Genomic DNA, 144179 nt, shown 5'->3' on the forward strand with positions numbered 1-144179 from the left:
ATGTTTTATTAGAGAGGCATGAGAAGAGTCAGGAAAGTGTGGCATCTAGTAAACCAAGGAAGGAGAGCAAGCAGAGGTGCAGAAAATGATCCCCATTATCAAAAGCTATAGAGATCTCAGAAGTCACTTGGTCCAGCCCACTCATTTTGTTGTTCTTTAGTTGTTTTCAGTAGTGTCCAACTCTTCATGACCTGATTTAGGATTTTCTTGGCAAAGATAGTGGGAGTGGTTTGCCACTGCCTTCTCCAGCTCATTTGACAGATATGGAAACTGTGGTCCAAAAAGATTAGGTGACTTGCCCTAGTTCATAGAAGTAGTAACAGAGTCTGGATTTAAACTCAGATCTTCTGACTCCAAATTCTGCACTTTCCATTAGAAATTTATTTTATCTTATCTCAATCAAGTAGGGTCTCATTGCACCAACTGGCCATCACATTCTCCTCAGAAACTGTTCTGAACCTCATCTCTTCTCAAGTCAACCACAGCTCTTCCTTCTCCCAGCCTCTCAGCTGAGGAGAGGGATATGGGGGACAGCCAGGGCAAAAATTAAGAGGCAGGAATGGAGAGTCCCATTCAAGTAACAGTAAGTAGGCTACTTTTGCTGGATTTGTGAACTTGAATGGACTAAAGAAGAAGCCAGGAAAGGGAGGAATGGACCAGTTTATGAAGAGCTCTAGTTTCTATTTTAGCCTAGAAGTAACAGGGAGTTCCTGTAGCTTACTGGTCAGAAGGATGCTTTAGCAATTTTGCAATGGCATCTCAGTGGATTGGAGTACGTAGCAAATTGATGCAAAGAAGACCAATTAGAAGGTTTTCATGCTTCACTGGAAAAAATGGAGGTTGTTCTCACATCTTTCAGACATCTTCCTCCACCATTTTCCCCTTTACTCAGGTCTCAGAGGAAGAGGTAGCCTTCCTTTTGACCAAGATCAGCCATTCTACACGTAGTCTTGATCCCATCCTATCTCATTTACTTTAGCAGATTTCTTTTACCATCAACCCCACTGATTATCTTATCTTCCTGTCTATTGGCTCATGCTGTGCTGTCAACATTCTCATATCTCTACTATTCTTTAAAAATGTCTTTACTTAATCTTATGACCCCAGCTAAGTCATTAGTTTGCATCTCACCTCCTCTTTATGGATAAGCTAACTCTTTTTGAAAGCAATGCTCACTGTATTCTAAAAATTCTGCAGTCTGGCTTCCAACCTCATCATTTAACTGAAACTGCTCTTTTCAAAGATGCCAATGAGCTATTTATTGCCATATCTAATGGCCTTTGCTCAGGCCTCATCTTTCTTGACTTCTGTGTAGACTTTGATACTATCAACAGCCTTCTCGCCTTGGATACTTGGTGTTCTCTGGATCTTTGTGACACCGCTGTTTGTCTGAGTGATCTTTCTCAGTCTGTTTTGTTGATTCTTCATCCATGCCACACCCATTAAATATAGTTGTCTCCTCAAAATGTCTGGGCCTTCTCATTTACTCTGTACTATCTCCCTTGGAGAGCTCATCACTTTCCATGAGTTCAATATCTCTATGCAGATGATTCTTAGATCTTAGATTCAGCCCTAGCATTTCTCCTGAGCTATAGTCATGCATCACCAACTGCCTCTGGAGTATCTTAAAATGGATATCCTGTAAGTCTCTTAAAAAAGCTTCATTTGAAACAGAACTCATTGCTTTCCCTACCCCCTCCATCTATCTCCTTTCTTATTACTGTCAATGGCACCATCATTTTCCTGGTCACCTAGGGCTACAACCTCAGAATCATCTACTTCTCATTCTCAATTACTCCCCATATCCCATCTGATGCAAAATCTTGTTATTTCTACCATTACATTATCTTATCATCACCTTCCCTGCACTCACCACCCTACTTCAGGACCTGATTACTTCTTTCCTGGACTTTTGCAAAAGCCTTCTACCTGGTTTCCTTGTCACAAGTTGCTCCCTACTCCAATCCACTAAGCTGCCAACACGATTTTTCTAAAGCATCCAGCTGATCTTGTCATACTGTTGCTCAAGAAGCTACAGTGGAGGGGTGGAGCCAAGCTGGCAGAGTGAAAGCAGCAACTTGCTTGATCTCTCCCCCAAACCCCTCCAAATACCTATAAAAATGTCTCTAAACAAATTCTAAAGCAGCAGAACCCACAAAAAGACAGAGTGAAACAAATTTCCAACCCAAGATAACCTCGATGATTGATCAGAAAGGTCTATCATGCCAGGCTGAGAGCGAAGGGCAGCACAGTGTGGGTGCGCAGGCTGCAGCGAACCTGGAGCAGGCCTCAGAGGACTGAATAGTGGGCAGCTGTGGAGGTTTCCAGACTCCTTAAACCACGAATGCCAAAGACAACTTAGAAGGTCAGTGGGAAAAGTCTGTTTCCACGGTGCTGAGACAGGAAGGTAGGGTCTCAGCTCCATTCCCCAAGAGCATGGCCCTGGAGGAGGCATCTGCTTCCCGAGCTTCCAGTCCATAGGCTGAGGGGCAATCCAGTGGCTGATCAGAGGGGGATTGCAGGGATCTCTCTGCTGGTGCTGAGGCAGCAATCTCTTGCTTTGCCCATGCTTGGATCTGAATCACAGTTCTGGATGGAGGTCCTGGGGTGAGGAGGAGTGCTGGCATGGTGGAGCTTGTAGTGGCTGTGGATAGGAAACCTTCCTCACAGTTCCAGGACAGAAAGGAGTGCTTGTGGTCACTAATAGATCACAGAACAGGCCAGGAAAGGAGTAAACACCTCTCCCCTTATCATACCACCTTGGAAGAACTGAACATTTACAGGGCCCTACAAGTATCTCTGAAAACAGCTATACAAACCCCCAAAGCTTGGGACAGTACATTCTCCATGTTGGAAGGAGACTCTTACCTTAACAAAGAGTTTAAAACTCAAGTCACTGGCCAGGATCATGAGCAAGCAGCACAAAAAGAGTCACACAATATTATCTTACTTTGGTGACAAAGAAGATCAAAATATACAACCAGAAGAAGACAACAAAGTCAGAACTCCTAAATCCAAAGCCTCCAAGAAAAATATGAATCAGGCCCAGGCCTTGGAAGAGCTCAAAAGAGATTTTGAGAAGCAAGTAAGAGAAGTAGAGAAAAACTGGCAAGAGAAATGAGAATGATGCAAGAAAATCATGAAAAACAAGTCAACAGCTTGCTAAAGGAGACCCCAAAAAATACTGAAGAAAATAACACCTTAAAAAATAGCCTAACCCAAATGGCAAAGAGTCCAAAAAGCCAATGAGGAGAACAACGCCCTAAAAAGAAAAATTGGCCAAATGGAAAAGGAAGTCCAAAAGATTACTGAAGAAAATACTTCCTTAAAAATTAGAATAGAGCAATTGGAGGCTAACGACTTTATGAGAAATCAAGACACCGTAAAAAATCCAAAAGAATGAAAAATAGAAGAGAATGTGAAATATTCATTGGAAAAACAAGTGACCTGGAAAATAGATCCAGGAGAGAGAATTTAAAAATTATTGGACTATCTGAATGCCATGATCAAAAAAAGAGCCTAGACATCATCTTTCAAGAAATTATCAAGGAAAACTGTCCTGATATACTAGAACCAGAGGGCAAAATAGGAATTGAAAGAATCCACAGTTCTCCTCCTGAAAAAGATCCCCAAAGGAAAACTCCTAGGAATACTTTAGCCAAATTCCAGAGTTCCCAGGTCAAGGAGAAAATATTACAAGCTGCCAGAAAGAAACAATTCAAGTATTGTGGAAACACAATCAGGATAACACAAGATTTAGCAGCTTCTACATTAAAGGACCACAGGGCATGGAATATAATATTCTGGAGGGCAAAGGAGATAGGATTACAACCAAGAATCACCTACCCAGCAAAACTGAGTATAATCCTTCAGGGGAAAAAATGGTCATTCAGTGAAATAGAGGACTTTCAAGCATTCTTGATGAAAAGACCAGAGCTGAATAGAAAATTTGACTTTCAAATATAAGACTCAAGTGGAACATGAAGAAGTAAACAGGAAAGATAAATCATAAGAGATTTATTAAGATGAACTGTTTACATTCCTGCATGGAAAGATGATATTTATAACTCATGAGACCTTTGTCAGTATTAGGGTAGTTGGAGGAAAAAAATTATATGTATATATAGGTAGATAGATAGATAGATAGATAGATAGATAGATAGATAGATAGGGGCACAGGGTGAGTTGAAGATTAAGGGATCGTATCTGGAGAATAAAATTAAGGGATGAGAGAGGATTATATTTGGAGAAGAAGAAAGGGAGAGGTAGAATGGGGTAAATTATCTCACAAAAAAAAACAGAAAAGAAAATGCTCTTACAGTGGAGGGGAAATGGGGGAAGGTGAGAGGGAATGAGTGAATCTTATTCTCATAGGATTTGGCTTAAGGAGGGAATAACATACACATTCAATTGGGTAAGGAAATCTGTCTTACCCTATGGGAAAATAGGGGGAGAAGGGGAAAAGAGCAGGGGGATGATAGAGAGGAGGGCAGATTGGGAAAGGGGGTAACCAGAAGCAAATGCTTCTGAGGAGGGACAGGGTCAAAAGAAAGAATAGAATAAATGGGAGAGAAAGATAGGATTAAAGGAAATAGAGTTAGTTTTTCACGTCTGCTATGGAAGTGTTTTACATAACTGCGCATGTATAACCTACATTGAATTGTTTGCCTTTTCAATGAGGGTGGGTGGGGAGGGAGGAAGGGAGAAGATTTGAAACCTAAAGTTTTAAAAACATATGTTTAAAAAACATGTTTTCACGTGCTACTTGGAAATAAGAAATGAGGAAGTGGGGTACAGAAGTCTGTCCTGCCCTACAGGAAAATAGAAAGGAAAGGGGATAAGAGAAGGGGGGGAGAGGACAGACTAGGGGAAGATATATGCAGAATGCATGCCATCTTGGGGTGGGGGGAGGGGTGAGATGGGGTGAAAATTTGGAGCTCAAAATCTTGTGGAAGTAAACATTGAAAACTGAAAATAAATAAATTTATATTAAAAAAAGCTATATTATCACTGAAAAAAAAAGAAGCTACAGTGGCTCCCTATTATCTCTAAATTAAAATGTAGAGGGGGGAGGAACTGAGATGGTAGAGTAAAAGTGAGGCTTTACTTGATTCTCCCCCAAACCCTCAAAATGCTTGTAAAAATGACTCTAAACAAGTTCTAGAGCAGCAGAACCCCAAAAAAGACAGAGTGAAACAAATTTCCAGCTCAAGACAACCTGGATGGTCAATAGGAAGGGTCTGTTGAGCTGGGCTAGGAGAGAATCGCAGTTCAGTGTAAGTCATGCCACTAGCAAAGACCAGACCTCAGCCAATCTGGAACAAGCCTCAGGGGACTAAATCAAGAAGAGTTGTGGTAGTTTCTAGACTTCTCAACCCACAAACACCAAAGACAACTTAGAAGGCCAGTGGGAAAGGTCTGTCAGACCTGGTTGAGAGAGGAGCATGGTCCAGCCCTGGCCCTAGCATAGCCCTGGGGCAGAGGCCACAGCAGCAGCAGATGCTTCCAGAGCTCTTGGCCCATAGTCAGTGGGGGAATTGAGTGGCTGACCAGAGTGGCATTGCAGGGATCTCTTTGCTGGAGCTGAGGCAGGATTCTCTTGCTTTGCCTGTGCTTTGATCTGGGTCTAGTACTTGGTATCAGTCCTGGGGCAAGGAGGAGCACTGGCATAGCAAAGTGTGTGGCAGCAGGGGAGAGGAAACCTTCCTCTCATTTCCAGGGCAGAAAAGAGTACTAAAGCACAGGCCAGGAGAGGAGAAAACACATCTCTTTAGATAATACAACCTTGGAAGAACTGAAAACTTACAGGTCCCTAGAATTATCTCTGGAAACAGCTGCACAAAACCCCTGTAGCTTGGGACAGTACACCCTCCCCACTGGAAGCAGACCCCTACCTTAACAAAGACTTTAAAAGTCAAATAATTGACTGGGATCATGAACAAATAGCATAAAAAAATCTCAGACTATAGAATCTAACTGTGGTGACAAGGAAGATCAAAAATACAACCAGAAAAAGACAACAAAGTCAAAGCTCCTCCATCCAGAGCCCCCAAGAAAAATATGAATCGATATCAGGCCATAGAAGAGCTCAAAAAAGGATTTTGAAAAGAAAGTGAGAGAAGAAAAACTGAAAAGAGAAATGAGACTGATGCAAGAAAGTCATGAAAAACAAATCAACAGCTTGCTAAAGGGAACCCCTCAAAAAATGCTGAAGAAAATAATACCTTATATTTGAATGTAATGGAATACTATTGTGCTATAAGAAATGATGAACAGGCTGACTTCTGAAAAACCTGGAAAGACTTGTATGAGCAGAACCAAGAGAATGTTGTACACAATAACAGTGGCATTTTGTGATGACTGATATTGATAAACTTAACCATTCCTAGCAATACAAGGATCTAAGACATCTCCAGAGGTCTCGTGGTGGAAAATGCTATCCACATCCAAAGAAAGAACTGTGAAAGTTGAATTGCTATTTTTTTGCTCTTCTGTTGAGTTGTTTCCTTTTTCTGATGGTTCCTCATATTGGTTTTAATTTTTACTTACGACACCACTAATGTGAAAATATGTTTAATAACAATGTAAATGTATAGCCTATATCAGATTGTGCACCATCTTAGGGAGGGTGATGGGGAGGAAGGGGGAGAAAAAATTTAAACTCAAAAACATATGGAAGTGATTATTGATAAATCAAAATAAATTAATAAAATTTAAAAAAAGAAAATAATACTTTAAAAAATGGACTAGACCAGCTGACAAAAGAGGTCCAAAAATCCAATGAGGAGAAGAATGCCTTCAAAAGCAGAATTTGGCAAATGGAAAAGGAGGTCCAAAAGGCTCACTGAAGAAAATAATTCATTAAAAATCAGAATGGAGAACAAAACCAAAATAATGAAAAAATAGAAGACAATGTGAAATATCTCATTGGAAAAACAACTGACCTGGGAAGTAGATCCGGGAGAAATAATTTTAAAATTATTGAACTATCTGAAAGCCATGAACAAAACAAAAGCTTAGACATAATCTTTCAAGAAATTATCAAGGAAAACTGCCCTGACATTCTCTAACCAGAGTGTACAATAGAAATAGAAAAAAATCCCCTAATTACCTCCTGAAAGAGATCTCAAAAGGAAAACTCCCAGGAGTATTATAGCCAAATTCCAGAGTTCCCAGGTCAAGGAGAAAATATTGCAAGCAGCCAGAAAGAAACATTTAAAGTATTGTGGAAACACAACCAGGATAACACTCAAGATCTAGCAGCTTCTACATTAAGGGACCAGAGGGCTTGGAATATGTATTCTGGAGGTCAAAGGAGATAGGGTTACAGCCAAGAATCACCTACCCAGCAAAACTGAGTGTAATCAATGAGGGGGAAAAATTGATATTCAATGATGTAGAGGAATTTAATGCATTCTTGGGAAGCCAGAGCTAAATAGAAAAATTGGCTTTCAAATACAAGACTCAAGAGAAGCATGAAAAGGCTGGAAGAACAATGACCATTCTGTCCCAGTGCCAATCTGTAAAGAAGCCTGGACCTGCACTGTTTCTGACCTGAGGCAGTTTACTCTTCCTTAAGCATCCTGATAGTCCCTTGGTCCCTGGGTGGGGGCAATTGGGAGAAAGAGACTTGTTATATTGATGTAGGACTTAGAAGGACACCCTACTACAGCTGAGAACTCCTGAAGTCAAGCAATCCACCAGCCTAGGTTTTTCTAGCAGGGACTACTATAATCACCATACTCGGTGACTTTAAACAAAATAATGACAGTTTTTTCTATATGGCTCAAAGTAAAATATGACATCTTACTAAGGAAAGCTTTAAAAATATTAATTTACCATGTGCCTGATATTACATTTTAAAAACTAGTCAAATTTCTTCTTGTGCAACTATGGAAATTTGTGAAAATCATCAAATAAATGCAGAATGATTTGCAAAAAAATACTTAATTAATTAAAATGTAGACCTTGTTTGACATGTAGGACTCTTTGTAACCTGGCCCCTTCCTCCTTTTCCAGCCTTCTTCTTCTTTAGAATAACTGTAATCCAGCAAAATTGAACAACTTGTTAGTTCTTGAATGGGATATTCCATTTCTATCTCTGTATCCTTGTCCTGGCTATCCCCCATGCACATAATTCTCCATCTTAATTTCCAACTCCTGACTTTCCTGGTTTCCTTTAAGACTCAGCTCAAAGGCCACCTTTTTGGAAAAAAAATATCGTTCGTTCCTTTAAGTTACTAGTGCATTCTACTCTGAGATTACCTTGCATTGACTCTCTCTTTCATACATACATACATACATACATACATACATACATACACACACATACATATATGTATCATGTATGTACAAGTTATTTGTACACAAAATAATATTTATATGCTATAGTAATTTATATGTTTTATCCCTCAGAATGTAAATTCCCTAAGGTAAGGGACTGTTTTTCTCTTGATTTTCATCCTTAGTACTTGAGCACAGTACTTAGAATACAGTGGGCACTTTAAAAGATATTTATTGATTGATTGGGGCAGGTATGTGGCACAGTGGATAGAGTGCCTGGCTTAGAGTCAGGAAGGCTCCCCTTTCTAAGCTCAAATCTGGCCTCAGATGCTTACTAGCTATATGGCCCTGGGCAAGTCACTTAACTCTGTTTGCCTCAGTTTTCTCATCTGTAAAATGGGCTTGAGAAGGAAATAGCAAACCACTCCAGTATCTTTGTCAATAAAACCCCAAATGAGGTCATGAAGTGTTGGACATGACTGAAAAAACAACTGCATATTGATTGCATTTTGAAGGATGAGGACTACAAAAAGATATGAAGTTATTCAATTTTAGGAATAATATTTATATAACATTACAAATGTACTAATGAAAAAATACTAAATAGAGTGAATTGATATGTGAAAAACACTAAAAAAAATAGAAATATTGAATATATTCAAATCCCTCCCCCACTTTGTATATCATTTATTTTTTAAAGACGTTTTAAACCCATGCCTTAAATATTTTTGAATAGTCTTCCTGGGATAGAAAAAAAAAACAGTTCGTGCCCTTAAGGAGCTGACATTCTACCTGGGAACACAATATATTAATGTATACAACGTAATTTGAGAAAGCACTAGCCAGTGGGGTTAGAAGGGATTGGTAGTATCAGGAAAAGGAAAAACCTGAGCTGAGCTTTGATGAAAAGCAAGGATTCTGAAAGACAAATATGGTTGACAGTGTCAAAAGTTAAAGTCAAAAGCTGAAAATAGGTCAACCACTTAGTAGTTGAGATCTTGAATAATCTTGGAGAGAGCACTTTCACTCTTAGTGATGGGAGAAGTCAGATTACAGTGAGACAGGAAGGGAGGAAATAGTGAGGAACTGGAGGCAATGAAGTAGAGAAAATGTTTCCTAGGTATTGATTAATGAAAAAATAAAGGGAAAAGAAAAAGGACAGTACAAAGTGGTTAGAGATGATGATTATTTTTGTTTCTTTTTAAAGAATGGGTGAGACCCAGCTAGGGTTGTAAGCAGCAGAGAATTAGCCACTAAATAAGGAGAGACTGAAGGTGAGAGATGAGATGATCTGAGAAGTAAACTCCTGTTGGTAAGATCAGATCATCACCACCACCTAATTTGTTTTTCTCTAATTTTTGAAAATATACAATCTGGATGAGACTATCTGTGATGGTACATCCATCAATTAATTATTAAGATCTATAATATTTCAGACATACTATAGGTCCTGGGATATAAAGACAAAAATGAAACAACCCCTGCTCTCAAGGAATTTATTTTCTATGTGAGACAAGTTGGTTTTATACATTTTTGCATCCTACCACAAAATTGAATGAATTAATTTTTAAAAATTATTAAAAGCAGGGGCAGCTAGGTGGCACAGTGGATACAGCACAGGCCTGAAGTCAGGAGTACCTGAGTTCAAATCCGGCCTCAGATCAAACACTTGACACTTACTAGCTGTGTGACCCTGGGCAAGTCACTTAACCCCAATTGCCTAAAAAAAAATATTAAAAGCACTTACTAAATGCCAAGCACTTTGTTAAAACCTGGGGATACAAGTAGAAAAATTTAGACAGTCTCAGCTTTCAAGGAGTTCACGCTCTAAGTAGGTCTTTTCCGATGTGTTAAATTACAATTAGCTTATGCGTATATACGCAACACTCATATACTTGGAAGTAATTTATTCTTTAATTAAAAAAAACTATGTAAATGTTCTGCATATTTAATTCATTTGTGATAAATTATAATTTTCTGAATCTATCTGCACATGTTTACATATGTTTTCCCTGTCAATATTATTAGCTATCTTATATTGCAACCTCCTGGAGGGAGGCAGATCAGAATTATTATTGCCACAGGAAAAAATCAGAACACTATTCTACCATGTGCTTTAAATGGAATGGCCAAGGGCTTAATGACTGATCCTAAGTTGATATTGATACACAAATAATTGGGGGGGGTGTATACACACACACACACACACACACACACACACACACACACATATATATATATATATATATATATTCATATATTCCTCATCCAATAATGGAAAACATTTTCAGCTGTCTAGCTTTTATGTGATTGCAGCTCCTGTTTCTGTCTGGGTAAGGTGTTAGGCATCTCAGGAAAAGAACTCAACTTTCACATGGTGAGACTATCATCATCTGTCTCTCTGTCAATTTGAAAAAAAAGGTTCCTTCTCTCTATTCCTCCTCCTTTCAAAGATTGAATTGCCTCCTGAAAGAGTGGGGAAATAAGAAAAGAAAGAAATGACTGTCACTGTAGCACATTTCCAAATGGCCAGCCCAGCAGCAACTGCGACAGGCAGTGGGCAGCTCTTATGTCAACCACAAAAAGAAGAGGCTTCCATTGGTGCTAAATGAAACAGTCCCCAAAGTACAAATATCAAGTAAACTAGAATGAAAAGGTACAACTTCCCAGAGCTAACCTGTGATGAGAATTCTTCTCCCAAGTTTTTAAAAGGTCAGTGTGGTCTTTATAAAGAACATGCATTGGCTACATAAATTTAGAGCAGTCTGATGAGGCTCTCCATGACATTTCAAAGGAAACTAGAGGAACATGGTTTGTTATTGGATGTGAAGGCATATGGGCTACAGAACGAACAGTAGGTAATTTTTCTGGTACAATGTCAACTTGGAGTCAAGTGAGGGGTCCTATAATTGGGTCCTTACTGAGTTATTTTGGGTGTTTTAATGATTGTTCTGGAAGATAAAGGAAGGAGTAAGCTAATTAGATTCTGAGATCACAAAGAGCTATGATTGATCACAGATCTTTGGGAATGGGGTTAGAGACAGAGAGAGTAAGAGTGAGAGAGAGAGACAGAGAGAGACACAGAGAGAGAGAGAGAGACAGACAGACAGACAGAGAAAGACAGAGAGACAGAGAGATTTAAGCTAACATTCAAAGAAATAGATGACTGAGGTTCCCTAGGCCACTGGAGGCTGTGGCTAGAACCCCCTAGTTAAATGTCAGGGAGAAAGACTAGACTCTTACATTGCTGGGCTATTGACATCTATCTTTCTGTTCATTTGAAAAGGCTCTCTCAATTTCTCCTTTCAAGATTGAATTGCCTTCTGAAAAAGAGGTAAAATTCTTGGTGCCAGGAGGGATATAAACTGGTGGACCATATAAAAATAGTCATTGCTCTTCTGTAAGTGACTGAAAAGAAAATGAAAAGACTGAGAAATAGGTAAAACTGAGGTCACTGAGGGATGAAGTAAAACACTTTGGGCTCTTTAGGTTATTCATCTGTGGGGGCTTCTTTCAGTTTCTCCCAGTCACTTTCACTCCTTGTCTTGCCTTTTTTGCCCTTCTCTTTTCTCTCTTTTGCACTCTATCCTTCTATCTCTTTCAATAATTTACAGTACTTGGAGATCTCTGTATAGCACTGTGACATCTCTGGAGGAAGGATAAGTACAGAAATTCAATATAAGTAATCCAATAACAAATAAATATTTGAGACAGATTGTCCTAGTGTGTAAGATAGAGCTCGAAGAAACATTATGCCTTGGGAAGGTAAACTTTAAAAATTTCACTTCACTAGAGAACTACAAATTTAGTGCATGGAATAAAACTTTATTAATGGTATCCTAGAAGCCTGAGGAGTTAATGCAGATCTCAGAATTACTTGCCTCACTACTCTGGAGTAACTTATGCACCAGGAGAGTCTGACTCATCCAGCACCCACTGTTTGAATAGTTTCTATCAGCTCTTTGAAGGTACAACAAGAAATTTCTCTGCATAGGCCAGTGAGTGGAATTTTCAGCAGCAATAATTACTTCTCCCCTCTTGCTCTGATGGGAAAAAGGTGAAGGAGCAGAACTGCAGATGCCCCCTGGCTTAGGACTGATTATATTGCTGTCTTGTTCAATGGCACACTTCTTCCCTTTTTGAAAGGCATAAGTAAGGGCTTGCAAAGCATGGAGAAGAACATAGTGTCATAGATCTAAACTGGAAGAGACCTGAGGTACTTCCTAGTCCCCCCCCCCCATTTTACGATGAGGAAACTGAAGCTCACAGAGGTGGAAAACTTGCCCAAAGTAACCTAGGTAATAAGTGGTACATCGGAGTTTCAAACTCAGGATTTCATGGCTCCCCATTCATTGCTCTTTCCACTGGACCATACTGCCTCTCTGCTTTCAAGCTTATTCACAAAGCCACTGGGAAAATAATTCTGACTTTTGATTAAGTTCTTTTCTGGAAAAGACTTGCCCTGAAACTCTGGCATTCCTAAGAAGGTCTCTAATTATTCAGCTTCTATTTACCAAGTACCGTCTTGCATTTGCAATAGTGTGGTGGGGAGGGGCAGAACAGAATGTAGAGTGTACTTTCAAAGGGCAATTTTTTTCCAATGGCAATAAAAGAGAACTGTCTTAAACATAGACTACAAGAACCCTCTCATTTATTTTTTATTGAGAAGATACAACCAGTGATTATATATCATCACTGAATAATATGTAGAATTTATTGTGTTCTGTTATCTATCCCTGGGATGTCAAATGATACCTGAAGCATCTGCACATACACTAAGTTAATAAGCCACAAACTCAGAGACAAGCACAAAAGACTCAATATTTATTTGCATCTCTCTAAGCACTCATCACTAGAAAATAGGATTGTAAAAAGCATTTCTGTCTTGAACCCCAACCAGAGAGGTTATTATGGAAGTAACAAAAAACTTCATTGTATGATGATTGCAAACATAAAATATCTACAGGGCAGGGACGCAGAGGACACCTTGATTTTAAATCTGCAGTGTATTCAGTTCCAGTGACCAATGCTTAATAAGCAAGTATAGCTCAGCTACTAAAGAAGAAAAGAAAGCTTAGATAAGAAAATACTCCTACCTTCAAGAAGCTTATGGCCATGTTTTTCCAATGTCAAATATAGTTTTCCAAAAAGACTGTTTTATGGAGAACTCACACAGGGCAAGCGTTCATGTGGTGGACATAAAAAGCGATATAAAGACACTCTCAAGGTCTCTCTGAAGAACTTTGGAATTGATTGTGTGACACTAGCACAGGACTGTTCAGCACAGCATGCCCTCATCAGAGAAAGTGTGTGCTCTATGAGCAAAGCAGAATTGAAATAGCTCAAAAGAAACATAAGATACACAGATTTAGAGAACCCACCCCAAATGTTCACATGGCCTATTTGTGCCTGACCTGTGGTAGTGCATTTCAAGCTCGTATTGGTCTGATCAGCCTCAGTTGGACACACCACAATTTGACTCTAACATAGTGATGTCATTTTGGTTCTTTTTGAGGAGGACAACAACCAGTCTATAATGAGATATGACAAATATACAGGTAACTAGAACTATACTTAGTACTTTGGACATCAGGGACAAGGTTCACAAAATACCTAGGAACAAGAAGCATAAAAAATAAGTCTCAAATATATATATTTTAAAGACAAATTCAGTTGAAAGTGGAAAGAGGCTCTGGGCAGAATGTCTTATGAGGGGAGAGACACAAAGACTGTGGCAGGTACTCCAGGAAGGCCATTGGAGAAAGGATGAGGGTAGTGTAGGGCAGAGCTAGGGAAGAACTCACCTACAATAAAGGAAGCCCATTATCTGATAGCTTTTAATTTTTTTTATTTTTTAAAATTTTTTCCCCAAAGTTAACTCATTTTTAGTTTTCAACACCCACTGCCACCAGATTTTGAGTTCCAAATTTTCTCCCCATCTCATCCCTCCCCCAACCCCAAGATGGCGTGCATTCTGAATATCCCTTCCTCTAATCTGCCCTCCCTTCTATCATGCCCCCCTCTTCTCTTATTTTCTTCCCCTTCTATTTTCCTGTAGGACAGGATAGATTTCTATGCCCCATTGCCTGTATGTCTTGTTTCCCAGTCCATGTAAAAATAATTTTTAACACTTTAAAAAAACTTTGGGCTCCAAATCTTCTCCCTTCCTCCCTCCCTACTCACCCTCATTGAGAAGGCAAGCAACTCAATACAGTTTATACATGTGTAGTCATGCAAAACACTTCCATAGTAGTCATGTTGTGAAAAACTATGTATATTTACCTTAATCCCATCCTGCCCACTATTTATTCTGTTCTCTCTTTTGACCTTGTCCCTCCTTAGAAGTGTTTGCTTCTGATTACCCCTCCCCCAATCTGCCCTCCCCTCTATCATCTCCCTACTCTCTTGTCCCCTTCTCCCCATATTTTCCTATAGGGTAAGATAGATTTCCATACCCAATAGAGTATATATGTTGTTCCCTCCTTAACCAAATCCAATGAGAATAAGATTCACTCATTCCCTCTCACCTTCCCTCACTTCCCCTCCACTAAAGAGATCCCTGCAATCCCCATCTGTGGGCTGAGAGCTCTGAAGCAGCCGCTGCCCTAGGGCTGCATCAGGACTGAGGCTGGACAGGGCTCTTCTCTCACCACAGTCTGATAGATCTTTCCTACTGGCCTTCTTAGCTGCCTTTGGTGTTTGTGGATTGAGAAATCTGGAAACCACCACAACTCCCCTTGATTCAGTTCCTTAAGGCCTGCTCCACATTTACTGAGGCCCTGTCTCTGCTCTCATGGCCCATGCTGAACTATGCTTCTCTCCCAGCCTGGCATAATAGACCTTTCCAATCAACCGTCCAGGTTGTCTTCGGCTGGAAATTTGTTTCTGTATTTTTGTGGGTTCTGCTGCTCTAGAATTTGTTTAGAGCCATTTTTTACAGGTATTTGGAAGAGTCTGGGGGAGAGCTCAAGCAAGTTACTTCTTTCACTCTGCCATCTTGGCTCCACCCCTGGTAACTTTCAATTTTTAATTAATTAATCATGTTAACTTGACAAAATGTTTTTATTTTCCTTTATTTTATTTTTTACTGAGACAGTATAAAATTCACAGTTTTGTGCTCTGGGCCAAAGCCCCCTTTGTCATACCCTAGTTACAGCTCCTCAGAACTATAATATAGGATGAAAAATAAGAATGCTAGCAAGTGTAGTGATGTGCTATAGGGGAAAGAGAACCAGAACTGTAATTAAGAGAGCTGGGTTTGAATGCTAAATCTGATGCTATTGTGCCTTAATATAATCTTCTTCCTGGTATACTCTTCAAATCAGAAAGAGTAAGTAAGTTAAACTTAGGGCATGAGGCAAAGGGAAGATGATCAGAAAATAATGAATTGACATGGAGGCTATTGTAGATTATGAAGGTTAGAATGCAGCTTAGCTTAGTAACAGCAAGGGACATCTTTATATGGGAGATGGAATAAATAGGGTAGATTCGGAATTGCACAGAGTGCTCTCAAGTTCTAACATGTTTGAGAGGGAGACTTTCCATGTCATGGGTTATAAAGATGACAAAAAGAAAATGTACTATCCTTGGATGACAATGCCAAATCAAAATTGGACTTTGGAGTTGCTTGTCCAGTACCAGTGATTGATATTGTGGCCAATCCATCCCATTCTTTCATTCTAGCCTGACACATTATTATGGCATGATGGAGAAAGAGGTCATGGTCAGGAAGACTGTGGCTCATATCTTGCTTCTGTCACAATCTCTGTGATCCTGGACAAGTTCCTTATCCTCCCTGTGCCTCAGTTTCCTCATCTTTAAAATAAGTAGGTTGTATTTGATGATCTGTGAGGTCCCTCATAGTTCTAGATCTTAATTTTTAAGCCATTAACCTTTCTTAACCTCAGGTTCTTCATCTGGATAGTATCTGTGGCACCTATGAGATAATGAACCCAAGGTGATTTGTTAACATTACAATGCTTATACATTACAGTGCTTATGTAGTATTTAATTATTATCATTATAAATAGTATTACTCTATATTATCTAATTATTATCTGTTATCTAATATCATCATTACTCTATAGGATACTTTTAAAGTTTACAAAGTTCCTGACATAATATTTACTTCACTGGCAGCTCACAACAGTCCCTTGTAAAAGGGGATGCTTTAGGTATTGTTTGTCCAGATGAGGAAACTAAGATTCAGGGAAGTTATGTGATTTGCCTGGAATCAGATAGCTATTCAGCGCTTAAAGCAGGGTCCACAGCCAGGTCCACTTGAATCCAATTCATCTCTGTCAGGTCTTGCCACTTCTCCTGAAATCAATGGTGCATTACTTGACAGTATAGTTAATTACCTGGGATCAAGAAAACCTAGCTGGTGAACATGAGCAAAATGATTGCCTCATAGCCTTGGTGTCATCCTTGAAACAACTAAGATAACCTATAGCCTGAAACATTTGCCAAATTACATTTCTTTTGGTTTTTCAAAATTCAAAATCAATAAAAGAGCAAAGGGCTTTTTTTGGTTGAACTTCTAAAAATCAAGCAAATCTTATTCAAATAATGATTTGTGAGACACACTTTATCCAAATTCTAATTTGGTTATTTAACCTATTTAATCTTCTGCTCACTTCTGTTCTAGCTGTGAAGAGTACAACAACTTGCCCTGTGGTTAAGGTGGGTCAGAAGTCAGGCTCATTGCTTCTTTAAATAAGATAATCTTAGAGCTAATGAATCTTTTGTCACAAACGATATGCAGTCAAAAAAAGATCACCCACCATCCAGATGACAATATCAGTATTCATAATAATATGTTTAATGCATCTGAATAACAGTTTCAAAGTATAAGCCAGTCCCTGCTCTAAGAGCATTTTGTATAAATTCAGTACCACAATTACAAAATGGAAAATTAAATGGAAATTTTTTTTGCAGTTTTCATTTACCTCTTCAATCAGACTAATTGATCATTTTGTACATGGATTCCTGTCTGTTACAAGGCATTCATTGTCCTCCTTTGACTCCTGAATGTTTTCAAAAAGTCACTCAAAAAGCATTTCTAACACCCAAGGGAAAGTAAGAAACAGTAGATCAGAGCTTTCCAGAGACATTTAGCCATCTGGCTAGGGAAGAGAAACTGTATTTTAATGTAGGTAACTGCTTTGAAAACCTGAGTTCTGACTTACTGTTTTTGCTTGTCTAAAAGAGAAAAAAAAATGTTAAATCCCTCTTTACCAAAAGTTCAGTGAAGGCAATATTGTGTGATGGGAAGACACTTCAATCTGGCATCAGGGGACCAGATCCCTGTCTCAACTTGGACACTTTCTTATCTGTATAGCCTTAAGTAAGTCACCTAGCTTCTCTTAGCTTTAGTTTCCTTTTCTGTAGAACGGAGGCATTATCAGGGACACTACCTCCTTCATAGAACTACCTCATAATAAAATATTCCATAGACTATCATGCCGTATAAATGTGACATGTTATGATTTTAAAGGATATTGGGTATACCAATGACAGCATTCATTTGGGGGCGAGTATAGCCCATGATAATGCACTTCACTAACCAGAGAATGGAAATGAGGGTCTCTTGAAGGACCACTCATACTGTCCCAGCATCTTGGTGGTCACTGGAGGGCGAGCTTTGTGTGGAAAGCAAAAGGACATTGGCATTCAAATCATTTTCCCTTTGTGGTCATTCTTAACTGGGAAGTTGCCTTGTTTCTTTAATTTCTGGTGGTATGGACATCCTGAACTCCTGTCCTTTTCTAAGGTTTTTTTTCCCCCCCCTCAGAATAAGGCTTTTAGGTTCTGCCATGAGAAATAACATTATAATGGTAACTTTTAGCTTTCAATATGTATGTTAATGACTAAAAGCTGGACTCAGGCTTATGTTCTCAACAGGAAACAACAATTACAAGCCAAATCTCATTAAAAATACCATTAGGATGAAAATTTTTGTATTTAAAAACAAAACAAAACAAACAAACAAAAAGGATTTTCAAGCAGCAAGCTGTGGCACAATTATTTCAGGCAATTTTAATGTCCCCTCCTCCAAAAAAGAAAATACCTCATGGCAAAGAAATTCAAAGAATCCCCAACGGCAATAATTATCATGAGATTTGATGTATTGTAAATTTGTACATTTTCTTTTTGTCGAAGGAATCATTCTCAACAGTAATTATTAGTTTAATTAAGTAAAGTGTTTCGCCCTTAGAATGTATGTTTCCACTTCACATATGTTTGAATTGCCTAGGTCTTAGATTTCACAGGAGGGATTGGATTCATAAAACACTGGTCATAATCAAAGCAAAAGGTGTTACTTAAACAATTAGCACTGGGAAGAAAAGAAGCACAGTTTAACAATTTGCTAATTATTATTCTCTGCAGCAGACTGGAGTTAGCATTTAGTCTTTATAAATGACTCAGTGTGCTAATGTATATCTTGAGAAGCAGAACTGGTATATAGAAAACTGGACTGGGAGTTAGAAGGCCTGGTTTGAAAACCTGCCTCAAGTTTTCCAGCTGTGTGATCATGGGTAAATTGATTAAGTTTCAAAACTTTTATTCCCTCCATTCTAGTGTGTCCTCACTCTAGTAAGGTAATTCATTTAGTCTTCTCTAAAGGATTCTTTTGAGCTAGCTTAGGTGGAGAGAGTGCCAGGTTGTGTGATCCTGGACAAGTCACTTAATCCTGTTTGCCTCAGTTTCCTCATTGGTAAAATTAGCTGGCGAAGAAATGGCAAACCACTCCAGCACCTTTGCAAAGAAAACCCCGAATGGGGTCACAAAGAATTGGGCACAGTTGAAATGACTGAACAACAGCAATGAATTCTTTGTCCCACTCCCTAAAGTGGTTGTTTTAAATCTTCTCTTCTTTCCTCAAGTCTCCCAAACCACTCTCTCAGCAAAGGACTACCTCTCACAAAGAAAATAGAAGCTTTTTATTCTGAGAGCTCCTTCTCCCCTATTCTCCATCTTACAAACCCATTGACATCCTTGTCTCCTGTTTTCTCCTCCTTTATGATAGTCTCTGAAATAGAGGTTTCCTTTCTCCTTGCCCAGACCACCTGTCCCATATTTATCTTTGATTTCATCCTCTCTAGTCTCAGAAGGTTATTTCCTCATTCATTCCCTCTCTTTCATATTTATCTGCTTTTTCATTCATTGTTGCCTAAAATACACCTATATCTCCCTCATCCTTAAAACATTCTCAATTGACCTTACTATCATTTCAAGCTGTCTTTCTTTATCTATTCTCTTTTTTTTTCATCCAAATTCCTAGAGAAATCTTTCTATATCCATGGTCTCCACTTTCTTTCCTCTCGTTACTTCTCAGCTCTTTGAATTCTGGCTTCTGACTTAACCATTCTAATGAAGTGGCTTTCTTCAAAGTTACCAATAATCTCTCATCCTTCTTGACTCCTTTGAAAGGTTTTATTCTGTTAGACATGCAATCCTCCTGAGTGTTCTTTCTTCTCTGGGATTTGTTGATGATTTCTTGAAAGATGATATCTAAGCTCTTTTTGACCTCATGGCTTTCAAGTAGTCCAATAATTTTAAAATTATCTCTCCTAGATCTATTTTCCAGGTCAGTTGTTTTTCCAGTGATATATTTCACATTGTCATCTATTTTTTCATTCTTTTGGTTTTATTTTATTGTTTCTTGATTTCTCATAAAGTCATTACTTTCCATTTGCTCCATTCTAATTTTTAAGGAATTATGTTCTTCAGTGAGCCTTTTGACCTCATTTTCCATTTGGCCAATTCTGCTTTTAAGGTATTCTTCTCCTCCTTGGCTTTTTGGACCTCTTTTACCATTTGTCCTAGTCTGTTTATAAGGTGTTATTTTCTTCAGTATTTTTTTTTGTGTCTCCTTTATCAAGTTATTGACTCTTTTCTCATGATTTGTTTGCATCATTCTCATTTCTCTTCCCAATTTTTCCTCGACCTCTCTCATTTTTAAAATCCTTTTTGAGCTCTTACATGGCCTGAGACCAATTCATATTTTTCTTGGAGGATTTGGATATAGGAGCTTTGACTTTGTTATCTTCTTCTGAGTGTATATTTTTGTCTTCCTTGCCACCATAGTAACTTTCTATGGTCAGAGTTTTTTTTTTCTGTTGTTTGTTCATTTTCCTAGCCTATTATTTGACTTTTAACTCTTTGTTAAAGTAGGGCTCTGCTTCAATGGTGGAGGGCGTACTGTCCCAGACTTCAAGGGTTTTGTGCAGCTGTTTTCAGAGATATTTCTAGAGACTTGTAAGTTTTTAGTTCTTCCAAGGTGGTATGATCTAAGGAAAGGTGTTTACTACTCTCCTGACCTGTGCTGTGATCTGTGGGAGACTACAGGGACACTTTTCTTCTCTAGAACTGTGAGGAGGGTCTGCCCTCCACTGCTGCTGCAAGCTCTGCTATGCTAGTGTTTCTCCTCACACTACGTCTTGGTTCTGAGTATGGATAAAGCAACAGAATCCTGCCTCAGAGCTAGCAAAAAGATATCTATAATCTCCTTCTGACCAGTTGTTTGACCCCTTTACTATCTGTCAGCACCTACTGTTGCTTCCCACTGCCACTGCTGATTCAGTCACTTGCAAGGCCTGCTCCTGGTTTCCTGGGGCAGAGGCTGTGCTGGAACAGCCTGCATTGGACTGTGCTCCACTCTTACCCAGGTGTGATAGACCTTTCCTGCTGACCTTCTAAGTTATCTTTGGCATCTATGGGCTGAGAGGTCTGGAAAACACCACTGCTGCCAGTGATTCAGTAGCTGTGAGGACTGATCCAGGTTTGCTTGGACCCAGTCTACAGACTGCACTCCTCTCTCACCTTGGTGCAACAGACTTTTTCTGACAACCTTCCAAGTTGTCTTGGCCTGGAAATTTGTTTCACTCTTTTTGTGGGTTCTTTGCTCAATTTGTTTAAAGTCATTTTGAAGGTATTTGGAGGGGTTTGGGGGAGACCTCAGGTGAATCTCTGTCTTTTCTCTGCCACCTTGGCTCCACTTCTTTTTTCTGGGATTTGTGATGTGGGTTCCTCTTGCTTTTCCTCCCACCTCTCCCAGCATTCCTCAGTCTCCTTTGCAACATTATTATCCATAACCTGCCATCCCTGTGAGTCTACACAAAGGCCTTTTTGTAGAGCCTTTTCTCTTATCTCTCTACATATTCTTTCTGGGTGCCCTCACCTGATCTCATGGGCATAGTTACGATCTTTATGCAAATGACTTGAAAGGTCTATATATCTAACCTAAGTTTCTCTTGAGCTCCAGTTTTGTATCACCAGCTACTTATTGGATATTTTAAACTGGTTGTCCTGTAGACATCTTAAATTCAACATTTCCAATCTCATTATCTTTCTATAAAAATTCATTACTCATTCAATTTTCCTTATTTCTATTTCCTTCTACTCACCCAAGTTCACAATATTGGAACTATCCTCAACCTCTCACTCTCTCTTATCCTACACATCCAAACAATCTTATCCATTCTTATACCATATCACTTGAATTTGATCACTTTTCCCGACTTAAATATACCACTAACCTCATTCAGACCCTCATCACATCTTTCCTTGACTCTTATAATAGCCTCCTAGTTGGTCTCCATTACTCAAGTCTCTCTCTCTCTCTCTCTCTCTCTCTCTCTCTCTCTCTCTCTCTCTCTCTCTCTCTCTCTCTCTCTCTCTCTCCCCTCTTTCACAAAACTGCCAAAGTGATTTTCTTAAAGAATTCCTGAAGTTTAATCTTATCAAGGCCTTGTTTCATAAACTCCAGTGGCTTCCAATTTTAATTTCTGAGATTAAATACAACTTTTCTTTTTTGGCATTCAAAATTCTTCACCCAGTGGCACCAGTTTACCTTTCTAGCCCTATTATATATTCCTTCCTTTTGTACACTTTATGATCAAGTCAACTTGGCTTTTTTGTACTTTCTAAACAGATGCCATTCCATCTTCTGCTTCCATGAATTTGTATCAACTGTCCTCTATAGTTGGAATTCACCACCTTGTCACCTCCACCTTTTAGGAATCCTAGTTTCCTTCAAAGTTTAGTTGAAATGCTGTCTTCTACAAAAAAGCTTTTCTGTTCCCTCCAGGTATTAGTGTTTCCATCTCAAAATAACCTTGTATCTATATTGCCTCTCTCTCTCTCTCTCTCTCTCTCTCTCTCTCTCTCTCTGTCTCTCTCTCTCTCTCTCTCTCTCTCTCTCTCTCTCTCTCTCTCTCTCTCTCTGTCTCTCTCTCTCTCTTTCTCTCTCTCATACATGCCTGCATATTTCTTTTATTTACATTTATGGAGGATTTCCCTACAGCTTTGTGAGTTTAAAAACTACATGAAGACTTGGGGGACCTACAGAATGTCTACATGTTGCCTTCCTTGATTCCTGCTCTTGGAGAGCAGGGAATATTTTATTTTGTTTTAGTATCCCCAGCACCTAACACAGTATGTTGGCACATAGTAGGTATTTAATAAATGCTTAATATCTGAACAATTGAGTTCTAAAATCATTTAAAGAGTCACATAATCCTTGCAATACTTACTTCAGAGGGGGCATTCTGAAGAAAACATTACATAAAGCTTAATGTGCTAGACGAATGTTGGTTATTATTAAATGGATGAACTAATGCTTATAGATAATAAAAAGAATGGAGTGAACATATTCATAGACAGGGCTCTGCTTTAACTTGTGTCACTGTATCTTGATCTATTTCTTTTTTTTTTTCTTTCTCAGAGGAAAATGAATCCCTTCTTTTTTCCAATGCTAACTACCCATACAACCCAAGGCCCAGGTTTTATGCCCTATCTATCCCTTCCCATCTCTAAGTTTTTACTTCTTGATGGATCACTTCTCTCTTTCCTATCCTCAATCTCTTCTCCAAATAGGCAGATTCTTTTCATACTGACACACATGCTTAAAACTTTTATCCTAAAAATGTCTTCCCTCACCTGCTATAATCTTAAACTATGACTCTATTTCTGGCCTTACTTTCATTGATAAACTTGCCCAAAAGAGTAATCTAAACTCACTGCCTTCTCATACTTACTACCCACTAACTTTTTGGGTACTTATAATCCGGTTTCTATTTCCTCTGTTTCATTTACACTGATCACTGAAAAGTTACTCATCACTTTCTCATTACCAAATTCGATGGCCTTTTCTTGAACTTTCTATTCACTCCTGAAACATTTCATGAATGCTTATCTCTCTTGGCTTCTACAGCATAGCACTTAAGTAGGTTTTCTTCTCTATTCTCTGAGCACTCTTCTTTGATCTTTCTGTTTTGTTAGCTACTCATCCTTTTTCTGCCCCCTAAGTGTAGGTGTCTTCCAAGACTTTGTCCTTGGTCTTCTTTAAGCCCTCTACACCCTCTACCATGTAGATACCATCCACTCCTGTGTTTTCAACCATACTTGTTTTTAATTGGTGCTAAATATTGGTGCTTCAGATCTGGCCCTTCTTCTAGAATGCCTACTCGTCTTCCAAACTACCTGCTACTTGGCTGTATTTGGCTATCTCTCCAACACCTCAAATTCAACTTGTCCTCAACTGAAAATATCATTGTGCTGTATGTGGAGTCAAAGAACCCAGAGGATAAAAAATTATATATTCTATTTATATAGGATGAAGGAACTAGAAATGTATAGCCTAGAGAAATAGAGACTTAGAGAGAACATGATATTGGCTTTCAAATACATGAAGAGATACCATGTAGAAGAGGGTAAGGCCAACAGATGGAAGCTAGAGGGAGGCAGAATTTGGGAAACAGAATTGGAATTAATAATTAAAGCTGTTCAAAAGTGAAATGGTCTGCCTTAGGAGATAATAAGTTCTTTGACACTGGAGGTTTCTTAAGCAGAAGCCTATTGACCACTTAGAAGGGATATTATAGAAAGAATTCATGCCTTCAGACCAAGTAGGAATCTATGACCTCTGAGATCCCTTCCAACTCTGAAATTTTCTGATCTGGTGTCATGAGGCAATTATTGGTGTTAACCACTTGTGGCAGGGTTAGTTATTACTGAGAGTCCTAATGCTTTGCCTCCAAGGCTACTTGATGCCTTTGCTTAAAACAAGTGACCTAACTCTTCATCACCACATACCAAGTTTCTTTGCTTATTGCTTCCCAGCACAAAAGGAATATGCTAAGGCTTGAAGTTGGTCTGTGAGATTTTTCAAAACATCTCTTTTGTCTCCCTTGCCTGCAGTTATCCCATTTAACACAGCAAACTTTCTAGCCTACTGAAGTCAATCAAAAGATTGACAACAATAATCAACAGAATTTTACAGGAGGAAGGGCTGCCTGAGGAACCAGGAGAACTCCTGAACCCAGAAATAACATTTTAGCAACTCCTTTCTCTTAGAAGCCACAGCTTTGCACATTTCCTTTTGTCATTTCCCTGCCAACATAAAAATCCCTCTCTGTTACTGTGATATTTTGATTAATGAATCCTCTATATTTGCTATTAATGAAGCTCCTTTATAAGAAAGTCAGCTCTGTTAAAAAACAAAAACAAACACAAAACTTCATAAAGCATGCAAAGCAACTTGGGTTTGCATCAAATGTAGATACAGTGAATAATAGTGACTCAGCTTGAAAAGACCTCAGCTCAAATTTTACCTGAATAGGAAAATGGTATTATCCTTGACAAGTGAGCATTTAGCCTCTGTTTGAAGACCTTTCATGATGGGGAACTCACTAATTTCAGAGCAGACTATCTCACTTTCAGATAGTTTTCAGTTAGTAATGGCTTTTGGCTCAAATTAAATTTTTGATATTTTTGTGTCACTTATATCATACCTTATGTATTATGTTCTATTTCACATTATGTCGCTATGTACTTGTGTAATTCCTTATTTGATTGGAAGTCTTTTGAAGGCAGAAGTGGTGTCTTTTTTAAAAAAATCACTGCATTCAATGAAACATATTGTAGTGTAGAATACAGATTATCAACATATATTGGTTCAGTTGAAATGAAGTTAGATCTTCTAATACCTTTCCTTTGTTTCTTCCTATTTCATAAATAACTAGGCTCTTTCTTTGGCCAGAGAATATCCAAGGTTAATTAGAGAAGAGATAATAAATTGATAGGAAAGACTGAGTAGAGAAGAGGTGTTAAGAGGGTATAGAAGGTGACAGAAAAATATAAGAAAGTGACAAGTGATGTGATTGAAGTCTTTAAATTTCTGGTATAGCATGTTAATGAAGACAAAGTCTGGAAGTTGTAGTAATGAGTAAGGAGTACACCTAGAGTTATAACTAGAGTGGAATAACTAGGGATTTCCCTAGGCTCCAAATCTAGTAGGTTGTGTTTTCTCCTCAGATCTTCTGCCTAGGAGAGTGAAGGAAAGAGAAAATCTAAGTGCCTGGCAGATTGGTCCCATGATAAGAAGGGGAAGAGGCAGGTTCCACTGGAGGTAAGGTGTACTTTAGAGCAAGTGTAGCCCTAGCCAGTTCTCAGAATCCTTGTCTTCTTTGGAGACTCAGTTTAAGAGCCAACTCCTTTGTAAATTCTCCTTTCTTCCCCATCCCAATTACCGAATCCCTCTTGCTCCTCAATTTCCTTACACTGCATTTATTTGTGTACAAGTTGTACTCTGCCCCCCCAAAAAAAAATGTCAGTCTTTGAAAGCAAGGACTCTCACTTTTTGGTATGGTATTCCAAGCGCATAGAAGGTAGTAATAAATATTTCTTGGACTGAATTGAGTACAATGATGGCTAATATGCCAAAAGAATGTAGAGGCTGAAAATCTAAATAGACTTTTAAAGAGTTTAAGAGTAAATTAATTAATTGATCCACAAGATATTATTAAGAAATGGGGGCTATTTAAAGTACATTTCTGATCCTATGTAAACAACATAGAGCTAACCCACAAAAAAATCTCTTTTTTTATTTTCTTATTTAAATAGATAGGAGACCAGGAAGAGAAAAGAGTTGTGTTGTAGATTTTGAAATCATTATAGAAAGAACATTCTCCACAATGACCAGAGGGTAATTCCTATCTCTGTGACCCTTTTGACATTCCCTGTAAACTCCTTAGGGTACTGATGACCAATGGAGATAAGAGAATAGGAGTATCAACTTTTAGCATTTACTCTCAGAGTATTCCCTAAGACTAAACTTTCCATGAAAATCAAAAGAAAAACACAATATAAATGCAGAGACCTAGAAGAGAAAAAACTATGACATATTTTGGGGAGAAAAGGAGACAAAAGTCATTAGAATTTTCAGCAACTTGTTTGAGGGTAAGTGAAAATAAGGTTAAAAAGTTTCCTTACCACGATATCAATTCGTTAATTTTTTGCTTGGGGAAATAGAGTTGGAGTCATATTGTCCAGCTGTGAGAGTATATCCAATTTGTTGCCAATGCTTGTAAATTATACCTTCAAAATAGCTCTTGTTTATGTCTGCTTTTCCCTTCTAACACTGCCAGCACTCTGGTGGAGGCCCTCATCACTTCACATCTGGACTACTACAAGTTTTGTGATTTCCTCCCTCTTATTCCTCTCTTACTTTTATACATCTTTATTATATGAGCTGCCTCTATGTGAGATTGTAGAAATATAATGTGGGAAATTTAAGTAATAAAAGAAAAAAAGATATCAATAAAATTTTATTTTTAAAATATGGAGAAGCTCATCATCATTAGGCTAGCCATTTGGTGAAGAATTCTTAGGTCATGACATCCCATGAAATAAAGAAAAGGACTCACTAGACTGCATTCCTCTGTGGTACCCTTTTATTTCTACATAAATGCTAGCTAGTTATTATCCTTTTACTTCTGCATGATGACAATGAAGCAGTGGAAATGGGGGCAGGAAGGTGCTAAGAATGATTTGGTTTTAGTCCATATGTAAACACTAATTGAGCCTTTGGTATTTTAATTGGGAGATGCTTATTCACTGATCAATGAGAGGACAAACTACTGGATGAACTGAATCATATCGATCTTGACATTCTCACAATAAATTAATATAGAAAAAAGGAGTTTTTTAATTGAAAGAATGGCTTATAGATTTTCCTTGCATTAGAAAGTAAGGTATTTGGCTGAATATATTTAACTGTTTATACAAAGGCAATATAAGATAGAATTTCATGAGACACTTGTACATCTTGTACAATAGCACACATAATAGGTATTTTTAAAAAGACTACAAAGAATATAACTGAAGCACCAATGCAATTTGAAAAGGATGAATAGGTAGATGAATTCTATAAAGAACTAAGAAAGATAACCCAAAATATATCAGATACAATTTAATACTTGGTGGCCTCAATGCAAAGCAGGCATAGGAAAAGGTGGGAAAAAATACTAAAAATACAATTCAGGAGAATTAGAGAGACCAAAGATTCATAGATTATACTGAAGCCTCTCACCTATTTATCATCATCATCACCAAAGGACATCACTTAAGTGAATTCAATTCCATTTTGACAGGCAGAAAATAACTAGTTACTGATAGAGAAATCTTATCGACATCAGCCATTTTTGTTTAGTAAAATTACCTGCTTTTAAAAACAATGATCAAAATCAAGACCAAATTAGAAATAAGAATAAAAGCAAAAAGATAGATTATGAAATTAAGGAAACTACAAACTGACTGATTTAAACAAGCTATTTGTACTAAAAAACATGAAATACAGAAAGGGACTGATCCTGAGACAAACTATCACAATTATCTGAGTTTAACCCACATAAAAGAAATGACAAATGAGAACAAAAGAGCCTAGAAACCAAATACACCAGTAAACATTCAATATGCTCATGAAGCAGAGAGATATGACAACCAAGGGCAATGAAGACTTAGAATTTTAACCAGTTTAAAAATCTGACAGAGGAGAATGGTGAGAGATTATGGACACTGTGTCCCATAAAATAGTAAGAAATATTGGTGAGTAAATAAATTTAGAGAAAGCTTGGCAAGAGGCCCAACTAAGCAGAGGTTTCCCAGGGGTATTAAAGGATGAAACTGGATAGACAATGAATGCAAAATGGTCAAGATTTGTAAGGATTTTCATACTAAATGCCTTTTTCTATCAATGTCATAGAGCCACCACATTTGGACTCTAACATCCCAGTCTCATATGTGCTACATGAGGAAGTGAAAATGTCATTAAATAAAACAAACATGCAAAGAGCAGCTAGAATGGACCAAGTATACACAGGAAGTCTGTACTGCCCATGACAAAATTGTTTGGGCTTTGAGGAAATTATTTTTAAGGTATCTGAATGAGAAAGACACAGAAAAGTCTTGGGGAAAACTTTTTTTTTTGTACCTTGTTATTGGCAAACTGGTGACAGAATATACACTATCAACCAATACACTCACCTTCCTATCTCAACAACATCTTTAAGAAGATAAGCATTGAGAAAATCCTTGACCACTGAGAAATGAATAATCAGGCTTCTGCAAATTGTATTCAAAAGCAGAATACATATTTAAAGTACATAATTGGTTGAAAGATATAAAAACTATGAGATTTTGCTGTGCTTATTGTTTGTTAACCATGCTGTGTGTATCTGTATATCTTTATATCCATCTATCTATATTCACTATAGTGAAATGCCATCTTAAAGACTTGCCAACAAGCTGGTCCTATGAGCATGTCAAAATCATATAAGTTTCCTTGAAAAATGTAGAGTACAGATAAGCACCCTTCCATTCTTGTTTTACCTGTTACCCCTTGTGCCTTAAGCCATCCCAGAGCTCATTATCTTCAGCTGCCTGGAGGATTTCCCTTTTAATTCCTCCTTCTTACTCCCTGGTCAAGTTTAGGCTTTCCTAGAACTCATTATGGATGGGCTAATGTGAACACCCACTACCATTGGGATAACTACCCCATGTTGGCTCCCCCTTTTACCTTTTTACTCAGGGTTTACCTTCCAGAACCCATTAAGTCTGTTTCTCGGGTTTAAAATATCAGTATTATTCTCAGCTCATCAAATGTCCCTCACTCTGTACATTCAATTAATTGCTAAATCTTACATTTTACCTACATAACATTTCTTTCATCCTACTCCTTCTCTTGACTCACACAGCTACCACCTTAGTTCAGGGCCTTGTTATTTTTCAAGAACCTCCTAACTGGTCTCCCTGCCTCAAGTTACTCACTACTCTAGTACATCATGTTTGCTGCCCAAGTAATTATTCGTAACTGCAGATCTGATTATGTGATTCCTTTCCTCAACTTATTCCAATGTTTTCTTATTGCCTTTTAGGATAAAATTTAAACTTCTCTGTTGAACTTCTAAACCTGACCCCATCCAAAATTCCCCTCTTGTACATTACTTTCTCTCCTATATAATGTAATATCCCGATTGGCCTTTACTCTGTTCCTGTCATAGGATACTGCATCATTTGCTTCAGTTTCTTTCCAATGAACATTCCCTCATAACTGGATTATATTCTCTCCTTCTATCTTGGAGTCCTTGTCTTCTTTGTGATGCAGCTCAAGAACAATATTTCATATGAAACATTTCCTGATATCTCCCACTGTTCATATCCTCATAAGTTACCTTTTATTTAAGTATTTTGTACATTGGAAGGGTATCCCAAAAGACTTAGTGCAGTTTTAAGCTTTAATAACTTCAGAAATGTAAATTCTATAAACCCCAAAACATCCTTTGAAAGTTTAATTATATAATTTTTGTATACTTTTTTAGTTTTATGAATTTTGAATTAAAATTAATTTTAATTTTTCCCATACTTCTGATTCAAGATGGGAAACATTTAGAGTGAACTGCATTCTTTGGTTAGCTAACCTGAAGTCCACAACAGCAGGAAGAAGAAACTCCCCCCTTATAAGAAAGAGGATTCTCATAGAAACATATCATAAATTTTAAAAAATTAAGTAACTGAATTTCAAATTTTGGGTTTTTTTGGAAGTTTATAACATACTTCTGGAGTTATTAATGCTTAAAATTGCACTAAGACTTTTGGGACACATTATATTTGTATTTATCCAGTTTATATTTATGCTGTATATATTTTATATGTACTTGAATTCTTCCTCTATTTGAATGTAATCTTGTAATTAGAGATTATTTAATTTTTGTGTCTGTATCCTTGTACCTAGTGAATGCCTGGAACATAAAAAGCAATAAATAAATATTTGTTGACTAATTTGTTAATGCCCAATTTGTTAATTGGGAGTTTTCTCATAGGAGGTTTCATATACCAAAGAAATCCTTGAAAAAAATATCTAGAAAGAAGGAGGTGGTAGCCCTACAGTGCTGCTATATTTCGTTCAAGGAAGCACAGTTTAGGAATGAAATTGGTAAAATGAAGAGAAATTTTTCGAAGACAACCAGTATACTGAAGTGCTCCTATATCAATGCAATGTTAGTTGAAAGCACTGGAAATGCTTAAAACTGAGAAGACTTCAGAGGGACAGTGCAGCTGTATACACAGTATCTGAGGGGCTATCACATGGAAGAAGGATTATCTTTGTGTTGCTTGATTCCAGACAACCTATACAACCAAGAATAATGGTTCTAATACAGAACCAGATTTAAGTCAGATTTTAAGCTAGATATGTGAAAAAGTTACCCATATTAGAGTTACAAAACAAAAAAATGAAATGGCCTGCCTCTACTGATAGTAAATTTTTCCTTCCTAGAGGTCTTCACACCAAGGGTGAATGACTGTTTGTTTGGTATGGTATGGATAGGATACTAGGAACTCTGAAAGAGCCTGTAAATCATTTTATTTTCTCTTAGGGTTAGAATTATTTGTGCATGACTCTACATTGTAATATGTTTTAGGGAAATGATCATTGTTTCAGAATCAGAAGCCCTGAGTTTGAATTCTACTTCTGGAAATTATGAACTGAATATCCATAAACAAATCCCTCAAACTCCTTGAGCCATTGTTTCAAAGATTTATGATTTTCTTCATGTGGGAGCTCCTTTCCAGCACTGCGCTTTACAAGACAGTCTAAGAGAGTTGCTTAGGCTCAGAAAAATAGAAATGACTTAAACGTGGTCAGTGGGGCAGGATTAGAACTCAATTCTTCCTGAATGTAACTCCAACACTCTATTAAGTGATGGTATCTCTTTTCCTTAGCTGTAAAATGGGGGTAATAATATATCTATTGCCCACTCAGAGAGTTTACATAGTGCTTTGTAGTTCTTAAAGTGCCATATAAATGACAATTCTTATTGAGGTCATTCATCCTTGTATCTTCAGTTGATACAAAAATGTGTTGTTCTTTAAAGAATGAACAAATGAATACATACCTAAAAGGTTATCCCAGACTATTCCACTATCCCTAATGATCTTTTTGCTCCCATTCCCTAACTCCTACTTCTGCTTACCCCAAGCTATGTCCTTCCCCTTCCAGTGGCAGAAAACTGTACGCAAAACCATCAATACCAGATACGTTCTCAAGGGCATAATTCTCAATGATGGAATGATGGGGTACATATGTTCTGGTAATCAGGATAGGCATCAATGATAAATTACAATAGCTGATAATTTGAAAGTTTGAAAATTGGCAAAATACTTGAAAGACTCCGAAATGCTTTATCTATATTACCTGTTTTGATCCTTATTAAAACTCTGAGGAATAAGTACCCTTTAGATATTACTAACCTTATTTGAATGATGGGGAAGTTTGGTGTCATGGATGGAATGTTGAATTTGGAGTCAGGAAAATTTGTATTTAAAACCTGTCTTTGACACTTAACTAGCTTTGAGATTGTGGGCAACTCATCCAACTTCTATAATCTGTACTGATTCTACTAAGTCGTGGCCTAGTAATCAGTAAGTTTTTTATTATTTATTCTTAAATGTTTAGCCAGGATCTATGTTAGACCTGAGGATATAATAACAACAATGACAAAAAAGGAATGTCCCTCTATCCTCAAGTGGCTTACCTTCTTCGGGAGAGATGGCATGTATACATATAGGTATAAATATAAGCTAGCCATAATAAAGACATCAAAACAAAATAGCTTTTTGGAGGGAACACATTAGTATTTGGAAGCAGGTGCTAATTAAGAAAGGTGACTATTAATCTAAATTTTGAAAGAAACCAGGGATTTAGAGAGGTGTAGGTGAGAAGGGAGTGAATTTTACACATGAAGAAGAGGCTAAGCAAAGGCATGGAGAAGGGAACTGGAGTGATGAGATTTTTGCTGGTAGGGAGAGTTTCCACACTTGAAAATCGCAGAACTCAGAGATCTTTCTCCTAGTCAACTATTTAAAAAAAAGAAAAATGAGGTTCAAATAGTTTAAGTGATTTGCCTATGGCCTCAAAACTAAAAAAAAATATATCAAAGGCATAATTTCAATCTGGTTCTTTTTTACCTGAAGATCCACACACTTTCCATTCTTATCATACTGCTTCACAAAAAGGAGAAAAGAAGAAAAGCATTTTTGTCCTACTTCTATCCAACTCCCCAATTCACTTTTATTAAAATGGGATTTCTTAACTACTTTGCAAGGAACAGTGATTTCTTAGGTAGAGTATTGCAAACAATTATGAATCCCTACGGGGAATGATTCGGAGATTCAAAGAAGCTTTCTGTTCCGAACTGTGTCTTACCCTTACCTATCAAAGTAAACATCACCTTAATATTTCTGACATCAGATTGCTGGCAAAGACACCACAGGTTTCAGGCAATCTGCCACTTGCCACTGCACACACTACTTTTTAGAAGCTATTATTAGGATTTCAGCTGAGCAACATTTTAGCTTCCCCACTGAGATCCAGAACCAATAAGAAACTGTGAGAATGGTCGGCGACATTGTTTTTTCAATCCTGAGGGGTGGGGGGCAGAGACAGGGAGGGAGATGCATAAGGGATGAACATTGCCTTATCTTTTATCAATACCTTGTATATATAAATAAACAAGTTTCTCAATGCCTCTGGACAAAATGAGATATTTTTTTTTCTGAAGTCTGGGCTATGTTTTGGTTACTCTTCATCCCTTCCTCCTCCCCAAAGTAAAGATTAACATTGTTACTAACAAGAATACTCTTTCTGTAGAGTGAAAGTGTTACATAGCTGTCATTTTCCCATTGCACCTGAGCTGAGGTGATATACTGGCTATCTCACAAGTTGAAATATCTTTTCCCCAGAGGCAGCCAAGTTCATATCCCTGTGCTTTCAGCTTTGCATGGGTGTTATCAGCTGCTTGATGAAAACCTGCTTATCGATGCTAGTCCCACATCTTCAAAATAAGATAATACAGTGCAAGAAGAGCACAGTTCAGACTGACATTTAACCTTTTAAAAATGAACTTGATTAAATCAGGAGGTATATTGTTTTTCTAAGTCAACAAACTCTGCAAGAAAGTCTTACTATATTACTTCAAGAAAAATACCTCCAAATCACATAACACATTTTCCTGAGAGGAATCAGATAGCTTTATGTCAGTCCCAGAAAATGATATATTTCAAAGGCACATTTAGTCTGAAGAAAATACATAGGCAGAAAAGAGGCAAAAAAGATTGCCAGAGCAGTTGCTGTGCTAAATTACTTAGGACACTAAATGATAATAAAAAGTAGTCTTTTATACAACACTTTAGATATGTCATCTTACACAAAGCTCACAGTAACCATTTCAGATGGATACTATAATTATATTGTTCCCATTTTGTAGATGAAGAACTAAGACTCAGAGAAGTGAAGTGATTTTCCCACCATGATCCAACATCTATTAAATGTCAGATTCAGGAACTGAACTCAGATAACCTTGATTCCAAATCCAGAGTTCTATCCAATGACTACACTATCTTATACTAAAATATAACATGTCATACAATATAATGTGCTGAGGATGAAGTCCTAACAAACAATAAGATGAAGGTTTTTCTCCACTTGGAACTATTTTAGAAAGACTAAATTCCAATGATCACCAACCTTGGCCAAGAGACAAAAGAAAGCACTCCCTTCTCTCCTTTGAAAGGGTGAGTTACTATGGTTTAGAACACTGTGTATATTGTCAGACATGGTTGATGTGTAGGTTAGCTTTGCTGAATTGCTTCCCCCCCCTCCCCTTTCTTTTCATTTTCTATTACAAGAAATGGCTCAGTGGACAAGGATAGAAAGGGGAAAGATTTGGAAACAAAAAGACATAAAAACAAAAGACCTCCATAATTTAAAAAAAGGCAGGATTTCAAGACATTGAGACATCTCAGAAAATTATTGGTAGATTGAAAACCTGGTGGATAGCCAAATTAACTAAACAGAAATTAATTTTACAAATATGCAATGATTTTTTTTGTTCTTACTGGCGAGAATAGTTTTATAGATCTAGGTAGATGCTATTGACATAGAAGAGACATAACTCAGCAAAGATTTTGACAATTTTTCTCATGCCATTTGAATAAGATAGAGAGATAAGTGCTAGAAGAGCATTTTGTTAAATGGATTTGTAACTATTAGTATAATAGGACCCAAAGTGTAGTCACTAATGAGTTGATGTCTATTTGGATTGAGGTCTCAAGTAGAGTATCCTAGGGATCTATGCTTCACCTAGTGTTGTTCAAAATTTCTGTGAGTGACTTGGATGAAGGGGTAAATTGGATGCTTCTCAAAATTGCAAATGACATGAAACTAAGTGATAGGAACATCTGTAGGATCACACAATCAGAGACGAAAATTATCTTGACTGGAGGGCTTCTATGAGATGATATGTAATGTGGATAAATGTTACATTCTACACTTGAGTTCAAGGAATCAACCACCATGGTAGAGGATGAGAAGTGATGGATAAATGAGTACATGTGAAATAGACTTGTAAGTTTTAGAGTATTCAAGTTCTTTTCAGTCAACAGTGCAACCAAAGAAGTTAACTTGATTATAAGCTGTGTTTAGGCACAGTGCAGAGTCCACAATGAGGTTATCGTGCTCTTCCCTGCTAACAACCTACTTTGAGTTCAGTTCTGGATGTCATATTTTAGGAATAGACTGAAAATTTGGAGTGTATCCTTAGGAAGATGACAAGGATTGGTAAGGTACTCATGGTCAATCTAAAAAGGATTAGTTGAAGGTACTAAGTATGTAATACTTGGAGAAGAGAACATTTGGTGGGGATAAGATAGCTATCTTCAAGTATTTGAAGGGTGGTCAGATAAAGGAGAGACCAGACTTCTCTTTTAGTTTCCAGAGGGAGACCCAGAATACTGTGTGGAAGTTGCAGAATGACATAAGGAAAAACTTCCTAACAATTAGAGCTATGCAAAGTGGAATTGACTGTGACTGGAGGTACTGGAATCTCACACACTGGAGGTTTTCAGAAAGAGTCTGGATGGTCATTCGTTAAGGAGGTTCTAGAGGGAATTTATATTCAGATGCAAGGTGGAATAGTTGATCTTGAGGTCTCTTCTAGCTCTGTGATTCTGTGCTTCTCTGTTGAAAACTCCAAGAAACTCCATGTTATGATCATCTATGGCCAGTATTCTCTTCATGTTGCCTATCGAAGATGTAGAAGCAATGGGCTAATGTAGCAATTTTCTTTCCATTAACCTTTGGTGCAAAGAAAGCCTCACTGCAACCTTCTCCCTGTTAAGAGATGTAAGTTAAGGAACTTTATACAGCTTATAGAAAGTCAGAGAGACTTTCAAGTAGCAGTCTTGATTACTACTTTGCTTTTGATCATGTGGAAAAGTCAGAGATAATATTTGTGAAGCATATCGCACATTGTCTGGCAGATAGTAGGAAGTATAAAATATTTATTCCATTCCCTTTCCTTCCCCTTCATGAAACTACATTCAATGGGCCTTGGGTCATAGTAAAGTGCTTCTAAACTACCTTCACTCTACATGGTTCGGCAGGTAAGGTGTTGGGCTAGGAATCAGGATGCTACAAATTCATATCTTGCCTAGGACACTTAATAGTTTTAAGAAGGTGGATAACACTTGTTCTCTCTGAGCCTCAGTTTCCTCACCTGTAAAGTGGGTATAATAATGGCATCTACCTAAGGTTGTTGTGAAAATTAAGTGAAATATTGTATATAAAGTGCTTTGAAAGCCTTAACGGGATATATAAATGTACATATACAAAAATATATATTTATATGCACACATATATATGTATGTGTATATGAATGTATATATATATATATAATCACTAGTTAAGGGGAAGCAGCTTCATGTTGTAAAAAGCTCACTAGATAAAGATTCCAAAGATGTGGGTTCTTGTCCAAATTCTACCACTTTTAGATTATGCTGCCTTGGACAAATTATTTCTCTTCTCAGTGCTTTAATCTCTCCATTTGTAAAATGAAATGAATAAGTTCTATAATTTTTAAGGTCTTTTCCAAATCTATAGCCCTTGCGAAGTCCCAAGGTATTATAGTCACCCCTCATTTATCCAACATTATTAAGTATCCAGTTATCTATATTCTAGATAAATGGATTTTCCAGACAACTGAAATGTAATACTTTGTTTTTGCTTTAACCATTTTTAAAATGAAATCTTCATAACTGCATTACATAATTTCCAACCTAGTACCTACTGAACATTGTTTAAGGTTTTCTTGATAACTCAGCATCATTATTATAAACATCAGTTATTGTACTTTGTTCTCATCCCTCAAGAGACTGCATAGAGTTGTAGTAAATTTGTAGGACTTAGTTTCCCATTTCGCTGAATTCCCTTGGACTGTTTTATTGTTAAATTGCCTTCTTGGCTGCCTTTCTGAACACTGGTGACCTACGGGCCTGTTGAATTGTACAGGGCTGTTTGCCCAGAGATGCAAAGTCTGATAGGCCATGATATTCCAGTTGATGGTTCAGCTGTGTCCTCCACTGTGGCTGCTGCCTAACTTCTCAGCCATCAGTTTTCACAGCTGTGAGTCTATATGTTGCTACTGCCCTCCCAGACCTCTCTTGTAATCTCTTCTCAGCAGCTTCTCCTCCTCAATTGATCTTTGATTGTAACCTGGAGTAAAACTGAAGATTGTCCAGGGAAAGTGGATACTTTATTGCATATGAAATGAAGCAAAATGCATGGGCTTTGTGAAAGCTATTTTTGTTGGGTTCAGAAAAATTTTAAAGTGCTTTTCTGTTTCTGGTTATTCTAGGAGGTTGGGTACACAGATATCTGACATATTTGATTTTGGCAGTGGGGGGGTTGTGATATTCCTATATATTAAGCATTAGGAGAGGTGATTTAAAATACAGTTTTTTGGCATTCTTGAATAGATAAATATCAAAATGTTCCTAACCTAGATATATTACTAGTAGCTAGATACTTTCCTCAGAGGCAAGAATAAATTATTCTGCCTTGAATTTATATTGATCTTCATAAATGTAGCCATTGTCAAGCAACTTATCACATTTTAGAAAGCACAAGGATATAACCACCACACACAGTAAGCTAGCTACTGTTTTTGCAGATATCACCTTATTTTGTTTTTTTTAAGCATTTTACCCCCAAAATAAAATTTTCAAGTTTGTGATACATTCATAAAATACATTTACTGCTGCTATAACCCAATGGTAAAAATCAAATTCTCAAAAGCTAGTTGAGACCTTGATAATTTTATAACTTTGAAAATGCAAGAAGAAATGGTCCCAAGTTGGTTTGAGTTTTGTGACTGTTATAAAACATCAGACAATAAGAATCATAGAATCATAGAATTTTAGAGCTGGAAGAGACCTCAGAGATTATCTAGTTCAACAACCTCATTTTAGAAACAAGGACACTGAGTTTCAGAGATGGTAAGTGACCCACTCACATTAGCATAGTTTCAGAGATATTTGTTTCCCAAAGTGAATAGTGGTTTTTTTTCTTCAATGCTAGAAATTTACGACATATGGAGCCCATGTGGAACAGTGAAAAAATCCAGGACTGTGAATCAGAAGACATGGCTTGTAGTTTTAGCTTATCACACCAATAATAGGTTCTGTGAATAAGGATGCACAGGGAGGCAGATGTGAACTGGAAAGTACTCTAGACTTAGAATTAGAAGACCTTGTTTCAGTTCTCATTGCTGATGATTACTAGTTTTATGAAGCTGAAAAATTCTCTGAACTTGGTCCCTCATATCTCAAATGGTGATAACAAATCCTACCCTGCTTCTTTCACAGTATTGTTGTGAAGACTGAATAAGATTATATGTGAAAGTCTTTTGTCAACTATGAAGAATAACTATTCAACTGTAAACATGTAAAGGTAAGGCAAGAGTATTATTGTGCCTGGCATCGTAACTTGCACATAATAGACACTCAATTACAGAAGGGCACTTGATGGGGAAAAGGCATCTAGACTTGATGTAAAGAAAACTTCCTTAACAATTTAAGCTACCCCAAGTGGAATGCATTGCAGAAAACAGTGGGTTCCTTTTCATTTGAGGTCTGAAAGCAAAGGCTGGAGGATTACTTGTTAGATGTATTAGAGAGGGAATTCTTTTTCAGGTATAGGTTGAGCTAGATGGGTACTGAAGTCCCTTCCAATTCTTTGATTCTGTAATTATTGAATGAATGACTACTTATGGTCATGAAATAGAAAATCACCAGGGAGAATATACATTGAACTTCAAAGATACACAGATTATTAAATCAACAAAATTCTTCATTAGCTTAATACACACTGTCTCACACATAGTAAGTGCTCAGTGTTAGGTAGCATGGTATAGTGGAAAGGGTGGTGGGTTTGGAGTCAGAAAACTTGCATTTCAATTCTGGCTCTTGCACTTATTAGCCTTAGTGGAGCCTTGGGCAATACACTTAACCTCAAAGTGCTTCAGGTTTCTCTTCCGTGCTATGAGGGGGTTGGACAAGATGGACTTTCTCTTCCAGCTTTATCTCTACAATCCTCTGAGCCTGAGTTCTTTTCTCTGTAACCCAATGCTTCATGAAGCTGTATTTCCCAAAGAAATTCCTTCTCTAGTTATTCTTCAAGAAACCCAACACCAATTGCTCAGGTTGCCAAGATTTTAGCTTCTTTCAGCCAATACTTTGGGCATTGCTAAATCCCCAGTAGAATCCTTTCCTACTTTTTTCTTTATCTTCTTACTTTCTTATTTATCTTCCTGCTTTATGTGAAGCCCTTGCTGTCTGTGCATAGGAAGAATAATTCTAACTCCCTTAAAACATCACATAGGGACCCAGAGGCATACTTACTTGTCCTTATGACAGCCTCCCCATCTCCCCACACCAAGGAGAGACAAGAGAATTGAACTCATTAGAACTACTTCATCCTGGCAAACAAAGGAATTATATGGTGGTCATGACCTTGGATAAATAATGGAACTAAATCTTGAGTTTTTATATAGATAACTGAAGCCAAGCAAGAAGCTCCGGAAATAACTAATTAAAATGGCCCACTCAGTGGACAATATACCAATATGTGAATTAAAACCTTAGCAACAGGAAGAATCAGAAAGTTGTGACCTACTTTAAACATAATTTTTTTTAAGCTGGTTAGCTGGCCTTAGCTACATAATGGAAAATATAGCCAAAGGGAATGTAGAATAAGGCATCGTTCAAACTCTCTAGATAGAGATTTAAATGAGATTTAAAATGTTCTTGAACTACAAAGTTGACAAGGAGATATTGAAACAATTATAACAAAATTCATTGATATATAAGCAAGGGTGTGGGACTTTGGTAATTGAAAGCATTGGCATTGAAAACATTTTTATTTTAATTGGGTTCCATGATGCTTTGAATGCCAGAGAAATGATTGCACATATATTTCTGGCTAACACACCCACTCATATTGTGTGAAAATAACTGCTGGCAATTTGCACAGCATCAGCCCTTTTTGAACCTGAGTGACACGTAGGTTTCGATTATAACTAATTACGATAGGGGTGGCATGGAGGACTTAAACACTAGAGTCCCTCCTCAATTTCTACCATGTCACAGAAGCTGGGGACTCTGGATAGCAAAAATAATAGTAATAATAATGATGATGATGATGATGATAATACCATCCATGCAATTCAGAGTTAATATTGACTCTCCAGAGCTGAAACCTAATTTATTTTAAAACAAGAAAATCACCTACTTTGATAAAATGAGCCTTTAGAAACAATGCAAAATAGGTCTTATTCTCTTTTCCATGAAATTTTCAATGACTTTAATGGGAGTTACATGCATAGGACAAGAGGATATTGAGGTAGAAGGTGCTTTTTTCTTCCAAGTTAAATAAATGGTTGAAGGGCTTGCAAATGATTATGCATGTGTCATAATCACAGCCAATGTTTATGGCGATTATACAGACAAAGTTCTTAGTCCAAATGTCCCCTTCAAAAGGAAGCTATAAATGAATCATTCTCAGCCAAAGGGGATTTTTTTTTCTGGGCTATTAAATAGCCCAATAGGTTGGGTTGAGTTGGGGGTGGGGGAGTCATTTCTGTTTGACAAAACAGCCACAAAAAGTTGGGAAACAACAGTAGTCATGAGACCCACTAACAGATGGCTTTGAGGGTCACCAACAGATGACATATAATGGTAAGGAGGAGGATTGGCCCATTCTCTTTGTCTCTACTTAATTCAGTTCAATGTAACATTCACTTCTTATCAACGTCTTTGAAAGATACGCGGTAGGGGGCTGGAAAAATCAGTCATTTGTCACAGTTTGAATAGTTTGGAGGAAAGGCAAAATAATATCAGGTTCACTAACAGGTTCACCATCCAGGTTTTATAGACTAGGAGAGCTGGAAAGGGTCTTATAGGATTCCCCTCCCTTCGTTTTTACAGATGATAAAACTGCAATCCAGAGATAGAAAGTAACTTACTTGAGGTCATACAGTTAGTAGCAAAATGAAGTCTAGAAACCAGGTCTCCTGACTTCCAGGCCAATGTTTTTTCCACCACATGGGGCTGGCTTCTCAGACTAGGAACTGAGCATATTTTAAAGTGGGTAAAACCATTCTTACAAGTCTGCCACCTTGAATGGAATTTCATTTGTGCTTTTTCATTTTACAAATTTCCTGTGCTTTTAATTATTTTTTCCCACAACTACACTTTTGCTGGTGTTGTTAGTTCTATTAGGATTCCATTATGTTTAATGGGCTCTATTCTAGGAAGGACTTCTGTAATAAATTAGCTGCTTAGGGAGGGACCGGAACTTTTGCAAGCCAGGAAGAAATCATTTAGAGCAATGTAGAAAAATATCATGCAAAAAACTCTCCTGATTCTTAGGTTTTTTATTTATGGTTTTAAATATTCTCAGAATAGATCACCTATCCAGGGTGATACTGCCTTAATTTGCTGAGTCCCATGGGGTTATTTGTTAAATTTGAAGGGGGGAGGCAGAAAGAAGGGAACAGAAAGTGTCTTAGGTGTTATTCTTTTCTTCCTAGTGGAATAACTAAGTAGGTCACTTATTCCAAATTATTTACAGAGAAGGAAATTGAGGCTCAGTGAGGTGTAGTGACTTGCCTGAGGGTGTCAGAGAGTAAGCATCAGAGCTGGGATTTGAAGCCAAGCTCCCTAAATTTAAATCCAGTGCTTCTCCCCCTACCACCTAACTACAGTACACAGACTAATTTAGAAGACAGCAAACTGGTATCTTCCAAGTCAGCACTATCATCAGTCCTGTCCCACCTTTTTATTTCATATCAGTGTCTTCCTATCTGATTTCCATTTCTTCCGCTGTAAGAAAAAGAAGAGAGCAGTCAAGCATATTCACCCCTTGTCAATCTTTTAAACTCGGAGGGGATGAGGGTAAAATAAATAAGAGTTGATGGAGGAAAGAGTGTGAAAAAGATATGGTCTTCTACCTGTCCTTCCAACCTCATCCTTTCTATCCTTGGTCCTGAAATGCTTTCAAGTAGGTGAAGTTAGTTAAGGAAGCAAGTATTATAAAGAGTCTGTATTCACTGGGCTAAAAGACTTGAAATATACAGTGAGAATGAATCATGGGACTATAAAATTAAGGACTTAGGGCTAGAAGGGAGCTTAGAGATCAACATACACAACTCCTTTTTACTAATATAAGGAACTGAGACCTAGAGAGGTTAAGTGACTTGCCCAATATCACAAAGGAAAGGAGTGGCAGAGCCATTGAAAAACAGGTCTTCAGATTAAAAATCTATACCCTTTCTAATATACCAGGTCTCTACTACAAAATTAACAAGTAAAAACCTCAAGAACAAGAACAAAAACCAAGAACAACAACAACAACATTGGTAAGTGATCAGAAAAGGGAAACCAGGATGGTGAAAATTCATGCTATTTGAAGATTCATACAGTTCATGCTATTTGAAGATCAGTTGAAAGAATGAAATCTCTTTAGGCTAAACTAAGGAGACTTAGAAGGAATAAGACCATTTTAAAGAATTTAAAGTGTTGGTATATAGAATAGAGAATTAGGCTTGTTTTGCTTAGTGACAGAGGACAGAACCAGAAGCGATGGAGGAAAGTTGCAGTAAAACATATTTATATACGAGTTAAGGAAAACCTTCCTAAAATTTAGAACCATCCAAAAATGCAATGGGATACCATAGGAAGTAGTGGTCTCCCATTCATTAGAGATTTCTAAGTAAAGACTGAATAAATACTCATCGAGCATTTTATAATGTAGAGGAAATTCTTATTTAAGTATATGTTGGACAGAATGGTAGTCCCTTCCATCTCCCAACTTCTGTGCAAGAATCTCCAAATGAGTCTATAATTTGCTCTACGGGAAAATGTATGCATTTTAATTTATTTTTCATATGTGGTATAATGGTATCTTTTTATCTTGTTTCCCCCACAACACACACCTCAATATTTCCAGTAGGATATTCACTACCTGAAGTCACGGACTTTTACATTTTTGTCTTTGTATTCCCAAAGTCAAGTAAAGTTTTTGACAACTAATAATGGCTTAACAAATGTATAATAAAATGAATTAGTGTCCTTAAAGAATAAATCCGCCTTTCCGACGGAATGACATACATGGGTCAATTACAGGAAATAGAGAGAATTTGACTCATTGAGTAAACATAATTCAGTAAATACAATTTGAAATGTAGCATACCTGACATGCTCTCTTCTCAGAGAATTCTAGTCTGTCTGGCTAGCATGAACAGAAAAAATATAGGAATAGAGGGGGCAATGAATCAACACTATCAGGAACTTCAACAGTGGACTTTGAAAAGCCTTCAGGAACAATCATATTTTGAGGAAGCTGTGTAGTTCAGTTGATTTGACCACAGGGCTTAAGAGCCTGAGGACATAAAGTCAGTTTGCTATGTATTGCTTTGAAATCACAAACTGCGCCTCCCAACCAATTAACCACGACTACCACAAATTCAGTTGTTTTGTGAATGCATCCTATTATCACATGGGGTACTGAGACTGGTGGCACCAGGAAACAAATAAATAAATAAATAAAAGTGAAAGAAATCAAACAAACACTCAATGCTGTGATAATGAGTCTTGTATAGTGAGATTCACTCTGTTTCTAAAAAAGAATAAGAAAAACAGCTATAGTTTAGTGAGAGCACAAGTGAGTAGATAGAGGATGTGCTTGCCTAGAGTATAACGGAGTAGAGTAGGAGAGGACAGAAGAAATAACAAAGGAAAATGGTACACTAGATGTTGATGATAGCAGTCTTCAGGGCAGAATGTGCCTATTTATTCATTATATGGGCACAGCATCTTTTTCCTTACCTCCCTTACCTTCCAATGATAATAAGATCTGGCTTTGGGGGACCAAAAAAAAAAAAAGGGAAAAAACACTCTGAATATGTAATCTGAGTCTTCTCTATTGAAGCCACTAGCAGTCATAGAGGAAGAATACAGACCCTGCTCAGACTTGTTATTAACAAATGATACAATTGAGAGGGAAGTGTCATGCTTATCGAACATACTGCCACTAACATTGCTGTGAAGGACATTTGGTTCTTCTAGAAGATGAGATGAAGGATTAGCATAAAGTTGCTTGCATGAGAAGGGTAGTCTCTGGATAGTGGGATATTATAACACAATCAATAACAGTCAAGGAAATTGCAATAATGACCTTCACGTAGGTTGTGTTAGCAAAGACAGAGCTTCAGACCCCAAATATGGTGGGTATTCAGAACTGAGAGGTAAGGTCACAAAATGTCAATTTCTATGAGTGACAGTGATGAGAACAAACATGAAATGGATGAAGTTTATTCTGTCAGACATCATCTACCTTAAGAAATGGATTACACATGCATTCCTAGTGGCACTAGGGATCCTCCCAGAGTTAAAGAATCTCAAAGTAGGAATGGACCTCAGAGATCAAATACATCTAGTACCTGCACATGATTTCCCCAACTGTATCCCTGACTCACCCTCTGCTTGAAGACCTCTAGAGAAGAAGGTCTACTACTGCTTGAGACAATTCATTCCACTTTCGAGCAGCTCTAATACTTATGTAGTTTTTCCTTACTTAAAATTTAAATCTGCCTCTTTGTAACTTGTGTAAATTCTACCCATTGCTTCTAGATCTGCCATCTGGGGTCAAACTAAACAATCTTTCTTCCATATGACAACCTACCAAATACACAAAGACAACTGTAATGCCCTTCCTAAAGCTTTTCTTTAGACAAAACTTTCACCTTTACTTCAAGCAATAATAACTGAATATATATATGTAATATACACATACACATATATGTATAACATGCCCATTATATGTGTGTGTGTGTGTGTATAAAACCTCATTTGAACCTGAAAAGTATCTCTATTAGTATCTCTATTTTCTTGAAGAAACTGAGGCTAATAGAAGTAATTTGTCCTGACTATATATAATATATACACATACAAATACATGTATACATGTATATATACATATATACATACGTACCTGTATATATAGTGGTTCATACATGTATATATGCATACCTATACACATACGCAAGTGTGTATGTATATGTATACACATGTACACACATATACATATATGTGTGTGTATGATTTATTCATGTAGGAAGTGGGATTTGAGCCTAAGATCTTCCTGATTCCAGGAACTAGCACTTTATGAAGAGTAAGAGAGCAAGGAGTTGAGGGTGGGTCATTTGGAGGAAATTTGGATGACTGGAAGGATGTTTTTGCTCTCTATGGAAACAGAGAAGTTTGGAATAGAGGTGGGATTGGAGGCAAAATGATTTTTTGTTTTTTTCATGATAGGTTGGAGATATTTTGTTGCTCTACAGTCATCCAGATGTGTTCAACTATTCGTGACCCTATGGACCACAGCACACCAGGCCCTTCTATCCCCACTCTCTCTCAAAGGCTGTCCAGGTTCATGGTCAGTGTTTACATGACACTGTCCATCTCATCCTCTGCCTTCCCCTCTTCCTTTTGCCTTCAATCTTTCCCAACATCAGGGTCTTTTCCAATGAGTCCCCTTTTCTCATTATGTGCCCAAAGTATTTAAGCTTCAGCTTCAGGATGTGACTTGCCAGTGAATAGCCTGAATTAATTTATTTAAGTAGAGATTGATTTGATCTCCTTGCTGTTTTAGGGACTCTCAAAAATCTTCATCAGCACCAAGATGACTCAATCCTACCAATAAAATCCTCCTCTTTAGCAAAGAATTATAACTAATAAAAAAAATCAACACATTGGGCTATATCTGATAATGTATTTTCCAGTCATATTCTGTTACCTCACTCATGAAAAATGGGAAACATGCTTCATTATTAATATTATTGTTACAGTTGGTCACCTCATTGGACTATAAGCTCTTAGTTAACTGGGACTGTCTTTTGTCTTTCTTTGCATCCCCAACACTTAGCACGGTACCTGGCACATAGTAGGCTCTTAATAAATACTTTTTGATTGAGTGCATTACCTCAGAATTCTGAAGTTTTTCAATGTCATTTTCTTTATTATTTCTTTCTTTATTTCTTTATTATGGCTGTGGTATAAATTTTTCTTGTTTATTTTGTGGCAGTTCACACAAGTTTTTCCAACTTTCTCCAGATTCTTCATATTCACTCTCTAGTGGAACAAGAACACTCATTACACCTATGAACTGCAATTTATCCTGTAATTATTTAATTGATGGACACCAGATTTCCTTCTAATTCTTTGCTACTATAGAATGTGTTGCTGTACATACATACATATATAGGTATTTATAAAACTTTTCCTTTCAACTTTGACATCCTCACAGTAATAACAACAGCTGGTATTTATAAAGCATATACTATGTTTCAGGCACTATGCTAAGCACTTTGCAAATATTTTCTCATTTCATGCTTAGAACAAGATGAGGTAGGTGCTATTAGGATCCCCGTTTTATAGTTGAGGGAACTGAAGCATACAGGCAAAGGTTAAGTGACTTATGTGACCAAGATCACATAGCTAGTAAGTTTCTGAGGCTGGATTTGAACTCAGCTTAACATTCTAGCTACTTTGCCGCTTAAGTCCTTTCTCAAGGGTGTTAGTATCTGACTGGCAGTCAAACTCTCCTCCACAACTACTGTTCTCATAATAGAGCATTTTAGCATAGATGTGCATGGTCCCTCAAATATCTTAAATCTCAGTTTCCTCAATGTACTTAACTCTCATGACCTTCTACTTTCCATCTCAACTATGGACAGGGATCACAAATCTTGATCTTGCCATTGCCTAAAACTGTTCTGTTTCCATGATCAAGAACTCTGAAATTACTTTATTTTGCTCATAACCTCTTATAATTCCCTCTCTATTCCACATTCTAACGAAATCTTTACCCTCATGGTGATGTAAAATCCTTCTATCCCCTAGTATTCTCCCAGGTCATCACACTTGCTCTGGCTTCACCTTCCTTCCTTCTCATTCCCAATCCTTTATTTAGGCAGTTCAACTTGACACTGTGTTGTATCCTCATATCCTTTTCTCTTTTATCATATCACCACTTAATGCCAACCCCAATCCGAGATTACTCCTATGTCATTCATCTCCTCTGCTATTATTCACTATCTGCAAAAAAGATCTGGGAGAAGTTCTTAAATTGTGCTGAATGGGTCTACTACACATTTGTGTTATTTAATCTCAGCTGGGCCCTTATTATTTAAGCAAGGCAATCCTTTTACTCCTCTGATTTTTATTTTTTAATAAATTTTTATTGATGTCTTTTTTTATATCACCACAATTTCCCCCAGTATTTCTTTCCCTTCTCCTCCCAGAGGAGAAAAAGGAAAAAGAAAGAACTGATTCCAACTATTCTGGAGAACAATTTTTATAGCCCAAAGGGCTATAAAATTTTGCATACTCTTTGACCAAGCAATACCTCTTCTAGGGCTGTATCCTAAAGAGATCATAAAAAAAAAGAAAAAAAGGAAGCAGAAAAAATCAGCAAAACTGATTTTTAATAAACATTTAAAAGTATGTGCAATGTATACTTATGGGCCTCCAATCTCTGCAAAGGGATCTGCTGGAAATGTCTTTACATATGCCTCATTTGGTTTCCGTGTTTTTCATGAAATTAAAACTTCTAAGGTACATATTTTGGCTTCCCTCTTCTAAATAGTTTCTATTGTCATTGCGTTGTAGATTTTGAACCCATCCCCAGCCTCCAGTTTCTGTTGTGCCTCACTCTTAGAAATATCAGTTCCTGCAGATGAAAGAAAGGATATTGCCCCATGGTAGGAATATTCCTATATCTTTGATTATCCTGTTCATTATTAACCTTTGTTTTCCTCATAATAATTTCCCCTTATTTATCATGCAATATCTTCCCTCAGTCCATGCCCTCCCATTCTCCTGGCTATCATTTGCCCCCAGGAACTCTGATCCCCCCTCTCCTAAAGCAGAATAAATGACCTCTCTAAATGCAAAATCCTTGAAGATTATACTTATTATAAGGTCCTATTTTCCTTTAACAGACTGTTTCTCTTTCCCTGTGGGAGTATTCATCAGTGGTATCCTCTCCTACCACTGAAACAAGATTTTCCCCTTTCTTCTTGTTTCAGTCCTTCATTTTGTTGCCTCACCCATTCTTCTCTAGGATCTTTTCCTCCTGAGGGACTATAGGAATTATTTCACTTCAATTGTTACCTTTTGATTTGATTAAGATATATCATATATTCCCCTCTATCTTCTTCTCCTCTCCCCTTTTATTCACTGTCCAATTCTATAATTTAGCCCCACAAAAACAAACAAACAAACAAACATTAATTCACTTGTAGGTTGGGTGCTGTAGTGTTTAGTCCATGATGTTTCTGGCTCATTTCTTCACAGTTTTACTATTGTTATTTTGTTTATGATGTCCTTTGTTGCTGGATTTATTATAGCTTTCTTATAGTTCTGTTATCCTGGGTATTTGAAAAGAAATAATTTCTTTATGTCTGGTTTTCTTTCTGGGAAAGCTTTAAGTGCCTCTTTTTATGGAACATCCATTTTTTTTTTCAATTAACAGTTAGGCTCAGGTGTGCAGGGCAGCTCTAGCTCTTTTGCTCATTGGAACACATTATTTCAGTTCCTCCTGTGGTTTCTGGTGGATGCAGATTAGTCTTATGTTATTAAAATTCCCATTCCTTTATATTTAAAGATCTTGGTCACTTGAATGACTTGTTTATCACTAGGATTGTTAGGTATAACCATTATCTGCTTTAAAGTTTGCAGCTCAAGTTTTTGTTTTGTTTTGTTTTTCTGGAGGCTATCTGTGGATTCTTTCAATTAATACTGTTCTCTATGTTCAGAAGTTCAGAAAGAATTTTTTGTATGATTTATTCATTATGTTGTTTAGGTTTTTTGACCTGGGAAACCTATAATCCTAAATTTCACTCTATGAATTCTATTTTTGAGATCAATATGTTCTGCTTACATAGGGATCATGCTTTCTTTTAATGTTACTGCTCTTGGTTCCTCTTTTTCCAGATTATCCTTCATTTTTTATTTGCATTTTATCTTCAGTGAGACTTGCCACCTTGGTCTCATGTTTTTCTATTCTTCCAATTATTTCTATGGTGTATGCCATTAATTCTACTGTTGTAATTCCTCTGTTTCTTTTAAACCATTCAGAAACATCTTGTTGCAGTTTCATACTATCTAGGGAAACTATAGGTCCTCTCTCTGATCAAGTATTCATTTATTTTCTTTGTTTTGCAATATTTATTCATAGATCTCTGGACTCATTTAGTTGATCTGGAGTCCATATTCCCTTCTTCTGATAGCTTCCTTGTCGGTTTACCTTCTTAAGATCAAGGGGGTTTTTTCGAAATAAATTATTTATTTATTGTTTCCAACATGTACTTTCATAAGAATTTGAGTTTTAAATTTTCTCCCCCTCCTTCTCCTTCTCCCTCCCCAAGATGGCATGCAATCTGATATAAGATCTACTTATACATTCATACTAAACATATTTTCACATTAATCATGATGTAAGGAAGAATTAGAACTAATAGGAAGAACCATGAGAATGAAGAAACATAACAAAATAACAAAAGAAAAGGAGAGCAAATAGTATGCTTCCATCTGTATTCAAACTCCATAGTTCCTCCTTTGGTGTGTAGAGCATTTTCCATCGTAAGTCTCTTGGAGTTGTCTTAGATCCTTGCATTGCTGAGAAGAGCTAAGTCCATCACGGTTACTCATTGCACAATATGGCTATTACTGTGTACAATGTTCTCCTGGTTCTGCTCACTTCACTCAGCATCAATTGATGTAAATCTTTCTAAGTTTTTCTGAAATCAGCCTGATTATCATTTCTTATAGCACAATAGTATTCTGTTACATTCATATACCACAATTTGTTCAGCCATTCCCCAATTGATGGTCATGCCCTCAATTTCCAATTCTTGGCCACCACAAAAAAAAATGGCTATAGATATTTTTGTACATGTGGGTCCTTTTCTCATTTTTATGATCTCTTTAGGATACAGCCCTAGAAGAGGTATTGCTTGGTCAAAGAGTATGCAAAATTTTATAGCCCTTTGGGCTATAAAAATTGTTCTCCAGAATAGTTGGAATCAGTTCACAACTCCATCAACAATGCATTAGTGTTCTAATTTTCCCACATCTTCTCCAACATTTATCATTTTCCTGTGTTAGCCAATCTGATAGGTGTGATGTGATACCTCAGAGTCGTTTTGATTTGCATTTCTCTAATCAATAGTGATTTAGAGCATTTTTTTTTCACATGACTATAGACACCTTTAATTTCTTCCTCTAAAAACTGCCTATTTGTATCCTTTGACCATTTATCAATTGGGGAATGACTTGTATTCTTATTAATCTAACTCAGTTCTCTACATATTTTAGAAATGAGGCCTTTATCAGAGACACTGGCTGTAAAAACTTGTTCCCCAGTTTTCTGCTTTCCTTCTAAACTTGGTTGTGTTGGTTTTGTTTGTGCAAAACCTTTCGATTCAATGTAATGAAAGTCATCCATTTTGCATTTCATAATGTTCTCTATCTCTTGTTTGGTCATAAATTCTTCCCTTCTACACAGATCTGATAGGTAAACTATTCCTTGCTCTCTCAGTTTGTTTATGGTATCAGTCTTTTTATCTAAATCATGTACCCATTTTGACTTTATCTTGGTATAGGGTGTAAAATGTTGATCTATACCTAGTTTCTGCCATACCATTTTCCAGTTTTCCCAGAAGTTTTTGTTAAATAGTGAGTTCTTATCCCAGAAGCAGGGATCTTTAGATTTATCAAATAGTAGATTAGTATAGTCATTGACTGCTGTGTCTTGTGTACCTAACCTACTCCACTGATCCACCACTCTGTTTCTCAGCCAATACCAAGCAGTTTTGATGATTGCTGCTTTATAATACAATTTAAGATCTGGTCTGGCTAGGCCACCTTCCCTTACATTTCTTTTCATTCATTCCTTTGATAGTCTGGATCTTTTCCTCTTTGTTCTAGCTCTATAAAATAATTTTTGGTAGTTTGATTGGTACAGCACTGAGTGAGTAAATTAATTTAGGTAGAGTTGTCATTTTTATTATATTAGCTCAGCCTATAATACGAGCAACTGATATTTTCCTATTGTTTAGATATGACTTTATTTGTGTGAAAAGTGTTTTGTAATTGTGTTCATATAGTTCCTGGGATTGTTTCAGTAGGTAGACCCCCAAATATTTTATAATGTCTAGTAACTTTAAATGAAATTTCTTTCTGTCTTTTGCTATTGGGCTTTGTTGTTAATACAAATGCCAATGATTTATGTGGCTTTATTTTATGTCCTGAAACTTTGCTGAATTTGTTTATTATTCCAAGTACATTTTTACTTGATTCTCTAGGATTGTCTAAGTATATCATCTTCAAAGACTGATAGCTTTGTTTCTTCTTTGACTATTCTAATTCCTTCAATTTCTTTTTCTTCTCTAATTGCTAAAGCTAACATTTCTAGTACAATATTGAACAACGGTGGTAATAATGGACATCCTTGTTTCACTTGTGATCTTATTGGAAATGGTTCTAGTTTACCCCTATTACATTTAATGCTTGCTAATGATTTTAGATAGGTGCCACCTATCATTTTAAGGAATATTCTATTTATGCTTATGCTCTGTAGTGTTTTTAATAGGAATGGGTGTTACATTTTGTGAAATGGTTTTTCTGCATCTATTGAGATAATCATATGATTTCTGTTAGGTTTTTTTTGTTGTTGATATGATCAATTATGCTGATAGTTTTCCTATAGGCCATTCACCTACAGTTGGTAGTAAACAGTGGGTACCAGCCAATATCTCCTCATCATTCCCTGGATGCAGCCTGTGCTTGGTTTCAGTCAGCTCCTCTTTGGGACCCCTTTGAGGCAGGGACAGCTCTATGTCCCTTGTCAGCAGGAAGCTGTTTCAGAAGCCAAGACCTTGGCCCCTTACCCCAAAAGAATTTGGGTCCCATTTGTTTGAGGGGGGAATGATAAGGATGGAATCTGGACCCCAAAAAGGAAAAACCCTGGAACTTCCCACCTGGCCAGATCTCTGGCATTAGCCTGAGGCTATAATCCTATCAACTGGCCTTTCATTATCACCTATGCCCAATCTCTCAATTCTGTTTCCTAGCTCTCCATTGTCTACTACATCCAGATGGCCCCTGGCCACTTCCCATTCTTAATCTTATCTAGAGTCTATAGTGGTCAAGGTCCCAGGTGTTCTGTTCACCCCAGCTTACTGGCCACTCCCCTCCAGATCTTCCTGAGATCCCTCCTCCAGTCCCCAAACTACTTGGCCACTCCTAGATCCCTCTCACAGTCTTTCTGTATATTAGGTTCATCTTGTCTCCATTAAAATACTCATATTCTTAAAATCTAGTCACTGCTCAGATTCTTATGATCTAGCCAATAGCTTAGCAATGTTCAGATTCTTTTAGAGTCTGGCAAATATGGTGGATGTTCTAATAAACCTTGTCTTTGGCTGAAAGAAGAAAAAAAAAACTTTCCCTAAAAACTGCTTTCCCTGCATCCCATAAGTTTTGGTATGTTGTCACATTATTGTCATTCTCTTGGATGAAGTTATTGATTGTTTCTATGATTTTTTGTTTGACCCATTCATTTTTTAGGATTAGATTATTTGGTTTCCAAATAATTTTAGTCTATCTTTCCATGGCCCTTTATTACATGTAATTTTTAAGATCAAGGTTTTTGACAGAATTTTCTTACTTCTGAGATCTTTGGCAAATTTCAGCCTAATTTTCTTGCATTTGCCTGTTGTTTACTTTCTGGATATTTTCCCACTGACTGCAATTTCTCTGGGAGCTGGTCTTCAAAGTTATCTCAGCTTACTTTCACACTGGCCTCGGTTTCTGCCACAAGTGTCTTGGGGGTAGGGTAAGGGTGTTAGGAGAGGCAAAAATGGCCCCACCTGCACATTGTATTCTTTCCTTTAGGCTTACTGAAGTGTAACACAGCCACATATCCCATTTCTTTCTGTTCCTCAGCTCTTTGGCTAAGCTCTGTTGCAGCAAGAGTGCTGTCATGCATTTTGTCCCAGCCAGAATAAACTTCTGCCTTTAAGTTTTCTATAGCACTGGGAAGAAGAATGTGGGTAAAGGTCAGACCTTTTGTGAGCCTATCAATTTGCTTGTATACCCTGGTGATATTGTGGGATATGGGGTGAGCATATTAGGAACTAGGTATTAGCCTTCTGTGTTGTTAATTCAATGTTTTTTACAACCACATTCAGTTTCTTGATATCTTAGACAATGAAGATAGCTGAAATTATTTCATCTCTTGTGCATAATTTCTACTCCAGGGAAGTTTTAGAGACGAGGACTGAAGAAAGTGTTTAGTCCACTGTCTTGTTGGTCATATACTCTATATACCAGCGACATCTTAATTTCCAAATCTAATGGACCTTTCTCAATATTATTCCTTTATAACCTTGTATTTGCCCCTGTATTTGCCACTGTGGACCATGCTTTGTTCCTGGATATTCTTTTCCCTCTGGATTTTTGTTCCATTGCTCTTTATTGCTTCTCTTATCTGTCTAATTATGCTTGTCTGCTTTGCTGTAAAGCATACCACCAGAATTAGAATGTACCCCAAGCCTCTGCCCTGGATCCTTTTCTCTTACTTCTCATCAACTCCCATGGCTTAAATTACCATCTTTATAATGAGCATTCCCAGTGCTATACATTCTGTCCAAATCTCTCTTGCAAGTTCTAACCTTACATCAACTACCTATTAGAAATTTCCAACTGGATGTCTCATACTTATTTTAAATTTAATATGTCCAAAAGGGAATATATATTTTCCACACACATTCCCAAATTGCCCCTCTTTTAAGCTTCTCTATTATTACTGAGAGAATCTCCATGCTTTCCAACATCCAGGTGAGCAGCCTTTGTATCAGTTTAACTCTTCATCCTCACTCACCTCACATAAGCAATAACCATAACCAGTTACCAAATACTGTCCTCTCTACTTCAACAACATCTTTTGCAATTAACCCTTTCATTCTACTTAAGCAGCCACTACCCTACTTTTGAAGCCCTTTTGAGCCTCTTGCTTGAACTATGAAGAGTCTTCAGATTGTTTTCCCTCTCTCAAGTTTCTCCCATCTCCAATCCATTCTTAACAGAGCTGCCAAAGTGATTTTTATAAAGCAGAGGTCTATAGAAGGGATTTGTTTGCTGTTTAAGGAGGTAGGAAGGATTATTTTTGAATGTGCAGATACAATAAATCTAAAAGAGGCAGCAATATGAAAAAGCAATAGAAATAAGATTCAAAACTATTTTTATGACTGAAAAAGTAGGAAGAGATGGTCATGTTGACAGACATGAGTATTACGTTGGAACCTACAAGACATTAAAATATTTAGAAGAAATTATCAAGGGTAGAATTCATGAAAAGACATAAAGAAAAATCTAAAAAAAAAAATGAAAGAATATGGTGCCCATTCAGCACAAGGTAGTACCTAAGACCTACAAAATTAGGTTAATTAGATAAAACTTTGCTTGGATTCTTGTTTGTGGCCTTCCCACAAACTTCTTTTTTTTTTTTGCATCAGATTTTTTTCAAGGAATCTGTTAATTTCTAACCAGTTGAACAATTAGTATATTCTTGTCAAGAAAGTCAGAAAGCCTATGGTAGAGTAGAGCTTTTCTTGAGAGACCCTATTGACCTAGCTCCTAATGTAATAAACGTATGGCAGTTTGCCATAGTAGTTTCTAGGAGAGTTAATCAGGAAAGCAATAAACAAGAATGGTAAAGGGCCAAAGATTTCACTTCCAGTAAGTTCAGAAAACAAGGGGAATGTTGCAGTGGGCTTCAGAGTGTTGCTATTTTGTGTTGTTGCCAGCACCAAATAACAGTTATGAATACACAAAGTACTTGTTGGTCTTTCTCCCAGAGGAAAAGGAGAAATGGCTTGTGGAATTCTTTTCTATTTGGCAGGTTACCAGGGGAAATGAAATGTCCCTTTGAAGTACGGAATAATTGCTTTGAGAAAAAAAAAAGAAGAAAAAGAGTCAGAAAAGGGAAAAAAAAGAGAATAAGGATTCTGAGAGACAGAGGTGAGGATGGAGTACATTCAAGGCATGGTTGGATGGTTTATGCGACGGCTTGGAGGTAGGAGATAGAATTCCATCAAGCAATCCAGTCTGTCTGGAACATATGAAATAAAGCCAGAAAGGTTGGTTGGGTCAAGATTACGGAAAGCCTTAAATGACAGCCTAGAAGCAACAGCAAACCATTAACAGTTTTTGAGCAAGATAGTGATGCGGTCAGATCTGACTTTGGCTGTTTTGTGGCAGATGGACTGGAGAAGGGAGAAAATAGAAGCAGGGAGACACACTAAAAAGATATTAAAACAGAAAATGTGAGAGGGGATGAGGGTCTCAATTATGATGCTAGCAATTAAGGTGATAAGTATCTGAGCAGTGCTAAGGAATCAGAATCAGTAAGTCCACTACTAAATGGCTATTTCAGGTTAAAGGGAAGGAAGAGGCAAGAATGACTCCAATATCATAACCTTGGGTGATAGATAAGAGAAAGAGAGAATTTTGGAGGAGGGTCAGGTGTAGGGAGAAAGTTAATCAATTTTGTTTAGGATACTGTGTATTGAGTTTGAATTACTAATGGAATATCTAAATAAAAATGGAAAACAGGCAGTTGGTGATTCAGGAGCAGAGTTGAGGAGAAAGATTGAAGTCTGAATTGTAGATTTAGAAGCTACTAATATAAAGATAATAGTTAAATATCTTCCCCAAGAAAACCCCAAAGGGAGTCACAAAGAATTAGGCACAACTGAAAAATGACTGAACAACAACAATAATCACATCCATCAAAGGAAATGAGATCACTGAGAGAAAGAATTGTAGGAAAAGGGAAAGGGATTCAGGACTGAGGCTCATGGGACACTCACACTTAGGATATTTTTTCTGAGGAGAGAACAGCTTATTGGAGTGATAAGAATGAAGATATGGATCCGTAGTTGTTATTATGAAGGAGGCTACATAGTAATGGTCGGAGGATGAAAAGATGATATGTAGAGGTTGGCCACCTCAGCTTTGTGTTGACATGACATAGAAATAAGATGATTTCTCAGAGAAGTAGTTTGGAAAAAAAAAAAGAAAAGTAGTTTGTAACTATCACTTAGAAGAATGACGTGTTCTTAGGGACAAAGTAAAGCTAATGAGGACTGATATATGTCTCTCTCTCACACACACACACACATATGCATGATTTTGTACAGTTATATGCATATATATATATATATATATATATATTTCAGTCAGATCTTTTTTAAATGAAATACTGTTTAACTATACCTCTCTCACATTATATTTGTGAAGATATATTCTAAGCCCAGGTCTAGCTCTCTGCCGTCTACAAATATGATCTATCTATTCATTCTTTCTCTCTCTGTCTCTGCCTGTCTTTCTCTCTCTATGTATTTACCTACCTATGTGCCTATCTTCCTGAAAATCTGATCATGAGGTCCTTAAAGTTTAGAATGATGTAGAGAGAGCAAAATGTGTATATGTATATGTCAAGACATATGCCATAAAAAGTAATGGGTACAAGACAGGAAGAATAGCAAGAGGAAGAAACATTAATATACAGGAAACATGCAAGGAAAAAATATAGCAATAAAATTTATGTCCTTGGCATACCATACAAAAAAGAACAGAGTATACACAATAAATAAACTGAACTGGCATAGATGGTATGTTTATCAGACTTGCCGATGACACAGGGATAGGATGGATAATTAACACACCAGACGACAGTCAGGATTCAAAAAAGATCTTGACAAACTAGAATGTTGAGCTCAATTGAATAAAAACGAATTTAATAGGGATAAATATAAAGTCTTAGTTTGGGGTTCAAAAAATCAACTTCACAAATCCAAGGCAAGGGTGTACAGCTAGATAGCATTTTATCTGAAAACAGATCTGCATTAAGCGAGTTGTAGAGTCCAAGAGATATGACAGTGACAACGGACTCTGCCCTGGTCAGAGTATATTGGCAGTTTTATGCTCATTTTGGGGCACTATATTTTAGGAAAGTGATTGATCAAAAGAGGGTGAAAGACTCCAGATCCTTGCCATATTAGGATCTGCTGAAAGATTTGAAGATGATTAGCCTAGAGAAAAGAAAAGTGGGGATGTATGTAGAGAGGGTGATTATTGTCTTCAAGTACAAAGCTAGCAACCTCAAAAACAAACTGTTCCCTTTTTATCTTTTATTGCCAGCACCTCACAAATTGCCACATACATGTTAGAAACTTAAAGCTTTGCATCACTGAGTTGAATTGAATTGACCTGAACTGACTCACCTGGACTCATTGGAACATCATGACCACAATAAAGCCATAGACAAGTGAGCCTTTGTTTTTCAGCATAGCTTTCATTGGTGTAGGAACTAGTGGTACCATCTACCAATACGGATCAGCAACTGTGCTACCACTTATCTTAGAGAGTTTGCTGCGGGTACTGAAGCAGTGGAAAGAAAGATGGTATTGGCTAATGAGTGCTTATGTAACCTTGGATAAGTCAATTAACTTTTCAGTGCCCCAGGCATGAATGAATTAATAATGATAATAATAATGATAATGATAATAGCTATTATGTGACACAATGGACAGAGTGCTGGGCCTGGAGTCAGGAAGACTTGAGTTCATCTGCATGAGTTTAAATCTAGCCTCAGACACCTACTAGCTACGTGACCCTGGGCAAGTCACTTAACATTGTTTGCCTCAGTTTCCTCACCTGTAAAATGAAGTAGATAAGGATATTGCAAACCACTCCAATATCTTTGCCAAGAAAACCCTAAATGGGGCCAAGAAGAGTTAGACATGACTGAAAGTGACTGAATAACAAAGAAAAATTATATTGCACTTTAAGGTTTGCAATGCCCTTAATATATGATAACTCATTTGAGACCCACAACGGCCCTGTGAGGTAGGTGCTAATATTATCCTAATTTTACAGATGGGGAAATTGAGGCATGGTGAGGTTAAATGACTTGCCCAGGGTCATATAACTGGTTAAGTGTCTGAGGCAGGATTTGAACTCAGGTCTTGCTAACTTCAAGTCCTGTAATCTTACTCAAAAGTAGGAAAAAATGTAAAAGATGTGGAGGAGTGGTATTATATGTTAAGAAGATAAAATCTGGTGAAAAATTCAAGAATCATAATGAAGAACATTTGGGTAAGGATCAATGGAAGAAGAAACAAATATTATCCTGTTGCTATGATACTATGACCCAATATCACAAACCATCTGGGCATGAGAAAAAAATAGATGAAAAGTTCATGAAGCATTATAAGCTTGACACAGAAAGCATGATGATACAATAGTGCTGACCTTTGGTGTTCTATATTCTAGCTTTTGCCTTGCACCATCTTTTTCTCCCCCTCCTTTTTCCTTCTCCCCCTGTTTTTGGCTGTCTTCAGCTTCTTTTCTCTTTCCAGATCTAGGAGTCTGGGTACCAGATTCCACTTTCTCTGAGGGATCTTTTGTATACAAAGACACAATAGTCCCTAGCCTTAAGGAACTTGTATTGTCCTCAACTGGGAGGAGGATGTGATATGTATACAAGTGAGGACATGAAAGGTATATACCAAAAATTCCAAGAGGTAGAGAGTGCTAAGAACCAAGGGGAACAAGAAAGTGCTGGTGGATAAAGTAGCACCTGAGCCATTCTTTAAAAGACAGCTCAGTGATAGAGTGCTGGACCTCAAGTCAGGAAGACTTATCTTCCTGATTTCAAATCCAGCCTCAGTTACTTATCAGCTATGTGACCTTGGGCAAGTCATTTAATGCTGTTTGCCTCAGTTTCTTCATCTGCAAAATAGGTTGGAGAAGGAGATGACAAGCCATTCTAGTATCTTTTCCAGGAAAACCCCAATGGATTCATGAAGAGTCAGACATTACTCAAGAGACTGAACAACAACAATGTATTTCATGAAGTATGGGTGAGGAGAAAAAGTATCCCAGGCATAGGAGATTCTGGGCAAAGGAACAAGGATGAGAGATGCACTTACGCAGAAGAAACAGCAAATTGGTCAGTTTGAACAGAGTGGAGAGTCACAAAGAGTAGTAATAGAATAGATTTGACATTCAGGGTGCAAAACAGAGAGTAAAACCAACTCAGAAATCATGTAGGGGTAGGAATTATTTAATGTTTGGTAATACTCTATAAAAATTTTTCCTTCTATTATTTTTCAGTTGTCTGTTCTTTGCCTACATTTATCCCTCAGAGAGCTCATCCCTTTCATTCATTCATTCATCATTTCATTCATGATGCTGAGGACTCCCAAATTTTCATCTGCAGTCTTGACCTTCCAGGTGAGCACCAGTTTCCAACCACCTTATGGGTTTTTTTCACTTGAATATCTTGCAATCATTTTGCTCAGAATGTCCAAAACATGTCATGAACCTAAATAAATGCTGTTTGAATTAAACTAAACACTGAATTCATCATATTTTCAGACAAACCAGCCTTCCTTCCCCTTATGACATCTCAGATTCTGCCAAAGGTACCATCATCCTCCCAGGCCCTTAGTCTCAAATCCTTTGGGTCATTTCTGGCTCATCTCTCTTGCTAATGTCTTATATCTAATGGTTACTAAATCCTATGGGTTCCTCATTTGAAATGTCTATCATATCTATCCTTTCCTCTTCAGTACCACTAGTCTAAACCCTCATTACCTTTGACTGAATTACTAAAACAGACTTTTATTTGCTTTCACTGATGGTAGTCTCTCTTCCATCAATTTACTCACATGCTATTGCTTGATTGATATTCCTGAATATCCCTTTGATGTCACTATCCTCTCTAAGATATTTTAAGAGCTTCCTAGGTCCTCCAAAATAAAATCTAAAACCTACTTAGCTTTTAAGCTCCCCCATAATCTAATCACACCCTACCCTTGCAACCTTTCTATAATCCAATCCATTTTAGGTATCTAAACCTAGTGTCCAATGGTCACACAATCACAGAGACATTGAATTTTAGAGTTGGAAAGGGTTTTCACAAGCCATCTAGTCTAACTCACAACTGACTAGAAATGTCTTTTGATAATCATGATGAAGAGATTGACAAACATTTATTCAGTCCTTTAAAATATAAAAATTGTACTTTACACATATCCTTTTGTTTAATCTATTTTGCAACATCCCCCAAAGATCTCCCAGCCTTTTCCTTAAGTCTACTTAGAGAAGCAGCATGTAAAGGATAAAGTACTGAAGTGGGAGTCAGGGAGACCTAGATTCAGATTTTACTTTTGACATTTATGAATTATGTGACCATGAACTAGTTATTTAATGTGTCTGAATTACAGTTTCCTCATCAGTAAAATGAAGGACTTGAATAAGATGGCCTCTAGATTTCTTCTAGCACTATATCTATGATTATATGACCCCAGTGAGTTGAAAGCCAGAATGTCTCAAGGAAGCCCAATTTCCTGACAGACATCATCTTCTCCATTCAAGCTAAATTTTTCTCATTGTCCTTACAACATATGATCTTTATTTCTTCCTCTATACCTTCACTGATGCTGTTTCTCCTGGCCTGAAATAGTTTTTGCCTTCCTTGCAATCTATCTAAACTTACCACTTTTTCCAAGGCCCACCATAAGTCTCAAATTCTCAATAAAGTTTTCTCTAACTATATCAATCAACATGAATCCTTTTTTTTTCTTTGAACTCCTATAGAGATAGAATGAGGTTAAGGTCTTTCTTCTGATATTTACTAGCTTTAGGACTATGGAAAAATCACCTAATCCCTCTGAACCTCTGTTTTTCTCCCTATAAAATATAGATGACAATAATTGGACTACCTACCTGACAGGATTATTATGAGCAAAGTATCTTGAAAGGTTCTTTACCATTTTGAGCTGCTATTATGCCACTTACAGATCATAATACTTCACAACTACACACTTAGTCCTGTATACCAGTGGTATACAACTCAAATAGGAAGGGGGGCCATACATGAAGATCCCTAGGGGCTGCATATTGATTAAAAAAAAACCACACACATTAACATTATCTACATTCTATTGTATTTTTATTCATCTTGTTACATAGTCCCCAATTACAGTTTAATTTGGTTCAGGCAGCTGGAGAGTATTTGAGTGGGAGGTGTGTTTGACATCTCTGCTATAGAAAGCAGCAAATATCTTCTTAATGTTAGTCTTGTCTTCTCAATAAAAGTAACCATATGATGGCCGGGACTACATCCCATACAACTTTTGATTTTTCTATCCCCATGGAATCACAGGGCAAAGTAGGAGGGATTTAATGTCAGAACAGGGTGGGAAAATGCCTTTCTATAAAAATGAGCTTTGAGGAAAAATATTATGGTAGACAAACAATACTTTTGCTGTCACCTTTGGTAGTATTAGCACCCTAATTCCCTACTGAGTCTCTCAGCTTAAAGCTTCCACATCACTTTCAACTTTTCTATCAAAGCTCTTGGACTTTGATGTCCCTGAGAAACTGTGTTTCTTTTTTCTACTTTGCCTCTAGTTCCCACTATTTTTTGGTTCCTACTTTGGACTTCACCTTCTTCCACAGGAGGAAATTTTCTCTTAGGTTTGGTGATTGCTCCAAACACTAAGAGGAAGTCGCTGATATAAGCAGGATCCAACCTAGGTCTTAGCACACAATCCAATCCCATGTAATCTGAAAAGCATATATTAAGTATCTCTAGTCCATAATATACTGATCTAACTTCTTGTAATAGAAAAACAAAAAAAAAATTCCCTGGTGTACAGAAGTTTATATTCTACCACAGGAGATGGTCAATCATTTTCAGTCATATCTCACTCTTTGTGTTCCCATTTAGGGTCTTCTTGGCAAAGATACTGAAGTGGTTTGCCATTTACTTCTCCAACTGGAAGACATACAGATTACCACAGAAAAGTATATAATTTTTTTAAGAAGAGAAAAAGAACCAATAACTAGGCAGAGCAGGAAAGATTTCTTGGGGAAATAGCCCATGAACTGAGTTTTCAAGGACACCAATAATTTCAAGAGATGCCTTTGCCTGGCATAGGGGACTATCCAAAAGCGTGTAGCAACTAGGCCATTTCGACTCAAACACAGACTGTGTGGAAGGGAATAAAATAAACTAGAAAAGATAAGCTAATGCCTAACTGTGAGGGCAACAATAAAGGAGTCTATATTTTGTCCCAGAAGCAATAGGAAACCATCCAGGATTATGGAAGTTACATAGTAAGACTTGTGATTTAGGGAGATGATTTTAGGAGTTGTGGTAGAGAAGGAGAGTGCTTTTACAGAGGATAATGAAATGAACAGTTTAAGGGACAAGGTCTCAGAAGAGATTGGAGGGAATAGCACATAAGTAGAAGGGTTGACTTTAGCAAGAAGGGTCACCTGTTTGTCAGAGACTAAAGCTATGAAAGAGAGAATGAGTAATATTGTCAGAGAGTTCTTAGGTATAGAATAAAGAAGAAGGAGTTTATGATTAATGGTCTCTATTTTCTTCATGAAGCACTCACACCTCATTAGTACCCTTAGTAGCCTCAGCCCTTCTGACTGGAAAACTGGAGAGCAGAACAAAAAAAAATAAAATTAAATAAAAACAAAAAAAAATCCTAAAACCTCCATTTAAAGAGGGTTTGTCTTAGCTGGCCCCTCCCAGTGTTCACTCTCAGTTTTTCAGCTTCCTTTTGTGTGTTGTCTCTCCTTCCCTCCCCCATTAGATTCTTTGAGGATAGAGACTCTTTCTTTTTTATGTGTATCAAAACTTAGCACAGTGTCTGGTATATTACTATATTGGAACTTTAAAATGTTTATTCAATTGAATTGAACTAAAATACAAAGTAATGCCCTTGGCTAAGAGGGAGGTGCAAGGATGCCACTTGAAGAGACAGAAGATTTAGTATAGCTGCTATACAATACAAGGTAAATTTCTAAGTAATTAAAAGATAAGAAAAATGGTTAAACATCAGTGAGGGACTAAGTGAAATTTGTAATGGACCCTTTATATGGTTGTCTGAGTTCTCTGGTGCTTTTCAGTAAGAGGAGAGTGGGGACAAAGAAGGGAGATGGTAGGGGTAACCTGTAGTTGTTATTTTTCAAGGCAGGATAGGTGTTAGGACAAAGACCCAAAGACTTACAGAGTAAACAGTATGTAGTTGAGCTGGTTTAACATAAGATTGAGATGGCAAAGGGAGAAAAGTCAGGGCAGCTACTGAAAGAGAAATAAAGCCTTGAGTGACAAGATGTCTAGTCACAGTTCTCATCCTACCAATTCTCTGCTATACACATAAAGCCTCTACTTTAGCATATCTTCTTCACTTTTCTTGTTACTGATGATTTCTTCATTTGTATATAGACATCCAAGGCTTTAGGTTTTATGTTTCCCTCCCTTCTTAGATTTTGTCTCCTAGGAATTTCTGGGCAACTCTATTTCTGTTCTTACTATTCCTTACAAATTCACGATATCTGGTTTTGTGGAAATACACACACACACACACACACACACACACACACACACGCACACAAAGTCTCTCCCCTCCATCTTTTCAGTTTAAAGCTCTTTGCATAAGCTTTGTAAAACATTAGACATCTATGTACAAATAGATATGTGAATCTTCATCCATTATATAATAAGTTGTAATAGTTCTATTTGCTTCTCTGGAGTAAATTGTATTTAATGCATGGCGACTCTCTTATCCTGCTGTGTCACTTATTGCAAGATTTACTGTTTCCACCAATATTTAACTTTGTTGGTAGGAAAGATGCCTTCAGGGTAGTAATGTGCTTATAGTTAAACTTAATCAACTGGACCAATCACTTTATCAATACATATATGCATGAATATGACATACATATTATGTATGTTAACATAGATTTATAAAACAATAAAGGTATAAAACAGTGTTTATGATACATACATATGTACTTACATACACATACATACATTTTACCAAAGTCTAGAGTATATCTTATTTTGCTTCCCTATTGGAAACTCTCAGTCGGGTAGATACTTGCATCGATATTCCCCTTAATTTCTATGTCAGCAACAAGATCAGTTACTCTAATTACCAGCCTTCATTAGGGATGTTCCATCCCTTATCCAGGGCTTGGGCCTGATGATATTTCGGAGTACTAAGCTGTTGTTTAAAAATTCAAGAGTGTATTTTCAAATACTATTCTCAAACATGTTCACTTCCCAAATCTACCGTTCTTTTCTGAAGCACTTGTTTCAGTGGGCCAAAGTTTTGAGAACATCACCTGAGTTCTCAGGGTCTTCAGTTTCTCTCCCAGGACTTTGCCATCTCCAGCAGTTTCTGAGATTTCTTCTGGCTGTATCATTTTGCCTTTATGAATCAGTGGAAGTGTACAAAAGTCATTTGGCTTGACAAATCATGGGAATCCTCCATCACCTCTTAAACATATGCTCTTGGAAAACAGTAGATTGCTCATTGTTATCAATTCATCAAATAGCTGCCTCAATGCACTTCAGTAGGGGGCCTTATTCCCCATTTTTCTTACCTTTACTGGCAGATATTTCACTTGACCATACCTATGAGTCTACATCATTATTCCTTTAAGGACAAGAATTTTCTTCTCCTGCCTTGTTAAAAAGAACTTTTTATCTTAGCTCTAAGTTTATACTGATTCTCTTTTGCAAAAACAAAACAAAGCAAAACAAACAAACAACAACAAAAAAAATTGCAACTTTCTAGCACAAATGATTTTCTTCTCTACTTCCACAGAAGTTTTTCTTCTTTTTTTTCTTAACCAATCCTTATATGGAATGGTGTCTTGTCATTTATTGACTTTCATCATTTAACATCAAACTAGGAAAGAATACTATCTCTTCCCTAATTTTCTGCTTACTGTAACTGCTGTCCTCAGTATTCTATGCCATCATCTAGTTTTGGTACTCACGGCATTATTTTTATAGAACTAAGATCTTCTTGAAATCATTTTTTTTGGGGGTAAATGGCCGGGCTTACATCTTAAACATGCAACTTATATTAAAACACAGTTCATTTATAAATTTCCCTGTCTATACTTATTGGTCTTTTTATATATCTCCTCCTTTTTTCTCAAAAATGAGTTATTTTTGCATATTCAGTTTCATTCTTTTGAGAACTTCCTAATTTTGCCCATAAAATTTTAGATCATGGTAATTCTATCTATCTTTTTCTCCATACCCCTTGGAATCCACTCTACCAAACTTTAGCCTGTGCTTTATTTCCTTCTTTATCACAAACTCTAAGAGAATGTAGCTATTTGCAATCAAAGTTCCCATCATTTCTACTTCAGTAACCAGCACTTCCTTTAGTTAGAATCAAGTCCAGAATAGTGGCTTCCCTTGTTGCTTCCCTTACATTTTAAAGAATGAAATTATATCACTGAGACAAGTCAAGAACATACCAGCTGCTCTACTTTTGGCAGAGAAAGAACCCTACCAGATGTCCAGGTAATTGAGGTCCCGCATCAGTATTATATCATGTCTTCATGCCAGATTTTTTGTTTACCAAGCTCTTTTACTATTCCTTACACTGTCCAGGTTATCTTTAGTACACACCCATGATTATACTACTTTTCTTTCTCCTCTCTTCATCCCAACCCCAACCCCAACCCCCTCCACCAAGATTAACATCTCTGGCTCCTGCATCTTGTGCACGTTTATCTTAATAAACAAGGCTTAAATCTTTAAAAAACATAAGGTATGCTCTTTCATAGCCATACTCCAGTTATAACCTCCATCCTACCAAGTGTTAATGATAATTATGTAGCCAAGTTTGCTTTCTTGTATTAGTATCTCTATTTTCACTTGTTTATTAACCATACTTGTGAATTTGAGTTTTAAACAAGTGAGGTCATATTTCTATTTCTACATATTGTTTTCTTTGAATTACTAGTCCCGTTTACTATTATTCTTCCTCTTGTTTTGTATCTGGCTTCTCTCTGTGGTATGTAACTTGGTACATATATGTTTGTACACACACACACACATACACACCCACACACATATTTATATTAAGTTTATTTCCCTTCCCTCCACCTTCAGTTTGAAGTCATCTTGATCAGATTCACAAGACTCAAGGCAAATACATTTTTATAAATCCTTGATAGGTGTACACTATCTCTGGAGAAGAAGAGATTGTATTTCAAGCTTGGTCTAGAAAATATAAATCTCTATACTCAGATATCATTTTCTTAACTCACTTTTATTTCCCAAACCCAACTTTCTCTTTTGAAGTTCTGATTTTGTTCCCTTGACCCTAAAGATATTAAGTTTGGGTCCAGAGCTTGCTTAATACCCAGGTTCCCTCTATTTATTTGACCACAAATAACACAAATTGGGCATTTTTTGACAAAATGCGATGTCCTGGTGTTGTCTGCAATGTCCTGGATACACACCCTGAGAATGCAGTTGACTCCTTTATTATTTTGTGGGATGAGGAGATTGCCCCATCCAGATCTCTCAGCAAGGGAATCACCAACTATTATTATTCATTTCTTCTTTCTCTGAACATTACTAGCTAACGTCTGATATTGGCTGTGGATCTGTATTGGGGCAGTTATATGGTGCAGTGGATAGAGTGCTGGGCCTGGAGTGAGGAAGATCCTAGTTCAAATCTGACCTGAGACACTTATTAGCAGTGTGACCCTGGGCAAATCACTTAACCCTATTTGCCTCAGTTTCCTCATCCATAAAATGAGCTGGAGAAGGAAATGGCAAATCACTTTAATGTCTTTGCCAAGAAAACCCGAAAGAGTTGGCCATGATTCAAAATGACTAAACAACAGAGCAAAAGAATCTACCTCCTTCCTGAAGAAAAGATTCAGTTGCTCCCTCAGCAAAAAAAAAAAAAAAAAAAAAGATAGCACAGCTATCATTTAGCTGTGACATTATCTTCATAGTCCTTTCATTTTTTCTCTGTGCAATATCCTCCTTCCATGCAACTTCTTTGTTTATATTTTTCTTTTTTGTTTTTTGGTGGTACTTATGACTCTTTATTTGTACAAATATTTCTTTATTTGTGAATAAAATAATTATACCCTGACTGGGAAAAGACAGTAGTTTAGGGTTTAAACAAGTCCTTCTGTCCTGAAGCATCTATTTGGAAGGCTTGGGACTAGCAGCTTTAGCCCCAGCATCTTGAGGTTGGACTCAGCAAGCTTGGGGTTAGCAGGCTTAGCAGCCTTGGAATCACTGGACTTTGTGGCCTTGTAAGGCCACAATCAGACTTGGATGGCTTGGGATCAGACTTGATAGCCTTGGAATCATACTTGGTGATGTTGGTGTCAGATTTGCTGAATTTGGGGCCAGATATGGTAGCCTTGGGATCAAACTTACTGACCTTGGGGGCAGACGTGGCAGCCTTGGGTTCATGGGCTTGGTAGCCTTGGGATCCCTGGACTTGGTAGCTTTGGGGTCAATGGACTTGGCAGCCTTGGGGTCAGTGGTTCTGGCAACCTTAGAGTCAGACTTCGTGATCCTGGGGCCTGGACATTTGGTGCCAACTCTAGGGCCTAGATGCTTGGTGGCCATCTTGCGGCCTTGGCGATCTTAGGCCTGAGGAGCTTGGCCTTGGAGGCCTTGATGGCCTCTGCTTGGGCCTTGATGGCTTTGGTGTTGTTGGCTTGCATTTCTTCAGCCCCTTCTTGTTGTGTTTCTTGGCAAAGAGCATGTTTCTCAGAAACTTGGGGTCAATCCCTTTCAGAGACTCATATCTCTGTAACCTAGGTTTCTTGATGCTATTTCCATGCCATTTGCATGATTGGTTATGGGTGGTGTGGTTCTTAGACTTAGCCATCTTTATGCTGCAGCCTGTGCTAACAGGCATTCCACTGACTGGAAGAGGCCAAAGCAAGAGAGAGAAAAAAGCCCATGCAACTTTTTGGCACTGTGTAGGATTTTTCTCATTTTCTTTGGATCAGTTTTCTAGTTTTCCCCCAAAATTAATTCTTTTCCTTCCAGGAACATTGTTACACTCTCAGATAACCTGAAGAGGAGAAGAGTATTTGTCTATTCCTTTTTTACTTTTGCTTCTAGAAGGAAGACAAAGTTTCCTATCCTGCCTATGTAACAGTTATTCAGTACCAACATAAGCACAAACAGTGCAAAATCACTATACTTCATTGCAAAATTCCCCTGGCCCTTTGTATTTGTTGGAAGTAAGCTTTCAGTCCTCTATTGCTTCAGGTGGTGGCTCCTGTGACCAATTCTCATGACATATTATTGTGGTAAACTTTGCCATGTTTGCCATGCTTCTTCACTGCGACTGTAGCCCCTGATCAAGGCTTAATTTATTTGTCACTTTTTCAAGATATGATGTGAGCTTATGCTTTTGATTGGCAATTAACAGATTTTTGCTAAGCCCTAATTCTGTCTGTTGTGCAAGGGTTCAAGCAAGAATCCAATTACCAGTAAGGCTTTACCTAATTAAATTTAATTACCTAATGCTTCTGTCTTCTTCCCTCAGATAAATTTTAAGTATCCCTTTATATTTTTCTGGCTATAGTATTCTCTTGTAGCTCAATAAATAGCAAACATAGCATATCAACAAAAGTAGTTACCCAGGAAATTAGACCTAGAACAGACCTTCAAACCATTCAACAATGTTTTTATTCAATTCAATTCAATTCAATTCAAAATAATTCAACAAACATTTACAAAGCCCAGAGTATGTACAAAGCACTGTGCTAAGGGATTGGAAAAATATAAAGGTTGGACATCACATGAGTCTGTCTCCACCAAGAGCTTACTTACTGTCTACTCATGAACTATAACACAAACAAAAGAAACAATAACACAACAATAGCTAAGAAATACATAAGAGATATATAAAAAAGTGGTAGGTGAAGCTCAAGAGGGAGGTAAAAGTATTCACCAAGTAGGGGATCAGGGAAAGCTTCATGGAAGAGAACATTTGTGTTGGGATATAAAAGACAGAATTTAAAGGATAGCTATTCAACAGTGGGAAGCATAAGGGAAAGCATGAGAAAGTCATAGAAGTAGCAAAGAACAATGTCTGTATGGGATTCACATGTGACAATGCAGGAAAGGTTGAGTTGAACTAAATGGCTGAGGACCCTGAATGCCAGGCTAAGAATTTGCAATTATATTCTATGGACAAGAAGGAGAGACTAAAAAATATTGAGGAGAGGACCAACATGACCAAGTCACTGTATAAAGGAAGTCTTATAGTGATGTAAAACACGGACTGGAAAGGAAAGAGTATGGAAGGAGGAAAGTCTTTTAGATGCCTAGTATAGAACTTCTGGGTAAAGATGAGGACCTGACCTAGTTTGGTAGCCGTGGGAATAGAGAGGAGAATGATATTCAAGTGCCTGCTCTGAGTAAGTCTCTGTGCTAGATGCTTCATTTTTAGATAGGAGGGCATTCTCAGCATATTATTAAAATGATTAAATTATATTTAAATCAGCTATGATAGCAACAGTGTGAGTTTACTAAGGTACACATTTTAGATAATAAGCTATTATTTTCATCAGCATTTAATTAAGTGAACAAGAGGTACATAAAGTGTATCATAAATTCCAAGTAATTTTGGATAATGTTTTCATTATATTCTAACTGTAGCATTAAAGACTTTAAAAAGTAATAAGCTTGGCATGCACTCAGGATTCTTCAATTAATGTACAAAAACTAAATGAAAAGAACAACTTTGTCCATCAAGCTCATTTGAGTGATGCAGAAATAAAGTCCTTGGCTATAATAGTAGGGCAAAAAAGCCTCTTTTAGGAAAGTTATTTCTAAAAGACAATTTCAAATGTGATTTGGCCCAACATAACGATGCTACCAAAAGTATCCTATTGAAAATATCTCATTCATCTTTTTTTTAAACTTCACTCCAGGAAGAAATTGAAAACAATTTTTAGGGAAAATACAAGTGAAAGCTTGAATATTTATTAACAACCAGGAATGCATTCTAAATAACAAATCTGCTATGGCTGGGAAATCAGGAAGCCCAAGGAACAGGAACTATAGGTGATTCTGACTTCTGACCACCTACCTTCTAAACAAAGTGCATTTCTCTAAAAGAAGTGTCAAAGAAGAGCAAAGAAGGGAGAAAGAAGAAAAAAAGGAGAAAGAGGGAGGGAGAGAATGCAATCTCAAGGAATTCTAGATCTAGAATTGAAAGCAATCTCAGCCATCTACTTTAACTCTTTCATTCCACAGGTTAGAAAAATGAGGCTCAAAAAGCTTGCGATTTGTCCAAGGTTACACAAGCAGTGACTGGTAGAGGGGAAGAGAGGAAAGGTGAGAGAGAGAGAGAGAGAGAGAGAGAGAGAGAGAGAGAGAGAGAGCAGTATGATGCTTTTGCAGTGGAATTGAAGCCTGGAAGACCTAAGTTCAAATCCTACTCCTGACATGAATTATTTTATTCTGGACCAGTCATTTAACCATTTTTAGACTCAGTTTCCTCAGCTACAAAATGATGGGGTTAAACTCTATGGCCTCTGAGGTCCTGTTCAGCTCTAAGTCTGATCTATGAAAACATAATCCTATGAAAACAGCTGGAATGTAAATTTTTATTTGTAAAATTTCCTTTGACTTCAGTTTTCTTTTATTCCAATGTAAAATGTTATTTATATGTATGTCTGTTCCCACATCTTGAGCTGCAGAAATCCTCTAATGATGTCAGACACCGGGAATAATGGCATAATTTATGAATTTTTTCTTCATGACAGTGATATTGCTTCCATAAAAGTTATTTACTTCATTCCTCTTTAATAATAGATATTTCAATCACTTGGAGTTCCAAAGCCTGAGCTACATTCTCAAACTAATTAGGCCAGTTTCAGCTCTGATTATTGACTTCTGTATCATATGGAAACATCATAAATGCTACATTTGTTTCTTATTTTAAAATAGAGAAATATTTAGTTTGAGGTCTCTGTTATAAGGGAGAGTTATATTCATCGAAATTTTCTTTTTTTTTTTTACAAATATTTGATTTGCATACTTTGCATACCTATTTTATTAGAATCTTACAGCAACACTGGGGGAAGGGGTTAAGTATTACAAATACTATTATACCCATTTTACAGATGAAGCACCTCTCTGAGGTTCATAAAGGTTAAGTGATTTGCCTAGTTTTTCACAGTATCAAAGGAAGAATTTGAACCCAGTTTACTATGACTTTTAAGTCCAGAACTCTATGTACCATAAATGCCTCTAGAATAAAAATGTAGATAGAGTAGTAGAAAATTCTACAATTCCAATTCTGTGAAAGTAGTTGAAAATCCATAATATATACTTTAAAAGAACACCTATTTCGTAGACTGTTTGAAAAAAAGTTTCCTGTATTTTAAAAGACTCTAATCAAGCACTTAAAAAAAACCATATAGTTACAGGAGAGGAAAAATATTGCAGAGATAAGTAAGCCTTGAGTTAGTGCTTAAATAACAAAGAAGAGTATGGAGAAAATAGTAATTTTTAATTATATTAGTTTATTTTGATTTATCAACAATCACTTCTATACGCTCTTGAGTTAAAAATTTTTCTCCCCCTTCCTCCTCATCACCTTCCCCAAGATGGCACATAATCTGATATGGGCTATACATTTCCATTCCTATTAAACATATTTTCACATTAGTGAAGTTGTAAGTAAAAATTAAAACTAATAGGAGGAGCCATCAGAAAGAGGAAACAAAACTCAACTAAAGAGAAAAAAAATGATTGCGATTCAACTTCCATAGTTCTTTCTTTGGATGTGGATAGCATTTTCCATCATGAAGCCTCTGGAGACATCTTAGATTCTTGTAATGCTGAGAAGGGCTAAGTTTATCAATATTAGTTATCGCACAACATGGCTGGTATTGTGTACAATGTTCCCTTGGTTCTGCTCACTTCACTGAGCATCAGACCATACAAGTCTTTCCAGGCTTTTCTGAAGTCAATCTGTTCATCATTTCTTATAGCACAATAGCATTCCATTACATTCATACACCACAGCTTGCTCAGCCATTCCCCAATTGGTGGGCATCCTCTGAATTTCCAAATATTTGCCACCACAAAAAGAGCTGCTATGAATATTTTTGCACATGTGGGTCCATTTCTCATCTGTATGCTCTCTTTGGGATATTGCCCTAGGAGTGCTATTACTGGATCAAAAGGTATGCACACCACCTCCTTCAGTCCCTCCTCCCTTTTATTATCCCTTTCCCTTTTCTTCCCCTTTACTTTTACTGCTTCTTACCTCCCTTTTTTTATCATTACACCAAAGTCAAGTAATATCCACCCTCTTTATATATACTCCTTTAACATGGTGTTATAACAATACAGTCCTCAAGAGTTGCAAGCATCATCTTCTACCTCTCTCATTTGACTTTTAAAATCCTTCTTGAGCTCTTCTAAGAAGGCTTTTTGGGCTTCAGACCACTTCACATTCCCTTTTGATGTTGCAGATGTGGGTTTGTTGACAATATTGTCCTCTTCAGAATTTCTGTCTTGATCTTCACTCTTCTCATTATATGAATCTATGGTACATTTCTTTTTACTCATGGTGTTTCTTTATTCCCTGGCCTTTAGAGAGATTGATCTCTCCTGCTGGGTAACAAAGGGCACTGACCCAAGCTTCTTGTTTTGGGAGCCTAGGTCTTGGTCACTGGCTTTATGTGCTGGGGCCTCTTATGTTGGCGATTGGAGGCTGTAGGGTTTTGGCAGCTTACATCATGTTGGGCTGGAATCTGCTAGGCTGGAACTTTCAGGCAATTCTAGGTGTCCTGCTTTTCCTTTCCTTTAGCTTTTTTCAGCTTCTTTTAGATGGGTGCTGCAGGGTGTTTATCTGCCTGGGGCCCCTTGCAGTGCTGCCTCCCTCCTTTCTGCTAATGCACTGGGAGATTCCTTTGTGGTAGAGTGCTGTGGTATCTGGTGGTTTTCTGAGCTGGCCTCCACCAGTTTCCCCATCCCTTACCAAAGCACTCAGAGGTCCAGGTGTTGGTGTTTGCCTGTTCTACCACCTGGGCTTCAGGATCTCTTCTTGGGGTTCTGACAGCTTGGATTGGAATCAGCAAGGCTGGGGCTTTATGAAGACTTTAGATTGCTTTCTTTGACTCCTTTAAAATGTATGCTGCAGGGTGCTTATCCACCTGGGGCCCTTTGTAGTGCTGCTCCCCTTATTTTTGCTAAGGCACTGGGAGACCTATTTGCTAGGCTGCTGCAGTGCTGCTCCCCATATTTCTTCTAGTTTAGTTGTTCCAGGGTTTTTTTCTGGGATGATATTTTCTGGGTTTTCAGAGAATGATAGGGGAGAGTGAGAGTGACTACCTTTTTACTCTGCCATCTTGGCTCCTGCAAACAGAGCTCTGAGAAAATAGTATTTCCAGCAGGGGGAAAAAAAAAGAGTGTCATATATTTAGGATGTTAGATTGAAAGAAAGAAGATTGGATGAGTTGGTTTGTTTTAATGATTTTTATTATTTAAATCATTAAATTCTATGTTTGCCCTAATAATAAATGGATTAACCATATAATGAACTGTTTAGCCGGGCTGTGTTAAAAACCTAGTCATATCTACTGGGTGGCAATCCTATCCATATGCTCCATGCTCAAATGAATTTCACCAAATCAACCTAGATGGTAAAGACTTAGCACCCAGATGCCCAATTCTCTCTAGTTCCTCCGGCATTCCTAAATGATAAGTCATTTGCTTCAAGTCACTAGAGAATCACTGAAGGCAGTCCTCCATTTAACTCTCTTAGGTTGTCCTAGCTACAGAGTAGAGATAACAATAGTATATATGTTAATTCTAGTGTAAAATGTCACAGTTTCAATTAGAATCATACCCTTGAGATCAGGAAGTGTTTCCAAAGAATAATGTTAAAGTGACAGGTTTAAAATGCCAAGGCCACAAGCTGCCATCCATTTCTTCATATGTGATAAAAAAAAAAAAGTGGGGGGGAGATAATTTCATTACAATTTGGGGAAGTGGCTGCTGGGGCTTTCTCCACATCCCAGATAATTGCCAGAAGTGAACATGAACATGAGACACAAGCAAGAATCATACAGATCAGATGACAATCAGCATTTTTGGAGGAAAATCTTCATTGGTGAAATACCAGATCCACAGAGACATTGAACTATCAAAGAGGACATGCCATTTGAGTGAAAGACAAATTCTACTTTTTGCCCCATTTAACAGATAGAATAATTTTCAGAGTGACGAAACAGAAGAAAATCAGCTTCAGGTAGAAGATAGATGAAGTGACCTCTGAGGTCTCCCCAGATGCTGAGATCTTTTCTGATTTATTTTACAGGAAGGTTTTAAGAAGTTACATAAACTAACTACTCTAGGAGTTTAGAATAATAGAATTTCATAGGTAGAGGGAACCTTAGATTTCATATAATCCAACTCCCTTAACTGAAAAAATGAGGAAACTGAGGACTAGAGAAATGACAAGTTATACATCATATATTTTATGCTGACTAGATAGAAACTTTCAGAGAAGGGATGTCAAGATAATGAAGACTAGACCCCAATCATTATATTATAGTAGAAGTAGAAGGAACTGTGGATACTACCTGGAGAAGAAAAGGACTGAGCTATCATAATTATTCTCTTCAAATATTTGAAGAATGACAAATTGGAAGGATAAGGCTTATTGAGCTTGGTGCTGCTAGGCAGAACTCAGACTACTGAATTAATATTATTAAAACTGAATTGCTCTGTTAGTTTATCACTTTGCTGGACAAGCATCTCCTGTTTATTGTATCAATAGTTAAATGTCTATTGTTGTTGTTCAGTCATTTCAGTCATGTCTGACTCTTCACAACTCCATTTAGGGTTTCCTTGTCAAAGATACTGGTGTGGTTTGCCATGTCTTCTCCAGTTCATTTTACAGATGAGCAAACTAGGGAAAACAGGGTGAAGTGACTTGCCCAAGTTCTCTGAGGGCAGTTTTGAACTCAGATCTTCCTGATTGCAGATCCAGGCACTATCTGCTACATCACTTATCTGCCCCTAAATATAATTTTCAGTACCCTCATCCTCCCCTTTGTACAATAAAGCCACTGTCACTAGAAGCAAAGGGTAGATGCACAGAACTGAATGCTATTTTTTATTCTTCTTTGTTTCTGGGGCTGTCACAGTCAAAGAATTCATTACTTTAGGGGTGGGGAACCTGTAGCCTCAAGGCCACATGAGGCCTTCTATGTCCTCGGGTGTAGTCTAAATTTGACAGAACAAATCCTTGCATTAAGGGGATTTGTTCTGTGAAGTTTGGATTCAGTCAAAGGGCTGCACTTGAGGACCTAGAGGGCCACATGTAATCTCGAGGCCACAGGTTCCCCACCCCTGGCCTAGTGCAACTGGTAATGGGTTTCTCTGCACTTAGCTAGTCTAGTTCTTAGCATGCACTATCTACATCTAGAACCTTACTCACCATCTTTCCTACAATGTAGAATTACACATAGTGTGTGCTACTCCTGAATCATCTTCAAGAATCTAGGGCCATCTCCATTCCATCATGAAACATTATAATATGCCTTTGGCTGAATCTTGATTCGTTGAAATTAAATGAGAGAAAAACAAATGGAAACATAAAAGAATACTTTAGAAATTGCTCTTCTTCATAGAGCATATGCTCCTGGAGGTTGAATACAAAAAAAAGGAAATTCCAATACATATGAAAAAATTCATTGAAATACTTTTGAGGGATCACCAAAAACTGGAAGCAAAGCAGGCAGGCATCAATTTGAAGAATAGTTGAATAAACACTAGCGTACATCTATGATACTATTGTATAGTAAGGAATTATAAGTGAGCAAAGTATTATAGTAAGAAATTATAAGTAAGTAAAGAAGTATAAATAATACAGTAATTATAAAAAATACAGAAAAACATGGAAAGATTCATGTGAATTGATGCTTAGCACAGAATCTGGCACATAGTAGGTACTTAATAAGTATTTAATGGCTATTAACTAAGATGCAAAGTGAAATAAACAGAGCCAAAAGAACATACACAATTACTAAAACAGTATAAAAAGGAGCCAAATTTTGTGGAATTGTGAAAGTGATATTAGTCCCATAGAGCAGAATATGAAATTTACTTCCCTAATCTTGAAAAAAATGGAATGAGAGCAGGCACAGAATTTTGCATACAATTGCAAATATGGTCACTGTATCCATTGGTTTTGATTAACTGTTTTTCTTTGTTAAATTGTTAGATTTGATTCTAGGGATTGGGAAGATTATATTTAGAAATGTCTGAAAAAAAAACCAAGACATCATTAAAACTTCTCTGTCTCTGTTTCTCTCTCCCACCTTTCTTTTTTTTAAAAAGTGCTCTTTTGGTAAGGATGGATGTTGAGAAGCAATGTGATATAGAGGACAAACTGCTGGACTTTAAGAGACATATCTCAATATCAATAAGAGATATAACTCAGTAAGTTATATGGTGAGCACCAAATTTCTACAACTATGAACTTTGAGTTTCTCTTCTTTGAATTGAGAATGATAATTTTTGTACTGTTTATCTCATCATTTTACAGAAAATACTTTGTAAGCTTTCAAACACTATATAATTTTGATCTGACCAAAGGATTTAGAACTAAGAAAACCAAATAAAAAAACAGAGGTCATCTTTGTCCAACCCTCTCATGTTATAAATGGAAAAGTTGAGGTTCAGAAAAATTTAGTAATTTATCTGAAATCATAAAGGCATTAAGTAGCACTGCAGGGATTTGAACCCAAATTGTCTGAGCATAATAAATACACAGTTTGTCTTTGGGTAAACATATAAAGCTTCTTTAGCTTGATAGGACTTCTCATCCATTATAACATATATAGATTATACAGGGAGAGGAAAAGAAAAAAAAGAAGAGGAAATAATTTTCAAGGTGGTATTAAAATGTCCAGAGAAGGGAAGATGTAGTAGTATCTTGCAGTATGTTACATGGTCCCCCCCAAAAAGGAGGGGTAAATATCATGATAAAAAGAAAAGAATTCACGTCAAAGGAACCAGGGATGTTTAGTTTAAAAAAGAGAAGACTCAGAAGTGCTAAAATCTACTTCCAAGTATTTGAATAGCTATCACATGGAAAAAGGATTAACCTTGTTCCATTGGACCCTACAGTACAGAAGCAGAAAAAAATGGGGAAAAATTGCAAAGAGCAAAGTTGAGGCTAGATATTACTAAAAGCTTCATAACAGTTAAAGCTACCTCAAAGTCAAATGAGTTGGCTCAAAAGGTAGAGCATAGTCCTTCTCTGGAATCTTCAAACAGAGGCTTAATGAATATTATATTTCAGAATATTATATTAATTATAATTCATATTCCTTTTCATGTATGAGTTGAATCACGTAGCCATAGATTGATGCTCCTCTAGTTAGACCCTTTCATGTCTATAGATGAGAAAACTAACATCCAGAAAGGTTATAAATTTGCTTATGGTCATATTGGTAATAAGAAATTAACAAAAAATTTGAACCCCAGTCCTTTAATTCCTATTCTAGTGCATTTTCCCACTGAACCACACTTCCTCGAGATGGCCCTTGAGCTCCTTTCCAATGCTCAGCTTCTGCACTTTCATCTATGTTGGGTACCTTCTACAGCTGGACACATTACCATCCTTTTATGAAAAAAGTAGCCCAGAAGAGTTTTTGTGGCTGAAAAAAAAATCATAACCTTGTAGCTAATCTGGTAATGAGACTCTCCAAACTTATTCAGGCTTGCCTTCTGATGACAGATAACCTGGTCTTTCGCTAGGTATGTACTTAAATCCTTCCCAACTTTGCAAAAGCCATTCCATAAAGTGGGTCACATCCACAGCATAAGGAAGCATTGGGAGAGGACTTCAACGTGGGCATTTGTCATCTAAATTTTGCTCATGTTCAAATACTTGCTTTCGTGTACTGTGCACTCTAAAGGAAAACATCTAGGAATGATTTATTTTGGGAAGGCTGACTGTTTTCCACTTTGCTATTCATACATAAATACCTCCAGAATTAATCATTTTGTCAATGCAGGTCATCCATCCACCAATTCAAGATCACAACCACTTCAACTTAAAAGATGATGTCCATGAGTTGCTGGCGCGAAAGAATTCATCACCTCACAGTCAACTGGGAGAGCAACCTCTTTCAAATGAGGTAGGTTGGTCCTTTGATAACTGACATAGTCTGCCTTTGAGACTATATTAAAGCTTTTCTAGCTTGAAAAGAACTAACAGAGTTTATACCTTGCCCTCACATATCCTTTCTCAACCCAAGTTCCACTTCCCCCTTCCATGATAATGCCCAGGGCAAGATTTCATTGATTATGAAGTACACTGTAAAATAACTCCTGTATTGCTAGGAGGTTGCTGTTAAATTTCCATGTGTTACTTTTTAAATCCTATTGTACAAGGTGATAGGGCAAATTAAACTAGTATATATAAGTAATTTAAATGATTATGACACCAGTCTACTCTTGAATGTACTGTCTGACCTCTAAGTATATGAAAGGCAATCTGGTATAATGGATAGAGAACTGGCCTCAAATCATGAGATGTGGGTCGCAGTCCTGCCAAAGGTACCTACTAGTTATGTATAGGTGGGCAAGTTACATAATCTACATAATCTCTTAGTACACCATGAAATTCTCTAAGACTATAAATTGCAGAAGAGGTGCTCAATTGCAATGATAAAGAAAATTCCTCACCAATATCTCCCTATACTAATGAAATTATACATCCAGAAAACAAATATACCCCAAAATGTATATGCACAAGGAGATTCATAGTAAGAGAAATGGAAGCCATCTGGTCCAACTGCTTCATTTTGCAGTCAAGGAAATGAGGCACAGAGAGGTTAAGTGACTTTCTCAAAGTCACATAAGCAAAAAACATCAGAGGGAGATATCTAACACTGATCTCCTAAATATGCCGTGAAGCTTAAACTTGAAGACAGAAATACATAATTAAAGTCAAGGTACTTGAAATTAAAAAGTGAACAGAAACAAACAAAAAACATTACATTTTCAACAATCTCTAGCCCTTATGAATCCCATCTTTTCCCCCACTCCCCAAATGAAAACCAGATAAAAAAGTATGAGGATAACTCCCTAAGCTTAGTTTCTTACAAGGACAAGAGGCCCAAGTACATCAGATGTCTAAAGAGCTGTTCTGAGTTTCAAATGATTAGAGTATTAACAACACAAAAGAGTCTCTGTTTTTGGAAAATGATTTTCAAGATGCATTCCAAGGACCATGACAGCAACCTTGGGGTGACAATATGAAGAACACAGAGCAAACAACATAGCACACTTGCTTTTCTGAACAATCAATCTACTGCAAATGCTCTCAGAAGTAGCCAACGTTAATGTTGACTTCCCTGACAGCTTCCATTTTCGGAGGTGAAAAAAACAGAAACTATGCAAATATATACTATCTGCATGGTCCAATGTGATTGACTTCATGCAAATACTTAAATTACTTAATCATCTTGGAAAATCAATTTTGCTTTTACTCCTCAAGTATATCATATTAATAATGTTTAAAATAATTATTTAAATAAGTTTATTTCAACAAATCTCTTTTTAAAAATTACCTGTTATGTGCACTGTGCTAGATGCTGAGGATATAATGATGGAACAAGACTTTGCCCTTGCATTCATGATGCTCATAAGCTAGTGGCAGGGATAAAACAAATGCATGAATACATATAATAAAATTTATAATAAATTATACCAGGCCAAACTGCCTTTCAACTGGTCTCCATACAATGTGCTCCATTTTCTATGTCCAGGCCTTTATACTGCCCTTCTCCCTTACCCGGAATGCATTTCCTTCTCATATGCATCACTTCAAATTCCTAGTTTCATTCAAGGTTCAGTTCAACCACTACTTTCTACAAAAGCCTTTTCCTATCATCTTTTACTTCCCTAATGCATCTATCTTTTATCTGTTTTGTAGACACAAACACATATCAATATACTTGCCTCCTATAACTAGAATGCAATCTCCTTGAGGGCAAGGATTATTTCCTTTTTTACTTTCCCAGTTTCTAGCACAGTGCCTGAAATATGTTGTTCAGTCATTTCTCCATCTAGTCTGACTCTGTGACCCAATTTTGGGCTTTTCTTAGCAAAAAAACTGGAGTAGATTGCCATTACTTTTCTAGCACATTTTACAGATAAGAAAACTGAGTCAAACAAAGTTAAATGACAATTAATAATGCTTGTTTTTCATTATGTTTTAGGAGTTTTTCATTGCTTAGGCAACTTAAGGGGGATCTCATAAGAGGACTTACATCACTCATTATATACTAAAAATAATGTAACTTTAACTGGTACAATTAAGTCAAAATTATGTAGTTGGGAAGAAGGAGGGGCCATGGGGAGCAAGGAAGAGGAGAGAGGAAACAAAGGATAAACACTAAGAAATGCTCCAAACTGGGGCAACATTTTGTATTTCCAAAATGAAACAGAAGGACATGGAAGAGGCTAAACCATAGATTTTACCAGAGCTTCAGAATCAATGACATGCAGGTCATGGCAGAAACATGGAAGTCATGATACAAGAGGTTACCACCTAGCCTTGGGTTCATCATTATTCTAAGCTCTCACCACACCTCATTCCCAGTTACAAGGTCTGTGGTCACTCCATGCATTTGAAAGTTTAAGTATTCCAAAGAGGCTTGAGTATTCCACAGATTTTATAAGAAAGGGGAAGAGAGGGAGTCTTATACAGGCATATCTAGTTGCTTCTCCACCTCTTATGTTACAGGCATGGAGATACCAATTGGCAAGGCTGTGTGCAACATGCAACATATAAGTTTCTAGCAATAGAAGATTCTAATAGAGGAAGGGGTTGCCTGGTAGCAGAAAGAAACATATTTTCAGCAGAGTGAATTCAGTGCAAAAAAATGTTACCCAAACTGGATGTTTGTTGTATTACCACAGGAAGTTGTAAGAGAGATGAAAGATGGATGGTATAAAAGATCCAAGAAAAGACAAATCAATCTGAGGACTTATGAATTCATCAAAGTAGGTAGACCCTCCACTGAAACAGAATTCAACCTCTTCACATGGCCTCGGCTATGTGCACTAATGCTATTTATTATTTCTCCTTCAACTAGTTGCTTTGGTAAACTACATCAGTTTACCACAGCAACTTAATTCATAGTTAAGGCAAAAAAACCCCATTTATTATACCATGGTAAACTTTGTTGATAAGCATTCATGAATTTAGCCAGTTCTTTCCTCTGATGACAGATACAATGTCACTGGTCTTGTACTCAGATCTCTGATAGACCTGCAAAGAGCTTCTGTTCCATAGATGTGGTTTCTGAGAATCCAGAATTATTTCCACAATATGATGAGCTTGATACCTGAGTGGGTATCATGGTCATAAAAAGGATTTATGGACCTGTTGAGCTTAAAGATCAGTTCTGAATGTCCATTTGCTTTTTTTTCAAGTCTATCTTCAAAGGTAATACAGTAATCCCATAGTATAGTCTCGGATCTATACTACTTAACATTTTTATAAGTTTTAAATCAAGGCGTAAATAATATGAATACCAAATGTGCACATGAACACAAAGTTAGTCAATATCATAACACTTTGGAAGACTGATTTAAAATTTAAAGAAAAGATCTCCAGAGGCTAGAAAAATTGGCCAGAAAAATATGATAAATTTTAATAATAATAACCTTCAAGTGTTACAGTTGGGTTCATAATTTTCTTTGTAAGATGGAAGAGACATACCTACATAGCAGTTCATGTGTACAGCCTGTGGTTCAAACAATGAGCTAACTGATATTGTGTTTTGATTCCAGATAATAAAAATATTTAGCTTAACGAATCAAAAATTACTGCTAAGAGCCTGAAAATCTAAAAAAGAAAGTACATATACAACTACACGGCCACAAGTCTACCTGAATAGCTCAAATTCATATTAGATTGCTTCAGAGAAATACCAGTATTTATTTTTATATATTATATATATGCATACACAATATTTCTTCTTAGTACCTTGAGATGCATACTACTGAGGTTTTCCTTATACACATGCACATTTAAGGTACTAAGGAAATATGCTTTGCTTGGAAACAAGACAAAAGCAATCCAAAAGAATTATCTGAGACAAGAGTTCAAAGCATATTGAAACTGTCAAAATCTCATTCTCTCTGTCTCTGTCTCTCTCTTTCTATCTCTCCTCCCTAATATTCTATCTATATCCATGTGTCTCCGACTATATCCATCACTATCATTTCTATCTCTATCCTTTATCCACATCTAGTCTTCAATTTCCTTATCTAAAAATTAAAGGGTTTAACTAATTGATATCCAATATTCCTTCCAGTTTTATTATTCTACCTTTCTCAAATAAAAGCAACTTACTTTTTCTTCCTTCCTTCCTTCCTTCCTTCCTTCCTTCCTTCCTTCCTTCCTTCCTTCCTTCCTTCCTTCCTTCCTTCCTTCCTTCCTTCCTTCCTTCCTTCTTTCCTTCCTATGTTCTCTTTCCTTATCTCTCTCTCTGTCTCTGTCTCTGTCTCTCTCTCTCTCCATATCTTTGCCAAGAAAATCCCAAATTGGGTCATGGAGAGTCAGACTTGACTGAACAACAAAGAACAACAACTTCCTGACCCCAGACCCAGTGCTCTATCCACTGAGTTATATAGCTGCCTCTATTATTTATGTGATGATGGACGAGGCATTTCACTTCAAAGGAACTTTATTTTCTTTTCTGTAAAATGAGAAAATGAGGCAGTTGGATTACATGGCCTCTAAGGTCCCTTCAAGCTCCAAATCAATATCCTATGATCTTATGTTGTAACTCTGTGACTAAAGAATGGAGGTACAGGAGAGGAAAGACTCAAAGATGACAGTGATTTTGAGTCTGGGTGACTAGGAGAACGGTGGTATCAGCAAAAATAGATAAGAAATGCAATATTTCATGAGGGGGAGAAATGAATTCAACTTTTTATAGGCTGAATTTGAGAAGAAGGCAGGGCCTTTCATCCTAAGATGTCTATTAGGCAGTTGAAAGTGTGGGAGTGGAGTGTAGAGTAGAAAATACAGGAAAAGATTTGAGAATCGAGGTGATGATAGAATTCAGTATGGATGACTGGAGTTGAAAAAGCAAGTGCCATTTATAGAGAGAGCACTGAAAGTAGATACAGACAGTAGCTTTGGGCTCACCTAAGTTTAGGAGCAAAAAGAGGTAAAACAAGAAACCCATTTAGAAAAGAAGTAACCAGAGGACTGGAAGAAAAAAGAGAAAGAGGATGGTGGAGAAGAATCGAAGGAAAGAGAAAGCATTATAAAGGAGAGAATGGCCAATAGTGTTGAAAAGTGCATAGAAGAATGAAATGTTTTTAAAAGCTCCTATAAAGGAGGTCATTATGACTTTAGGGAGAGCAGTCTCAGAGAATAGTTAGGATAGAAACCAGATTAAGAATATGACAACAAAGTTATATTGTTAACAGCAATAATAATAGTAATAATAGCAGCAACAACAATAATAGTTTATATGTATACAGATAGATAGATGTATATCTGTCTATATGTATGTTTATACATAGTGCTTTAAAGTTTAAAAGCACTTTTATAACATTATTTTGAAGTAGATAGTGAAAAGTATTATTATCCCCATTTTATGGATGAGGAAATCAAAGCTGAGAAATATTACTCTTAAGCAAGACATTAAATTTCCATTGAATTTCAAAGCAAAAACCTTTTTCTTTTCTTTTTAAAACTTTTAATTTGCAGCACTAAGGAATGGCTAATCCCACTTTTGCAATTCTAATTCAAAATTTATGGGCACAGACAATTTTGTAACTATCAATAGCTTTAGTAAACAACACAAAGAATTAGTAGATTACTATTTCCAAATCAGTGAGTGACAAAACATGACAATCCTCTTTGCTGTTTCTTTTAAATGCCTCACTTGTCACTGATGCAGTTTACCAAAAGAACATATAAAAAGAGAAATAAAATAATAACCCATGTGGATGCACCAAAACATGTCTAAATTCTTTGACAAAATAAAATATTGAGTGGAGGGAAATATAAAACATTGCTTCTCTTTGCCCCCAGAAGTTGGTGTAAGAGGATTTATTTAATCATTTTTTTCCTGTGGTTACACTGGCAAACTTTCGGGTGTAAATAGGTGTTCCAGATAGTACAGCATAGGTGTTAAGAAGATGGATGTAATTTTAAAATTGTACATGGTTTTGGAGAGTCTGAATTTAGAGGTAGCATGGGGTAGTAGAAATAAGACTGTATTAGAAATCAGAAAAATTGGGTTTGAGTCTCAACTCTGCTACTTACTCATATGATCTTAAGCAAGTCTTTGCCTCAGTTTCCCTAACTGTGAAAAGAAGTTAGACTATATAATTGCTAAGATCTCTTCTAGCCATAAAAGACTTTGATTTTATTATCTTTGTTTTTAAAAACTTACTATCTATCAAAATAAACACTCAAATCCATAAATGAGCAAAATACAGATTGTAAATGAAACCATAAACCTCTATCACTTAGTATGTGTTTATTAAGTGTCTATTAACTTTACAAGATAGTAACAAAATCAAAATATCCTGCTTGTTTTGGTATCATATTTCTATTTTTCCCTTCGGTGTATTTTCCTGGACTTGATAGACTAATAACATGTTGCTGTTAAATTATCCTTATTTCTGTAGTTGTATACAGCTTCTTTCAGTTCTGATTTCTTCCCCTTACATGACTTCATATAAGTCATTTTGGATTTCTTGCTATTCTTCAAGTTTGTTATTTCTTTTAGAAAGGGATAGTCTATGGTATGCAAATACCACAATTTGCTAAGCCATTACCCAACTGGTTGACCTGAGGGTTGTTTACAGGTTTTTGCTATGATGAATAATGCTACTAGGAATATTTTTGTGCAGGTACATCATTTTTTCCTTGTCAATAATATACTTGTGGTCTAGTTCTAATAGTGGGATCACTGGGTCAAAGTATATAAACAATTTTTTTAGCTTTTATTGTATAATGCCATATTGCTTCCAAAAAGATTGCAACAATTTACAGCTTTACCAGTGGTGTAATATGGTCCTATTATCTTTAGCTATTGAATCATGTGCTTCTTTATATAACAGCATTGTCATTTGGTTGAAAATGAGAAATACTAATCTTCTTTCTGATATTATGATCATACAGTCTTACAAGCATAAACCAAACATAACCTTCTAGAAAGATAAATTGATAGCAAGAAATTTTTTTCCATCTAATGAATACCACTGAAGGATCAGGTACAGTTAATTGTAAGCCCCCCTTTTCTCTGAAATGTCAGCTATGGAACACAATAAACAATCTCTAACTACCACAAATCCTGCCAGGAAGGGCTGAGAATTACTGTAGAAAAGTACACTTCAGCCAAATGATATCAATTTAAACAAAAGATGAGGCAGATCTGGTTTAGAACATGTTTACTATTTTCCCTTTTTTGATTGCACTTATGTGAAGTAAAAGCAACAATTCAAACATGATTTTAATTAGTTCAGGTCTTTACCAATTTGTGTTTTTGTTGGGAGAGAATAATTCAGTTTGTTTTTTTCAACATCCGTAATTATCATTTTTTAAGCAATGTGCCAGTTAGTGTGCTGGATGAAGGGAATATTAAAACAAAAGTATTACCTGCCCGCTAGGAGTTTATGTTAAATTCTATTCTTTCATTCTATCCTATCATGAATTCAATGCCCCTTTGTCACATGCTTATTATGTCCTTCCATTGTAGTCCTATTGGTCATCATAAGTGCTCCTATTGTGCTTACACAGAATACTGATGTCTAACGAGTCAGGAAATTATAGTATTGAACACTTCCTGGGAGTCAGGAAAAGAGAATTTTCTATTTTTAAAATGGAAGTGATTCCCTTTTTCTGGATCAACTCTCATAAAGTAAATACAACTAATTTAGACTTCATTTTTGAAAGAAATCATTTTTAAAATTTTCCAATGCTTTATTAAAAGCTATTCTGTAAATTGTTTTCTATGGAGTAATCTGGTGATTTAAATAAGCTACTAATAAAGTTATAAGGTACAGCAAATACAACAAAACAAAAGCAACCAAAGAAGACTGACAATGCAGGAGGGACAGTTCTCTCACTTGGTCTTACAAAAATCTTAGGAACCCTTTGGTTCCTATGCTTTGGCTAGGAGAAAATATACTTTATTGGGATCTAACCTCTCCTTTCCCATTTGAGAATTCTTCTCTTTCAGTGACACTGGCAACTTTGTTGAAAATTATAGTCTCCCACTAAGCCCAATAACTACCTAGAGAAGAAAACAGTGATAGTGGAATGGACATACTCTTTCCCAGATATTACTTTGTGACAGAAGTTCAGGACATGTTTATACTTATTGATTATACTTACTGGTCCCTTTGGACAGTCACAATAATTTTGGTGACAGAAACAAAGGACATGAAAGATGCCCTTAAGTTAACTTTTAAGAGAAATTTAGTTGGAGGTCAAGGGTAGATCTCAGAACTACTGAAATAGGGCCATGTAGATAGAGGTTCGTTCATGGACACTGATGTCCTTGGCTTGAAATTTCGCTGGGGGGCTGCCAGGAGAAGGCGAAGAGTTTACCTGGGGTATATAATGGGGTATAGAAACCCATGATCTGCCAAGTCAATATTTTAACTAATTACTTCTATCAATCAGATTTTTAAGGTCATTTATTTTTACCTGCTACAGTTATACAAGTGACTGAGAGAAACCACTCCTACACTCACCCTAATTATATTACACCTCAAACAGAGCTTTTTATCTTTCTAAAATTTTTATCGTATATTTCTGTGCATTATCATTATATAAATTTCTCCTTTCTCCTATTAGACTACCCCCAATGTATCCTATATATACATATACATACACAAATACATGTACATACACATACATGCATACATACATATATGTATATGTGTGTATCTACACATATATGCATACATATATACATACACATATATACACATATGTGTGTGTGTGTGTGTGTATCTTGTTTGTACATAAGTTATTTGCAGGAATTGTGATTCCCTTCTTTATATCCCTTATACACATATGTGTGTGTGTGTGTGTATCTTGTTTGTACATAAGTTATTTGCAGGAATTGTGATTCCCTTCTTTATATCCCTAGAAGTGAACACAATTCTCAATATGGTAGATTCTTAATAAATGTAAATTGACTGACTGATTGTAAGCTGCAAGAGGACAGGCCTTCATTTCATCTAGTTTCTCTTCCAGAGCTCAGTGTAGTGCTATACAAAGAAGACACACTTAATAAATGTCGAATGAAAACAGATACAGAATATCTTTCTGTGGTAAAGGAATCTTTTTATTATCCAATTTGATCAAGGATGTATATTTTTATATAGCTTTTAAAAATGTCATTTTTTTCCCTCCACAAATAATAGTTCATTCCCTTGTTTCTTATAACGTTGATCTGTTTATTTTTCTAAAATCTTAGTCATTTTCTACAACAAAACTCAAATAAAAGTAAAAAATGAAAGAAAGTGAAAAATAGCATACTTCAGTCTGTATTAAATCAATATCAGTTCTTTCTCTGGAGGAGGTGGTGTGCTTCATCATTTAGTCCTTTTGAGATTGTCTGGGATCAGTATATTGATGAAAACAGTGAAGTCATTCACAGTTGTTCATCGAACAATATTGCTGTTATTGTGTATAATGTTCTCCTGGTTCTGTTTATTTCATTATGTGTCAGTTCATGTAAGTCTTTACAGGTTTTTTTTTTTTCCCTGACATCGCTTTGCTTGTCATTTTTTATAGTGCTATACTATTCCATTGCAATCTATTTAGCCATTCCTCAACTGATGGGCATTCCTTTGATTTCCAATACTTAGTCACCACAAAAAGGGCTGCTATAAATACTTTTTATGCAAATAGGTCCTTTCACTTTTTGGGGATGTCTTTGGGATATAGACCTAACAGTGGCATTGCTGGATGAAAGAGCATGCACAGTTATAGTCCTTTGAGCATAGTTCCGTATTGCTTTCCCGGAATGGTGAATTTGTTCACAACTCCACCAACAGTGCATTATTGTCCCAGTTTTTCCACATCCTCTCCAATATCCAAAATTTTCATTTTCTATCATATTAGCCAACTTGTTGGTGTGAAGTGGTACCTCAGAGATGTTTTAATTTGTATTTCTCTGATTAGCAATGATTTAGAGCAATGACTATAGATAGCTTGATTTCTTTGTCTGAAAATTCCCTGTTCATATTCTTTAAAAATTTATCAGTTAGGGAATGGCTTGCATTTTTATACATTTAATATATTTCACTATATATATGAGAAATGAGGCCTTCATCAGAAGTACTTGTTGCAAATTTTTCCCCAGTTTTCTGCTTTCCTCATAATTTTGCATTGGTTTTCTTTGTGCAAAAACTTTTTAATTTTATATAATCAAAATTACCTATTTTATGTTCTGTAATGCTCTGTACATCTTCTTAGGTCCTAAATTCTTCCTGTATCCATTAATCTGACAGATAAACTATTCTATGCTCTCTTAATTTGCTTATGGTATCCTTTATATATAAATTATGTATGCATTTTGACCTTATATGGTGTGAGATGTTGGTTTATGCAGTTACTGTCATACTGTTTTCCAGTTTTCCCAGAAGTTTTTGTCAAATAATGAGTTTTTGTTCCCAAAGCTTGGATCTTTGGGTTTATCATATACTACATTACTGTGGTCATTTATATAGTGTAATGTGTACCAAATCTATTCCACTGACCCACCATTCTATTTCTTAGCCAGTACCAGATTGTTTTGATAATTACCACTTCATAATAGAGTTTGAGATCTGGTACAACTAGGCTACCCTCTTTCACATTTTTTTTCATTGATTCCTTTGATACCCTCAAGCTTTTGTTCTTCCAGATGAATTTTGTTATTATTTTTTTTCTATCTCTATAAAATAATTTTTTGATAGTTTTATTGGTGTGGCACTGAATAAATAGATTATTTAAGTAGAATTGACATCTTTATTATATTGGTTCAGCCTACCAATGAGCGATTAATATTTTTCCAGTTGTTTAGATCTGACTTTATTTGTGTGAAAAATGTTTTATAATTGTGTTCATATAGTTCCTGGGTTTGTCTTGACAGGTCAAATCCCTAGTATTTTATATTGTCTACAGTTATTTTAAATGGAATTTCTTTTCCTCTCTCCCTGCTGGAATTTGTTGGCAATATATAGAAATACTGATGATTTATGTGGGTTTATTTTGAATTCTGCAACTTTGCTAAAGTTATTAATGTAAAGTAGTTTTTTAGGTGATTCTCTAAGTTTTTCTAAGTACAAGATCATATCATCTGCAAAGAATGATAGTTTTGTTTTCTTATTGCCTATTCTAATTCCTTTAATTTCTTTTTCTTTTCTTATTGCATAGCTAACAATTTTAGTACAGTATTAAATAATAAAGGTAAAAATAGGCATCATTGCTTCACCCCTGATTGTACTGGGAAGGCTTTTTGCTTATCCCCATTACATAAAATGATTGTTGATGGTTTTAGATAAATATTACTTATCATTTTAAAGTAAGCTCCACTGATTCCTTTGTGAGACTCCAGTATTTTTAATAGGAATGGGTGCTGTATTTTGTCAAAGGCTTTCTCTGCATCTATTGAGATGATCATATAATTTCTGTTGGTTTTGTTATTGACATAGTCAATTACCCTGACATGTTTCCCAATATTGAACCAGCCCTACATTCCTGTCATAAATCCCAACTGGTCATAGTGTATAATATTTGTGACATGAAGTTGTAATCTCTTTGCTAGTATTTTAACATTTTTGCATTAATATTCATTAGGGAAACTGTTCTGTAATTTTCTTTCTCTGTTTTGGCTCTTCTTGATTTGGTCATCAGCACCATATTTGTTTCATAAAAGGAATTTAGTAGGACTCTGTCTTCACCTATTTTTCAAAATAGTTTATATAGTATTGGGATTAGTATGTTTAAATATTTGGCAGAATACCCTTGTGAATCCATTTGGTCCAAGGGACTTTTTCTTAGGAAGTTCATTGATGTTTTGTTCAATTTCTTTTTCTAAGGTTGGGTTATTTCTTTCTTCCTCTATTAATCTGGGTTATTTATATTTTTGTAAATATTCATCAATTTCATTTACATCATCAAATTTATTGGCATATAATTTGACAAAATAGCTTCTACTAGGTGTTTTGATTTCATCTTCACTGGTGGTGAATTCACCCCATTTCATTTTTGACATTAGTAATTTGTTTTTCTTCTTTCCTTTCTTAAATCAAATTATGCAGTGGTTCACCCATCTTATTGTTTTTTTTCAATAAAACCAGCTTCTAATTTTATTTTATTAGTTCAATAGCTCTTTTTAACTTTTGATTTGATTAATATGTCTTTTGATTTTCAGGATTTTGAATTTGGTGTTCAATTGTGAATTTTTAATTTGTTCTTTTTTTAATTGCATGCCAATTTATTGCTCTGCTTTTTCTCTATTTTATTGATGTAAGCAATTAGAGATACAAATTTCCCCCTATGTACCACTTCAGAAGCATCCATAAATTTTTGTATATTGTCTCATTGTTGTCATTTTCTTTAATGAAATTATCGATTGTTTCTATGATTTATTCTTTGACCCACTTGCTTTTTTAGGGTTAAATTATTTAATTTCCAATTAATTATTTATCTGTCTTTCTGTTGTCCAATAATTTTTATTGCATTATGATCTGAAGAGGATGCTTGTTATTTCTGCTTTTCTGCATTTGGTTGTGAGGTTTTTGTCCAGGTACATGATCAGTTTCTGTGTAGGTGCCATATATTGGTGAGAAAAAGGGATATTGCTTTCTATTCTCATTCAATTTTTTCCAGAGATCTACCATATGTAACTTTTTCAGAATTTTATTTACCTCCTTAATTAACTTCTTTTTTGTTTATTTTTTTGGTTAGATTTATCTAGTTCTGAAAGGGAAAAGTTGAGGTCCCCTACTAGTATAGTTTTATAAGTCTTTTCTCCTGTCACTCATTCAACTTCTTCAAAAATTTTGGTGCTATACCATTTGGTGCATATATGTTTAGTATAGATATGACTTCATTGTCTATGGTATCTTTCAGAAAGATAGAGTTTCCTTCTTTACCTCTTTTAATTAGCTCTATTTTTGTTTTTGCTTTGTCTGAGATCATGATTGCTACCCCTGCTTTCTTTGCTTCAGCTGAAGCATAATAGATTCTGCTCCAGAACCTTACTTTTAGCCTGTGTGTATCTCTCTGCTTCAAATGTGCTTTTAGTATACAGCATATTGTAGAATTCTGGTTTTTAATCCATTCTGCTACCTGCTTCTGTTTTATGGGTAAGTCCATCCCATTCCCATTTATAGTTCAGATAACTATGCATTTCTCACCATGCTACTTTCCACTTGTTTGTCCCCCTCTCTCAGTTATACCCCTCACTTTCCCTCCTCACAAGTATTTTACTTCTGATCACCACCTTCCCCAGTATACCCTCCCTTTATCAGTCCCCCCTGCACATTATTATTCCCATCCTTTTCTACTTTTTTATATTGTAAGATTTCTACATACAACTGAGTGTGTGTGTTATTCCCTCTTTGAGCCAATTTTGATGATAGTAAGGTTTATGCTTTGCCCACTACCCCACCCCCATCTTCTCCTCCATTATAATAGCTCTCTCATGCCTCTTTTACATGGGAAAATTACCTCATTCCATCTCCCCCCTCCTTCTTCCAGTCCAATTTTCTTTTTTATCCCTTTATTTTGCTTTTTGGGTATCATCCCATCAAAGTCAACTTATATCCACACCCTCTTTTTACATATACTCCTTCTAATTGCTCTTATATTAATAAAGTTCAGAGTCACAAATATTATCTTGACATATAGAAATACGAACAATTCAACCTTATTGAATTTCTTATGTTTTCTCTTTTTTGTTTCTTTTTTATGTTCCCTTTGAGTCTTATATTTGGGGGTCATTCTTTTTTTTATTCAGCTCTGGGATTTTAATTTGAAATGCTTTAAAGTCCTGTATTTCTTTACATATCCAGTTTTTTTCTCCTGAAAGATTATATTTAATTTTGCTGGGATGGTGATTCTTGGTTCTAATCCTAACTCTTCCTGGTATATCATATTCCAAGGCCTCTGGTTCTTCAATGTTGAACTTGCCAAATCCTGTGTAATCCTGACTATAGTTCCATGATATTTGAATTGCTGCACTGCACAAACTGCTCACTTGCCTAGGGGACTGCTGTTTGCAGGAGAGTGGGGCCTCACTGTTGGACTGACTCAGGCTTGTAGCCTTACTACAGGCCCCCTGCTTTCAGGTTGGCTGCTGCTGCTGCTCTTAGACCTCACTCCCCTCCCACCCCAGTGAGACAGACCTTTCCTGAAGGGCTGGTAAGCTGCTTCCCTGCTCCTAGATCAATTCTGAGGTGATTTTTCAGTTGTTTGAAGGGAAATTTGTGAAGGCTTCAAAGCATTCCTTCCTCACTTAGCCATCTTGGCACTGAGCACCTAATCTGTTTATTTTTAAATTCATATCTAAAACTGTAACAAAGTCCTTAACAGCCATTTTAAGAAAGATATCTACAAGAAGCAGTAGGTGGTTTGGTTGCTCACTAACAGTAGCACCATAATCTAAGATGTCCAAATCCAGTTCTTGTTCTAATCAATATCTTTTTTTTTTTAGGCAATTGGGTTTAAGTGACTTGCCTAGGGTCACACAGCTAGTAAGTGTTAAGTGTTAAGAGTCCAGATTTGAACTCAGGTCCTCCTGACTTCAGGGCCAGTGCTCTATCCACTGCACCACCTAGCTGCCCCTTCAATGTCTTATTTTTAATCATTCTATGTAATATTTCTCTCAGAGATTAGAGTGAATCTTAAAATCTTGTTGTTTTACTTCTCTTATATAACCTTTGGACAATACTTCCTTGAGTCATGCTTAGATTCAGAATGTTAGAGAATGGACCTGAAAGGCCATTTAGTCCGGTGGTATCAAATTCAAATAGAAACAGGAGCCACTAAAGAATATTGTTCCCCTGTACTGACTTAGAAAACCACATTTTAATATCATCTATATTCTACTGTATTTTTATTTATTTTGTTAAATATTTCCCAATTATATTTTAATCTGATTCTATCAAGTAAGCCAGGTGTTCCACACCTCTCATCTAGTCCAATCTCTCCATTTTTCAGATGATGAAACTGAAGTCAAGAGGTTTGGGGAAATGTAAGGTCACTTTCTAGTTATTTCACAGGCACTTAGGTGCAAACCTGGGACCAGAGCCTAGGTCTTTGACTCCTAGAGCAAAGTTTTTATCACTCTTTATGTTATCTTACTGTTTAGGAGACATTTCTCTGGAGAAAATATTGGTTATAAACACATGCTCTCTGCCCTCCCCCCAAAAAAAATAATGGCCAAGTGATTGATTTTTCTGATGTGTCACAAAAACAAACAACAAAAAAAAGAGAACCTTCAGCAAAATTCTTACAATTCATTATGACATGAAGTCTAACTTAAACAGTCAATTTTGCTCCATGAATTGCTTTATACTTGCTATATATATCATTGTCTTCACTAAACTTTTTTTTTGGAGGGGAAATCCAACTTATAAACTTTGATTTGCAAGAGACATTCTTGAAGTGTATTATGTACAGATTAGTTATTTCTAGTCATCTTGTTAGCCCAGCAGTTTAATCCCATACATATTGTGTCCTAGGATAAATATTTTGTTATAAGGTTATTCTGTGGGTGGAATAGAAGGTCATTCAGGTAAAATTCCCAATTCTATAAACTTATTTTCCACTTAAATTCTTTTATTATTTATAGTTCTCAGATACAAAAGACTGAGCAATAACATGGAATAATACACTGTTCCCTAGGGACCTATTCATTATCCCTCTCACATCCATAAAGTGCTATTAAGCATTAAAGAAAAGCAATAGGCATAGTATGTTAGTGACAAAAACATCCATATAATTAATAGAATCAGTTTAATGACTTGAAAAAAAAATCAGTCAGCAGGAAGAGACAAGATGAAAGGCTTTGGAGAAATGTGGAGGGCTGAAAGCAATGTAATTACCTTACTTATTCCCCTAACCACCTAATTTCTCATGCAGTAGAGCTAAAAAAGTACTGACTGGATGATGTTGGAATAGTGATATCATCCAAGTGTCATCTTCTACATAGTGAAATTCTCAGTGGCACAGAGGATCTAAGATGGGTGAATATTGAAAGTTGAGGAATTTAGGGGTTCTTAAAATTGTACTAGAACTAATTAAGGATAGAATGATGTTCTGTGATAAATGGAGAAGATGACATAGCAGAAGTATCAGAGAAGGTAGGAAGGTAAGGACACCAGGAGAAATTCTGAAAGGGAACTTTTGGATAATAACAGCATCTGAAAAGCAGTGTTTTCCTTAAACCATTATTTCATAAAAAAAAAGTTAAATAATTATGGATTACTACAATTATCCTACATCATTCTGCCATGATTTCTCTAAACTTTTCATCCAATTTCATCATCTTGACTAATATAATGCCTAGAAGATACAATTTCACCTCTATGAGCAAGATCTTAATTTCAAAGATAATACTGCTCTTGGAAACAGTAGAATCAAAGGGCAGAGCCAAGATGGCGGAGTATGAGCAGAGAATTACCTGAACTCTCCCCCAAATCTCTTCAAATACCTCTAAAAAGTGACTCTGAACAAATTCTAGAGTGGCAGAACCCACAAAGAAAAAGAGTGAGGCATATTTCCAGCCTAAGACAACCTGAAAGGTCAACAGGAAAGATCTGTTGCACTGGCCTGAGACAGGAGCTTCCAGTGGGCAGGATGAAGCATTCACCTGGCCTGAGAAAATCTGGAGCAGGTTTTGGGGTACAGAATCAACAGCAGTGGCGTGTTCCAGTCTTCTCAGCCCACAGATGCCAGAGACAATTTGGAAGTCAGTGGGAGGGGTCTGTCAAAACTGGGTGAGAGAGAAGCACAGTCTAGTGCAGGGCTGCAGGGCATGCGATATAGTTACAGCACCAGCAAACCAGGAACAGGCCTTTGGCAGTGGCTGCATCAGGAGCAGTAGTAGTGGCAGTGGTGGCAGCAGTGGCAACACTGCTCCTGGAGCTATTAGCCCACAGATTGAGTGTTTCAAAGTCACTTATTTTGACTTCCAGGAGCCAACATGGTGGAGTAAGCAGTAAGTAGCTCTCACCTTCCCTTATTGACCTTGAAAAACCCAGAGAATACTGTCCCAGGAAGAATCCTGAAATAGTAGTAAGCAGAAAGACTAGATACACAGTCTGTTAGCTCCTGAGGCTAGAGGAATTAGCAGGAAAGGTCCCTCTTGCTGTGGCCAAAGGGGACCAGTGTAGGAAGGGAGACATCCTAGCAAGCCAGTGGCAAGGCTTACCTTAGCAAACCAGTAACCAGGCCCCTAGCCCCCAGTGTAAGAACCTTGGGACAGTACCCTCTTTGTCCCAGAAGCAGAGATCAACTTTGTAAGCCAGAAAAAAAGGCAAACAACATGAGCAAGAAGCAATATAGGAAAATAATTACCAAAGAAAAGTATTTTGGTGACAGGGAAGATCAAAACACAAATTCAGAAGAGGATAACATTGTCAATATATCCACATCTGAAACCTCAGAGGGTAATATGAACTGGCCTCAAGCCCAAAAAGCCTTCTTGGAAGAGCTCAAGAAGTATGTTAAAAATCAAATAAGAGAGGTAGAAGAAAAATTGGGAAATGAAATGAATGCAAGAGAGAGAGTCAATAGCTTAGAAAAGGAAGGACAAAAATTAACTGTAGAAAACAAGTCCTTAAAAAGTAGAATTGGCCAAATGGAAAAGGAGGTTCAAAAGCTAAGTGAAGAAAATCCATCCTTGAAAATTAGAATTGGGCAATTGGAAGCTAATGACTCCATGAGACATCAAGAATTTGTCAAACAAAATCAAAAGAATGAAAAAATTGAAGAAAATGTAAAATGCCTCATTGGAAAAACAACTGACCTGGAAAATAGATCCAAGAGACATAACTTAAGAACTATTGATCTATCTGAAAATCAGGATGAAAAAAAGAGCCTGGACAGCTTCTTTCACGAGATAATCAAGGAAAATTGCCCTGAGGCCCTAGAACCGGACAGTAAAATAGTCATCAAAAGAATCCACCAATCACCTCCTGAAAAAGATTCCAAATTTAAAACACCAAGGAATATTGTAGACAAATTCCAGAATTATCAGGTCAAGGAGAAAATCCTGCAAGCAGCCAGGAAGAAACAATTCAAACATTGTGGAACCACAGTAAGGATTATGCAGGACCTTACAGTTTCTACATTAAAAGGTCAGAGGGCTTGGAATATGATATTTCATAAGGCAAAGGAGCTTGGATTATAACCAAGGATCAATAATCTTTCAGGGGAGGAGATGGATATTCAATGAAATAGGGGACTTCTAGACTTTCCTGATGAAAAGATCAGAGCTTAATGGAAAATTTGATCTTCAAATACAAGACTCAAGGGAGACATAAAGAGGTAAACAGGAAAAAAAAACACATGCTATTCAATAAGGTTAAACTGTTTAGATCCCCACATGGGAAGATGATACTTATAACTCTTGAGAACTGAATCTTTATTATAACATTTAGAAGGGAATATACATAGACAGAAGAGGTGGGATTAAGTTGATTTAATGTGATGATAAAAAACTTAATGAAGTGTTGAAAAGGAACTGTAATGGGAAAAGAGGAAAGAAGGAAGCAGAAAAGGGCAAATTATTTCACATGAAGAGAAACAAAGACATATTATAGTAGAGGGAAAGAAGGGAGGGAGATTAGCATTATTTGAACTTTACTCTCCTCAGATTTGGCTCAAGGAGGGATTACATACTCAGTTAGGTATAGGATTTTAATTTGCTTCATAGTCAGTAAGAGGGGGAAAAGGAAGTGTGGATAGAAAGGAAGGACGAAGTAGTAAGGGAAAAGGGAAAGGAAAGGGAGGGGGCTGGTAGATGGGAGGGCAGATTGATAGAGGCAGTGGTCAAAAGCAGAACTCTAGTGAGGAGGGAAAGGGAGAAAAGGAGAAAGAAAAGCAAATGGGGGAGGGGGAAATAGGATGGAGAGAATGACACAGAAAGTAATCATAACCGTGAATGTGAATGGGTTGAACTTTCCCATAAAATAGAAACACAAAGCAGAATGGATTAAAAAACACAATCCTACAATATGTTGTTTGAAGAAACATATTTGGAACAGAAGGATACACACATGGTAAAGGTAAAAGGCTGGAGTAGAATATATTATGCTTCAGCTGAAGTAAACAAAAAAAAAGTTGAGGTAGAAATCCTGATCTCAGACAAAGCAAAAATAGATCTTATTAAAAGAGATAAGGAAGGAAACCACATCCTGCTAAAAGGTACCATAGACAATGAAGTAATATCATTACTAAACATACATGCAGCAAGTGGTATAGTATGAAGATTCTTAGAGGAGAAGTTCAGAAAGTTAAAGGAAAAAATAGACAGCAAAACTATACTACTGGGGGACTTCAACCTCCCCCTCTGTGAACTAGATAAACCTAACCACAAAAGAAACAAGAAAAAAGTTAAGGAGGTGAATAGAATTTTAGAAAAGTTAGATATGGTAGAATGTTAGATATGTGCAGAAAATTGAAAGGGGATAGAAAGGAATATACTTTTTTTCTCAGTGGTACATAACACTTACACAAAAATTGAACACGTGCTAGGACATAAAATCCTCACAATCCACCGTAGAAAGGCAGAAATATTAAATACATCCTTTTCAGATCATGATGCAATGAAAATTACTGTAATAAAGGGCCATGGAAAGGTAGATTAAAAATTAGTTGGAAACTAAACAACCTAATCCTAAAGAACGAATGGGTCACACAACAAATCATAGAAACAATCAACAACTTCATCCAAGAGAATGACAATAATGAGACAGCATATAAAAACTTACGGGATGCAGCCAAAGCAGTTCTTAGGGGAAGTTTTATATCTCTAAATGCCTACATGAATAAAATAGAGAAAGAGGAGATCAATGAATTGGGCATACAGCTAAATAAAATTAGAAAAAGAAGAAATTAAAAATCCTCAATTAAATACCAAATTAGAAATACTGAAAAACAAAGGAGAGATTAATAAGATTGAAATTAAGAAAACTATTGAACTAATAAATAAAAACAAGAGCTGGTCTTATGAAAAAAAAACAATAAAACAGATAAATCTTCATTTAATTTAATTTTTTAAAAAAGAAAACCAAATTACCAGTAACAAAAATGAAAAGGGTAGAGGCAGAGAAGTGACACAGTGGATAGGGACTGGCCCTGGAGTCAGGAGGACTTGAGTTCAAATCTGGCCTCAGACACATAATACTTCCTAGCTGTGTGACTCTGGGAACGTCATTTAACCCCAACTGTCTCACTAAAACAAACAAACAAAAAGAAATGAGAACAGTGAATTCACCACCAACGAAGAGTAAATTAAAACAATAATTAGGAACTATTTTGCCCAATTGTATGCCAATAAATTTGACAATCTCAGTGCAATGGATAACAGATTAACAGAAGTGAAGTAAAATCCTTAAGTAATCCCATCTCAAAAAAAGAAATTGAAAAAGTCATCAATGAACTCCCTAGGAAAAACAATCTCTAGAGCCAGATGGATTTACAAGCAAATTCTATCAAACACTTAAAGAACAAATTACTCCAATACTATATAGACTATTTGGGAAAATAGGTAAAGAAGGAGTCTTACCAAATTCTTTTTATGATACAAATAGCTAAAACAGCTAAATGGGAAGAGTCAAAACAGAGAAAGAAAATTACAGACCAGTTTCCCTAATGAATACAGATGTAAAATTTTTAAATAAAATATTAGCAAAAAGATTACAGCAACTTATCATGAGAATAATATACCAGGTAGGATTTATACTGGAATGCAGGGCCGGTTCAATATTAGGAAAGCTATCAACATAATTGATTATATCAACAACAAAACAGAAACCACATGACTATCTCAATAGATGCAGAAAAAAGCTTTTGACAAAATACGACACCCATTCCTATAACAAAAAAAAAACACTAAAGGGGGCAGCTAGGTCGTATAGTGGATACAGCACTGGCCCTGCAATCAGGAGGACCTGAGTTCAAATCTGACCTCAGACACCTGATATTCACTAACTGTGTGACCTGGGGCAAGTCACTTACCCCTGATTGCCTTGCAAAACAAAACAAAAACAAAAATAAATACTTTAAAAAAACACTAGAGAACATAGAAACAAATTGAGGCTTCCTTAAAATGATAAGTAGCATTTATCTAAAACCTTCAGGAAGCATTATATACAATACGGATAAGCTAGAAGCATTTCCAGTAAGATCCGGGGTGAAACAAGGCATGGTACTACAAATGTTAGCTTTAGTAATAAAGGGAAAAGAAAATGATGGTATTAGAATAGGGAAAGAAGAAATAAAGCTATCACTCCTTGCAGATGATATGATGATATACTTAGAGAATCCTATAGAATCAAGTAAAAAAGTACTTGAAATAACAAACACTTTAGCAAAGTTGCAGGCTATAAAATAAACCCACATAAATCATTAACATTTCTATATATTACCAACAAAGCCCAACAGCAAGAGACAGAAAGAGAAATTCCATTTAAAGTTCCTGTAGACATTATGAAATATTTAGGAGTCTACCTGCTGAAACAAGCCTAGGAACTATATGAACACAATTACAAAACACTTTACACGCAAATAAAGCCAGATCTAAATAATTGGAAAAACAAAACCCCTCCAAATACTCACAAAAAATGGCTCTAAACAAATTCTGAAGCAGCAGAACCCACAAAAAGACAGAGTGAAACAAATTTCCAGCCCAAGACAACCTGGATGATTGATCAGAAAGGTGTATTGCACCGGGCTGGGAGTGCAGTGCAGTGCAGCATGGGCACGCAGGCCGCAGCAAACCTGGAGCAGGCCTCAGAGGACTGAATGGCGGAGTGCTGTGGAGGTTTCCAGATTCCTCAATCCACGAATGCAAAAGACAACTTTGAAGGTCAATGGGAAAGGTCTGTTTCTGTCGGTGGTCAAAGAGGAAGGCGGGGTTTCAGCTCCATTCCCCAAGAACATGGCCCTGGGGGGGCAGCTGCTTCCCGAGCTTCTGGCCCACAGACTGAGGGGGAATCCAGTGGCTGATCAGAGAGGGACTGCAGGGATCTCTTTGCCAGTGCTGAGGCAGGAATCTCTTGCTTTGCCCATGTGTGAATCTGGGTCACAGTTCTGGGTGGCAGAGCTGGGGGGAGGAGGAAGCTGGCGTGGTAGAGCTTGGAGTGGCTGTGGAGAGGAATCCTTCCTCACAGTTATAGGACAGAAAGGAATACTTGTGGTCACAGGCCAGGAAAGGAGTAAACACCTCTCCCTTTATCATATCACCTTGGAAGAACTGAACATTTACAGGGCCCTACAAGTATCTCTGAAAACAGCTACACAAACCCCTGAAGCTTGGGACAGTACACTCTCCACATTGGAAGCAGACTCTTACCTTAACAAAGAGTTTAAAACTCAAGTAATTGGCCGGGATCATGAGCAGTCAGTGCAAAAAGAGTCAGACTATATTATCTTACTTTGGTAACAATGAAGATCAAAATATACAACCAGAAGAAGACAACAAAATCAAAGCTCCTACATCCAAAGCCTCCAAGAAAAATATGAATCAGTCCCAGGCCTTGGAAGAGCTCAAAAGGGATTTTGAGAAGCAAGTAAGGGAAGTAGAGGAAAAACTGGGAAGTGAAATGAGAGTGATGCAAGAAAATCATGAAAAACAAGTCAACAGCTTGCTAAAGGAGACCCCAAAAAATACTGAAGAAATTAACACCTTAAAAACAGCCTAACCCAAATGGCAAAAGAGATCCAAAAAGCCAATGAGGAGAAAAATGCCCTAAAAAGAAAAATTGGCCAAATGGAAAAGGAAGTCCAAAAGATTACTGAAGAAAATACTTCCTTAAAAATTAGAATACAGCAATTGGAAGATAGTGACTTTATGAGAAATCAAGACACTGTAAAACAAATCCAAAAGAATGAAAAATTAGAAAACAATGTGAAATATCTCATTGGAAAAACAACTGACCTGGAAAATAGATCCAGGAGAGAGAATTTAAAAATTATTGGACTATCTGAAAGCCATGATCAAAAAAAGAGCCTAGACATCATCTTTCAAGAAATTATCAAGGAAAACTGCCCTGATATTTAGAACCAGAGGGCAAAATAGAAATTGAAAGACTCACAGATCACCTCCTGAAAGAGATCCCCAAAGGAAAACTCCTAGGAATATTGTAGCCAAATTCCAGAGGTCCCAGGTCAAGGAGAAAATATTACAAGCTGCCCAAAGGAAACAATTCAAGTACTGTGGAAACACAATCAGGATAACACAAGATTTAGCAGCTTCTACATTAAGGACCGCAGGACGTGGAATATAATATTCTGGAGGGCAAAGGAGATAGGATTACAACCAAAAATCACCTACCCAGCAAAACTGAGTATAATCCTTCAGAGGGAAAAATGATCATTCAGTGAAATAGAGGAATTTCAAGCATGCCTGATGAAAAGACCAGAGCTAAACAGAAAATTTGACTTTCAAATACAGGACTCCAGTGGAACATGAAGAGGTAAAGGAAAGAGAAATCATAAGAGACTTATTAAGACTGAACTGTTTATATTCCTGCATGGAAAGATGATATTTGCAACTCATGAGAACTTTGTCAGTATTAGGGTAGTTGAAGGAAAAAATAGTATGTATGTATGTATAGATAGATAGATAGATAGATAGATAGATAGATAGATAGATAGATAGATGGCACAGGGTGAGTTGAAGATTAAGGGGTCATATCTGGAGAATAAAATTAAGGGATGAGAGAAGACGATACTCGGAGAAGAAAGGGAGATGTAGAATGGGGTAAATTATCTCACAAAAAAAATAAACCAGAAGAGAAAAGTTTCTCACAGTGGAGGGGAAACAGGGGAAGGTGAGAGGGAATGAGGGAATCTTATTCTCATAGGATTTGGTTTAAGGAGAGAATAACATACACATTCAATTTGGTATGGAAATCTGTCTTACCCTACAGGAAAATAAGGGGAGAAGGGGCAAGAGAGCAGGGGGGTGATAGAGAGGAGGTCAGATTGGGAAAGAGGGTAATCAGAAGCAAATGCTTCTGAGGAGGGACAGGGTCAAAAGAAAGAATAGAATAAATGGGAGGGCTGGATAGGATTAAGGGAAATAGAGTTAGTTTTTCACAACATGTCTACTAAGGAAGTATCTTGCATAACTGCACATGTACAACCTATATTGAATTGCTTGCCTTTTCAATGAGGGTGGGTGGGGAGGGAGGAAGGGAGAAAATTTGGAACTCAAAGTCTTAAAAACACGTTTTAAAAAAAATTGGAAAAACATCAGCTGAGTTAATATAACAAAAATGACAATTCTACCTAAGTTAATTTACTTATTCAGTGCCATACCAATCAAACTACCAAAAATTTATTTTTGTAGAGCTAGAAAAAATAACAAGATTCATTTGGAAGAACAAAAGGTCCACAATATCAAGGGAACTAATGAAAAGAAATGCTAGGGAAGGTAGAGTAGCCATTCCAGATCTTACATTGTACTATAAACAGAAATCATCAAAACTACTTCGTACTGGCTGAGAAATAGAGTGGTGGATCAATGAAATAGGTTAGGTACACAAGACACAGAAGTCAATGACTACAGTAATCTACTGTTTGATAAACCCAAAGATCCCAGCTTTTGGGATAAGAACTCACTGTTTGATAAAAAGTACTGGGAAAACTTGAAAAAAGTGAGCAGAACCTAGGCATAGACCAAAATCTCACAACATATACCAAAATAAAATCAAAATGGGTACATGATTTAGATATAAAGGCTGATACCATAAGCAAACTAGGACAGCAAGGAATAGTTTATCTGTCAGATTGATGGGCAATTGAAGAATTTATGACCAAACAAGAGATAGAGGACATTATGAAATGCCAAATGGATAATTTTGATTACATTAAATTGAAACATTTTGCACAAACAAAGCCAATACATCCAAGATTGGGAGGGAAGCAGAAAATTGGGAAAGAATTTTTACAACTAGTGTTTCTGATAAGGGTCTCATTTCTAAATATATAGAGAACTGAGTCAAATTTATAACAATATAATTCATTCTCCAATTGATAAATGGTCAAAGGATATGAACAGGCAGTTTTCAGATGGAGAAATTAAACTATCTATAGCCGTATGAAAAAACACTCTAAATAACTATTAATAACAGAAATACAAATTAAAACAACTCTGAAGTGCCACATCATACCTATTAAATTGGCTAACATGACAAAATAAGAAAATGATAAATGTTGGAGAAGATGTGGGACAATTGGAACATTGTTTTTAGAGTTGTGAACTGATTCCAACCATTTTGGAGAGCAATTTGGAACTATGCCCAAAGGCTATAAAAATGTGCATAGCCTTTGACCTAGCAATAGCACTTCCAGGGCTGTATCCCAAAGACATCATACAAATGGGAAAAGGGCCCACATGTACAAAAATATTTATAGCATCTCTTTTTGTGGTGGCAAAGAATTGGAAATTGAGGGGATGCCCATTAATTAAGGAATGGCTGAACAAGTTGTGGTATATAAATGTAATGGAATACTATTGTGCTATAAGAAATGATGAGCAAGCAGACTTTAGAAAAACCTGGAAAGACTTGTATGGACTGATGCTGAGTGAAGTGAGCAGAACCAGGAGAACATTGTACACAATTACAGCCACATTGTGCAATGACTAATTTGATAGACTTACCTCTTCTCAGCAATGCAAAGATCTAAGACGTCTCCAAAAATCTCATGATAGAAAATGCTATCCACATCCAGAGAGAGAACTATGGTGTTTGAATGCAGATCGAAGCAAGCTATTTGCTCTTTTTTTTATTTTGTTTTGTTTCCTCTTTCATGTGGTTCCTCCTGTTGGTTCTAATTCTTCTTTACAACATGACTAATGTGAAAATATGTTTAACAGGAATGTGTATGTAGCACCTATATCAGATTGCATGCTGGCTTGTGGAGGGAAATGGGGAGGAAGGGGGAGGAAATTTAAAACTCAAAAGCTTATGGAAGTGATTGTTGAAAAGTCAAAATTAATTAATTAATTAATTAAAATAAAACAGCAGTAGAGTCAAGCTTAATATTAATAGGATAGATCAAAAGTGGAAACTTTCACTTAAAGAGAGTATGAAAGGCTAAACTATGAATCAATAACTCACAACGATGGGGACATGAGAAGAAAGTCAGTAAATTGTGAATACCAAGGTTTAAATTGTGGAGAAGTGGAGGATCACTGTTTTAAGAGGTTGCCCACTGTGACTTTGTACTGTAGAAATTTGTCCCAGTGTTCCAAAGTACTATTGAACTGAGTTACCTACACCAAGTACTCTCAGAGAGCCCCTGAAGCTCTTGGAAACCCCAAGGGAGGAGGTACACCAGCACATCTTTCAAATTAGTATTTGTGGATTATACACTTGTGTCCCTCTTCAAGAAGAGGCCTAGTTATGCATTTTGCAAGTAAATTATGTTGAACACTGAGTTTCATGGATACTGCACTTTATGGTTAGCTGCAATTTGTATTTATTTCATGGATCACTGGATCCTTCTAAGCTAAATATGTATTATCTCATATTTGCATGATGTTTTTGCTTTTCTTTCATTTTTTTCCTATTCAGAGCTCTTTCCTAAACATAGGATTCTCACAATATCTCTTTAAGGGAGAGCAGGTATTATTATCTCCATTAAATAAATGAAGAATTAAGACCTAGAAAGGTTATATGACTTATGGTCATATGGTGAGCTAGAGACATAGCAAGAACTGAATTCCAAAGTTCCTATCTCCTAGCCCAGCGTTCTCTCAACCAGCTCCATAGTTCCCAACCATTAAAAATAGGAAAACTCTTTTAATATCAAAAAACTTTCTTGGGCTCCATGATAGCAGTCTAATTATTAATATTTACAGATTGAGAAAATACATTATGACAGAAAAAATTTATGAACTCATTAATGCTTGTAAATGAATTCATATTTTATTAATTACATCAACTTATGAAAACAGTAATATATGTGTAAGCCAAAATTTATTCAGTTAGCAGAAGCGTGTTCACTCATTTATGGAACTGCATATGCATTTGCTGATATCTTACAAAAACTCTGGTTTCCTCAACCCCTAGCTTTCTTCAATGTCTACCTTGGAAATCACTCGACCAGATAATGTTCATTCAAAATACATTTTTGTTATAATTACCAAAGATTAACTAGGACAGCATTGTGAATGGAATGCCTTGAGTTACAAGTACAATTGACTGCTTATTACAAAGAAAAAAACTTAAAATGTCTCCCTTTCTGTATTCTCTACTCACTCAAAGCCAAAATGCATTAAAATGTGGCTTGACTGATTTTTTTAAAACAGAACTTATACCATATCACTTAAGTACAGAAATAACAAAACAAAACAAAATATTCAATGGCTCCTTAATGCCTAAAAAAAAGAATCTAAACTCAGTATTTTGCATTCAAAGCTTTCCAATACACTGATGCACAAATCTTCTATTCAAATTGTTAAAATTTATTTCTTTTGGTAATCTGTGTACTGAAGACTCAGAGTTCCCACCCTATTAACTTCAGATGGACATTTCTAATAATGAGATTGCATTGAATCTTCTTATTTTGGTCAAACTCCAACCCAGGCCTGAATTGACTTTATCCTAGTCAGGTTTGGTGGAGACAGTTTTCCAAGACTAGGGGCAGTATTTCCTTTCATGGCAGGTGATATTGGCCCCTGTGATCTAAAGCATGTTCTCAAGACCTCATTTTAATATGACCTACCTCCTAGTATGTTGACCAATGATGGTTGATTGGCACCCTTGGGAATATGTACTCTTCAAAGGGCATATAAAGCTGTACCCCAAAATCCCAAACTGAGCCCGTTCTGAACTGGTCCCCTTAGGGGGGCCCAGTTTTGGACAGAACTCCCATTCAATGCACTTTGAGAAATTAAACCATGGACACATGTACTCCAATTTCATTTGTCTCTTTCTTAGAGCAGACTTTGTTTCATATTGGGGTTCATGGGGATCAGGGTTTACAATGGAAATTAACTATTCATTAGCTTCTAAACATATCTTACGTATTTATCCTTGTTCTTTTTCTATGTTCAAGTTGTTACTTCCCTGGAATGGTGTTCCTGCCACTTTTGGAAGATACAAATTCAGCCTATTATTCAAGGACTAGCTCACGCTTCAGTTCCTCTATGAAATTTCTCTCCCACTCCCAATATAGCACTCTCGCTCTCCCTCTCCCTCTCCTCCTCCATCCCTCCATCCCTTCCGCTCTCTCTCTCCCTCTGTCTCTATCTGTCTCTCTGTCTCTTTCTCTCTGTCTCTGTCTCTGTCTTTCTGTTGCTGTCTCTCTCCTCTGTCTTTCTCTCTGTCTCTCCCCTATATCATCTACTGTACCACTCATTAGAGATCATCAGATAATCACTAACACCCAGAACTGGAAGGAGCTTTAGAAGCATGCTAGTCAAACCTATAATTGAACAGGAATTTTTCTCTACAATGCTTCCAACAAGTGGTCATCTAGTTTCCACTTGAAAACCTCCAGCTATAGGGAAGATGCTCTCTTCTGAGGCAGCCCATTGTTCTTTTGGACAGCTCTAATTGTTAAGTAGTTTAATCCCCACATCTAGTCTAAATCTGTTTCTTTGCAATATGTTATTGCTGTGTCATTCCTTGCTCTTACATATTTAGCTCTTACACAGTTATCTAACTTTTCACATTTGCATACCTTATCTTTCCAACTTGACTGAAAGCTCTTCAAAGGATGGAGCTGTTGCCCTTCATGCTATATTTTTGTTGTCTTTTTCCTTTTCTTTCTTTTTCCAGCACTCTGTTCTGTGGAAGGAAAAAAAGAGGGGCTCAATAAATATTTGTTGTTTTTGTTCCAATATATTTATAGCAACATTATTTATATCAGCAAAAAACCTGTAAACAGCCTAAATGTTCAACAATTAAGGAATAGCCAAATAAATTGTGCCATATTAGTATGATGGAATACTCTAATGCACCAAAGATTTATGTATGAGTAATATAAATATATAAGCCAGAAAGACTTTTATGAAAGAATATAGAACCAAAAGAGCAGACTACATATTAAATAGGACTAAATAAAATAGAAAATGTATAAGGACAAACAGCCAAAGCAAATTGAAGGGAATGGAGGGAGTGATCAACAAGTTATTATGGCTCTTTTGTATGTCAAAAGACATTCATTCAAATGCAATGTTTTCAAAGTAAGGTTAATTTGTTTTGTTGAGGTTAAAAGTTGACTTTATAATAAATCATGTTTTTAAAAATTAAGTTCTCTAAAAGGCAGTGAGGGAGTGGGAAACGACAGAAAAATGTTTGTTATTTGTTTTCTGAGCAATGTCAAAAACTCTAGCTCTTTTGGTGACTTTTAAGTTTGTGGCTGAATATCAAAGCTTGTTTTCTGCTTTCATTCTTCCTAAGATTGGGGTAATTTGTTGTTAAAGTAAATTGTTCCAAAGTGAATTTAACAATTAGTGGTGGGAAAAGAGAATTGGAAAGAGAATGATTAAATGGGTTATAGAACAATGGAAGTGACAAATACCTTCAATATTCTTAGCTAACTAATACAATAGTCAGATATATTCTTGATTTAGATGTGTTCTTGATTCCTCTCTCTAGGTGGAGGCTATCATCCTGACCTAATAATATGCTACTCTTTAGGAATACTGATATAGATTATGATATTGATAAGCCAAACAGCTTACCATGAAGATCACATTCAGAAGTGCAGAAAATTCCCTATTGTGAGAAATGCTTAGTGCCTCTCAGGCAATCCAAAGTAAATTGCTTCTCTATGTCAAAGCAGGGCAGTTTATACCATTAATTACACAATCTAATGTAAGACTTTTTTAACTCTTAAGGAACAACTATGGCTTTGATGCATCCTCTCAATGGGCTATCCACCATTCAGACATTAAATAAACTAAATGACTTCAAGGTAACCAAGAGAGGATGGCAGAGAAATGTATATCTGAATCTGGAAAGGTCCATAGAGGTCACCATCTAGTCTAGTCCAATCCCTTCATATAATTGATGGAGAAACTGAGGCCTAGATAGATTAAGAAACAGGTATTATTTCAAGAAGTATTCTTGTTCTCATCTAAAGAATCACTTCCTTAGTGAATCTGTATAACATTTCACCAATTAATGAAGTGCAAATAATTGTACTTAGTATTATTGGGGAGATGCCATATCTTAGGCTAATGAGAAGTCTAGAAGATTAGGAGAACTGAATTTTTCCATTTAACCAATGGTCAATTATTTAAACCTACAGTTGTACTGTCATATATCACGACAAAAAAAAATGGTGCTTTATAACTCCATTTTGATAAACTCTCCAAATCCATAAACTGTGGAGGTTTCCTTTAACAGTTGACCTTTCAACATAATAAAATTATATATTACACTTTTCCACATTCTTTGCAGAAAAAGTTATTTTTAATGTTTCTAATATAGTGTGTGTGTGTGTGTGTGTGTGTGTGTGTGTGTGTGTGTGTGTGGTTACATTTTAAAAACACACCCAGTAGGACTGGTAAATAAACTAGAATTCTACTTTTATAAGCAGGGAAGTTGACAACCAAAGACAAGTATATTGAATTCAAGGGTATTTTTATATTAAATTCAAGAGTATTTTTATTTAGTTTTTAAAAAAATACTTTTGAACCAGATGTGAAAGGAATAAAGACTTGATCCTCTGTTGACTTGCTATAATTTGGAGCCTCATTTTATAGTTGAAAGGTAAATTTGATAAAATGTTATTCTATATGTTACAATACTCTTAGATTTGACATGACAAGTTTTGTAAACCTCAATGACTATAATTAACATATGTGAAGTCTTCTAAGGTGCCTTTTGTAACATTTATCTACTTTGAAGTGTTCAGACATGCATATTTTGAGTGCAGAAATTTAATTCCTTGGGTTTTTAGAGGAATATTCCTATTCTCTCCCAGGACATGCACCCTTGTGTTTAAAAAACAATGTTGGATACAGTGTGGCAGTTAACCAATGTGCTATGTGCCTACCTTACAGAAACTGTAACTTAAATCAGTTTGCTTTGATATGCCTGAAAAGGCCCCAAATGCCTTAGCTGTTGGCTTCTCAAATTGACAAATTCCTAAAAACTGGGTCCATATTTTGTAATCTTAATGGTTTTCAAGCAGCAGCGGCTTTTACAATGCCAGCTTATCAAGCTTTCACTGTATGTAGATATTCCTTCAATCAAATACCCTGTCTCAGATATCTGTGAAGATTTGTATTCTTCATTCCTGGGTGTTTTGATCTCATACCTGAGCTATCCTCAAACATAAATGTATAAAATTCTCCTGACCTGCAGCATGCAATTAAAGTAGTGAATTGGATTTGTTTCAAAACTTTGATGACATCAATTCAATTAATTTGCCTCATTCCTACTGTCTACACAAACTTCTTCAAACAGACTTTCTAAATTACATACACTGAACACAACCTAACACCTTTAATCTTCAGTGCTATTACATTTGCCACATGTTTTAGGAATATATTTGTCCAAGGGAGCATGTTTCGGGTTCATGCCCTATCTTAGCATACCTATAACTTTCAATTTATTGTACCATCTTTAGAGGACTGGCCTCGTGATTTTAACCTGATGCCTATATGAAGGATGTCTTCTAATGTTGCTTTTGGTAGCAGCTTCTTCAACTCATTTATGATCAGTTCTAAAGATTTTCTTACCCTCATTAGTAATTTTTCCCCCCCAGTGTTCTTTATAGAATATGCCTTTAATCTGTCACTGAGTAGCCCAGTTACTGTCTTAGCATTTGGGAAATGTGAGAAGCATTTTTCACATTTGAAGTTAATCTTTTTTTTCTCTACCTTGAAGATTCCATTACTGAATGAAGTATGGTACTAAAAAAAAATACTCCACCCCAAAATCCTTAGATCAGTGAGCACTATCTATGAAAATATAAAAATCTCTGTCACTTTTCTCCCTAAAATTCTCTGTATTTTCTTCAGACTTGTTCCATGTTAATAACAACAACAACGATGCTTTGTAAAAACATGGTATTTTAATCGGACAATCTTAACACACTTTCAAAGCCATTAAAGCAAACTCTCAACACATCCCAGAAACTTGGCAGACAGCATGAGACAGTTTTGCAAATATTCCTTCTATTTCTCTCTCTATTCCCTGAGTTAGAGAAAACAAGTAACTCCCTGCTGTAAATACACTCAAGAGTTCCCTTATAAACATAGGTTCCCATGGAAACCAAACAAGAATGTAGTATAGAGGGGGGAAAGTATACTATATTCTTGTTAGGATCACTGCCCAATTCCCATTTGGCTTACCATGATTTCTTCCAGATGTGGGGTATTTTATTTCATGAATGCTGTGGTTTATATGTAACTTCTGTTAAATTTGGGCTTTTAGCCACTTAGAAAACTGTGGTTTTCCTACACATCAATATGCTGTATAACTGGGAGATCTCATTGGACAGTAGGATTATTTTGGTATTCAGATAAAAATCTACTTTAATAACCCAATATTAGTGTTTAGTTACATTAACTGAGGATTTTGTTGGACTGGAATATGAGATGTCTACAAATCAGGTTAAAGGATAATCTTGACTTAACCAGAGCAAGGTACGGGAATCAAGGCATTGCCTTAGGGTAGTAAAGTTCAGAGTTCATTAAAAGTACCATCTTGGGGATGCTTTCTCTCCTTCATGGCTGTATACCTCCACCCTACACCTAATGGTGAATAGTCTTTCAAGAGTATAGAGAGCTGTCCTGGAATAGGCTTCCTTCATCTGGGCATCATACCTCACATCAAATACCTACAATACTAACCATATCAACACCAACCCACACCACTACCAGACCCCATCAGCTTTGCCGTGCCCTCCCACACTGCCCCCACAACTTACATCAGGCACAAAAATTCTTAATTAAAGTTCAAACCAAATTCAAAGTCTAGCTGAACTGGTGCCAGGCTGCCTAGAGTTACTCTAATGTGAACCAGTGAAAGTGAGCCTAGAGAAAAGATGGGCTTTATCCTAAATTGACTGAAGTCCAAATCATTTTCACACAATCCAAATGGGACTACTTCAGAAAGATTCTGAGGTGATGACCTTTAAAGATCACCTATTACTCCTTGTTCAAGGTCACAGAGATAGTAAATAAGTAGCAAATCTAGGATTCAAAGCCAGGTTGCTTAACTTCAAAACCAGTTCTTTTTCTATACCACATTGCTTCTTTCAACACATCCCTGTACCCAGACACTACTATAGCTTAGTACTTCATGAAATATTTGGGAAAGACTAAAAGAGTTTGAGTTTCTGCTTGCATGCTGGTGCTTTCTCTTATCACCATCTAAATCCTGGCAGAAAGTCATGCTGACTTTTGGTCCCCATTATTTTCCACAAATATTTCTAACATCCCATCTGAGGTTACCTCAAGAACTTTCCAAGCTTCGGGAATATTCTACAGATGTACTATGGAGTGCAGCAACTGCTCCATGACTACTTCCATCTGGACTTCTAGAGCCACAGTGGCAATAGCTATCCAGGTTGACTTCACCTTTGGTTCTGAGATGGTCTTTTGTGGATCTTGTGAGCAAATGTTCCATCTTGTGGCCTAGAGGTTCACATCACTTCTCATGCCAAGTAAAATTACTTGTTTTTAGATTTCTTCCCACCAGGACTCAGTGAAATACATGAAAAAGAGGATCTGGAGTCAGAGGAGCTGGGTTTGAGGCCTACCTCTGATGCTTGTTACCTATGTGACATAGGACAAGTGAAAATCAGTCTGAGCCACAGACTATCCCTAAAGTCCCTTCTACATCTATGGCCTGTGAGACAAACTTTTCTATGCTTCAAGTATTTTTGGTTATAATACACTCTCCAATGCATTTTCTCAAAATAGGAGTTAAAGGGGATCAAATTAGTTTGGGAGATTAAAAAAATTATCATTAAAGTAATGTATAATAATGTATAAAATATTGGTATTTAATACTGGTTTTTCAATCTGATTAGTATACATTGTTGAATTAGCACCAAATTACTCAAAGTAGTAAAGAAGCCAAAATTAAAATCAGTCTCTTCAATGAGGGAAGCAGTGTGGTATAATAGAGGGCACACTGGATTTGAATTCAGAAGAGTTGCTTTTGTGTCCTTGTTTTGTTACTCACCAGCTGGGTGCAATGGGACCTTTTCAGCCTCAATTTCCTCATCTAAAAATGAAGATAATAATTTTCATATTGCCTACTGGGTTATTGTGAAGAAAGTATTTTGTGAACCATAAAGTATTGGAAAAAGGCAGAACTGGGTTTAAGCCTTGCTTCTGACACATACAGGCTATGTTTTTACAGGCAAATTAGTGAAGAGATTCTATGAGGCCATAAGTTACAGAGGAGTTGCTTATGTGTGTCAGTGAGGATGTTTCCGCACTAAGAATTCCCCATCTGGGTGAAGTCACTACTATTCCTTCTTTCTCAAGAGAAGTGCTAAACATATTATGAATCTTATTTTTTTGATGGGGGTTATGGGTGGAGGTCACAACTGTGATTTCATTGGAAGAGTGTGGAAATGTCTATCAATACAAAAATGGATCCGTATGTTTATGACTTTGAGGAGATCATGGGTACAGGACCAAGAAAGAATAGAAGTGCTCAAGAGATCCTCAAAGGATTATCACTCATATAGTTTATTGCCCAGAGACATACAGAGATGCAGGTCTCCAGCCCTAAAGTACTACTGGGGTGCAGATGCTGTCTCAGATAAACTATAAAAGCATTAGCTTGATTGAGAGCCCAGATCTCTGGCTCTCTACCTTTATATCTGAATACTGTTGCTGAGGAGATTCACAGTGACTTAGTGGGAGGAGGATCTCAGGAATAATCCGTCAGCTGGTGGTCTGGACTATGATCTACCCTGTAATAATCCACAAAGGCATTGTAATTAGAAAGATTTGCTACCTTTCATGCTTGGATTAATAAAGTATGTTAAACTGATTATGATCAGAAGAGCCCAGCACTCCTTGTATAAAAGCAGCCTACTCAACAAATATTCAAAATATCAGGAATTTCCTGATATATAGGTGAGGCAATCAGTTATCAAACATAGAATTACTTCTGTCAGCTAGGGCCTACCTAGCCTAGAAAAAGGCCAATCCTAACAATCACAGAGTGTTACAGCATTGCCTGGAAGAAGTAACAAGTCAACCTGTGTCAGAGGTAGCATTTGAACCCGGGTCTTTTTGGCTTTGAAGCTGGCTTTCTATGCATTACACCACATGGCCTCATATCACCACTACAGAGAAATAAAATGCACTTATGCTAATTTTAACATACCAGAAACATAAGGAAGTATCCATATTTTCTTTTAAATCACTGAATTCCATCTAGTTAGAAACTACTTTTTTCTTTGAATATATATATATATGTATATATATATATATTGTTTTTACATTTTCTACATTTCTCCATATAATCCTTTTCCTCCTCCCAAAGAACCATTCTTTTTAAACACAAAATTAAAAGGAGAAATTCATAACAATATTTCATCAAATTTAAGCAATATATCAAGAAAAGTCTGACATTTTGCATGGTATTACATATCCATAGTCCCACACCTCTTCAAGAAAGATAAGGAGGGCCAAAAGAGTCTGGTTTTGTGAAACTCGTAAGTAACATTTTTAACATAATCAAATGGTTGTCCTTGAAAATTCTGTGGTCATTTCCAGCAGGTTGCTGTCTAAAAGTTCCTTCAGGAGAAAGTGTCCTAGGTAATTTTTACCAGTGCTAGCTAGCAATGTCACACAACAAAGCTTAAAGTGGAAATAGAATTGGAATGAAATTTATCTTCAGCAAAACAAATCTGTACAAATACACAAACTGATATATCACCAATCTGAAGTCACCAAGAACACAAGGCTGGCAGTATTCTAGGAGGCTATGTATCCTTACTTTTGTCAGGACAACCACCTCCAAATACAACCGAGGGTGATGTACTGTTTTGGGCTACATTAACTGTGATTTTTCCTGTGCACTGGGATATTAGACCATCGATAAATTCTTACAGAACTTTCAGGGCAGCTCTTGGATGGGATATGTTTGTACTTTTGAAGGAGTATAAGCAAGACAACAGAGCCAATTCCTCTCATCCCATGAGTCATCCTTCTTTCATGGTCTATTGGAACATATATCTTGGTCAGCAGTGGATACAACTTGGAAAATTTTGCTCTTTGGAATTCACTAGGTGTGTAAAAACATGGAAGAGTTAACTACAGAAAATATATTATGCGCTCCTAATCTTCTCCCCAAATCCAGAAATGACATTACTAATGTTATTTCCTGTGTTAAAAACTAGGCTACCAGTTTTCCTGCAGGTTCATCACCTTCATGTATCCTCAGGAATAACGTGAGGATTCTTCTCTTTGATAGTCAATCATTTTTGGAGAAAATTTTTAAGGTTTGTAAATGTTAATAGTGGATATATATTCTGGCATAGAAACAATATTTGTTCCCTATGGCAAGACAAATGTTGCAATAAAACTGGACAGATGAAATTACCCAAAAAGCAACCACCATGAACAGAAAATGACATTACCCAGAAGGGGAGTATTTGTGAAACAAATTAAATATTATTTTGAGATGTAATAAATAAGAACAGAATCTCTTATCAATGAAATACAAGCAGGGCAGTCATCAAAATAGTTATTTCAGGCCTGGACATTTAAAATTATTGGTTTTAATCATCTCACACCAACCTCTTCTCTCAGGTCTTTTGTAAATATACAATTCACACTTTTCTTCTAGTTTGATTGAGTCTCGGTTGGGCTACTCTGGATATAATGCCATGGAAACAAAGTACCTTGAATGACCACACAGAATCTAAAACTAATGAAATATAGCAAATCCCAGAGTGGGAACACAAACTGGGTAAGAACAAATGCAAAGATGACTCACATTATCCTTCTCCCAGTAATGAATTTCCATGACTCAGGCACCTTGAGTATTAATTTATTTCTATCAATCTTTGTTCCTTTTCTTAAAACTAGAGTTAGTTAACTTTTCTAAATTTCTGTATTAGGTAATTTTTTTAAATTTTTAAAAAATTAATTTATTTTTAGTTTTCAACATTGACTTCCACAAGATTTAGAGTTTCAAATTTTCTCCCCATCTCACTTCTCCCCCCACCCCAAGATGGCATGCTTTTTGAATACCACCTCCTCCAATCTGCCCTTCCTGCTATCACCCCCCTTCTCTTATTCCCCACCCCTTCTATTTTCCTGTAGGGAAGGATAGATTTCTATATGCCATTGCCTGTATCTCATTTCCCAGTTACATGTAAAAACAATTTTTAACATTTGTTTTGAAAAGTTTGGGTTCCAAATTTTCTCCCTTCCTTCCTCCCCACTCACCCTCACTGAGAAGGCAAGCAGCTCAATACAGGTTATACATGTATAGTCATGCAAAACATTTCCATATTAGTGATGTTGGGAAAAACTAACTATATTTCCCATCATCCTATCCCACACCTCCATTTATTCTATTCTCTTTTCACCCTGTCCTTCCTCAAATGTGTTTGCTTATGATTACCCCTTGTCCCCGTCTTCCTGCCCTTCTGTCATCCTCCTCCCCCTCTTGTCCACCTCCCCCCTATTTTCCTGTAGGATAAGATAGATTTCCATACGCAATTGAGTGTGTATGATATTCCCTCCTTAAGCCAAATCCAATGAGAATGAGATTCACTCATTCCCTCTCACTTTCCCCCTCATCCCCTACACTGTAAAAGCTTTTTCTTGTCAGTTTTATGTGAAATAATTTACCTCATTCTTTCTCTCGCTTTTTCCCAGTATATTCCTCTCTCACCTCTTAATTTTATTTTTCAGATATCACCCCTTCATCTTCAACTCACTCTGTGCCTTCTATTTATCTATATTACATATTTTTTTTTATTTCCCCTCCAACTATCCTAATGCTGATAAAGGTCTCTTGAGTTACAAATATCATCTTTCCATGTAGGAATGTAAACAGCTCAACTTTAATAAGTCCCTTATGATTTCTCTTTCCTGTTTACCTTTTCATGCGTCTCTTGAGTCTTGTATTTGAAAGTCAAATTTTCTATTCAGCTCTGGTCATTTCATCAAGAATGCTGAAAGTCCTTTACTCCACTGAAAATCCATTTTTTCCCCTGAAGGATTGTACTTAGTTTTGCTGGGTAGGTGATTCTTGGTTGTAATCCTATCTCCTTTACCTTCCAGAATATCATATTCCAAGCCCTCCAGTCCCTTAATGTAGAAGCTGCTAAATCTTGTGTTATCCTGATTGTGTTTCCATGATACTTGAAAAGGAGGTCCAAAAGCTCACTGATTCCTTAAAAATGAGAATGAAGCAAATGGAAGCTAATGACTCTATGAGAAATCAAGAAATTATAAAATAAAACCAAAAGAATAAAAAAAAATTGAAGACAATATGAAATATTTCATTGGAAAAACAACTGACCTGGAAAAGAGATCCAGGAGAGATAACTTAAAAATTATTGGACTACTTGAAAGCCATGATTAAAAAAAAAAAGTCTAGATATCATCTTTCAAGAAATTATTAAGGAAAACTGCCCTGATATTCTTGAACCAGAGGGTAAAATAGAAATTTGAGGACTCCACCAATCACCTCCTGAAATAGATGCCAAAAGGAAAACTCCTGGGAATATTATAGCCAAATTCCAGAGTTTCCAGGTCAAGGAGAAAATATTGCAAGCAGCCAGAAAGAAACAATTCAAGTATTGTGGAAACACAATCAGGATAACACAAGATTCAGCAGTTTCTACATTAAAGGATTGGAGGGCTTGGAATAGTGATATTCTAAAGGTCAAAGGAGCTGGGATTAAAACCAAGAATCACCTACCCAGAAAAGGTGAGTGACTGGTCTTTCCCTGCTTGGGTCATACTGAACTATGCTCCTCTCCCAGCCCATGGCAGCAGACCTTTCCCATCAACTATCCAGGTTGTCTTGGGCTGGAAATTTGTTTCAATCAATGAGGGGAAAAATTGACATTCAATGACATAGAGGATTTTAATGTATTCTTGAGAAGACAGAGCTGAATAGAAAAATTGACTTTCAAATACAAGACTCTAGAGAAGCATGAAAAGGGAAACAGGAAAGAGAAATCATAAGGGATTTATTAAAGTCAAACTGTTTATATTCCTACATGGAGAGATGATATTTGTAACTCACGAAACCTTTCTCATTATTAGGGTAGTAGGAGGGAATAGGGATAGATAGATAGATAGATATAGACAGAAGCACAGGGTAAGTTGAATATGAAGGGATGATATCTAGAAAAGAAAATTAAAGGGTGAGAGAGGAATGTACTAGGAGAAGGAGAAAGGGAAAGGTAGAATGGGATAAATTATCTCATATAAAACAGACAAGAAAAAGCTTTTACAGTGGAGTGGAAGTGGGGGGAGGTGAATGAGTGAATCTTATTCTCATAGGATGTGGCTCTTTTTTTTGATCATGGTTTTTAGATAGTCCAATAATTTTTAAATTCTCTCTCAGTTCAGTTCTTCCAAGGTGGTATGATCAAAGGTGAGGTGTTTACTCCTTTCCTGGCCTGTGCTCTGGTCTATGAGTGACCACAAGACTTTTTCTTCCTTGGAACTGTGAGGAGGATTACTTCTCTACCACCACCACAAGCTCTGCCATGCCAGCACTGCTCCTTGCCTAAGGACAACCACCTAGGAATGTGACCCAGGCAAAGCACAGGCAAAGCAAGAGAATCCTGCCTCAGTGTCAGCAAAGAGATCCCTGCAATCCCCCTCTAATCAGCCATTCAATCCCACCACCATCTGTGGGCTGAGAGCTCTGGAAGCAGCTGCCATCACCTCAAGACTGTGCTAGGACTGGGGCTAGACATCATTCCTCTCTCACTGGGGTCTGACAGACCTTTCCTACTGACCCTCTAAGTTGTCTTTGATGTTTTTGGATTGAAAAGTCTGGAAACCACTATAGCTGCTAGTGATTCAGTCCTCTGAGGCCTGCTCCAGGTTCGCTGAGGACTGGTCTTTCCCTGCATGGCTCATGCTGAACTATGCTTCTCTCCCAGCCCATGGCAACAGACCTTTTCCACCAACTATCCAGGTTGTCTTGGGCTGGAAATTTGTTTCACTCTGTCTTTTTGTGGGTTCTGCTGCTCTAGAGTTTGTTTAGAGCCATTTTTATGGGTATTTGGAGGGGTTGGGGGGAGAGCTCAAGCAAGTCACTGCTCTCACTCTGCCATCTTGGCTCCACCTAGCTAATTTTTTTTTAGTGTGTTTAGTAGTTGGAGCACTGATCTTGGTACAGGTGCTTGGGTTTGGGCCTACCTAAGACAGAGATTCTTAACCTTTTTCGTATTTATTGTATATCCCTTTGGTTGTCTGGTGCAGCCTATGGATCCCTTCTCAGAACAAGGTTTTTAAATTCATCAAATAAAATACATAGGATTACAAAGGAAACACCTTAGATTAAAATACAGCTATCAAAATATTAAAAATACACACATGTTCACAAATCTTCCCTGACATGACCTAGTATGTGAAATTCTCTAAGAATGAATAAATGAAAGTAATGAATAGTAGTAATTATTCCTCCTCAGGTTTCACTCCTGACTCTTCAGACTTTCTTTATCATACCAGAATATCCTTCTAATCTGTGAAGTTCACTTTATCACAGGTTTAATCACCCTGGATGTATATTCTGCTCTGCAGCCCCTTTCTCTGTTTTTTCATTTGCTTATAGGATCTCCATTTTTTAAAAAAAGTGCCCAAGCCAGACAGGTCTTCATTCCTATTAAGACTCAACTCCTAACTCTCTAAACTTTCTCCATCCTGACCCCTCAGGATACAAAATATTTTCTTCCTTTTTCTTTCCTCACCCTTTTTAATTTCTTCTTATGTGCTGTCTTTCCCCATTAAGAATGGAAGTCCAGGAGCAGATTGGTCTTTCTTTCCCTTGTAGTTGTATTTCTAGTGGTTCATTTAATAAATGTGCTCTGACTTGATTTATCAATTTTTTAATATGAACACAGTGCTAAGCATTAGGGATACACATACAAAAGAGGGATTGCTTTTCCCTACATGAAACTTGGATTCTAAAATTCTGATAAGGGGAGACTATATGTAGACATATACTCAAATATGTACATACACACACAACTACATATATATGTGTGTGTGTGTGCGTGTGTGTGTCTGTGTGTGTGTATAGATATACCCATGCCCACCTATATACACATATGCAAAGCATGACTAGGAAAGGATGATTTGGTTTGCAAAATCACAGGGATGTTGGAGCCACACTGACTTGCCATTTTTGTAAACAATAGCAATATTGACTTGATTACAATTGATACACCCTTTCCAGAAGCAATGGTTCTATTGATTTAAGTATGGCTGATTGGGAAGAGGGGACTAGGGTGACTAAAAAGAAAATGACAGGGAGGACAAGTCCTACATGGATGGAAGATGATACATATAAGCACCAGCTATATGTAGCTGGTCTAAGGCCAATTAGATACAGTAAGCTATATGAGTTTGTCATTAACTCACCACTGAGGACATCTGAGCCACTGTGGAAAGATGCTCTAAGGCTGACTAAGGCTTCTAAAATTGTGACCTCTCTGGCTCTCACTTTCATTTTCTGTGTAGTGTAGATAATGATACATATTTTTACTGTTCATCTCCCATTTTTTGAATCTGTAGACCTCAAGGTATGCTATTAATCGTCCAAAAGATACATCAACATGGGTCCTCTAAAGCAGGTCATAACTCCTCCACAATATCTATGTCTATCATCCATGTGTATATCTATACCTATATCCATGTGTTCTATCTGTGTGTGTGTGCGTGTATTTTTATACATGCCTAGAAATATGTGTGTATTTATGTATATATTATATAGGTATATCTGTGTGTGTACACATACATGCATGTGTGCATGTAAATAAGTAATATGGAATTAGATACAGATACACATATAGATGGAGGTATAGATATAGAATGATATAGATTTCACTGGTGGTCAAACTCATGTTGATGAAACTCTCTGAGCATCTTTGGGCTGTTTTCTCTTATGGCAAAGAATCTACCCTGGATATTTATTCGACAACTTTGGAGTTTGATAGATCAGTGAGATCCTATCAAAAACTGACATATCTTTCAAGAACTTGGGCTGCCCTAAGTGCCATGATAATGCACCTGATGATTTTTGTAGAGGCAAAACAACTTATCAGAAATTCAAAGGGTTAGCTTTGGAGTCAGAAGGCCCAAGATAAAGTGCTTGCTCTGCCACTTACTACCTATGTTACTATGGGCAATCTGGATTTCAGTTTTGTTAACTGGAAAATTAGTAATGAAATTAGAAGACTTTAAGGTAGTGTCCTGTTATAAGTCCAAGTATATATAAGCCTGTGATCTTAAATATCAACATAACACTTTAAATAAACTTTTTGTAAGAATTTTAGTGGAGGTTCAGATTATTATTAATATTTGGACATTAAAGAAATGGCAAAACCATCTACTTTACTTCTGCCCCTCACAAGAGGACATCTGACGCAACTGAAATCTTCCACATGTATTGTCTTCCCCATTAGAATGGGAGCTCCTACAAAGCAAAGACTGTCCTTTTTTTATTCCCCAGCACTTCACAGTACCTTGCACATAGTAAACACTTAATGAATGCTTCATTTATTCTTTCACTCAGAATAATGACTCAATTTTAAAATGCCCATAGGCTTCATATTATACATGGGAGGGATTAATATTCCTAGAAAAAAATTCACTTGGACTCAGATTCCTTAAGAGTCTGGCCAATGCTGAGATTCCTTAAGATCTTGCCCACTTCTATTGGTGTTCTAATAAACCTTATCTTTGGCTGAAAGAAGGCTTGGGTCAAATTCATTCGAGGCAGGACCTGCATTACTATTTCAGAGTCCCAGCATTCCTAAACCTCAACAGAACCATACTGTCTGCCTCCAAACACTCCATCTCCCTTCTCTGTGCATCTGAGGAGAAGCCTCAAAAATTATACTTTCTGTCCCTAGAAACTCATGAAATGTGGAGGAATCACATGGCAGAAGTTCTTGCATTGATGAATGTTAGAATACTCCAGTGTATTTATGGTCTCATTACTTTGGAGTGTCCTATACTGCAGACTGTAATTGATCTACATCTGCCCATTCTGGAAGTCCATGACTTCCCATAAATACCTATTATTTTATCCAATCCAATCCAATAAGCAGTTATTGAGTGCCTACTATGTGTCAAGCACCATGCTACACGTTTAGGGATGCAATTAATAAAAAGAAGGTAGTCCCTATCCTCAAGGAGCTTACAATCAAATTGGGGGATACAACACATAAAAGGAATAAAGAAAACAGAGGAGGAAGGACCCTGGGGGCATCTTGTTCTGTAGAGTTGAAACCATACTAAGCAGCAGATGCAAAGTAGAATGAGCCTAAAAGTCCAGTTTCTGTCTTTCACAAAGGAAAAAGTATTGGGAGGAGTTTGATATTTCACCCTTCAATCCTCCAATCAGAGGGGAGAGGAGGCTGAGGGAGGTGGTGTAAGTCAAGGCTTGGGTTAGCAGCCTAGTGATGAGATTAGAGGAAATAAGCTTATCCAGTTCAACTAAGACACATATGTATGTATATATAATATATGCCTTTAAAGATTCATGATTTCATTATGATTGTTATGTAATTTAAATGTTCTAATTCTATGTTTTTGCTTTAGATTGCCTTAGGAAAATCACAAAGCTCTTTTACCTGCCCTAGGCTTCCCATAAACACAAAGGCCCATGTTTAAAAAAAATAAACTAATCTTCTAACAGTGTAGAATATCATGAGATGTGGAATATGCTTTCTTCAAAGACTTCAAAGCGAGAATTGCATAAAGGGCAATGTAGAGATGCAAAGAGGTTGTGAGCAAAGCATCTTCATAATCTGAACTATGACTTCTAGGATACCCTGTATATACCCACCAAGTAACTTTGAAGAACGTGAGCAAAATTCTTCTTCAAGGAATTATATGCTAGGAGGAGAAAATGTATTATTTAAATGATAAAAATGAAGGATGACCAGAGTAGGCAGCCAGAGTTCTCCAGGTACCTGTGTAATCACTGCTGCTCAAGTTGCTTGTGTGAATAAAGAACTATCATGATGTACTGGAGAATGTACTGCCCTTGGAGTCAGGCAGATTTGGGTTCAAGTCCCTACTCTGACACTTTTTGGTTATGTGAGCCTGGACATGTCACTTAGCCTCTCATTGCCCCAGGCAACCTGCTAAAAATATGAATTAAAGATAGATTACTAATCTGAATCATTGGTGGAAAGTTCTGAAGTAGGAGCTTCCACAACAATGAAATTGCAGGCTCACTACCCTCCCTCCTCTTGAAGGCTAAAATATGGAACTTAACACTCTCCTTAGTCCATGAATGGTTGATTTCATTTTTGGACAGTTTCAGAGACTCAGAATGCCAAACTTAGAAAGGACATAAGCAGTCATCTATTCCAAACCTCTCATTTTCAAGATGGAGAAATTGATGTCCAAAGGAATGAAGGAACTCTCCCAAGACTATATAATGTAGTCAGTAGAAAATATTGCATTTGAAATCAGGTTCTCCTACTCTTTCCACTGTTGGCACACTCCCATTTTTGGTTCCCCCACACATATACTCTATCTCCACACAATAGTCTTCCTAAAGTAATGTATTTGCAATTGGTAGAAATGTTCAGTTTTGAGCACAGAATATATTATTAGAATGTTTAAAAAATTCACTTGGCCTACATTATCTTTATTATGTACTAGTATATAAGTTCTCAAATTATCAAATTCTAAGCAAAAGCTTTTTTTCAGATATGACATATATGTATATCTGTGTATCTGTATACTCTTTGGCTTATAGCTAAAGAGAAAATCCTCTGATATCCATGGCAATAAGGAACAAATGGCAAAATCATAAATTGCATTTCTTTTTACACACACACACACACACACACACACACTTGCACGCGCACACACACACACACACACACACACACACACACACACACACACCCTAGGTGGCATAATGGATAAGAGCACTGAACTTGGAGTCAGGAAAACTTGAGTTCAAATCTGGCCTCAGACACTAGCTGTGTGGCCCTGAGCAAGTCACTTAACCCTGTTTGCTTCAGTTTCTCCATCTATAAAATGAGCTGGAGAAGGAAATGGAAATCATTTCAGTATCTTCGCCAAGAAAACCTCAGAAGGGGTCATGAAGAGTTGGACATGACTGAAATGACTCAACAATACCCCTCGTAAATAAATATAAGAAACATATAATTACATGTATAAACATATATTATTTACATGTATAAAGATATATTGTGTGTATTTCATATTATTTACATGTATAAAGATATATTACATATTATTGATATGTATAAAGATATATTTTATGTATAATATTATATAGTAATCAGAATATCTGAGGTGAAGGGGACCTAAAAGTCATTTTGTTAAACCAGTACATGAACAGGAATCCCCTCAAAGCCACATCATTCAAGTATGCCTGTTATTCAAAAACTTTTTAAAATCTGCCTAGAGTGAAGGAGAAACCTCAATCTCACCAAGAATGTCATTCTACTTTTGAATAGTTCTAATTATTGGAATGAAAGCTTACATTTACTTACACAAAGCCTAGATCTGTCTCTCAGCAATTTTTTTTTAACTTTTTGCTCCTACTGATGGGCTCTGGAGCCAAGAAAAATAAGTCTAATCCTTATATATTTTATATAACTTGAACTATTTTGCCTTGGCCCTATAGCCTAGAACTAGGGGCAAATGGCAAAAACTGCTGAGAGACAGATCTAATCTGTTGTGTAAGTGTACTTGAATTCAACTATTACATTCTCTCTAAGTCTTTTCAATTCCAGGCAGAATAGTTTCAGGGTCTATTCTCAAGGCTAAAATGATTTGTTTAAGTTAGTTCTTCTACACTAATTAATAGGCCCTATGATCTTTTAATGGAAGTGACTTTCAGAGCTGTAAGCACAAGTGTTTGTTTGGCCTGCTATCTCTTGGTGTGAAATTCCAAACAAAATAAATATCTATTGCCCTGTATTAGATGCAAAAACCTGCTGTGAAAGAAGAATGGAAGTCTGCTCGAATTGGACTAGAGAAAATAAGGCAGTTTAACCTTACAGTGCTGGCAATATATATACATACATACATATATATACATATACATATACACACACATATATATATATATATATGTATGTGTATATGTATATATGTATATATGTATGTATATATGTATATGTATATGTATGTGTATATATGTATATGTATATATATGTATATGTATATGTATATGTGTGCATATATGTATATGTATATATGTATATACATGTATATGTGTATATGTATATATACATGTATATGTGTATACGTATATATACGTGCATATGTGTATATGTATATATACATGCATATGTGTATATGTATATATACATATATGTATATATGTATATATGTATATGTGTGTATGTATATGTATATGTGCATGTGTATGTGTATATGTATGTGTATGTGTGTATATGTGTATGTATGTGATATGTGTATATGTATATATACACATACATACATATATACATATACATATATGCTAATAATATATATACACATATATACACATACATATATGCATATGCATATGTGCTAATAATATAGTTATCAACACATAGCAAGGGATCTTTATAATATGCAATGCAAAATATTTATTTACTATTAAGTTTTTGCCATTCATTTTCCATTGCTCTGGTATAGAAGAATGCAGCAGAATTTGAATGAAACAGTTCCTGAGGTACATGTTAGTTCCCGATTGAACCCCTCTATTAGTGGGAGGAATAAAAAATATTTGAATGACCAAATGCTGAGATGACTGCTACAGTCTGATTTACAGATAGAAATGCGATATATTTCAGTAAAAATATTGGGGATGGGAGTGGAAGTCAACTGCTTAATGAAATGAGATGCATTTAAAATCAGCCGAAATGTCAACACACTTTAAAGAGGTTTAGTAGCAATGCAAATGTTGAAGGTACCTGGATTTGTCATAAAAAAAACCCAAAACACTGAAACTCATTAGAAGATACTTGTGAGATTTTGGGCTTTGATAACTTGGCTTTTATGAGTCAGAGATGCAGAGAAAGCCTGCAAAACTAATTTCCACTTCGGCAGGGGTTCATTCTACTTAACTGAAATATGAACTAACTATGCTAATGGTTGAATTAGCCCTGAATGTTTCTCCCAATTTGTGGTGAGCCAAATAGCATTCATGCTCATTTGCAAATGGACCACAGGATCATTTCAGACCCTGAAGGAACCACATAGGCTCATCTCCTCCATAGTCATCATTTTAGAGATGAAGAAACTGAGGCACAAGGAGATATAATGGTTTACTCAAGGGAATACAGATATAGTGGTAGAACAGGAATTCAAACCCAGGTCTTCTGATTATAAATCCAGTGCTCTTCCAACTTCATGCTTGGTTATTTATTTTTTTTCCAGCTTCTTTTTCCCTTTCTCCCAAAATATGTGGAGAGGCAGAGTTTATGTCTTGCCTCTGACACATACTGACCCATGGTAAGCCATTAAACACTTAAATACTCTAACAACTAAGGCAATAAGTTACAGAAGAGGCAAAAATCTTCATTGGTAGAGAAAATTCATCATCAGGAACTCCCTACAGTGATGAAATCATAAGTCTGATGGGTGTGTGTGTGTGTGTGTGTGTGTGTGTGTGTGTGTGTGTGTATTTTATGTTTGTCACAAACATGGATGTGCTAGCACTAAATGGATGTACTGGAGAAACTTTTTTTTCCCCAATTTTGATTAGACATCAAATATTACCATTTAAAAAATGCAGCTTATGTCAGGTGCTTCCAAATAACCATTTCATTCAAGCATTAATATTTATTGTTTTATATATGATTTAAGTTAAATTTTATGCTACATGTATATATAACATATACACATGAATAAATAGACATTTGATATATGCACACACACATATGTATTCATACAGATATTTACAAAATAGCTATCAATGGATATCTGTCTATATGCATATAGAGAACCAATATGGGACATAGTATGTGTGTGTAAAATGTTTATATAATCCATATGAACAGTGGATTTATGAATAAGAATTAATAGTTCTATTTTAGGACATTCCCTAATATCCTTTAGGTGCAATTAAAAATACTCCCAAGGGATTGATTTAGAGAAGTTTTTTTCTCTTCAGAAAATGTAAAAGTGCCAGAGGTGCACTCATGTCCCTGATGCCACTTGGTGAACATGGGGAAGAGAAGCACGTAGAGTAAAGAGATAATACTAAAACCAAGACAGGGAAATGTGTTTCTGGTGTCTTGTGTTTCATTGTAAACAAAGAAGTCTTTTGTGGAAGGCCTAGGGAACTACCAAACCACCATTATATATGTATGTGTGTGTGTGTGTATGTATGTATATATATATATATATATATATATATATATATATATATATATGTATATGTATGTGTGTGTGTATGTTTGTGTATATTTATGTATGTATGTTTCTTATTTTGTTGTTTTGTTTTTTGTTTTTTTGGCTAGGCAATGGGGTTAAGTGACTTGCCCAGGGTCATAAAGCTAGTAAGTGTTATGTGTCTGAAGCTGGATGTGAACTTGGGTCTTCCTGAATCCAGGGTCAGTGCTCTATCCACTGTGCCACCTAGCTGCCCCTGTATATATTTCAAATTTGTATAAGAAACAAATCTTTGGAACGCAAAGTGTAGAAAAGTAATAGATTAGATAAAAAAGATTTGTATGGGATCTGGTCTCTAAGCTCAAGCAATTGCCATTTCTACTGATGGCCCTGTGCTCTCCTTAAAAGAGCTTCTTAATCACTTCCAGCCTGAGATTTTTGTCTTTTTCATATCCCAAACCTGCCTGTTTTCTGTACTATGCATACTTGCCATTGATTCCATAACCTCCTTTTGGTGGGCATTTTGACATGACACTCTGTTCATGATTCCACTGGTGTGATAGCAATTTAGCTTCTGACTACTGTTTTTAATCTCTGCTCCTTCTGGTGCTCTTGTAGAGGTAGGTTTACATGACTTCAGAAGGGTGATGGGATGTGACTGCAGCCAATGATTGTGTATTGACTACACATTCAAGTATATAATCATATATTCTTTATCTGTAAAATGACAGTGTTGGCCTGAATGACCTTTAAAGTTCCTTCCAGCTCTAAATCTATGATTAATATTTAAGATTGTGGGATTTTTTTTTATAGAAGTCTGTAACTCGGATAAGTTATAAGCAATTGCCTGAGGTGAAGAAAGGTTAAATGACTACAACACAATTAGAATATGTCAGAAGTGGGATTTGAACCCAAATTTTATTGATTCTAATTTCAGCACTGCATCTATTACATTAGGCTGCCTCTCAGGCATTAAAATGAATATAGTATGAGACTCACAATCAGGATGTACATTTGAAATTTTAATTTTAGCTCTGTCACTAACTCTGTACCTGTGGCAATATTCTTAACCAGTCTCGAGTCTACGATCAGCCAATCCAATAATGCCTTTACTTCCATCATCGAAACATCTCTTGCCCCTGTGACCTTCTGCAATCCCTGATCTTCTCATCCTTGTCCTTGACTGAGAGACTCATACCTTCTGCTTCTTTATGTCTACTTCCAAGATGCTAAATGCTGCTGGAGGAAATAATGAAGTCATGATGAAGGATTCCACTGTAAATTTATGGTATGGAAACTCAATTGGGTCATCTTTTATTGACTCTATCATATTTCCTACTCTGGCTGTTTCAAACCCTCTTTCTCCCTTATGCTCCCAATATCACACCTACTTCTTCAACCTTTGTGGATGACTTCAGCTCCCACTCTGCTGACTGACACCTAACACAAACTCTCAATTTCCCCCCTTCACACACTAAATCTCTTTATGCCCTGACCTTACCTCTCTTCTTTCTATCTAGTTGCAGAAGAAAATTCAGTCTTGCTAAGGCTAACCTCTGTACCTGTACCCTTGATCCCATTTCCTTATCTCCTTGGTGACCTTGCTCCATCAGGCATTCCCTTTTCATGCATTTTCAATCTCTCCTTCTTTTCTGATTTATCCCTAAGCCTACAAAAAAACTCATGTCAAAAACAAACATGAAAATAAAAATTTCCCTTAATCTTGCAATCCCCTGAATCTATCATTCTATTTTCCTCTCTCTTCACTGGCAAATTTCTAGAAAATGTAGTCTCCACTTTTTGGAATCACTCATTTACTCTTTATACCCTTGCAATCTGGTTTCAATTCTCGCCAATCTACTCAAACAGTTCTTTTCAAAGATCCTCTGTATAAAATTACCCTTTTGTTCTTTGACTCTCTGAATCACCTGATGTTGCTGACCAATTCCCTCTAGATATGCTCTTCTATTTTGGTCTATACAAATTTGAGCTCTCAAGGTTTTCTTCCTACCTCTTTGACTTCTGGGTCTTACTGTATTGGCTGTTGAAGTCCTTTTACTGTTGTGAGATTGGTTGTGATCACATACACCTAACAAAGGCAGGGACAAAGACCTGGAGTATAGAACACAATGTCCAGTTCCTTTTATTTGGGAGCTTTTGTGTTCCCTCAGATATGCAAAAGATTTTGGAAAGCCTAGGTGCCTCTACTATTTAGGGAGTTTGTTGGAGTAAAGCCCTTCTCCCCTTATAATACAAGTCAAGATATATCAACAAGTATATATTAAGGTCTTACAAAATGCTTGCCAATGTAGGTAGGGATATAAAGAAATGCGAAAAAAGCCTCTGTCCTCAAGGAGGTCACAGTTGGATAGATAGACAGATACACACGTATATGTATACATGCATGTATATATACATATATATACACATACACACATGGTAGTGTGTGCTTGTGTGTGTGTGTGCTTTGTGTGTGTGTGTGTGTGTGTGTGTGTGTACATTGAATAAATTGGAGATAATCCCTGAGGGAAAGTGTCTTGCAGAGTAGACTTTTAGCTGAAACTTGAAGGAAGCCAGAGAAATCAGAAGGAGATTTTCCAACAGAACAATAAAATCCCAATATTTGACTTTGGTGGCTCTCTATTACCTAAAAAATGGGAAGATTCTTTTAGGAAGGAAGTCATGTCAAAGACTGGTGTACGGTATTCTTTATATGTTTATATATATACATATTACCTACCTACAATGGAATGTAAGCTCCTTGAGAGCAAGGAATATTTTTTTCCTTTGAATTAGCAGTGCTTGAGACATAGTAAGCTCCTAATAAATGTTTGATGTTTGATTCACTGATTTACTAACTGAGTGAATCTTATTGAGCAAGTGTGGTGTGGGGATGTACCTAAGGAACAGCATAGAATATACTTCAGTAACTTTTAAACTTTTCCAGAACAATATCATCAGAAATAGAAGATTTCAAAGAATACCTGAAGGAAATGTTAGTTTAAGGAATTATCACAGAATCCCATAATCTGTACTTATAACACATAAGGAAGACTGAAAAGATCTGAATATATATAAATTACTAGAAATTGAATAAGAGAATTAAAGAACACTCATCTAACATGACCCAAGTCTAAGATGCTCTAGACTCTTTCCTCAACTATTGGTTTTTAACATTAGACTGACACAATGGATATACTCAGCTTCCAATGGCAGAGGAAGACAACAAGACATCTATCTGTTCAGCTGTTCAGCAGAATTCAACTAGTTCAGTTACATGCTCCCAAGAAATATGGAGAGAGATTGGCCACATTTCAACAGCTTATGGAGAAGATGGTTGGAGATATGAATTACATAGTGTGCTTGGTCAACCTGAGCTACCTCATTGTCTTTGGAAAGATTTTGGAGAAATACAGAAAGTCAAATGAATCTGTCTGTTGCCAAATGTTAGTTTTGCAGCATCAAGTATGTGGGTCACATAGTTTTTTAGCAGAGCATGAGCACTGATCCAGGGAAGATAGAAGCTCTCATCAACTAGTTACATCCAATGGAATCTTTGAGAACTAAGGTCATTTTTAGGATTTGGTTGCTATTATTGAAAATTTGTGAGGAATTATGCTATTATTGCTAAACTTCCCCATGATCTCATTCATGGGTTTCTGGTTTAGAAGATCTGAAAGCAGCAAGGAAGGAAAAGTCATTGTGGTCTGACCCCTATAACACCATTTGGAGATTGTTGAGATGAGATATATAAGTATGCTATCAAGAGCCTGGTCAAATGCCTCTAGTATGCAGCAGTACTACCTTATGAAGACTCAGCTAAGCCCTTTGTGCTGCAGGATAATGCTACACTGGAAGTCTTGGTAGTAGTTTCGTACTGAAAATAATTGTCACAAGAAAACCATCTCATTTTCCAGTAGAGAACTTTGCTGACAGTGAGAATGACAACAATCCACTGACATATTCTGAACAGATTAAAGTTGGATGTTTCTTGATAAGGATGGGTAGCGCTTGCCAACAGTGAATTCTTTGTGAATTATCTGAGGAAGACTAATGTGGATGCAGACAATCTATCCCATATATCACGCAAGATAAGCATTACAGTGACATTCATAGATGTGGTAGTGGCAATCTGCAACACAAAAGGAGCTACACCTCTTTTGCATGAAACTACAATTGAAAGTATTAAATTTCCAATGTAAAGTTTACCATTAGAGTTTGTTTAATTTTATTCCATTAAGTCAATCTCTTTTGAGTCTGTTGTCTTTGGATAGTTAGTAGCAAAAATAACTGTTATAAAGGGCTGGGAAAAATGATGCAAGCCAAGGAGCAAGGGAGTAGTTCCTGGGAACCTGAGCTTCACAAGCTATGTAATGGAATACCATACTAGAGTGCAACTGAGTTCACACATAGTCACAAAGCAGTTGGTGCTGTCCAAGGTACTTTGCTCTATTGCCACTACATTATGGCTTTTGAAACCTGGGTCAAGAGAAAACCTTAGAATTTATATGAAATGGATTCTACTAGGCCAAAATGGCAGCACATATTAATAAGAAATGTGAAACTAATATTTGGCTCTCTTAAAGGAAAGTATTACCAATCTATGCTGCATATTTGGATAACATAAACACTATTAAACCAGTGAAGCTTGACTACATAGTTTTTGTCTCACTAGCACAGAGGAAAAATATAAGTAACATCCTGATGGTGACAGAAAATTTTACCAGGAATGCATAGAACAACCTAATTGTGAGCCAGAAAGCATGTACGGTTGTTAAGGTGTTGGGGGAGCAGTGCTTCTGTATTTAACTTCCATGCTAGGTCTGTGGTTGCTGGTAGACAGCCTGTACATTCACAAGCTCTGAATTCAACTCAATTCAACAAGAACTTATTGATCATCTACTGTTTCCCAGGCACTGTACCAGAGTCTGGGGATTCAAATACATAATTGTATAGTCCCTGCCCTTAAAGGGCCCTTAAAGTTACTGAAACTGCAGGCCAGTTAGTCTGCTGACTACTGAGAGTCAGTTTTTGTAATCCACAAACTCAGGGGGTCATAGTAGACTTGTAAAGCTATCAGACTTGTTTTTCACACTTCAGGAAAAAATGGGAGAAGTCACTGGTCATATAGGTAGACAATGACTATTGCTAGACTTCATATGATGAATATTGTGTATGTAATCAAAACCTTTCATCATTTCTACAGAACTGAAAGCATTCTTTCTCAGCCCAATAAGCTCTTCATACCCTAAACATGCATTCTGCTTCTATCCAGTACCTCTCCCTTCCACTCAATTTTTACTTTGGAACCTTAAATGATTAATACCTCTATACCTATAACTCATCCATTTACCTGGAACTGCCCTTGAGCTTAAAATAGAGGTGACCCAGAAGCCTTAATGGGAATGCTCTTTAAAGACTATTGTGGACCCCCTCCTCCTTCCATATCCTGAAGACCATCATACTTAAAGTTCTCTGGTGAACTTAACTGGTTATGCCTTCTCCCTGTATTTCCCAGTCACACTTTGGAGATAGCAGTCCTGGCCCAAGTGTGGGGATTGTCTCTATGTTGCTCTATTAGCCACTTTCATTCCTGCCTTCAGCGCTACACTCCCTCAGGTGTGTACAGTTAAACTAATATTCATTAAGTGTAACAGAGGAACAATAACAAATTGGATAGTAAAACATATAAGTCAAATGACCCATATACACAAACACACACACATATGTATATATGAGTGTTGTGAATGCATATACACATATTCTACAATGTCCCTTTAGGTCTAATGTGGACTCTAAAACACACATATACATATACATATACATATACATATACATATACATATACATATACATATACATATACATATACATATACATATACATATACATATACATACACATATACATACACATATACATACACATATACATACACATATACATACACATATACATACACATATACATACACATATACATACACATATACATACACATATACATACACATACACGTATACGTATACATATACGTATACATATACGTATACATATAGGTACACGTATACATATACATGTACGTATGTATATATGTATACACACACAATTATGTATAATATATATGTGTGTATATACATATTTATACTCTAATACATACATATATGTGTATTATATATTCTAATCTAGTATATATAATCTAATACATATATGTATATATGATATGTGTGTATGTGTATTAGAGTCCTCATTAGACCTAAAAGGACATTGCAAAATAATTAAATAAGCTAATTAAAGATGCAAACACTAATCTCATTTATTAGGATAATTTAAGGGAAAGTCAAATGTCTTAACTATAATGTATGTTAGCATGCAATGTTGTTCACGTTTTGCTGGTATATACAGACATACACTTCTTTCTTCATGTATTGCAGGCTCCTATTCTTTGTCTTATTTTTGCAATGCGGTCATACGTGCTGTCATCATGTGTGATGTACTATGGCTGTTACAGAGTATAGCTAGCTGAATGTAATGAGAATACCATATAACAGACATAAGCACTGAACTATGTAATTGGGAAGGTTGCCAATAACTGTCATGGTAATTTCTTTGCTGCAATGTATGTCTAAAGATATGTTTATGCATGTTTTATAAATTCTTTACTAGGGGTAAGAAAATACGGTAATTCACAGCCTCTTAGATTTATTGTCAAATATAAGACACACATAAATATGCATGCAATATATGTATGCATATGTGTGTGGATGCACACATATACACACACATATATTCTTCTACCTTCTTGGCCCAAATGTCTTTATATTGATTCTTATATGTATAAAGGCACAATATACACACGGATATATGTTTATACATATATATGCTTGGATACATACTCATGACTTCCTTTAGTTCCCCAAATCTTCTACGTCATGCCAACCAAATGAATGTAAGGGAAAAAGCTAAGCTGAAAAGTTCATTGCCTTCTACTTTCCCGACCCAGATGTCTTTATACATATTAACATAGAGACACCAACACACTATATACGTACATGAGCATATATACAGACAATACACAAAGTATATTTCTTCATATACACACAAAAGTGTTATGTTCATTTGAATACAGATGCACATATATTTATGTATATATATATAAAGGTATATGTATGAGTACATGTATGTGTGTTTGTGAAGAAAGTTTGACTAGACAGAAAACAATGTCCTTTTCCTATTAGCTTTTGTCCTCAGATTAATTTGATTTGGAAACCTCCCTCCAAAAAAAATTTGGGGTACTGAGGGAAGTTCTGAGTTCACTGAAAGCTATACACAATTTCCCTAATGTGCTGAAATCTAATCTTACTCCTATTAAATTCTCAGCTTAGTTTTCATTTGTCCAGCACTTATTCAATATAATGAATTGATATAATGGGCCGTTGATCTGAATATATGTCACAATGTGGATAATATCCTTTCCTGATTTGAAGACTTTGGTAGTCACAGGTCTGGGATTTGAATCTTGCCTCTTTTACTATGTGTGACCTTGAGTAAGTCACTTAATTACTCTGAATCTTAGTTTCCTCATTTGTAAAATGAAGAGATTGAACAACTTAGCCATGAGGGATCTTCCTAGCTATAAAGATGTGATCCTACACACCCTATGACCTACAATCCTATGATATTATGAACATTTACTTGATTTTTCTGAGTGTCATTTATTACATTATGGGTTTCACTGATCAACCCTTATTAATTTATTTAGAATTTATTAATTAACATAATGCTACTTACAAACAAATATATGTGAAAAAAAGTATCTCACTTCTATTTGAACTATGTAGAGGATATATTTCATGATATTTGTGAACATCTTTTAGACTATGTCTGAATGTGATACTTTGCTTGATGTTGATACCAAGAATATAGTCCAAAAAAAGTCAGCTCTGTTGATGCATTTGTCATGATATCCTGTGTGATCTTAATTTATACAATGAAGGCACTTTAACAGAATAGATCCTGTGGAGCTATGTTTTGCATTATTGGATATAATGGGGTTTTTTTTCATAACGAACAAAAACAAAGAAAATGGAACATGATATTCACTACACATCTTAGTCAACTGATGATGAATGTCAGCAAAGCCTTTCCAGTTCTCTTCTCCTATTTTCATCAAGGATACTCTCAACACAGCTGTAGACCATTTTCATACAGATTTTGTAAAGGCCAGAAAGAATGTTTATGGTTTAGTAGTTACCAATGTATTCCTTGACTGCCTGTTACACGGGAATACTTTTTAAATTATTTTTCAATTTTCTCTAGTTTGAAATAACTTGAAAATTGGTCTCCGAGTTTTTGTAAAATTCTATTGCCTATAGCACATTTTCCTGTGCATTTATTCTGTTCTTTATGAGTTCATCTTCTTGAAGTCCCCTTTCCATTTCAGATACTGAGGTAGTGGAGTTCAAATTGGAGTTACATTCTTCCAGCTGACAAGAATCGATTGCCAAAGAAAAACCAGCAGATTTGTTCTGTTTCATGTCTATTTGTTGTCCTTCCAGTTTCATCCACAAATGCACTCAGGATAATCTTGCTTAGCTAAATTTCACACCAATCTTTCTATAGGCTTATTTTCCCCTTCACCAGCTTTTTGCTGTTTTCTGAGTTAATGCTGCTGGTAGTCTTTCATCCTTCTCTGTAGTGTTTTGCCAGTGAGCTCACACACTTAATTCTTAGCATCCTCTGACCCCTTTTGAACACTTTGCCCTTGTCATTGCAGAAGGGGAGAAGAGCCACAGAGGACTGAGGACTACATTTATTTGTTTCATGGATTGTCATACTCAATAGTTATCTGAGGTTTATCCTTTTAGTGGTGATCTTTTCTACATTTAACTACTTCTTGTGACAAGGCATCTGAACAATTTTAAAGACAGATTTATAATAATATTATTGTTTCGTCTGTTTGGGAAATGCACATCAAGAACTTATATGAGCATGTGTGGGATAAAGTTTCTGAAAATCATGAGTATGCAGGAAAATGAGTATGTCTGAAATGAAAAGAGCATGATGATGTTGAATAAGGTGGGTCTGGAGGTAGTGACTGGAGTGGTGATATCATTGATATATATATGGAACTTCAATATGAGGAAAATCCTCCTACCAATTCAGGTCAGCATCTTCTCAACAATTTATATTAGAATAGTGCCTAAAGCACTGAGAGGTTACGTGGATTGCCCATAGTTGCACAGACAGGGAAGAAAGAGTCAGTAAAACATCTCTGATAAGTGGTAGTGAGAAAGGATGTAGTTTAGTGAAAAGGGGTAGATTCACCTTTTGACAACATGTATGTTTAGTTTATATGTTTAAAGATGGAAAAAGAGTTTCTCAGTTGAAGTTAAACCTACTGCTCAGGTGTCCTTTGGACCAGAAAATAAGAGTATCTGAATTGCTTCTCAGTCTCAGTATTCCAAATCCTCTTTCCAATTCTACTCTACTTGCTCTTCTAAAGTGTCCGTGTCTTGATAGGATGATCAAGATCTATATTCCCTTTCACAGAGATTATAAGGGAAATAATGAAGAACTTTCTCGTGAGAACCTTTCCTGCCCTCTAAAAGATTTACTCCCATTGAAATGCTCATCTTACTAGCACTGAAGAAAGAGAAGTTTTTTTTTCTTCTCTCCTCTTTACATCTTCTCACCTCTGGCAAGCTGGAGAAACTGAAATTCATCTTTTGTTCATTTGTTCTCCTTTTATGTTATTTCTAGAAGAGGGGGCAAACAAGGTGAAGCTCTTGGGTCTCTGTCCTTCATGCAGACCAATGAAGCTGGGGGCTATGTCTGCCAAATAATGATTCATTTTTTTTCTTTCAGGCAAATAAAGAACAAATAATTTGTACACCAGATAAGCTAATGGAAACTTAATCAGAGTGGGCTTGTGTCTGCTGCTGACAGCAGCAGGCTCAGAGATGGATGAGGCATATCTCTGGTAGTCACATATTGTTTCGTTAATATTCAGTAAAAGGCTCAGTGAGCTGAGTTTGGCTGATATTTGTACTTTGTGGCAAATGTATCAATCAACTCTTCCCTAGAAATGGCATAATGCTTTACTTGCAAAGGTCAGGACAGAGAAACTGCCATTTGAACTCCCTGGGGATTCCTGTCTTTGGCAAACACAGGAGGCTGGAGTAACTTGGCTATGTTGGCTTGGTTTGGGTAGTTATAGCAATGTCTAGCAAAAGGTGCGTTAGGTTAATCTAAGTAATACATATTTGCAGTTACTTCCTGGATAATGGTTTACACGGCACATTGTAGCCAGGATAAATTCTCTATACTTGGGGACTCAAAGTTTTTTTGCATAGTTAACAGTTTTGTTTTGTTTTGTTTTTATCAAGAAAATAGCTGGGAAATTGTTCTAATAGAAAGGGTCCAGTGGTATTTATCACTGCCAAGAGAATAGGTTGTGCTAATTAGACTGCACCAAACAATACTTGGAATTTTTCAAGCACTATGTATTAAGAAGGAATCATTCCTGACAATCCAGGTAGTATCACTGGCCTTGTCTGTAATCATTCAAAAGGAGATATTGAGCACCTCTTCCCAAGCTCAGCACTCTGATGCATTTTACAGAAGTGCCAAAAGATTGAACAGAGACAAAAATTATTCCTGCTCTCAAGAAGTGTGAATATATTTGGTTTCCTAAATCTTTATCCAACTGGAGCTCCTTGGGATTTGGGTTTCCTGAGTATTCTCCTTGAAGAATTTGATTTTGACAAATTTCAATCTAAGGTGACTCTTACATGGTGCAAGACTATAAAATAATCCCATATGAGAACTTGCTAAACAAACCATTTAGCCTGAAGCAGAAACTTGGTGGGGACATGATAGTTATCTTCAAGAACATGAAGATTTTTATGGAATAGAGTGATAGGATTTGTTCTGGTTGGTCCAAAAGTCTACTAAGTATAACCACTGAGTTCATAAGCAAATACTTTAATCTTTCTGGGCCTCAGTTTCTTCATCTAAAAAAGTGAGAGGGTTTAATTAAATGACTTTAAGAGTCTATATTAGTCCTAGTCTTATGATATTAAGCATAGTAAAGTGGCAGTCACAATTGTGTTTACAAGAGAGCGACCTAGGAATTAGAGCTGTCCAAAATGGAATGCCTAGAAACCTTCCCTTTGTGAGGAAGCCTTGAAGTAGAGGTTACGTGACTAGATTTTGAGGATATTGTAGAGATGATTTCTGTTCAAGCATGAGTGGGAATAATAATACAAGCTAGCATTTATATAGTGCTTTGAGGTTTATAGAATGTTTTTCAAATATTTTCTCATTTTAACCTTATTACAATTCTGAGAGGTAGGTAATATTACTATAATCCATGGTTTACAGATGAGGGAACTGAGGCAGAGGTTAAATGACCTGCAGAGGGTCATATAGCTAGTAAATGACTGAGGCCAGATTTGAATCCTGGCTTCAAATCACTGTGCCATCTTTCAGTTGTTCAGTAGTTTTTCAATCATGTCCAACCTTCTATGAACCCAATTGGGTTTTTTTTGGGGGGAAAGATACTAAAGTGGCTTGTCATTTCTTCCTCCAGCTCATTTTACCAATGAAGAAATTGAGGGAAACAGGGTTAAGTGATTTGCCCAGGGTCACACAACTAATAAGTGTCAGAGACCAGATCTAAAATCAGGAAGATGTGTCTTCCTGACTCTAGGCCTGGCACTATATCCCTTGTGCCACCTACATGCCACCATCCTAACTTAATTGCCTCTATACTAGCTGTTCTCTGAAATCCATTCTGATTCTAATGCTATGAAAGATCTTAATTTGAATTTTTCTTTCTCTTTTGTTAAAAAATGTTTTTATAAACTAATATTTCTGATGGAAAAGATTTATTTATAATAGGGAGAAATATGTCTCCATGTTAGGCTAAGTGAAGGGAATCTCTTCGGTAAAGAGTGATTCCATGTCCTGAAGGGAGGATTGTTGGCAGGCTAGCTTGAAGAATGCTATCTTTATCTGAGCAGGAATCTCCTCACTATTTTAAAGAAAAGGATAACCAGACTTTAGATGAAGCCCTTAATTAAAAAGGAACTCACTACCTTTCAAGACAGGTGATTCCATTATTGGCCAGCTCTACCTGTTGGAAAGCTTTTTAAGACAGGCAATTAAAATCTTGCTCTCTGTAATGTTTATTCATGATAAAGAACGATGGAGAGAAGGTAGAACTACTTAACTTTTTTATATTGGTTCTCTTTTCTTATACAATCAGAATGACCTTTTGACTATGAAAGATAGATCAAAAATTGTTCATGGGAAAGTGAGAGAGTAGTCATCATATGGATAGAACTAGTAGGTCATACATGCCAGATTAGCTTCATGTATTTTTTTTTAATCTAGTTATTAGACTGACAGAGCAGAAGCATGTCCAGATTTCAGTAGTGCATTCAACAAAATCTTTCATGATGTCCTTAAGGAGAAAATGGAGAAATGTGGTTAAATGGCAGTTCAACTAGGTGGATTTTAGACCAGCTGAAAATAATTAGACCAAAAGAGATGTCATTAATTAAGCAATGTTAACTTGGAGAACAATTCTAATGAAATGCTTCAGGGGCATCTCATTTGGCTTATGTCATTTAATATTTGTATAAAAGAACTGGATAAAGTCACAGACATCACAAAACTCATACAGATAGATAATATTTTGTATGAGAGAGACACATTAGACTAATAGAGTCTAAAAGTGAAATAGGGTTAGAATAAATACAAAATCCTATATTAAGGTTCAAAAAATCCACTTCCTAAGTGACTAGATAACAATTAAGAAGATGAAGGATAGAGGAAAGTAAAGGCAAACAGAAACAGAAACAACCCTAAACCTGGGGATATAAACTATAAAAATCAGGTTTAAAACTCCCTGAACGTAGGAGGAAGGGAGCTGATGTATTTGTTGACTAAATTCAATGTTGCTGCCTAATGATTTGGTAGACCAAGATTCTGTAATAAGATCTTTTCCCCTACACAATCCTGATTTGATTTATTTATACCTGAACCAAGGTATCCTGACTGCAAGTTCAGTGTTCTCCCTGCTATTACTTAGTGCCGCTATACCAGAAGAAAATAAAACAAAACAAAACAAGAGAGGTGCCTAGGCTTTTTCAATGAGCCTTTACCTTGGGAAGCTGGACTTCTCAAACTATACATATATCTACACACATACACATACACACACATGCACACATTCACATACATGTGCACACACATCTATATACCTGTGCATATTTGTGTGTACTCCTCACCATACATTGTATTATATATTCATTTCAACAAGATTTCTTTAAACTAGGTTCACATGAATGCTTAACAGTCCTTACTAGAATGCTTTTCTCCTCTCAGATGATGTATTTAGTAAAAATGGTGGCAATTCATAATCATACCCAACTTCTTGTCTGTGAATAACTTAATTTTTTTGGGTATAATTGTCAAAATTAGAAATAATTTGGACTGTTTAAATATCAGATTCTCTCAAGGGGTGACAAACCATTGTATAACAGCTGCCCACTAGATTACACTAAACCATCAGGTAGTGCATCAATCCAGCTGCATAGATATGCACCAGGTTGTAAAGATTAGACACACTTATTAATAATGAGAGACACTCAAAAGGCAGAGAGGCAGACATAGATTAAATGAGATGGTCATCTCATTTAATCTATCACTGTTATTACATCTTAGAATATGTGGGAGATATAAGCATGCCTAGACTCTAAAACATAACCTAGTGGCAATATTAAAGAAAAGAAATAAAAGGTCAAAGAAACTATTTTCTGGGGAAAAAACCCTTTTTGATAACTAAGCACTGCCCTTTATTGACCTAGGGGAAAAGCTCCCATTAATCCTTTCCTGGATTACTGAGACAGGTGCAATAAGATTAATGTTTAGCTTCTTCTCTAAGAACCTTCCTTAAGTTAAATATTGCAATAGTGTCTTCACATGTTTCTAAAATAAATGGAAACTCTGAGGCAATGGTCAAAGAGGAGAGGAGGGCTTGATAATTGTTTGAGTGGAGATGGCTGTAGCAAGAATAGCATCTGTGTACATAAGCTGCAATATGTAACATCTGATCTGTCACCCTTTGCCAGAATGGGGAAGAGAGCAACATGCTCCACCTTGAAGGCCCTGCAAAGGAGGAGAGCTATTGATAAATTTTTGCTAACTGTGGCCTCTATTCTATCTCAAGATTTTTCTTTTTGGAATCCAGAATGCCAGTATTGAACAGCAACAGACATGACTTATTGAATCTAAATATATTATTGTATAGTCAAAGAGCAAAAAGTAGCTGAGTCTCAGTTCCTTATTTTTAAAATGAAGAGGAGGGGCCAAATGATATATGTGGTCTCTCATGGTATTGGAATTTTACAGAATCACAAGCTTTGATTGGGAAGAGACCTTAGAAAGTCTGTCAGTCAGTCAACCATTAAATGTTTACTACATGCCAGGCACTAAGATACAAAGAAAGTGGAAAACAAACAAACAAACATAATGACTACATTCAAGGAACTCACATTCTAACTGAAGAGTGTGCAAAAAAAAAAATCATGCACATAGAACAGGTGGCACAGTGAATAGGTCAGGAAGAACTTAGTTCTAATTCAGCCTTACCATGTAGCAGATATATGACTCTGAATAAGTGGGAAGAATGGGGAGTGAGAGAGAAGGAAAGGAATCTTGTCCATTCCCATCAATTAATAGATGAAAACATTGTAGCTTAAGGGAAATGATTTGCCCGAAGTCACACTGTTAGTAAATTATTTGAATCTTGAGCCTCTGACTCTAAATCTAGCATTATGTCTAGTACATCAAGGTTTCTAAAGGGCATGGGGGGTGGGATGTGGTTTAGGTGGGATAGAAGTGTGTTACTGATTAAGAAATTTCAAAAAATTTCACACGGAGTTTAGATTTTTGTTTTTGTTTTAACTGGAAGTGATTTTCTCTAGGCAAGTGTGGTGTGCTAGACAGAGAGCCTAAAAGATAGTAGGACTTGGATTCATGTCCAGCTTCTAACACAAGCATCCAAATGACTCTACAAGTCACTTAATGTTTAGTCAACTCTCCAAGATTAGAAGTTACAGAGAAGGTACTGACCTGACCTGGTTGGTAGCAGGAGTTTCCTCATTAGAGGTTATCTGCACTAATAAAATAGAAGGTCCAGCCCTAATACCTACACATGGGCCTCTTAGCTGAGTGGAATCTGCTGTAACCCAAATAATCAATCAGCAACAATGAGGCCTAGAATTGATAAGGATCCACACAATGATGTTTACTCATTGGAACTGAGGAAAGGTTTTCCAGGTACCATTATATGGTCCTATAGAACAAAGAAAAGTTGGAAAACAGGCTCTGTTACTCACTACCTGTATCACCTTGGGCAAAGTGCTTCATCTTTCTGGGCCTCAATTTCCTTATTTGTAAAATGAAGAGGTTAGGATTAGATGATCTGTAAGTTCTCTTTCATCCCTACTATTCTACAATTCCATGAAATTTGTTTTTGTCACTCTCCAACCTGCTTTTTCACCCTTACCTACTACTTCTTTGAACCTTCCTCTATTACCCACAAGGAAACAAATGCTCCTCAGGCATCATAAAAGGCTCCCTTTCCTTCTCACTCTTATAAAAAGACTTTATCTCCTACTTCGCTGAGAAAATAGAGGTCATCCATCATCAGTTCCTGCTTCAGTTGCAATGAAATTGAATTTTCCCCTACTCCACATCTCAAAAGAGTTTTAACAGTCTTGTTTTATCCCTTGTTGCTCTAATCTTTGATGGAGAGGTGGCCTTTCTCATTTCAAAGGCTTTCTTTGACTTTTTTCTGAAACTGATTTCTCTTGATTCTCCTCCTGCTTGTCCATTTCTTCTTAATCTTCTTTGCCTAATCTTCATCTTCTTCCTCTCCACTAAATGTGGTCATCTTCAAAGTCTCTGCCCCCAGCACTCTCATTCTCACTTTAAATTCATCAGCTACTATGGGTTTAATTATCAATGATGGTACTGTTGATCTCCTTCCCTTCCATCTCCCATGAGAGTTAACACCCCACCCACCAATCATTCTATTTCTTTCCTATTTTTACAATTTCTCTTTATCCTTAAGGCTACTTAACTGCTGTCCACAAAATCTTCACTTGACCTAGTCATTCACTCGAGCTCTCTTCCTATATCTCTTCTCCCATTCTCAAACTCCTAGAATTATGTACACTCATTGCTTACAGTTCCTCATCTTCCACTCTCACTTATTAATCCCTTGATGTGTGGCTTCAAAACCCATTACTCAACTGAAACTGTTCTATACTAGATCACCAGCAATTTCTTGACCGATAAATGTAATGCCCTTCTTTTTATTCTTATCCTTCTTGACTTGTTTTCAAATTTTGAAACTGTCAACTGCCCCCTCCTGCTGGACACTCTGCTTCCTTGACTTCAATAAACAAGCATTACTTAAGTGCTATCTGTTAGGGACTACGTAATGCGCTGGAGATTCAAAGACAAAAACAAAACTACCTCTCCTCAAAGAGCTTACTTACATTCTAGTAGGGTAACAACATGTATAAGGTTAACTAAATATAAAATATATACTAGCTAAAATCTGGGAGGGAGGAGAACTAACATCTGAGGAAATCAGGAAAAGACTGTTGTAGGAGATAACAGTTGAACTGAGTTGAAAGGAGCTAGAGTTTTGAAGAGATAGAGACAAGGAAAAAGAATATTTTAAAGATATTAGACACACACAAGTGCAATGAGGGGAAGAGAGAAAAGGATGCAATGTAAAGGGAACATCAAATAGGACAGTTTAGGTGGAATAAATATTGCACTGGAAAGAATAATATGAGACTAATATTGGAGCCAAAGAGTGAAGGGCTTTAAGTGCTAGACAGAATAATTTGTATTCAATTACGGAAGCAATAGCAAATCACAGAAGTTTCTTGAGCATGAGGCTGACATATTCAGACATAGTAGCTTTGCACAAACATGGAGCAGAGAAGAAAGAGAATGAATACAAAGAATCCAATTAAGAAGCTACAGCAATAGTCAAGACAAGGTTGATGGGGATCTGAACCAGAGAGGTAGCTGTATAAATAGTGTAGATGCTATATCCAAATGATGGAAGTAGGGTTCATAAATCTTGACAACTGATTGGATATGGGAGAAAGACTAAATAAGAATGAGGAGCAAAGGATAACTCCCAAGTTTGTGAACAAGAGTGATTGGAAGGATTGAAATACACTGGTCAAAAATAGGGAACTTAGGAGAAGGTGTGTATTTAGAAGGAAAGATAACAAGTTCTATCCAACTGCTAGCAATGTTGAGTTTGACAGTCCTATGGAACATACATGTGGAGATGTCCAGTAGGCAGTTGGT

The sequence above is a fragment of the Phascolarctos cinereus genome, unplaced genomic scaffold (assembly GCF_003287225.1).
Source record: "Phascolarctos cinereus isolate Bilbo 61053 unplaced genomic scaffold, phaCin_HiC Scaffold_9;HRSCAF=440, whole genome shotgun sequence".
Taxonomy (NCBI): domain Eukaryota; kingdom Metazoa; phylum Chordata; class Mammalia; order Diprotodontia; family Phascolarctidae; genus Phascolarctos; species Phascolarctos cinereus.